This window comes from Diadema setosum, chromosome 6, assembly GCF_964275005.1.
Source record: "Diadema setosum chromosome 6, eeDiaSeto1, whole genome shotgun sequence".
NCBI classification, from domain to species: domain Eukaryota; kingdom Metazoa; phylum Echinodermata; class Echinoidea; order Diadematoida; family Diadematidae; genus Diadema; species Diadema setosum.
This window is the reverse complement of record NC_092690.1, coordinates 29,502,889-29,629,408: the sequence shown is the minus strand read 5'-3', so window position 1 is coordinate 29,629,408 and position 126,520 is coordinate 29,502,889. Positions and strand designations below refer to the sequence as shown.

The following is a 126,520-nucleotide window of genomic DNA, read 5'->3' as shown; positions in this document are numbered from 1 at the left end:
AGGTAACAGCCTAAAACTCATATTATATCTATAGGCTAACATGTATTATGCACCTACTCTAGCTGACAGGGCTACCTTTCCTTACAGATGATACGAACCTACTGTCAGTCCCACGCCTGTACCTCTGTGTGTGATGGACAGCATGGATGTGACCTGTGGACTGTGATATAAAGCGGAGATTGATGGCGTTACAGCTGGAACTCGTTTCTTCAGATCCTAGTTACACACTTCCACAATTGCACACATGTATGACACACACTCACACATACAAACATCAATATATTCTTCAAAACCAGCTTTCTACAAAATAATAATTCATTCACAATCTTCCTGCAAAGGACAAAGAGCTTAAGAAGTTGCAGGCTAGCAACTGATACAAAACTTTACATTACATTAACTAATGAAAACGTATCAAGAAACCAGTGTTCAGAATATCAAGGTACATGTACTTCATATAAACATTGCATCCTTTCTTCCCCTGTTTATATTTCTCCTCTACATACATTATAATACTCCATGTATTCCATTCTCACTTGTAACATGTAGTCACCTGTATATATTTTTGAGGCTGTGCCAGACATACCTTTTTCCCATTTTAAATGAGGAAGTTTCCTCAAACACAATATGTGGATTCATTGAATGAAGAGAGGCAAGTGAAACATGCAGTGAAAACTGGAAGAAAACTAGACGATCTGCTCACTTTGAATATGAATACTCTCAGTATTTTGTTTCAGATTTACCCTGTAAACACGTCTCAGTGGGAGGTCAAGGGTACATATATCTAATGCTTTCTTTTCCTTCACAGCAGACCTAAAGCCATCTGCCGCATAATTGCTATCTCGTAAAAGCATTCAATGCTTCCATATTGGTCAAGTGAAATAAATCAGTTGAAATGAATACAAATCGAATGAAATGAATTCAATTCAATTTCTATTTTCAGAAGAAGACAAAAAAGTAAATACCATTAAAATCAAATTTGTTAGACAAATGAAAATCAGACATGAGTCCGAACACAGAGAGAGAGAGAGAGATACAGTACACTCCCATTATGACGAAATTCCAGTTACAACAAGGCAAAAATTCAGGCCCTCATGTTATCCACTCCATGTTTTGCTTTGTTTTGTTTTTTCTTTTTTCATTGTCTATTTGATCGGTTATAATGAAATTTTGATATAACTAAAAATATCACTTAAGGTGATTAATACCCCGCCCCGTGACGACAGTCTTACCCAAGGAATGATCTTTCCTTGATCTTCTGCCATTTAAATGCCGTTACCATGGCAACGCAGCTTCCGACACGTCCGAAAAATATGTCTTGCACATCTTCCCACCAAGACTATTGTGTGTGCCACATTTCATAAGCTTTTGTCAAAAACTGAGGAAGTAGTTCAATCCACAAGATCTTTCCTTGATCTTCCACCATTAATATGCCGTTACCATGGCAACGCAGCTACCAACATGTCCAAAAAATATGTCTTGCACATCTTCCCACCAAAACCAATGTGTGTGCCACATTTCATGAGCTTCAGTCGAATACAGAGGAAGTAGTTCAATCCGCAAGATCTTTCCTTGATTTTCTGCCATTTATATGCCGTTACCATGACAACGCAGCTTCCGACACGTCCGAAAAATATGTCTTCCACATCTTCCCACCAAGATCAAGGTGTGTGCCACATTTCATAAGCTTTGGTCAAAAAACTGAGGAAGTAGTTAAATCCGCAAGATCTTTCCTTGATCTTCTGCCATTAATATGCCGTTACCATGGCAACGTACTTTTGGGTACTGTCAAAAAATGCGTCTGGCACATCTACAACCAAAGGCACACATCTGTACCAAGTTTCATGGAAATTGGGCAAAAACTGAGGAAGTAGTTTGCAACACAAAATTTTCCATCATTTTGGCTCATAATATGTGAGCTGTTACCATGGCAACATACTTTTTGTCACTGTCAAGAAATGTGTCATGCTGACCTATATCCTAAGACAAACATTCAATATGAATTCCATGAGAATTGGAAGAACACTGATGAAGCAGTTTTGCCATGAAGCATTTTGCCCTATATTTTACCAATAACATGCCGTTACCATGGCAACGCACTTTTTGCCACTGCAGAAATATGTCTTGCACATTAACATATTCAGATGAACATCTGTACCTAATTTCATAAAAATTGATCAAAAACTGTGGGAGGAGTTCGCGACGCAATATTTGTACCCATTTTTGCCCATAATATGCCGTTACCATGGCAACGTACTTTTGGGTACTCTCAAAAAATACGTCTTGCACATCTACAACCCAAGGCACACATCTGTGCCAAGTTTTATGGGAATCGGCTGAAAACTGAGGAAGTAGTTCGCGACGCAAGATTTGCAACGGACTGACCGCCCGACCGACCGCCCGACCGCCCGACCGTCCGCTGATTCCTATATACCCCCTTCAAACTTCGTTTGGCTGGGGTATAACAAAAGAAAAACTGCTGGTCCTGAGGACTTCCCTATAACAGGAGTCCTGTATTATACAGAGAAGAAGATATGTGACCGTGCACCACAAAACAAACAAAAAGTCGCACCCCTTGACTTTAAGTGAGGACTCAAAAAAAAAGTGAAATGGTTCAACCAAGTCAGTCTTGAGTTTTTTATATTTTCTGAAAGAGCTATCCTTCTTCTACATTATTTTTCAGTTTTTTGATCTTAACATGAATGGGAAAATGTGTTTTTAGCAGTTTTTCTACAACCCTTTCTTTGGGCAGAGTAGAATGATCCGGTATGACTAAGAGGCCCCTTTTCATGTCTTGAAATCCTTTGCACACTCTTTACTTTCAAGTCTAATAACTTTTGAAAGGATGACTCTACTGCTTTGAAAAGTTAGCACTAATCATGGGCAGAATGTGCTAATAGAACATCTTAATTTCAGCTTAATCTGATAATCCCTTCATTGTTGTTGCTCCCGTGGTTTACATCCTGTGTTTTGTCCCTTTCATTGCACAGCTAGCACGGCTTGGTAAAGATTAAGCGCTTGAATAGACAGTGTACTTCAGAGCCTCATTTCTCAGTTTATACTTTTCCAGAGTGTGTGCTTTCTTTCCAGTATTTAGGTAGGTTTAGGTTAGGGGAGTCCATTTGAATTGAGTTATACATCATTTTAAAGCTTAGAGTCTGCTTTTTCAGAATCTGCCCTTAACTGAAAATCCATGTCTGGCGACTTTTTGTTGGTTTTGTGGTGCAGGGTCACACATATCCTGATAAGTACCTGTAAATGGTGAGATGTGGAGACATAGGTCTGTTTAACTGCTTGTTCGTCTTCCAGAACTGGTCCTGCTCCTCCTTGGCCGTCATCGCCATGGTTACTCTGTCAAAGAAGTGAGAAATGTGAGTTACTGTATACGCCATACATTTCATGAGTCTAAATTTTTGTGAATCAGGACTTCCCAACGATTTCACAAGTGGTTAACTTCGCGATTGTGGAGTACTGTACTGAACAGAGAAATGTATACATGTGCGTCACATTCATATTGAGATCAGAGTCATTATTTTCACGTCTTTAATTTCGCGAATAGCACCTGACTCGTGAAACTGGCAAAAATAAAAACCTCTTGAAATATTCTGCATATATTGGTGCAGTTTGATAGGAATCTATAACAAATTTCTTGTAATTGGGATGTGTAGTAATACAATTTGCAAAACACAGTATTTTTCATGAAACTTGCGTTATTTTTTTGCAAAAGAACAAAAGTACAAAGTACTGCAAAAAATAAAGTAATGGTTAGCATTTCTGTATTTACCTAAAACCACACTTTATAGTTCAGAGATTAGTTTGCAGAATAGAAATACAATGCAAACTGCACTAAACACACATGCTATTTACATCAAAACCCAATTAATAAAGTATGCTACATAATGCTATGGGATATGTAACAGGGTGTATCTATTTCCTGAGAATAGTTAACACATTATTAACCTTCAATGTCATCTCTTTCTTCCTCTTATTCAGAGTTAATTTATACTTGTGTTCCCATGGGTAACTTCGAGATGTTTTTAACATTGAGTGCACCAAAAACTACATTTACTTCCTTATGAGCAAATTACAACATCATATGCATACTGAATTGCCTACATTATGCAGGGCATGTATTTTCATGTCATCTTCATGCAATACATAATGTCAATTGGGCATGTTGTTGCCAAAATCATGTGGCCGTGACAAGTATAATAAATAAAGCAGTCACACACACAAAAAAAGACAATTTGGAATATGTGGCGAGTTAGGCAAATAAATGAAGGGAATTCCAATATGTACCTGCTGGTGATAGTTGGCTGCAGCCTAGCTAGCAGCCGATGGTTGCTGCAAACTCCCCTGCAATGGACAAAATGAAGAAAAGGAAAAGACTAAGTTTTCGCACGGTAAATTCTAGAGCAACCTGCCTGCTTAAAGGCAAAGAAATGAAGGTTACATTGAATAATACTCAAACATAATCCAACCGACAAAACTTAACTGATAATCATGTGATGAAACCAAGAACAGCTTTATGATAACTACATGTATACCTCACATTTTTATCCACTTTGCCACATGTTTCCATTAAGTTAGAATTCCAATAAAAAAATACCTCCTTTCAAGGTAAACCTGAAACTGCAAATGAATTCCAACAATGAGCACACATAAATGAAGAAGGTTGGATTATTCCCTGTACTTCATATTCATTCGATTGGGGGGAAAGTCACACAAGAGGAGAAGTTATGGTTCACCCTAGAAGAAAAAATAATACTCTTTGAAAGAAATTACTGACATAACACACAATGGTTGTACTATTTTGTCATAGAAAGAAAGCAAACTTGGTAATACCAGTTGGTGAAATCCAAAATACAATGTTCTGGCTTTGTTGTTTCAAGAGTAATTACACGTAGAAGGTATTTTTTGTAGTCTATGCACAATGATACTTTTTATAATGTAATTTGTGCAGATATCTTAACTACAATGTGAGAGGTTGCTGCAAAAAGGAAGAAATCAAGAGCCTGTTTCATAAAACTTGTCATTAGTGACAACTGCCACATTTCTATGACAAATTTGCTCTCAGCCAATCAGATGCTGGGATTTCAGTAGCTTGTCACATCTATGACAACTTGTCACTGATGACAAGTTTTATGAAACGGGCCCCTGGACAATCTATCCTAAAACACAGACTTGCAATAACATTATACATACTATTATGAGCAAGATGAACTAGAGCTGTATTTATGGAAAACATTTTGCCATGTTTTCATTTTTCTGAATTTCCAGAGTCAACTCATATTTGAAGAAGTAACAACGCATGACACAAATGCACTGTAAAGTGTATAGAAACTTGTGTGAAATTCCTAACTTTTTTTCTAAAAAAGGAAAAAAAGTTAAACCTGTCTATAGCAGCCACCCATGGGAGACAAAATAAGTGACCATTCTAGACAACGTACCGCTATAGACAGGTTCTTCAACATGCTTTTTCTCTCGAAGGGAATTGTTTTTATTGGTCGTATAAGGCAGGTGGTCCTTATAAACAGGTGGTCGCTAAGACTGGTTTGACTGTACGCATTTTAATAATCTGTCAAGTGGCTTGGGATGGCAAATTCAACCAAGCTTGCAAAACTGTCCTTCAAGTTCCAATGCACAGTACCAGGGTATATTACGTTCGTGAAAAGCATTCCATTTTTATTATGTAGTTTATGTTTGTACAAATACTCCTCTCTCTCTCTCTCTCTCTCTCTCTCTCTCTATCAAAATGTACTAGTATCTATCTCATACCTATCTTTCTTTCGAACATGACAAGGCTGAGAAATTGATCCTAGAAAATGCTTCATAAATGTATCATGCTATATCCAGACACTTAAGTACACATTCTTTTAACAACCTGATAAGACATTATCTTTTATGGCATGACAGTTTGATCCCTGAGCACAAATACCAAGATCCATAGGCAACATGCAGTAAAAGGCAACATAAAACATAAGTCTGTCTACTATGCAACAGCATTTATGTAAAATAATATTATTTAAAATAGTGGCACAAACTTTTTTTATTATTTCACTACCCATTGTCCCAAAGCTATAACGAAACTCGTTTTCCTGTACATTGCCAACTTTGATCATTTACAGTTTAGAAATGTAAACATTGCAAAGGGTCATATCTTGATTAATAGAGGTGCTGCCTACATGTAATAAACTTTGTCTCCAAGCTACATGCACCATTGGGAGACCTTTGGTTATATATCCAGTATCTTTTTTTTTTCTTTTTTTCTTTTTTTTTTTTTTGGTACTGATATGTTCATGTGAGTTGTGACTAGATGTATGGTAAATATAATAAAACATTTAAATAAATCCAGCAAACACAATATGAGACTGCCTTACTGTAGACTATATATAATGTGGAAATACTGCCTTTCAATATGTCAAACAGGAATATTGCCTACCAGAAGAAATGACAAGTATGTACAGTGTATAAAACAAAAGGCACAAATTTAAAACAATTTTGCCATTCCACTCCAGTTCTCATCTGGTTTTAGGTTTAGTTTGATGTTTAAAATGTTCAAGCATTGAGGATTAGGGTTAGGGTCATACTTGTGGGTAGAATTTATGTTTGGCTTTAGTCTGCAGGATGTTTCGTGGGGACAATTGTGGCACTGTCACCTGTCACCTACTGTCGCACAACCATCCCAGTTTAGCTTTATGGACAAGCTGCCATCGGGATTATATCTTCAAGGTTCAAGGTTCAAGGCAGCTGAGCAAATGCCATGAAACCATAATTTCCAGATCTGGTATTCTCATATTCTCTTATCTAGACATTAAAGAGATATTGAAGTTTTCAAGAAGCCTCCTGCAGAATCCGGACGACTTGGCAGCACTGTAGTTGAGTCCTGAAATTTTATCATGCTATGAAGTGGAATTCCTGAAAAGATCTGAGTTGTCTGTAGAGTAAGCATTCCTGTTTGAAACAGGGTGCCTATAAATATGCAGCAGGGGCCATTTTATCCATTAACGACAATGCCCAATCAGGTGTAGGAGTAGTCTCACTTTCCATAATACTTGCAAGTATTAAACTCTGCCCTTTGTTCTAACGTGAGACTATTAAAGCACACTTGATTTTCTTTAGCTGTTTCATTGATGAATGAAACTGACCCTGATGCAAGCAGGGATGATTACTCCAGAGTCCATGTTGAGTCATGTCAAGCACAAAGATAAAACCTCTAATCTAACTGCTGATTAACTAATAATACATCTATCATTTTTTACATTCACTATTCCAGGCCATGCATGGAAAAAATGGGACCATCCATGTTTGGCATGTTCACATGAAGCGTAGACAGCAATATAAAGACATTCACAATCACACAGACACCGAACACTGATCTAGTTTCAGGGAAGTGTCGCTTTTCATAACTCAAGGCTCAAGCATTTATGTTCATTCTTTCATTTTTATTAAGTTTGTTTGAATAAAAGTCCATTAAGTATTACTCCTGCAATCATGTCGAATGTAATTAAGACTGATAGACACATAGTACTACCCTTACCAGAGTCCAGACTACCTTGAGTAGGGCCTATCTGTGAATAGCCAGGAAAGGACTGAGGAAGCTACGTCTACGACTAGTAGTATGTGTATGCCAACGATGTGATGGTTCGCCTGGCATGGTGGTGTCTACCCGTTTACATAGAGACAGAGTATGTTACAGAGTGTAATAAAGCTCTAGAATCTAGGTTCACCTATTCTACTTCTCTAACTTAACACCGGTAAGGGCCTACGCTTAATAAGGGTTAGGTTTTTTTAGACTAGATAGTCTAGTACTAGATTAGACCTAGGCCTAGCTAGGCTGCTAAATAGATAACTTTCTTTAGAAATAGAACAAAGTCTAGAACTTCAAAACATTCAGATTAAAACTTAGAATAGAACAGACACAGGCAAGGAATATCAATTTAGTTTTTGCTACTCGGAGTGATAGACTCTAATGTACATAAATGGACACTCTGCTACATATATTTCCAATATCACCCCCTTGGGCCCTTCGAAATGCTTCAGTCCTATTGAAAGTGATATGACAGTCAACCGACAGCAAACGTAACACCTGGGACTGTACACTTGCATAAGCAGGCGACCTGCTCTCTTCGTTACCCCTCCCTTCGTCGTTTTTATTCAATGCATATAAATTGCCATATTATACCCCTGGGGAGATACTTCAGCTACAAAATCAGCCGAAATCATTGCAATATATTTTATAACGATAAAGCTTTTTAGAATGCGTTGACAGAAATACATACCGTAGTAAAAGGGCCATCTTTCGTTGCTGTCACTGTACCTGCAAATTACGTGACGATTTTGAGTGATAGATTCCTTGCTATCCGCTACGAGCTCCTGGCTAGCGCCTGCCTATGCGCCTGCGTGCTTATGTTGATGAATGGGTGTAATGCAAGAAATATTCGCGGCATGAATTTTTTTGCGAATTGAAGCCATGAAGTTTTCGCACATTGTCAGCGCACTTTGGCTTTCGCGAATTTGCGAAATTAGAATGCACGCGACAATTTCTATCGAGTGCAAGGCCGGCCTGGGCAAGCCCAACGCCCAGCCACTGCGAAGGGGCATTCTGAATTCCACACCATTGTGTCAAAGTTGTATCAAAAGTATATAACTAAAACACACAAAGCCGTGAAATGAATTAAGTAAAACAAACACAAAATATGAGAACGCAAGGTCAGATGTCAGTTGAACAAGAAAAAAAAAAAGCTGCTTTAACCCTACAAAGCCCAAGCTATTTTGACCATTCCCATGCAGGCCCGCCCCTATATTTCCTTTGATATACTCAAGTTCAAGTTCAAGTTTATTAAAAGTTTCCACAATACAAAAATTACATAAGAACAATAATATGTAACAAGGAATACATTGTTGAATATGTGATTAAAACAATTTGCAGAATTGAATATAAATTGACAATGCATGTAGATGCATATAGATGTAAAGTGGAGGGGTCTTAGAAAAGCAAGCTTGTATAATAAGAACCTGTAACCATGTAATATAACAACTCACTACTATATACAAACATTAAAGCCATAGAATAATTCTAGTGGAATTCCTCAATCCCTCACACACACACACACACACACACACACACACACTACCTATGGAATTTTAAAGCAAAACATAATTGGCATTAGACTATGTTACTCAAATGGAAAGCGATGAGATGAAGTCATGTATGTAGAATTTAAAAGGAGCAGCATCAATGAGACTGAGAATATCGATGAAGCAAATTCTTCCGAGCCAACACTTTAAATCTGGAAAAAGTGGTACTATCTTTAACATCTGAGGGCAACATGTTCCATTCTTTTATGCAAGACACATAAAAAGAATTTAGGGCAATACTGGTAGCTACACGAGGTAGATGCAGAAGGTTTTTCTGTCGTGTATTATGGGAATGAACAACTGAGTTTTTGACGAACAAATCTAGAAATAAGGAGGGAGAACTGGACATGTGAAGCTTGTACATGAATGCCAATGAGTTAAAACACACTAACTCGTTTAGAGGTAAACAACACAGTTGTAAGAACTGGGGGGCACTTGGCCTAGTAAAGTGTGAGCTTGTTATTAGCCTGATAGCTCTCTTTTGTACAATAAACAATTTATGAAGATGGCTGTTATAAGTATTACCCCAGGCAACATTACAATACATCAAGTGAGGCATTATGATGCTATTATACAGTGTAGTCAAGACACTTTTAGGAACAATAAATTTTAGCTTATGCATCACACCAACACCCCGAGAAGCTTTGGAACATACATTTAGTATGTGTTGCTTCCATGACAGAAATTCATTGATAGTAATACCAAGGAATAATACATTTTCGCTTGTAGCTACCTGATGTCCACCAATAATGAGAGAAGGGGTGTTTACAGGTATCCTCTTATTCCTTGTTCTGAAAATAACACATTGTGTCTTCTGAAGATTAAGTGACAATTTATTACAACAAAACCAACGATAAAGTTTGTTAAGTTCTTCATTTGCTGAAGATATTAAACTGTACGCATCCTTGTGGGAGGACAGAAGACTTGTATCATCAGCAAACAGTGAGTAAGTAAACAATGATGTAGCACTGATGATATCATTGATATAGATAAGAAATAATAGTGGGCCTAACACTGAGCCTTGAGGCACTCCACAATCAATGTGGGTGGAAAGCGATTTGGTCCCATTGACAACCACAAACTGCATTCGGTTTTGCAGATAGCTTTTGAACCAGTCTAAAGGAACTCCACGAATACCATAAGATTTAAGTTTGCAGATAAGAATGTGGTGGTCAATGGTGTCAAACGCCTTGGACAAATCTAAGAAAATGCCTAGACAAAATTTCCCTTCATCAAGTGCATGAGCAATAATGTTAGTTAAATGCAATACACCCATACTGGTAGAAGAATATTTGCGAAAACCAAATTGCTCGGGGATCAAAATGCCTTCTACAGCTAAATAATTATTTACTCTTGAGCATACAATCTTTTCTAACAATTTAGAAAATACAGGCAGCAAGGCAATGGGTCTGTAGTTTTCAATGTTTCTGTTATCACTTTTCTTATACACAGGAACTACTTTGGCAATTTTCATCTTGTCTGGAACTATTCCTTGCGACAGAGATTTATTAAGTATGTCACACAATGGGACAGCAATGCTATGGATACACTCTTTGACAACCCTAGGAGCTATATTATCAGAACCTGATGACTTAGAGGATTTCAGTGATAAAGCTAGCATTATTATTTCAGATGCAGTAGTGGGCTTCAAAAATAAAGATTTGCTGTTTTTTGTAGGTTTCAAATAATCCTGAAAAGTATTGGATGTACTTGGGATCTTTTCACTTATCTTAGCAGCAATTCCTGCAAAATACTGATTGAAATGTTCAGCCTTTTGCGTATTTGTACTTAATGAAATATCACCATTATACATTTCTGAGGGAAGGTTGTGACATTTCCCCTTTCCGATCAATTTGTTTATATGGAACCATGTTTTTTTGATATCCCCTTTTATATCATGGAATAGATTTCTAAAATATTTTTGCTTTGAAAAGCGCACAACATTTGTCAATTCATTCTTGTAATCAACATAATTCTTCTTATTTATCCAGGTTGGATGTTTAATGAATAATTTATAGAGCTTATGCTTCTTCCTAATGGACCTAAGCAAACTATGTGTGATCCAGGGTTTCTTACATCCCTTCTTGGCACATGATTCAACAACAGGAAAGCATTTGTCATACACATCACCAAATACATTAATAAAATAATCGTATGAATCATTTGCACTAGTTAAGCTATATAGGTCATGCCAGTCAACTTCTAAAAGCTTCTGTTTGAAAATAGATATGTTCTCAGCATTGACTGCGTGCTTAGTTTTTATACTTCTTTCACCATTTGATATGCTTACTTTTCCTTTGTCTATACAATAAATAGGCAAATGATCAGATAGGTCTGAAAATATAAGACCACTCTCAACATTATTTTGAATACAATTTGTGAAAAAATTATCAATCAGGGTAGCAGAGGTGTCAGTAATGCGAGTAGGTTTAGTGATGAGATGGAACATATTATGTGAATACATAAGATCCACGAACCCCTTCACACTATCATCATAATCAGAATTTAGCAGATTGATATTGAAGTCACCCATAACATAAACAAACTTGTTCTCCCTAGATAACGTTTGCATATGCTCTTCAATATTATCACAAAATGATTCAATATCACTTCTTGGAGCCCTATAAATACACCCAACTACAATATGCTTATCCTTATCATCAACTTCAATAAAAATTGACTCATAACCAGGTTTACTACCAGACAAATCACACCGTAGCTTATAATCGATGGAGTCTTTAATATATAAGGCAACACCACCACCAATGCTATCAGGTCTACAGCTGTTGATTAGGGAGTAACCTTGCAACTTGAATAAATTAGCATCAGTTGATGTCTTAAACCAAGTTTCAGAGACACCAATGAAAGAAAAATCATGGTGTAAACATTCAAGCAACACTTGCAAATTATCATGATTTTTAACAAGGCTCCTAGCATTTATATGAAGCATAGTAAAATTCTCATGTGGTTCGCTGCATGCAAGCTTTTCCTGAAAATCATCACAACTTACATAATTACATTCCCTTACTGTGGAATTTAAGTCATCGTCAAGGCCAACACCCAGTTCAAAGTCATTGGGCAACATTTTTCATGTTATTTCAAAATCTAAACATGACAATCTGCATGTAGGCTCTTGAAAACAGCACAATGCTGCAAGAAAGGTAGACAGTATAAAAACGCTTGCATTAAAAAGGTTCATAGGTACACATACACACACAAGAACATACACACATACACACACAATAACAGAAGATATTTGCAAAAACTTCAATGAACAAACACATTAAAGGTAAAAAGGCAATGAATAAAAACCTGGGGGCTTTCTGCTGTATAATCTTTGTCAAATATTTCCACATGGGTAGAGTAAAGCAATGGAACAATAACCAGGGGGGGGGGGGGACTTCCAGTGTAGAAGAAAATAATGGGTAATGGGTTACGCAGTGAGTCAGTTGCGTTGAAGCTATATTTCAGTGCATCAGCTATATTTTAGGCATACTAACGTCCCCCAGTTATAATTATGGCTCAAAGAGAAATAAATATAACAGCAGTACCCCAACCGAATCTATTTTATTGGCATTAATGGGATTGGGAAGGTAACAATCGCTTCAACCAGAGAATGCCATCGTCTCAATAATCTCGTCTTTGATTTAGCAATGATTTCAAACTCCTCCTTCTCCAAATCATTTAGTCAGCAAAGTATCATAATTTTTGCGATCACGGAGACACGCCCGTCTTGCATGTGACTTAATAGGCCTACCCAATAATCACTGCACTTAATTTGTTTCTTAATAAACACAAAGTAGGCCTATATATAAATGGTTGCCGAAGATATTGCATGGAGGTCAAAGTAAAGATATGCCGAGTTATACAGCCAAAATTTACATAGGCTGCAGCCAATATCACTGTTTTGTGGAAAGTATACTCTGTGGTCCGAATTCTCAAAGGTGGAATAACTTTATTACACCGCTTATTCCGCCGATTTATTACACCTCTTATGCAAATCAGGCCCTCTATCGTGACGTAAAATGACGCGATTTATTCCCCGGAATAACTTTTGGTATTCTCAAAGGTGGAATAACTTATTCCCCGGAATAACTATTCCTGGCGCGGAATAGTTGAAGAGTTTGTTCGCAAAAACCGATCATATTTGCGATTAAAGGTCAAGAAAAATAAAGAGAATAATAAGAAAATTTTTGCTTCTTTTGACCATAACTTCAAAAATATAACCTTTATATGTAGTGACCAATATATCATTTAAAAGGTATTATTTTTTTACTTTATGACAGAGACCATACTTCAAAATCTTCAAAAATGGACTTATCGGTTTTTGCGAACAAACTCTTCACTTATTCCAGCTTTGAGAATTCGGGCCTGTATGATATTCTGGAAACAAAAATGTGAGAGTTTTAATCTCAACAAGTTTCTTAGTTTTATGTCTGATGTTCGAAAAACTTTGGGGTATTTCATGGCAACATGTGGTAAAAGCGTAATTTTTTTTAAAGTAAGTTCATTTTCAGATAAAGTATATAGCAACAGTTCCAGATATACCTCACTAGTGTTAACATACATTAACGTATGCATATAATACAAGGAATTCTTGAAGTTATCAAAGAGGAGCCCATCGCTAATATTTCTTTTTTCTAGCAGCTTTAATTGTCACTTGAAGTTGAAAATAAGAATGGAGCTTGCTTCCTTTGCAAAAAAGACAACAACAACAGCAAACAAACAAAAAAATTGGTCTTCAATAACTCCGTTCATTTGACTACAATATTATTTTCTCCATACACAACCTTAATGGTGCAGAGGTCGTTTTTTTTTTTATGTAAAGTTGCTGCCTGCATAATTAATTTATGCTCTTGCCCGCAAACCTACAGTATTACAAGTAGTTTACTCAAGAGATGTCACATAGGCTAAAAGGGATGTCAGGATTGTGATCAAAGATGATTGTTTACGAAATATTTGGGTGTAGTTGGCACCTGTTTTTCCAACAAACTGCAGTATAAACTCTCTGTTTTATTTTATTCACCAATAAAGTATTTCTCAAGGGGGGGGGGGGGGGGGTCTCATCTCTTGATAATAGTTAATTACATTCATGCACAGGTCCGAGCCATAACTTACCCTCTAATAGTGCATGTGTTGCTATCCCAATAGGATCCAACAGGCTTGTTCATGTTTATCAAAGAGTATTATACTCAGTATATTATATAGCTTGTATTACTGTCGTATATGCTCTTCAGTAGCTCTTTATTAATCAAATGTTAATTTTTTATTATTTTTTTTTCAATGGTTCACACTTTGGCTTGAAGGACGACTGGTAACAAATGAGGGCGCTATAAGCTTTTTGCGTGCAGAGGGCCTGGGCAGCTAGCTGCACGTGCACAACTGTGTTCAACTGTGTTCAACTGTGTTCACCTCGGGGCCGGTGTCACAGGCGATCCGTTCCGGCCAGTCGATAAGTTCCGCCGGAACTTATCGGCGGACTTTGGCCGGTATATCAGATCCCCCAGATCCAATCGGCGGGATTTTTGCCTCACCGCCGATACGATCCCCCGCCGCCGATTCGATCCGTGTCTCTTCCGTATACAATGTATACAAAGTGGTAATGGAAACACACCTTCAGTAAAATGTACTCTTCCAGTCTCCCTCTACAGCCAATGAACTTCTCCAAATCTCTCTGACCAGCCAACCGAACAAAGTTGCCAATTTGAAACCCGGACTACAAAGCGATTCCTTTTTCCCCCTCCCTTATCTCTATCGTCGTCATGGTGGCCATGGTACAGTCACAGAACTCTGCTCTGTAGAGTTCTGCACGATGTGACGTTGGTCATGCCAACCTCTCTCTGATTTGAATAATTTGAACAGAATAACCGAATGAGTTACTGTAATTGGGATGTTCGGCATGCTTCATGTTAACTACTGTAATACAAGGAGCTTCATATTAAACATACTATGAGCTCAAATAGTCCACCTTCATTTTAATGTCTATTTTCAGGGCACAGAGTCTAATCATTTTAGTGCGATATAACGACCAATATAATCGCCAACGTCATACATGCATGTTCGTTTGGTTCATTATTTTTTCAGTTGTAAGAACTAAAGATGACGGGATGAATTTTGTTTTTGTGTGTTCAGTTGTCTTTATTATATCTTGTGTCCGTGTGCATGTGCATATGAATGTGTGTGTGTGTGTGTGTGTGTGTGTGTATGTTTCTCTTTTGGGGAGGCGGTCTATCAATACACAGAGATTACTTCAAACAGGCAAGGTATTCTAAAGAGATACAGTATAGTTTTGGTTGAGATGGGCGATTGAAAATTTAACGTTTTGCAAGATGTAGAAAGCACATTTGAAATAGAGAGCATACGATTCTAAGAGAAATTGAAAGTACATTATACAAAATCGGCTTGGACTGAAAAAAGAAAATACATGTGTAGTGATGGGCAGATAAGGTGGGTCCATCCTTTAATTAGGGTCTCTTTGTTTATACAGTGCGTATAAAAAAAAACACGCAACAAGATTTGATTTTAAATTTGTGAAGATTGTGTTAACTTTACACCAAAGTGAGTAGCAACATCTTAAAACCATATAATTTCAATTTCAATTTCAATTTTATTTCCATTTCCATTGAATAAACGAAAAAAAAATATATATACAATACTTTTACAGAACAAATTTATAACAATTTTAAGGAAAACGTACAAGTGGTCACGAGTAACAACAGAATTTCGTTTCTAAGGTATATACCTAATACAAAGATTAGAATGGAAATGGAGGGTCCCACTTAAAAAGCAAAGCTTGTAGGGTATGGTACCCTCAAAAAATACGTACACAAAGTCAAAAAAACCAATGTCAACTGACATGAAATTAACTTAGGAAGGGGAAAAAAAAGAAGAAAAAGAAAAAAGAAAGAAAAAGAACAAAAAGAACAAAAAAGGGGGAAATGAGACTATGGTACAACACACGCCATCGTGGACACAAGCATACTGTACTTCATGATGAAAATGCAATAACAAAACAATACAACGCTCCCTGGTTTGAAATTGCGATTGATTTGGTGCATATGCCGGTATGAATGCATAGGAACGGATATAAAAAAAAAGAGAGAGAGAGAAAGAGAATAGACTCACTGTTATTGGTACAATAAAAGAAATATCTGAGGTAAACTTATGTTAGACAGATTGTTTTCCATAAAAGATTGTTTTCCATAAAAGATTCCATAAAAGACCCATAATACTCCTCTTCAAAATGATATTTATGCATACACGGTCATGGATGGCTAAGTAATCATTCTTTTTAGACAATGGGTAAATTGGACTTGGGACCAAGTTTAGACACTGCAAGAATCAATGCACCTTATCAGAAATTAACTTAACAAATGGAATAATAAGATTAATAATCACAACTTACCATTGTTTTTTAGTCTTCGGATATCTCTTTTTAACATTTTCATTATCTATAATAGGTTACAGCAAATAAAGATTCATCATCGGTAACACCCTAACGCAATGAAAAAAAAAAATCACATTATAAAGTAATGAAATTAGGCATTTCATTTCCATAATTTTTCCACAGCTGCAGGCAGTCACCAGCTGCTGTCCGAAATACATCCTCAATCATCAGGCAATAATTGAGCAAACTGAGGCTGGATAGAACACTGATGGTTCTTTTCTACAATTCCTTTATCCAATCTATTGTCATGTATAACTTGATTTGTTTTTATGGCAATCTTACACAAAAGGACAAGGCTATAGAATCGATAGACCGCGAAAGTGGCAAAATATCATTGGGTTGGAATTGCCAGTGGTACAGGATTTACACGTGGAAAGAATGATGGTCAAGGTAAACAAGATAATGACCGATTTAACACATCGTCTGTACGGTTACTATTGCCTGAACAGATCAGGTACTAAGTATCAGACTCTGTCCTCCTCGCACAAAGCGTACCCGTTTTAGAAGTGCTTTTGTCCCAGATTCCATTCACACGTATAATGCCAGAGTAATTAGATAAGTTGTAATGATTAGTTTTTGGTGTATTTATTATTATCATTATTATTATGCTCCCGCATATCCAAAGAGTATAAGAAGGTATACAGGAATTGTGTGTGGTTGGTCGGGCGGTCGGGCGGTTCGTCGCAAAGTTTACGTCGCGAACTTTTCTACAGCTCTGAATTAATTCTGATGAAATCTGGGGTATATGGTGATATTGAGTGATTATCTTTATACTGTTGAAGTAATTGAGTTCAAATTTGGTGATGATGAAAGTGAGGTGTAGATTTGTAGGATATATGTTTCTCGTGTGTGTTTGATACACACACATTGATTTCGGGTTAATGTATTATGTTATTATGGTGCATACGTTACTGTATATTAATGTGAGTGAGTTTCATTTTGTACTCTATGACATGTCTGATTGCGGTGTACCTGTAATGTATTGGATGTTAATTTTGTTCGATATCCAAAGTATACAAATTTCCAGAGTGGACAATTTGAGTAATCAATCAATAAATCTCCTCTTCCGTTTATCCTGTTCAGCGTGTAGGCATTATCTCTCTCTCTCTTTCTCTCCTTCTTCCTTTAATTTTGTTTTTGCTGTAATCCTTTCATTCGTATATTCCCCTCAGTTTAGTCATGTCACGTTGTTGTGTCTCTGTTGTTTGTTTCATTTTGTCTTATATTTTTTGCATTATGCATAATTACGTACTTGTAATTATAATAATTATTTTCAAAGATATTTTAGAGTGGTCTAAAATCTACAAGCAATGCTTCTGGTCAGAGAAGAAGAGAAGAAGAGACGACAAGTGTATGCAGGGTAGTTCTCATTTTTACCCTGCAAACATAACTTTGTAATTCCAGTATGTCTGCATATCTTTATTAGTTTGTTAATTACCATTGAATGTCATACTTTGTAATGTATGTTTGCTTATGATTGCATTTTTGATTTACTTTGTGTTATGTTTTGTTGAAAGAAAAATGAGAATAAAATAAATAAATGAAATGAAATCCACATGCATAGCTCCATTTTAGTCCCCTGCATACACATTAACAATTTGTTTGCAGACTACTAGACCAACATTCTTTTTTTGTTTTGAAGTACAGCTGAACAATAATTTTCTTATCAGAACAAAGCTCACCGAAAAAAACAAAACAACATGTTCATCCTTTTTTAGCATTTTAGCATTCCTCCCCATTTCCAGCATTTTCCTATACCTACAAGTTTTCTGTAAATTTATTCTTTACTTTGTATGATGAAATTTATGCAATGTATTCAATTTTTGTAATATATTTATATGTTTTTGTTGGAAATGAAAAATGAATGAATGAATGAATGAATCCTTGCTGTACCCTACCAGCAAAACCTCCCTCTCTCCTCCTTCCCACTTCAAGCAGTCTCTTATAAATGTAGGACCTATAACTATAGTATTATCATACTCTTTCGTTGAACTGTTCTTTGAAGTTTTGTCTATAAATAAAGGCTAATCGCACACTGTCTGTGCAACGACTCCAGATGATCGACTCGTACGTATTTGTGCATGCTACTTAGCTATTATACATTGGAAGCCCTACAGTGATTTCATTTCTTCGCGCCACTTGTACGAGGCTATAATATGATTCATTTAAAGGGAAATTATCAGAACGTAAAAACAGGTTTGTCCTTGATATCATTTCAAAAATGAAGAAATAGCTGTCTTAGATTTTTGGCTTTGGTATAGGCATCCACAATAAACAGATATTATTTTGTTTTTAATGAGGCCTACGCGCACAACCCGGATAGGATCGGCGGTTCCGGAACGTTTCTGCGTACTGCCTATTGTGCGGTATATTCGTTCCGCGGAACTAATCGACTGGATTCAGCCAGTATATCGGTTCCCCCGGAACCCGGAACGGATCGACTGTGACACCGGCTGGCTTCGCACCGCACCCCCGATGGCCGGCCGGCTCATGGGCGGCCGGGGATCGGAGTTCGCGGGATATTCGCTACCTACCTTTGCCCTATACACAGCGCGCGCAAAATTAAAGGGCAAAAGCTGTGGTGGTTATGTTGTTGGCAGCCGGCTGTGATAGACATAAACAAACGGGTAATGTACCGTCTAACATTAGGATTTTCATCTCTCGTCTTGTAGATATGTTGAACATGAGCGTTACGTGTATGATTTTTTGGAGACAGACTAACTTGGCGAGAAGAAAAACATCGCTTGTTTGGCGCGTTTTAAATGTGTGCATCTGATCACCGTGGCCGTAGGGTTCTGACATTGTAACAATGTTATAATACTTGTTCTGGATCTCGACTTCTGTAGTGTAGCTGTATAGCCTACGTTATATCAGGGAGGTGTTAGAAAAGGAGAGACAACTCCTGCTCTCCTTTGAAGTCATGCGCGGCACCGCCGAGAAGTTATGCGCTTAACTACAGGTGGAAATCAGGTGCTTTGACAAAAGAGAGCATCAATAATCGGGACTAGCGCTCTCACATCTAGAAATACTTGCCCCTACTGCATTTCGCTCTCTCTCTCTCTTTCAATGTGATGGCAACAATGAATTTGTGTACCTTGAACTGGAGCAGCGAATCAAAATGCAGTGTAAAACTGACAATTTTAACAGCAAATAGCTAGTTCAAAAGCACGCTGGCGCACGCTTTAGCGGAGTACTTTATTTGAAAGATCAAAATATCCCAGATTAAAGGATAGAAAACGAACATGTGGAAATGTGCGCATTATAGAAAAATATTAGGTTTTTATATGGCCTAATTTTCATTTCATTTCAATTTGCGCATTACGAAGAAACTAGAAATACATGTTTATAATATTGAACTCTTTCCTAAACTACTCTTAATCAATTCGAGTATTTCATTTCCAATAAAATTTTACGGGGAAATAAAGCTTGTAATTCAACGAAAGATAAAATGTGTTCTTCGTCTCCGAACTCCGCCTTGCAACTAGAGCGGTGCAGAGCATGACTTCAAAGCGTATAGTGGAATGGTAGACATCCCATTGTAACGCTTTGAACAAAAACATGTGTTTGCATGAATTACGAAGAGTTGTCTCTCCTTTTCTAACACCTCCCTGGTTATATACAGTAAACTTACTGATGGTCATTTTCCACACGTCTGCCCCCTCGCCCCTGCCCCACTGATAACACCCCACCATTTGCCAATAAATGAAAAACGCGGTGTAGACTGTCTAGCCTACACTGACCATGCTGACTGAGGCCAGAGGCGCCTACTCACTAGTATTAAATATCTGTCTAGTTCTATATAGCCTTATAGGCCTATAGTATTTTAAGACTCCAGAGAGCCATCAAAAATACTAACGTTGGGCCGCAAACTCCTCAAACACTAAAAACTATGATCTCAATTACGGTATGGTCGCCACTTGTGTGTAATTCCTATGCACTTTAAACAGACAAATTTTCCTGTCCACTGGTCCAGCGCCTGTCGATTGGCACAACCGCTAAACCCGACTCGGGGAAAATTGACCACCAGTAATACGGCAGTATAATTATGTGAAGTGATAACAAGCTTTCGATCATTGCATCATAGCTTCCCCCATTTGTGTCACAAGTCAATTTCAACCAGATGCTGGTAGTGTTTGAATGTGATTAAACTTGATAGATCTACTGACCAAATATCTATTTTTAATCGTATTCCTGCCTAATTTTTCATACCAGGTGAAAGTAGGGGCCTACCGGTAATCTTGTTTCCATGGTTACTGGTGAGGAATGGGTTGTTTTAACAGACAGTGAAGTCCACACATTCCAGTGCCTTCCCCTTGGGCTTTGCTTCAGGACTGCACATACAGCCCAGATATCCTGGCCTCATTCTTCAGATCAGTCCAACAGAAGGAGCAACCATGCCTACCACCAACATGCAGAAATTGATCATCTACTCGGACAAGTACGAGGATGACTTCTTTGAGTACAGGTTGGTAGAAATTTTCCACAGTTTTATAAATCTTTCTTTGCCTGTCTGGAGCAACGGTAATACCGTTACTTCAAAGTTCCAAGAAGTGTACATTTTTTGGAGAGGGTTTAGAATGGAAGGAAAAGGTCCACTGTTATTTTATACCATTTGTATGCCGAATGGTTTTTGTCGAGCCCACCGGAGGTGTGGGGAGACTAGGGGATCGCCTCCGGTGTCTGTCAGTGTCCGTCTGTCCATCCATCCTTCCGTCCATTGTCCGTCCATCTGTAACGCTACAATAACTTGAATAACTCTCTACTGAGGACTTCAATTTTAATCAAACTTGGAGGGAAGAGTGGTTATACAAAGTTACACATCTTATAAAACATGAAGGTCATCTCAAGGTCAAAGGTCACAGGCAGGGGTCAATGAACTTTAGGGCCCAATGTTAATTACTGTAAAAGTGGAAATTTTCGCGGTGTTGAAATTTTCGCGCATTTCGCGCAACCAGAAACTAGCGCGAAAATAAAAACATGCGAATATTTTTGCTTGCCATACGTTCCTGTGCGTGATGTCTTGATTCCGCGGAATTAAAAACACGCGAAACTCTTCTGACCCGGCCTAGCGTGAAAAATTAGTCGCGCGAAAATATCCACTTTTACAGTAAGTTTTTATGGAGCGTTTCGAATATGGCTCATAACTTTTTATGTATAAGTCCGTTTGTGACCAAACTTGGATAATAGATGTCCCTTAGGGAGTTGAAGGTCACAAGGTCAAAGGTCACAGACGGGGTCAAAAAGTTTTAGGGCCCAATGTTAAATTTTTACGGCGCATTTTGATGATATGGCTCATAAATTTTGATCCCTATGTCCAGAGACTCCAACTCTCCCGTTTTCGACGGGAGATCTCCCGCCGAAAGCCCATTTTTGCAAAATCTCCCGTTCTCCCGCTTGAGATTCAATTTCTCCCGCCCTGGCTCTGTGTCTCCCGTTTGAAATGATTTTTACTTAATATCATTACATGTTGAAAAATAAGCCTGAGATAGCACGAGAGAGCATCTAGAACTGGACCCCGGCCGCAAGGAACTTCGCACTTTGCGCTCGTGATGTGCGCTTCGCGCACATCAAATTGGAGTCTCCCGTTTGCTAGGGGTTTCAGGCGGGAGAATCTCCCGATTAGAAGGTGCTTGGGGTTGGAGTCTCTGTATGTCCGTTTGTGACCATACTTGGATGGTAGATGTCCCTTGGGGAGTTGAAGTTCATCACAAGGTCAAAGGTCACAGACAGGCGTCAACGAACTTTTAGAACCCAATGTTAAGTTTTTATGGTGCGTTTCGATTAAAATGGCTCATAACTTTTGATCCATTATATGTCCGTTTGTGACCAAACTTGGCTGGTAAATGTCCCTTGGGGAGTTAAAGGTCACCACAAGGTCAGAGGTCATAGGCGGAGTCAATAAACTTCTAGGAGTTAGAAAAACATTAATTTCTTCTACGCGAATGGTGATACATATTTTGGCACTTGCCTTGTTTGAAGCAGTTGATTGAATAAAGTTTTTGATGTTGGTCTGATTATTCATTTCTCTTATGCTTAATTGGGATATTGTTCAGAACATACCAACCAACAATAACCATGACTGTTTCTTGAAGGAAATTCAACCTGTGAAAAGATACAATGCTCCATGACAAGGGGTCAACTGTAGGCCTGAGTATGTAACTTCTCAATACTGCTTTTGCAATTTGCTCAACAGTGGGTTTGAATGCAAACTAATGTTCAGGGTTTTTAGGGTTCTAATGCTGACTGCAACTCTAGCAGTAAAGTTAAAAGTATATAGCAAAGCTCCTATTCATCCCATTACGCAAAGCGAAAACAATTTGTGAGCAGTTATGATTTTCAAACTCTTCTTGTTTATAGTCAGAGCAGCTGAACAAAGATTTGCAGTATGTGTCAAACTACGCAATGAAAGCAAAAACATGATCAATTTAGAGTGATGTGAAAAAGGCTTTAAAATGGTTCAAAGAGGTTTTGACACTGATGCCAGCTTGCGACCTTCTTCCCCTCACCAGACACGTGGTCCTCCCCACCGAGATGGTCAAGCAGGTGCCCAAGGTCCACTTGATGACCGAGACAGAGTGGAGGAACCTGGGCGTCCAGCAAAGTCCAGGCTGGGTCCACTACATGATACACAATCCAGGTTAGTGAGAGAAACTGCCCAACACAACACAGTCAACCCAAACTACCCAAATTAGTAGTAGTTGTAGTAGTAGTAGTAAACATGTAGTAGTATAATGTAGTAGTAGTAGTAGTAGTAGTAGTAGTGGTGGTAGCAGTACAGTGTAGTAGTAGTAGTAGTAGCAGCAACAGCAGTAGTAGTAGTAGTTATGATAATAATTGTAATAATAATAATATATCAATTTATACAGCGCAAAACCTATAGACGTATATATTCTGCGCTGCAAAAGCTTCTGATGTGCTTGATGATAATGAACAGTTAAACAAAATAGTAGTAGTAGTTGTAGTAGTACAGTGAAGTGGTGGTGGTGATGGTAGCAGTGGTGATACTGATAGTGGTAGTATGAGTAGAAATAGTAATGTGGTAATGATAGTACTAGTTGAAGGAGGAGAAATAATGTAATTCCTTCTGATTCCATTTCTTAACAATGTGTTTGCAAATGTGAGCTTTACCATATGTACCCCATCAAATCACATGCCAAATTTACAAACTCACTCAATGCCTGCACTTATGTGATGTTGAGACTTCATGTGTTGTTTCCCCACTCTCCAGAACCCCACATCCTGCTCTTCCGGAGGGAAAAGACAAAACCGAGAGATTAACCCAAGCAAGAGTGCTGCTACACACATCTGTGCAAATTGTATGAACGGTGGGCAATGCTGGACCTCATTACTGGGAGCAGATTTTGCAGTTGTTGTGAGATGTAAAAAAGAAATTGCGTTTGCGATATAAAGAACTGGAGTAATCAAGTTTAATGATTACCCACCCATTGCCATGGAAACCGCAGTCCCTTCAATCATGTCACAGTTGTCACGAGCTGTAATGTTTTCATTGGAACTCCGCATCATTGATGATGCTAATGGCTGTGTGATAGTGGCTCCGATGAGGATTTCATGTGCCAAGTTTTAATGTTCAAACCTCCAAGGTGACTTTGTGAACAGACACGATAGAAAAGGGAGCCAGGATTCCAAGCCCTGGAACCAAATTCTGATGGATTCCAAGTAGTAATCTTCTGCAGCCACTACCAGCTCTTTGTTTTTCCTGTGCACAAGTAAACCTAAGACTTCATGCTATGACGTGTTGAGTGTACATGCTTCCAATAGGCAAGTCAGCCGCACTGGGTGAACTGGATGATTTGGTGTCCGTATGGCTTCTGTACCAGGGCCATTTATTGCAATCAAGGCATGATTTTGCCTGGTTCTGCCCAGCCCTAAACGGCAGCATACTCCGCCGCCGTTTGTAGCAGAGCAGGACAAATGTCAAGGATGGCATTCTCTCTTCTGTCCATACGGTAAAGTGGCTTCCATGACTACCATACAAATTGTATGTGCAGTAAAGCACATATCTGACGTTGAACCACAAAATCACTTTAAAAAAAAATACACAATGTAATTCAGTTCCCTCTTTCTTTGTTGGCATCTGTATTTAATCATGACACCTGTAAGGAGTTTACCGTCCACTTTAGAATGGTGTATGCTATAACTATATCAGTTTCAAAAACTTTAGGTTTCTGACCAGCTCAGTATAAACAAATCAGTGTGCTGAGTTGAGGGATGTGCTTTACACAGCGTGAAGAAACAAAGAAAAGGGATGGACACTTATTACTGTTGCAGTTAAATGTAAAAGGAGATCTATTTACTGTAGCTACACTCTATCCAATGAGAACATGTCATCACATATCATTCTTAAGTCAACATTCTGTACCCTCACTGTTACTGTATTTCTGTTCATCAGCTTGCTTCTTGCTTTCTAGGGCCAGCTAACGGCTTGGCACCAACTGCATTCTCAGATTTTTGCTCTTTTAAATAATACATCCCTTCAAAAAGCCATATATACATGATATGTAGAATGAGATGCAAAAAGTATGATTGCCCACATCTTTTCGGAGCCCAGATGCATTGAATTTTTCAGAGGTACAGTATGTGTGGGGGAAAAAAACAAAAAACAAATTATACTCTGTATCGTCAAGTTTCATGAGTTGTTATGTTTCTTAATTTGACTGTGTGTAACATTTTTCTGCCTTTTATATGAGTTCTTGGATTTTTAAGAAACTTTTTACTCGACTGTTTTACATCAGGTTACATATGTGACCCGCTACAACAAAAGGATCCTAAAGTCGCTGACGGGTGAGCCGAGAAAATCGAGTTTGAAGTCAGATCACCGAAATCTGTCAAAACGTTCGGATTTCTGTTTTTACATAATTTTGTAGTCTAATGTATCTTCTATCATCTGCCGAAATTTCGGAGCTAAATGATCAAAGGAAAGGCCTGAAAATAGCATTTTTCTGGGCCATGCTTGGCTCGCCCATCAGCGACTTTAGGATCCTTTTGTTGTAGCGGGTCACATATTATGTACTTCAAACAGAGCTGGATGTAATCAATCATGAACTCTACGAGATGGTATTTGATTCCGTCATTTTAGTAGGAGAAGGGATTCATCAGTGGATTTCAACTTGTTACCTGCATGACCAATAATAAAGAAGGGACCGATTTTCCAGTTTGCAGTCATCGTCTTATGATATTTGTTATGCTACATCATTATGTTAACCCTGGTGCAAGTTGCAGTTCCGACAGCTGACAAAAGTAGAAAATACAAGTAAGATGATTTGGCTGAAGTGAAGTATGTAAATAAATTGGGTATCTCTTCAAAAACAGAGGTCTAACATATACTGTTCCTCCAACTTTAATTCAAAATTAAAGAATGCTTTTTTGTATAAGAGATTTTTTAATACATTTTGCAATAATGATTTTAGTCTCCAAATTGGGTCTTAGCTGCCACCTAACCCTAGAGCTTATTTCTTTAAAACTACCATGTGTCTCTAGTCACCGTCTTCCTGCTATTTTTTCCAGGAAAAGATTGTTCTAAATAAGTAAGGCAAATTTTATATCATGTAAATGTAATACATAAAATTTAACATCTAGAAAATTGGAAGATGACATAATCAGAAGGGTAGTTATCTGTGACTCTCACAGGCTTACATAGTTACAGGTTACATATGAATGGATCAATTACATGTAGTTAAAGTGACGTGTAGCCATCAACTTTCAAATTTTACCAAGGATCTGAAGCAAATATAATGTGTTAATACGTCATTACTAGATAGGCCCTATGGTTTTGTGTGAAGAGGGCAAAGAATGTGACTTTGTGGTAAAGAAATGGTGTAACAATGGTGTAACAACTATAAAATGTCTTTCGGAGTGCAGTCCAACTTCTTTTTATTCATATGGGCCTCTTTCTGTAAAAACTTGAATGGTGCTACAGACATCCATGTGTTGTGTTGAGTCATGGGGAATAAAGGGCAATTAATGCTGACTTCCTTAATGCCCTTCCAAAACTTTGTGAATTCAAAACTTTGTGATGTTTTGCCTGTGTGACTGCTGCATACACATGTACATCTCACAAATACTGTGTTTCTCATGGACTACAGTGTTCTGGTCATTCTGTGTGGTCGACACAATACAGTACAATTACCTTCCCATGTCCCACGATGCATTGCATAATCCCCCCCCCCCCCCCCCCTGGGTCTGGCTCCCAAACCTACCAACATTCAAACAATTCTCATCATCTATTAAGTATGATTGCTATTCTTGCAGTCAAAGTGATGATCCATGTGTTAACTTTTGTGCATTAATACATGTATGTCCTATTATTGTTCAAGGATGAACCATTTTTGTTTTTGTTCTTTTGTTTTTTGTTAGATTGTGCAAAAGTCACACTGGCAAAACACAGTGAATTTCCTCTCGGTGTAATTCAGTGTAATATCAGTTTGTCCAACATAGTTTGATGATTCATGTTTTCATTTATGTGTGTTAATACATGTACATGTTATCCTATTACTGTTCAAGGATGAACTATTTTTGTTTCATGTTTTTTGTTTGATTGTGGAAAGTTCTTCCATAAAGCATTTCTGAGCTGCAGACCACATTTTGTATGATGATACCATGTACTTTCAACATGTACTCTTCCACTATTTTGCCATCATTCATGAATAAATAGTGTTATTTTTATCAAATGAGAGTATACCAAGTTCCTTGTGTCAACTATCAAAACAAGCGTTACTATGAACATGCATGTATGGATAGTAAGGCACCCTATTCACATTTTTAGGCAAGTGTGGTCTCCTGCTGGCATACAATTGTACGATCACTCCAGTATCTTTGAAAAGACACAACTGTGCCTTTGGTTAGATATTTTTCTGACAAACTGTTACAAGCTACTGTAATCCTTGCATCTGATTGGCTGAGAGCAAATTTGTCCGACAACTTTGTCGGACAAATTGCTTCATGAAATGTCGGTGTCTATGTATGTGTGTTTATGTGTTTAAGCCCATGTGTCTCTTTAGGTTAGTATGTGCATTTGTGTATGTGTTTGTGGTGTGTCTGTATGTGTGGATGTGTGTGTGTGTTTCTGTGTCTGTGTGTCTATTTATGCCTCTATATGTTTGTTTGGGTTTTGTATGTGTGTGCGCTGTGTGTCTTAGATCGTAGCTGTAGCGTAGATGGAGTCACAGGCACACGTGTCCATTACATGGGCAAGAATTCGAACACAATTTCAGAGTGGACAAAACTTCTTTTGTGGTGACTATTTGAGACGTAAACTACCCTGAGTAGTAATTGATGGAATACACAGATAAACCTACAAAGCACATGTTCACATGTTTTCATATTGACACAGATAGAGCCTCATTTCCACAATGATACAATGACACTCTGGTAATTCACATTCTGACTGAATTTTTTTTACATTTATTCAGCTTTCAGCACATTTCATGGTGAACATGAAAATGGCAAATACAAGGAGATGGAATTTTTTTCTTTTTCAATGAAAAAAGTCTATGTCATACAGAATCAGCTAATGCTGACTTACACTGCTGTCACACTATGGACAAGGTCAAATTATCAACATTCATAATAAGAAGAAAAACAAGAATAAGTATCAATAATAGTATTAATAATATGATAATAATAATGAGCAGACACAAAGTGACAGTTACTGACAATTTTAACAAATAATTCAACTTCTATCAGCTCAGAGAAACTAAAATTGATGCAAAGCAAAGCAATAAAAATATTGAATACACATTAAGTAAGTACCTAGGTGGAATGATGGTAGACAGTATGTTATGCATTGTGTACTAACACTGAGACAATTTTGTACAAGTACTGTCATTCCACAGCTAGTGAATACACAAATGCTATATCACGTTAATACACTGTAGGTCTGCTAAGTTACATCAGCATTTTTTTGTTGGAACATACAAACAGTGACTTGGTAATCATTCCACAAATATTTAATAATGCCAACTCTGCAAGCATGTTGGATAAAGTGTTTAAAAAAAAACAAATTAGTAATATTTCCTTTTGAATGTCTTTACAAAATGTACAGTATGGATGGAATATTAATGCTTCATTTTTCTATATACAGCGCAACATCCTAGTATAAGTTATCTGTACAAGAAGGAGTAGCGAGAATACATCATCTTTACTTACTAAAGAGGAAAATATCATCATTAAACGTGAGAGCAGCTACCAAGCAGGAGTTTTAAACAGTATTGAGCCAAGGCACAGAAGTAAGCGACTGAACGGAGAACTAGGGACCAGTGTGTATGAGGAGCTTAAAGGTAGTGTCTTACTAAAGGAGCAGAATCCAAACTCTTGCGTGAAATCTAGCTTGTTTTGTGCAGTCACAAGATACTCAGAAACCCTTGAGACAATGTTGGTCAAATTATGAGACAGAAATGTCGTATCGAGTTTGTTGTTTTTGCGTATCGTGCAGCATTTCATGCTGGGATGTGTTATTGCAATGCTCTCCCATGTATGGAGGGGAACCTAACCATACAAAGCTGTTTGGGACTACTAACCGATGAGTTGGCTCAGTAAGTAGAGCGGCTGCCTCACAATCGGGAGGTCGTGGGTTCGAACCCCGGCCGCGTCATACCAAAAGACGTTAAAAGATGGGAGTTGCTGCTACCTTGTTTGCCCTTCAACAGTTGAAAAGGTTAGAGCAACGTCGATCTGGCGCTGCTCAGTGGCTGCCGGGCCCACGATCAATTGGGCAAAAAGAATTTCCATTTTCGGACAATAAAATTTGGAGTTTATATCCAAAACAATTATTATTATTATTATTATTATTATTATTAAATTTCTTTGTTATAATAGCAGGGGCGATCCAGGAATTCCGTAAAGGGGAGACGCCTTTACAAAATTAAGGGGTGCTTAACGCTCCCTCCCCCATTTTTTTCTTTTTATTTCCTTTGTTTTAACAAAAAATAAAAGAGGGGTCGTGTGCCCGGTGCACCCCCCTCTGGATCCACCACTGTAACAGGTACCTCGCTATATTAGAAATAAAAATTAGATAATATAAAAGGAATAGCACCTGCAAAATTGTTATATCAGGTACTTGCTATATCTAAATTCATTATAGGAAGTTTCACTGTAGCTTCCTATACCAGTTCCTACCAAGAGGTGATAAATTTAGCCAGCAAAAGATTGAATCGTACAACAAAGTTGAGCATGATTTTACAGACTTATTCAGATGTATCACAGGTGATACATGACAGGGGTCAGTTCCTGAAACGTCTTGGCAGATTGGACCATGAGTTTGGGGAGGTGAAATCACACACACAGAGGAAACACTGCCTAGCGTTACAGTAGGGCATCTTGTGACCAAGTTTCATGACCAGGAACAGAAAACAAACACCAAACTGACATCAAAAGACAACCATATATTGTAACAAGAGGTACATAATACTGAAGCTTTTCATCAGCATTGAATACAAACCACAAATTTCTCTTAATGAAGCATATTAGAGTGCAGCACACCTATCATTAAATCAAAAAGAAACAATAAGGACAGTATCATCGATATGTTCTGAAATTTTGGGGTGCGTTCGTGCGCTCTAAAGCGAAGCAAAGTGAACCAAACCAAAGCGTACTAAACCATACTGTGCCAGATTTGGAGCATTTGAGTGCTTTATTGAGAAAGCATACCGTGTGATTTATAGAGGGGGTCACACATTTTTTTGGCAACAGGCTTTTTGACCTGGCGTGCTTACAGTATTCTACTTACAGATGTCCCGAACAAAGAGAATGAACTCTGTGCATTCTGACTAACTTCTGGTATGCTTTTGATACCCTTTTGGAGCACATCGTGAAGTGGTCCACTTCTGGCTCGGTTCGATCTGTTCGGTACGTTACACTTAAGAATCGTTCGAGCACTCCTCTGGGGCAGGTTCAGTATGATTCAGTTTGCTTTAGGAGAGCGCTCAAGCACACTTTTAGATGAGATTAGATCAAATCAAACTCCCATCTCTTCAAAAGTGCATCCGATTCATACACATTTGAACAAAGCAAAAAACAAGAACATATTAACAAAATTATCACAGGCAAAGGAGAGCAGTCAAATGTCAGACAAGCTCAGTTTTGACCCTTTTTAAACACTTTTAATGGCTACACAAAAGGCACAGAGTGAATGCCATGAGCATAATTGGGGAGAAATTCACTGTGGAACACCAGCCACAGTAAAGAATTTACAATACAAATTTCACATGCTCAAAAATTTAGTTCAGTGAGAGTAATGTATTTCACAGTAATCTTGTGAAACACTTGTAATTTCAACATTTGGAATTTCAAAATATGGAATGTATAGTCTTGTATTTGATAAAGACATAATGTATTATTGTCTGAGGAATGCCCCGTCACCAGCAACCATTTTGTTGGCATTTCACATATCGTTAATAAATAATCCACATTAGCCAGTTACTATGACTCAGCAGAAAAAGTGACAGCTTATTCAACAGTGCTGAAATTTTTTCACATCAGTCTTTCCAAAGTTACCTCTACTACAGATTTTAACAATCTTTGATTTCAACAACCCCTGCTTCATGTGCAGGGGAGCAGTAATTTTTTATGAATGTATCAGTTTGGACAGGAGCAGCATTGTCACGTGAATGTAATTTTTAGACAGATATCACACTGTATGTATTTGTGAACTGCTCAAACTTTTTTCTGACTTGTCACTGTAACTTTCCTTCCTAGAACACTGAGGTAATTTCGTGTTTTGTTTTTGTGCTGATTACTAAACTTCTCCTTGAAAGAGAATACGCATAGTTTTTTACACAGAGGACAGATACAATACATTAGAAGAGCGAGGTGCAAAGAGAAAGGATGCACAGAATATAAACGCAATCTTACCTTCTTTAATTCTTTGTGGTTGGTTCTAACAAACCGGCGGATCTACCCCACTGAGCTCTTCAAGGGAGGAGAGCTTTTGGCGGCTCACAAGCACCGCCTGCAAATCATCTAATCATGCGGCTACGCTAGGTTCACATCAAACAAACGGTTCTCAATTTACAGCTCTATACAAATCAAGGTGAGACTGTGATGACAATTTTGCTGCAGTGATCAAGGTGAATGCACTATCCAGCGGTCATTAAGTTCAATATTTACATTCAATTTTTTTTCTTTCTTTCAAGCAATACATGGCATTTTTGTTTACTTCAAATGTCCACACACGGCACGCCATGGGCAGTCTTGTCCATCTTGGTCAAGAGGGGATATAGACATGAACACCATTCCATGTTTACAAACCTTACAATCTGAGTACAATCCCTCTTCCTGGAACTGAAAACACCTTCTAAAAAAGTAATTTAAAAAAAAATTATCCTAACTCAATTGGCCAATTTGCTGACCAAGGCACTTTTATCGGAAAAAGCATAAAAAGATTTTACTTTCTCTGCTGCATCGAACAATCTCTCACTCACAATAATCAAATGCATTTTAGCCTAGCAATATGTTACTTCATATTTGATTCAAAGTTATTGAAAGTGATTCATGATTAAAGGTTTGAATCCAGAGAGCTTGCATAAAAAATTATATCATGGCTCCAAGATTTGGTGATATGAAGCCAACAAGTTATTGCAAATTTTCTTGCTTACTGACGTGGAAATTTATCAGCACAGCCTGGAACAAGCAACAGCTGTCTTTTAGGTGGATGTGAGCTCATGATCACAGGAGCTTTGAGAATATAACCTGCCACGAGGATCACATTTTGGTGTCTACATCCTACGAAATTCTCCAAACAGAAGCTGCTACTGACAGTTTCAGATTTAACCTCTACTTTTTGGCCTGAACAACAAACATGAGCATTATCATGCATCTGTTTGCAAAGCATACAGATAAGAAAGGGGGAAAATAACTGGGAAAAGATGGTTTCGATCATACATTTCACCCACTTGACTTGAGATATGGACAAGACTGACCCACACAAACCTGGACAAATACTGTACATGGTGATTTGAACACAAGGACGGGAAGGACATTCAGTGCACACATTCGCTGTGATAGCCAATGCTATCTTATATGTTTCTAACTCCCCTCCCAATCTCTCTATCATGTATCTCTTTCTCTCCCTTTATCTCTCTTTATATAATGCATTTCTTTCTCTCCCTTTATCTCTCTCTCTATATATGTATCTCTTTCTCTCCCTTTATCTCTCTCTATATATATGTATCTCTTTCTCTCCCTTAATCTGTCTCTCTATATGTATCTCTTTCTGTCCCTTTATCTCTCTCTCTATATATATGTATCTCTTTCTCTACCTTTATCTCTCTATGTATCTCTTTCTGTCCCTTTATCTCTCTATATATATATGTATCTCTTTCTCTCCCTTTATCTCTCTATGTATCTCTTTCTCTCCCTTTATCTCTCTCTATATATATGTATCTCTTTCTCTCCCTTAATCTGTCTCTCTATATGTATCTCTTTCTCTCCCTTAATCTCTGTCTCTCTTATTATGTATCTCCTTCTCTCCCTATCTATATCTCTCTCTCCCTCTCTTTCTCTCAATGCCTCTATCTCACTCTCTCTCTCTCTCTCTTTCTAGCACCCTACATCCCTCTAATACAACATTCAAGTGCTCATATCAAATTGAACCTATGGCATGCCCAAGCTGTACATTTTTTTTTTCTTTCTAATTAGCAATTGCACCTCTTGTTTTATCTGCTAATTTACGATAACACAAATACAATAGTAAGTGATTCAACAAAATTAAAACATTCACAATTACAAATGTACTGATTGAGTATGGAGAGTCTATTTAGTCCTGATTTTTCCTCTACTTTTTTTTTTTCAAATTTTACAGGTTCACCAATGGAGACAGGGAGTATACCCTTGTTGTGGCTCACAGGTTCTGTATACTGAAAGTATTGTTCATTTTGGATGGTAAAATATCAAATACAACATATACTTATGCTGAGCTTTATGTGGAGTTTTGGCTGCAGAAGGTTTGCTAGAGCAAGACTTGCAATGAGTTTCAGGGTGTTGATATCTATGAATCTGCTCCCTGAGTAGCCGAGTCAGCCTTCTGACGAATTTCTGTCTCTCCAGCCTCAGGCGCCGTCACCTCCACCGGTTCCTCCGCTGGTTTCTCCTCCTTCTCTGTCGGTTCCCCTGCCTCCTCGGAAGGTGCCACAACTTGATCGGGAGGTGTGGCTGCTGCTTCCTCGCTGTCTCCCACTGGTGCAGGACCGTCCTCCGGTGCACTCGCTGGTTCAGATGGTGCACCAGTCTGCTCTGCGGTGGTGGCCGCCTCACCTGTGGTTGCTGGTTTCTCTCCCTCCGGCTCCTGCGGCTCTTCTGTGGAGACCGGCGGCTCTGCAGCCACCTCTGGTGCTGTGTCGCTTGGTTTCGGTTCCTCAGCCAGTTGGGATTTGCTCACTTCTGGCACCTTCCCTGCGTCGCTTGGTGCTTCTTGCTGGTCTGCATTCACCTCTTGCTGCGGTGTGGGGGCTGCTGGTGGTGACGATGTGCTTGGTACTGGCTCCTCGGTGTCCATGCTTGGTTGTGTGGCTTGATCGGGTTGTGGTGATGTGGCTGGTGATTTCTTGACCTGCATCACACATTATTTTTCAAAATGACATCATTACTGGTTCTGTAAAGCATTCATTAACCAAAATGGACATCTAAACACTTAATGCATGTACAGAAAGCATTAATATATCATAACAGTCATTAGGTGCCTCCTGGAAGTCTGCAGAAATCATTATATTTCATTTTTCCTACTCTGAAAATTATTCAAAATCAGGCAAGACATTGACAGAATAACGTCACAGGTGTTATTTTTCTTGAAAACTAGAATAATGCCACTGGTACACATTGGGCAGATAGAGAATGATGCATGCTGGTAGAATGTTTTAAATCAAAACATCCAATCAATTCAACAAGTTACTAGAAGGCATATTGAGTTAATAACATATCTACTTTAGCAGGAGACATGGGTCAAATTAACTACCACAAGTCCCACCACTGCACATTGGTACACTTGTGCCGAAAAAATATGGATACGTGTACTTTGAAAATTTATATTCATGAAAGAACACTTCTTGTTATTGCCATTTATAACCAATTAAGATGTATGTCACCATGGTAGCAGAAGTGAAGATACTCACAAACAATGGTGTTGTGGTGGAAGAAGGTTGATATCTAGTGTTGGGTGCCAGAAGGCTGTTAGGTCACGGCAATCGAGTTAGGGGATAGTGTGAAACACATAGAGAGAAAAACACTTCAATGACAGTATCTCACATAGATGAAAAAAAAAGAAAAAAGAAAAACAATCACCCATTTAGAAAGTAAGAAAGCATACAAAGATAATATCATCAGTATGAACACAAACGCAAGACTTCTTCAAGGCATCTAACTTTATATTTTTTTTTTTATATGTCGCTGGGAGCAATCTTTGTTTGAAAGGTATGCATAAAATCTGAATATACTGGTAACCACGATACAACCTATGATAACATGTCAAGTCCCCTTTGACCTTTCTCAATGAGTTCATTTTACTATTCAGTGAAGAAGACTGAAAACAGAGTTACACATTTATATGCATCATCTGCACAACAGCCCAAGGGTTGGTTTGTTTTTTGCTTTGTTTTTCTTTTGGTTAAACACGAGAATGCAGATTTTGTGCAACTTACTGCATAATAAAGCACACACAAAACAGAGTCCCATAATGTGTGTAAACGTTCAAAATGACAGCAGTGTACATACAAACAAAAATCAAAGCAAAGAGAGATCTTATTTGCATTCAATTAGACAGAATCTTCGTAGTCGCTTCATTCCATTATCGAACAAAAGTTGTACAGCAAATTGTGTTAGAGTGAAGAGCCCACATTGGCAAACCCCTTGTTCCAACAAATCGGAATCAGAATACACCATTTACTGCAAAAATCATATGCATATGCCATATTTTGTTACTTTTATTTTCCATTATACTGTAGGAAATTTTCACACATAAGAAATTATCATGTATTAGTAAATGTACTCTGAGTGTTCATTTGTTTTTCATGACTGCTGAACAATCTCCTAATCACTGAAGATAGGAAAGAAAGGAAGAGCAGAAAAGTCTCTAGGAATGTCAAATGATAAGATGTGAGCACATTTGAATCTTGAGATTTGCCTTTTTGTTCAGTAATCTCCTCAAGGATGGGACAGGCGAGTGAACCTCAGAAGGCTTAACAGGAGATAGACGCGACAGGGGGGGGGGGGGGGTGTTTCGAGTAGTATCCCAGTCTTTGACAAAGACTAGACAGGGTGTGTGTGTGTATTTGTTCCTGTGGTGGACAGATATTCACTGCATGCCACATCAAGCCAGAGGAAGATTGTTGTCCTCTTACCTTGGGCGAGCCTGTCCTGCTCCCTCGCTGTGACCCCTCGGCCGAACCCTTCCTGGCGCTACTGGGTCGCGAACCCTTGCCCGAGCCCGGTCGGCTACCCAGCTTGGAAGTCACTGGGGCGGGGTCTTGTGTGCTGGCTCCTGTCGGGGTCGGAGTCCTCTTGGATTTGGAGGCTGAGGCTGAAAATAGTGCATACAGATCACAGACGTGTTGACAAGTTACATTTACATGCCACAAGGACACAAATCAAACACGCTTTAAGCCCCGGGGCACTCAAAAAGTGCACATCATGGACGATTCTCGAAGATAAAGTTGTAGTCACTTCTGACATGAGCAACCTACAGAACACAAACAGCCATCCCTGAGCATGTTCTGCAGAGCATGATTCCTAACAGTACCGGGGAGAAATGGCTTCGTTCTCTGCTCCCGGCTCCTTCATCTCAGAGAATGGCAACATTCGATGAGGGCAGGCTGCATGGGAGAAGCTACAAAGTGAATAAATGCCAAGTCAGCGAAGCCATATGTCACTCCTCATCAGAAGGGTGAACTCCTGCGTAGCACTAGTAGGAGAAGACATACAGCCTAAAGCCCTGCATTTCCTTCTTCTTCTTCTTTTTTTTTTTTTTTTTTTTGTTCCAGCAGCAGAAGGTCATCTTGTCACTCACAGAAAATGCATGAATATAATAAAAAGTTTTATTCCTTCTGCACAGCACCGAGGTTTGCTGTTTGGGTCAAAACTTTAGATAGAGGGTGAAATTGCACTGTACAAAGTTGGCACGATGACACGAACAGCACAATGCCTTTCAGACACTGGAGAGCAAGATATTTTAGTAGCATGAAATTTTCGCAAATTGTCACAGGCATTTTCAATTCATATAGTGTAGACAAGAACTTTCGCATACATTTTAATTTTGCAAATCTTGGCCTTTGCAAAATTCACGAAATTAAAATTAAAACATTCCTTGTTTTACAGTAAGTGAAGTCATACCCTAACTGTGCTCAAGTTACAGCGCGATCATTAGGAAGCGTGCAGTGTTTGGACATCTGCACAGAAACGCTCATGTAGCGACAAAGCACAACTTAAAAATATGAAGCCCTAGATTCACATAGGATTTCTGCATTAGATGCCATCTCTTTCACCTAGGATCAACAGCGACTTCTTCACTGAGCAAGGATAAACTCGTACATAAACAGAATCTTTGCAAACGTATTTGTGTATCTCAATTATGAAGTGCAGCGGACAGATGGAGAGAAGTCTTACAATCATGTCATCCAAGGCCTATAAGTATTGACTAAGTCACTCTGACCACAGATTTTTGGTTAGCTTTGTTACTGCTGCTTTAGTTGCTGTCTTTTCTTTCTTTCTTTTCTTGGTAAAATATGTCCACACAATAATAGAGATCTCTGAAATTACCAACAAGGACATTCCTGCCACTTTCAGTGGATTATGTTTTCCAGTAAAGAGGCACATGGTATCTGTACAGATTTCACCTTATTATAGTTTACATTAGCTGTAAGATTTCCTGAATACTGGCAGGTCTCACCTGGTCTTGATGGTGGTTTTTGAGCAGCCTGGGGTGTTCCCAAGGGACGGGAGTTCTTGGCAATGACCCCTTCGGCCTCCTTGAAGATGGTGCTGTGAGCCGCCAGGAGATGTTTCCGCTGCTCTTGTTTGACTGCGAGACAAATGGTTTTACAATGTAGGTTTACTTCACTTCAGTACCCATATAAGCAATCGCAGGAATATATGTGTGTATTAAATCTCTATGTTGCATGTATTATGCATTTTGAAAGGATGTGTTCTGAATAAATTTATGTATATATGTGGGTATACATAATTTGTATGAATACATGCAAATCAAAAAAAAAAAAAAAAAAAAAAAAAAAACAGCCTTGGTTGCAGAAGCTTCATGGCCATGGGGCAAATGATCATCATAATCATTTAAAAAACAAACAGACAAACAAATAAATCCAAATACACACATATCAACACAAGATTCTTTATGACACTCTGATTAACTACAGTCATATAGGATCCATGACCATTACAAATAATGAATCAGAGCTATGGGAGTGCTGCACAGTCAAATATGGGTAAATTACCATCTAAATTGGAAAACTAATGATAGCTGTATTGCAAACCATCAACCCCAGGTCGAAATTCCCGTAGAAACCAGTAGAAACCAGTAGAGACCTTCTACTGGTTTCTACTGGTTTCCGGATTTGAGTGGTTTCTATGGGAATTTCCAGAGGGTTCCAGTAGGATTCCCATAGAGACCATTAGATTCAACTGGTCAAAAGACCAGAACAAACCAATAAAAACCAGTAGAGTCTACTGGTTTTCAAATGGAGTGTTAAATTCAAAGTCAGACCAGTAGAATCCAGAAGAAATCAGTACCTGTGGTACTGTTTAATGGTTTCAAGTGGAGAGGGAAACCTGTAGAGAACAGTACAAACCAGAAGAGTCGACTGGTTTCAAAACTGGGTTGAAAAAAGACAAGTCAGACCAGTAGAAACCAATACAAACCAGCATTTTTTTTTACATGTTAAGACATTACTTGTCAACCAGTAAAAACCAGCAGGTACCCGTGCAGCCTACTGGTTTGAAGATGGCTTTAAAAGAAGCGAAAACCAGTACGAACCGGCTAGTACAAACCAGTCACTTTTCTACATGTTTAAACAAGAATTAAGTCAAACCAGTAGACCAACAGGTACCAGTAGTCTAATGGCTTGAAGAGGGTCATACAATTGTGATGAATTAATACCAGCATAAAACCAATAGAAACCAGAATATTCTACTGGCTTAAAATGGGGGTGTCGAAATATAGTCAAACCAGTGGTAACCAGTACAAACCAGTCAATCTCCTATACATGTAGAAACAAATAAGTCAAACCAGTAGAAACCAACAGGTACCTGTAGAAGTCTACTGGTTTGAAGAGGGTTGTAGAAGTGTGAAGGTATACCAGTAGAAACCGACAGAAACCAGTAGAATCCATTGGCTTTAAAATTGGGTGTCAAAATATCAAGTCAAACCAGCGGAAACCAGTACAAACCATCTCCTATACATGTAAAACAAATAAGTCAAACCAGTAGAAACCAACAGGTACCTGTAGATAGTCTACTGGTTTGAAGAGGGATTGGTGTAGAAGTGTGAAGTTATACCAGTAGAAACCGACAGAAACCAGTAGATTCCACTGGCTTGAAATGGGGTGTCGACATATCAAGTCAAACCAGTGGTAACCAGTACAAACCAGTCAATCTCCTATACATGTAGAAACAAAGTCAAACCAGTAGAAACCAACAGGTCCCTGTAGAAGTCTACTGGTTTGAAGAGGGTTGTAGAAGTGTGAAGGTATACCAGTAGAAACCGACAGAAACCAGTAGAATCCATTGGCTTTAAAATGGGGTGTCAAAATATCAAGTCAAACCAGCGGAAACCAGTACAAACCAGTCAATCTCCTATACATGTAAAACAAACAAGTCAAACCAGTAGAAACCAATAGGTACCTGTAGATAGTCTACTGGTTTGAAGAGGATTAGTAGAAGTGTAAATTGTTAAGTTATACCAGTAGAAACCGACAGAAAGCCAGTAGATTCCACTGGCTTAAAATGGGGTGTCGAAATATCATGTCAAACCAGTGGTAACCAGTACAAACCAGTCATCTCCTTTACATGTAAAAACAAACAAGTCAAACCAGTAGAAACCAACAGGTACCTGTAGATAGTCTACTGGTTTGAAGAGAGTTGTAGAAGTGTGGAGTTATACCAGTAGAAACCGACAGAAACCAGTAGATTCCACTAGCTTGAAATGGGATGTAAAAATATCAAGTCAAACCAGCGGAAACCAGCGAGTACCTGTAGAGTCTACTGGTTTGAAGAGGGTTGTAAAATTGTGAATACCAGTAGAAACCGACAGAAATCAGTAGATTATACTGGTTTAAAATGGGGTGTCAAAATACTTCTAACAAGTCAAACCAGTAGAAACCAACCGAGTGCCTGCAGAAACCAATAGAAACCAGTGGACTCTACTGGAAGTTGTCAAACAACAGAACGTCGTTATCAATGAACAACTTTTACAAAAATTTTTGTTAATTTATTATGGGGATATTAACAATTGCAAAAAAAAAATATAAGCCCTATATTTTGAATTAAAATTATACTTATGTGATTGTTATAACCTAATTGTCTTTAAACTCGTTATGCTCATCAATAAATCCCTGGGATACGGCAACATGACGTCATACTACCGCGCAGCTAGCCGTTATGCAAACGAGCTACTTTTGGCGGGCAGCGCAATCCGCCGTCCGCTCCCCGGCCCTGCGCTGACTGGCTGGTCGGCCGACCGACCGGCCGCCACCGCATTCATATTGAGCTGTTGGTACATCGTACTGAACTGTCGTACACACATCAACGCACCCATCGCAATCCGCTCAACTCTGTCATCCAGCAGCCAATTATACCGAGAAAACTCCACTTACGATTGCATTTGTGTTTCGGAATGAGAATCTTCAATGAGCTCCGGAATCTAAGGTTTAGTTAGCGGTAAACATTGACGTTTTATTTCATTTGAGAGTGACTTTGATCATGATGACGATCGGAATCGAAGCCGTACGTATGTCGTAGTCCCGTGCACCATACTACATGTATGTTCAAACGATTTGAAATGTGCGAGCTGGTGACATCGTGAAAATTGACGAAACAATCCACTGTGAATCCAAACTGTATCTGGTACTACCGTTGTGGTGGTGGTACGTGTCGGAGACTGACAATGCCCGATAATGGACTGTGAGACACTGGAACAGCTACAGCCACCAGTGCGCAGTAGGTTCACAGATTATATGCATAGCCACGCTGTACTCGTCTGCAGTGCAAGTGTATGAGGAACCCGACTGAGACAAACCGAGCACCGGTGTTGGCCAGTTAGTGAGTGTTTTGCCTTAGACCTCTTGTTAGCCTAGATTTAAAGTATCATTAACGCTAACTACAAAGTTGTATTTAAGTTAGCTCTTTATCACTCAATATCAGTTTGTGTGCCATGATGGAAACATTCTGTTTGCCACATAATTAGACACCAACAAATGGTACCAATTGATGATTTGAGAATACATGTACATTCAGTTTTTCTGATCTACATGTATTTACCTTGTAGATTTATGTTGAATCGTATTTTGGACATGCAGTGAGCAAAGTTGTAGAAACAAAAAGCCAGTAACAACAGTTCGTAGCTAACACCGCTTGCTAGTCAATCACCAAGTAAAAAACAGGCTATACTGGTTACCCGGTACATTGTTAGTGAGAGAAATGGAATTGCCAGAAACACTGTCTACCCTGTGCTAGTGATTTATCGATCGGTGGGGGTGGGTTTGTGCATTGAGCAGAATATGTGAAGTTAACTATAACATGCCCTTGACAGAGTCAGGCGTGCAAACGTAACATATGTTGTACATATGTATAAAGAGTTCAAACTGAAACACTAACGTGAGTTGACCATAATGATACGCTTGTTGAATGTTGATCTCCAATGAAGAAGAAAAATGTGCTGATTTTTTTGACGAATGTTCTCAATTTGGCAAGATTTATGTAGTACAATGTATCACTTTAACATCAAACATTGAAAATTGATTGATTACTCGAAGTTCTCTTTCTGTTTGTTTATCTTTAAGCATTATAGGAGACGATGAAGACTAGAAGAAGCCAGCTAAGGTCGACTTGCGGAGCTGTAGTCCGTTATTCCACGTACCTGGTATTTTGACTGCCACGAGTGGGCCCTACATCTTCCCTTGCCTTCAGAGAATGATGACCTCACTGAGAGTTTGGGCCTTCAGCATTTTGAAATCGTCATACAAGCACCAGATGGGCCCAACCAGGGAGCCCTGGCCAAATATTTGCTGTTACACAAAGTGTATGTTGTCAGCTTGTCACTTCAGGAAAATTTCAAGATATTTTCACATTAATTAGTGAAAGAATTATGTGAGCGAGAGAAATGTAAAACTGAGAGAACCATCATATTCAGCCAGACTCATCATCATCAGTGCAGAGATTTGTTAGCTACAATGTACTTTAAAGATTGACTGGAGGAAAAGGAGTGTCACTATGTCCTGTGTTATTCCATCACTGGTGACAGCGTAAATGAGGAAATACTTGTACAGTACCGTAATGTACAATGTACAAGTTTAGTACATACATGTATGTCAGAACCAGATGACTGGGCTTGGGTGATCTTCTGTGCTACAACGTGTATCTTTACGTTCGTGATGGGTACAAGTATAAACTGCAAGAAAGTCAGCATATACTTTAGGTCATGTACAGTATTTTGATTTTGCACAAGAGAGTTGCTGTGCTGGTAGAGGAGGGGAAGATTCATGTGCTGTACTGATGGCAAAGGATAAGGTGAGGACTAACTTGGGCAGTAACAGTATAACTGTACTTGCTATCGGATAAAAAGACTTATGGGTGTGAGCCTGAAGTGCAAAACCTTCCGCGTCCATGCTGTGTTGTTTGTGCTCAAAGTTGTGTAATTGAATCATGCAACGGTGTACATTGTATTTTTTCTTTTTTATTTTGAATGGTCAAATGGGTAATGTTCAGTTTGATGCATTTTTTTTCTTTTTTAGATTAAATTAGTGTAACCTTGCAACTTACAGACCTGCCAGTTTGCAAATGAAAATGGATGATTTTATCAGGTCCCAGGTAAAGACTCTTGACTTATTACATGTGAAAAATCTATGACTACTATTAGACATTAAACCTCACAGATTGTGCATACCACTTTCCAGCTGACAGAACAAGGACCTATTATAGAAAGAAACTAGCCCATCTAAATGCTGTGTGCAGCAAAGGGACAGGACTGTGTATAAGTAAAATATAGTAAGAAAGGTGATATACACTCAAACAAGGTAATTACAGGTGAATCGTGGTATTTAGGTCCTTGACATAATGAGGTTCTCTTATGTTTTTGAAAGGCTATTAACTAACATAAAATGAGCGGCCAAGCATTCGTGAGCATTTTGGCAATTGAAATCTATTCTGTAAACTTGCATTCAGATGTGACTATGAATTTGTTTATTTGTTTATTTTCCTCTTCTTTTTTACTCATTGCCTCTTACAATATCCAATCCCATTTTGGTGCCGCTTTTTTTAACACTATCTATGATCGATGCTGTTAGTGTTATCTGTGTATGTACAGTAGATGTATGTACCTGGATGATGCCAGCAAGACAGCTTGGTTTATTTTACATACATAATTATGAATACCTATTCTTTGCCAACCACCAATGCTGTATTTTGTTTTGTCAAGTGAAGTTTTGTTTGTCATGCCATCAGTTTAATATCTTTATTATTAAGTTTGTTTGTGTACATATGAGTTTTGCATCCTTTCAGATGAACATTTTCTATGATTAGGATAATCATCTTTATGCTATCGCTTTAACAAACAAATGGGGCATATGGAAAGTGCTCCATGACAGGAATGTAAACCATGTATTTTTGATGTAATACAAATTTATATGTTTTTGGCTTTTTTTTTTTCAAATACCTGTCGAGGCCTTATTTGTCTTTCAAAAAAAATTCTTGTCACATAATCAGTTGAACGAATTTGTTAACTGAAATAAAAATTCTTTTGCTTGGCAAAACAACATGGTGAAAAAAAAAGTAATCTGAATAATGAATACTTTGAAATGTATTGTACTCATGTAATATGACTATCATCTGTTGACCTGTAATAAAATTTCCTCAACTTAAGACTGTATTTACTCCAGACTTACAGTGTGTGATAGAAGTCTCATGTTTTGATCAATGTATGCATACAAATGCAGTGTGAATTTGTGTGGCATGTGTTGTGTACATGTATTCATTCTTAATTTTGAACATTCAGGTATATCTCATTCAGTCGAAAATTGGTTAGTACTGTACATTAGTTGATCGTCTGGTGGCACCATTACAAATAGGTTTTTTGTTTGTTTGTTTGTTTGTTTTTTGCTGATTTGAAGAAGAATTTGTACTACTAGCGCACATCCGTTATAATGGACATGGTTCTATGGAAACTTTTTTGCAATGTATCAAAAAAAGTAAAAAATCAGGTCCTTAAATTATTATCTGTATTTCCAACTGTACTACATTTACAATGTTCTTTCTTGCATTGTTGAGCGGTAACAACATTTTAATGTAACAAAAAGAAAACTGTCGGTCCTGAAGATGTCGTTATAATGGGAGTCACTTGAAGTGCAAGTTCTTCTTCCAAATGCATTGGTACATGCTGTTACTGGTTCAGTAGGAATTTCTTGTGGTTTCTACTGGGGCCAGTACAACATCTACTGGTATTCTGTTGGTTTCTTCTGGTTTCAGTAAGGCATCTACTGGTATTCTTCTGGTTCCAGTAGAAATTCCTACTGGTTTCTACTGGTTTCAGTAAGAAATCCTGCTGGTTTCTACTGGTTCCAGTAAGAAATCCTGCTGGTTTCTACTGGTTCCAGTAAGAAATCCTGCTGGTTCCTACTGGTTCCAGTAAGAAATCCTGCTGGTTCCTACTGGTCCCAGTAAGAAATCCTGCTGGTTTCTACTGATTTTCTACTGGTTTTGTTAAGATTTCTACTGGTTTTGTTGAGATTTCTACTGGTTCCATTAAGAAATCCTGCTGGTTTCTACTGGTTTTCTACTGGTTTTGTTAAGATTTCTACTGGTTTTGTTGAGAGTTCTACTGGTTTTGTTGAGATTTCTACTGGTTTTGTTGAGATTTCTACTGGTTCCAGTAAGAAATCTTGCTGATTTCTACTGGTTTTCTACTGGTTTTGTTAAGATTTCTACTGGTTTTGTTGAGATTTCTACTGGTTTTGTTGAGATTTCTACTGGTTTCATTGAGAGTTTTCATTGGTCTTCACTGGATTCTACTGGTTTAAATCAAGCATTTCTACTGGTTTCTACTGGTTCCAATAAGAATTCTTACTGGTCTCCTACTGGTTCCAGTACAAATTTCCTACTGGTTTTCTACTGGTTTTATTTCACTTTCCATATTGAAACCAGTAGAAAATCGGTCTCCACTGAACCCGTACAAACCAGTAGAATTCTACTGGTTTTAGCTCTACTGGTTTCTATGGGAATTTCGACCTGGGACTGTACAGAATCTGTTGATGGTCAACTGGGTGGACAAAGAAGAGTGAGTGGACATGGATTGAGGTCCCAGCTCACCTTGTTCCCTGATGGTCAGTTTCTGGACCTCTGGAAGGAGGAACATCTGGACCAGTTCAGCCACGGTCTCTCGCTGCTGACCCCTGCAAAATGTGCCACGAGAGAGAGAGAGAAAGAGATGGGTGAATCACTTTCGTGCTTCAACTAAATAGCATCCTTTATAGCTAATATGAATTAGGCAAAACTTTCTCTCTTTTTTTTTTTCTCCTCTGTTTTAATCTTGTTTTCTTGGTTTTTATTTTTCCTTCCTCTTTTGCAGTTTTGAAATAATCAAAGTTTGTTGGTTAGTCCATTGTGTTTTGAAAGCAAGATATGGCATTTCACTAACAATAGAAATATTTATATATTTATTGTACATTGGATCTTCTCTGAGCATTGAATGTGAATTTAATACAAACGCAAATACCGAGTCAATAAATGCTGTCACAGGGCTGCCAACTCCGACATATTATGAGAAAGATTCCAAAGAGTAAGAAGGGAGATACTTGTGTGTTATATGCCTCTAAGTGGGCAAAAATTACTTTGAAGCCATAGAAATGTCAACATTTTTCTGTGAGCCTCTCATATTACAAGAGAGACTTTGCAACTCTACTATTAGCTTCTACAATTAATGCTCTAAAGCAGAAATACTGTATACGCCGAATAATTTGTGAGGTTTTAATTTTCGCGAATTTCGCCAGTCCTGAGCTATATGCGAAATTAAAGACATGCCAAGATATTGACTCTGATCCTGACATGAATGTGACGTACGCGTATACATTTCTCTGTTCAGTACAGGACTTCACAATCACGAATTTAACCACTCACAAAATCGTCGGGAAGTCCAAATTAGTGAAAATTTAGACTCGCTAAATATATGGCATATACAGTAAGTGAAGCTGGATGTCACCCACCTCTCCTCTGACAAGTAGGCCATCTCATTGACCTGCTCCGCAGTGTGCTGGATCTCTTCCCTGGCCTGGTCATCGGCAGTACGGTCCATGGACGTCAGGATGATGTCCTCCAGGTAGGTGTCCACTGTGTCCTGGTGGACCTTGACCAGCTGCAGTGGTCAATGAAGCAAAACAAAAACAATGAAGAATCAAGTCTACTACCTACAGTTGTGTTTTTTAACACAAAGTGCGCAGACACGTATCCATCATGTATGTGAGATACATAACATGCACGATAAACGTTTATCATACATCAAATATATATTTCATTCAACAGGGCATGTGTGTCAGCATACAACAATTATATTTACATATGAGGTCATACAGAATACTCTTGTAACCTCATGATCAGGTATAACCAGCCAAGAACAAATACCATATAATCGTGATATGTATCTTAACCAAATGATTTGCTAATTAGAGCCATCATGCGACCAGTCTTTTACTTCAAATGGACAGTCAGATTTGCCTCAAACTTTGCTGGTGTCTTCTACCTATATTGCTGCATTCCCTCACTCCACACATACATTTGAGTTTTGATTTCCTTTACGAGTATGTAAGATGTTTTTGGTTGTTGCTAAAGGAAGAATAAGACAGGCTGTGGTTAGTGACAATGCTCACAGCCCCTTCTGAAGGAGCAAGTAAAAGGGGAAAGGGGTGAAGGGGGGGGGGGGGGGGGTTCCACCCACCTGCTTGAAGAGCTCATCCTCCTCCCGTCTCCTCCTCTCCTCCACCTGTCTCCTGCCGGACTCCTCGGCCTCCCTGACGCGGCGGCGGCGCTCCGCCAGCATGGCGAAGGCGTGGATCCGCCTCTCCTCCTGCAGACGCACCAGCTCCTTGCTCAGGAAGTCCAGCATGTCGCCAATGGCGGCGCCCTCCAGCCTCGACAGCGACTCGTCTATGAACGATTCCTGAGGGGACACCAAGAGGAATGCATCATTAATAACAAATGAGTCACACACGTACACATTCTCTACATGCACCCATATTTTAGGAATGTACGGCAGAAGATGACATGCCCCTATCCAAAATCTCTTCTTTGCATAGCAAGCACAGGATTTGCACTCGAGGTAGACCAGTTTGTCTTCCCATCCCCACTAAAATCATATAAAAGTAATATTTAGTGAGTCTATTCTTTTGCTACTTGGAACTTCCAACAATTTTTTAAAGTGGTTGAATTTGTGATTGTGGGGTACAGTCATGGACAGAAAATAATGCATTCACATTGCATTCATGTTTGGACCAAAGGTAAAACAAAATACTTTTGCATAGTGTAAAACTTGTGAATAGCACCCAACTCACAAAATATATGGATAATACAGAAGATAGAATGTCTATGAATTCCTTACAGTAGGGACTCACTGAAAACTCTTTGATAAATTGTTGATATTCATATGACAAACTTTAAAGTGATTAGCTCAGTTTTTTGAAACGCTAATACATGTACAAATGTCAGAGAGACATATCACACACTCATTTTGATAGAGAGGACAAGTTATTCGTGCTTCCCTGACATGTTGCTGTCTAATCAACTGAAAGAACCAGCAAACTGCACACACCAGCTCTGACAGCAAGGACAATACAAACAAACTTTTTCAAAGTGAGAGCAAGCTATCAGCTGCTTACTCAGAGATTTACTATATAAGCAATTGAAGGAACCACAAAATGCATAAAGAGACTGATGATGAGTGCACAAACTCATTTTTCAAAAAGAAGAGGACAAACTGTCTCCTGCTTCTCAGAGACATTACTCTATCAGAAACTGAAAGAAACAGCAAACTACAGAAAGAGAGTACAAGCAATTTGCTCCTTCCAAGATATATTGCTATCTAAGCATGCGAAGAAACCAGCGAACTGCATAGAGGGACTCCAAATAGGGAAAGCATAATGTGTGGGGTTTTTTTCTCACCCGGTGGTCGTGCATCTGCCTCTGGCGCTGGATGTTGAGGGTGGCCTGCTTCTCCTGTTTCTTCATCTGCTGCTCTGCCTCCTGCAGGGCGTGGGTGCTCCTCAGCTCATTGATCAGTTCCTGCCGCTTCTCCTTCCCTTCAAACATCTATACAAGCAGACAGGGAGGGGAAGACCAGTTTGAAAACAGCCATTTGCATTTTTGCTATGGGGTTCAGTGGGTTTGATCTTGAATAAAATCATGTTCATCCCAGAATACTCTCCCCTTTTGCACCAAGAATAACAGTTGGAATTTTTTCGAGGTCCAAATAAATTCACTGGAAATCAATGGTATTGCTTCCCCCTCCATCATAAAGAAGTGAAGGGTTTGTTTGCAAAAACCGATAAGTCCATTTTTGAAGATTTTGAAGTACGATCTCTGTCATAAAGTACAAAATAATACCTTTTAAATGATATATTGGTCACTACATATACAGGTATATTTTTGAAGTTATGGTCAAAAGAAGCAAAAATTTTCTTATTATTCTCTTTATTTTTCTTGACCTTTAATCGCAAATATCTCCATTTGGCAAATATGGACTTATCGGTTTTTGCAAACAAACTCTTCAAGTTTTCCAGTTTTATTATTCTGGGAAAGGTCTGAAGTACTACTTGTACAATAAATGTTTTAAATGTTTCATAAGCCAGTTTAAAAAAAGGAATCCAATATTCAGGGTTGCAAAAGGGACACACAAACTTAAAATTCACATCAAATAGTCCCTGTAATGACAGGAATGATACCGGCTGTAAAGACAAGTTAGAAATCCACCTACCATGTTCTGGATGGCTCGACCCCTGATCACTTGTTGTAGGAAGATGATTGCCAGCTCCTTCTCCTCTTCAGCCTGGATACAAAGAAGGAGACGAAACAAATAAAAAGAGAGAAATACACAGTAAGCTGAGCAACAAGCTTCTGTTGAGCTAGGTACTATTGCTTTCCACAAAGAATTCATTTCAGAAATGCAATTTTCAATTCTACCATATTCAAACAGTTGCCACGTTAATCTTGTTAGAATCTTCCATCTATATGTCACACATGCTGTTAGCTGAAATGCTGAAGGCATTCAATTCCACACACTTCATGAATCGGCAAAGCCCTTCTTGTTCTAAGAAACAAATGATGTCCCAATTGGATCCATCTTATCACAGCCATGAATACTATCTGAGTTGGAAGGAGGTGCTCACCAGATCTGGAACCTCCACAGAGGGTGTGGGTGGCCTGGGAATGGGTTTCTCAATTTTCTGCAGGAACTTGAGTGGTTTAGGTGGCTCAACACCTTTCTTCTTCTGGTTCTTGATGCCTGGTGAAAAACAAACAAACAATCAAGTAATGAGAAAAGATGTTGTACAGATTGGATTTCTGTGACAAAACATAGAAATCAAGATGACAGCACTCGTTAAGTAAAGTATCAAATTCCTTCGGGTAACACAGCACAAAAGGTACTCAGACATCATTTGATTTTGTTTTTGTTTTTTTCTTGGGGGGGTGGAGGGGAGATTTTTGAGGGGCAGCTAAATTTAACATGAGGGAGCAAATATAGGTTCAAAACATCTCATACTGTGTATGCCAATCACAAGCTCACAATATCTTATCACAAGAAAAGACAATTTTAAATTTCTTTGTCCTAAAACAGAAACTTCCTTTTTTAGTGACTTTGTGTGGAAATGCAGGTAAACTACATATGTTGTCTTCCCTGTACCTAATTTCAAAATATAGTGTGAATGAATTCATTAATACGAGCAAGCTCAAACCAGCATTCTCTTTAGTGTGGCTAAGAGTGGAAAACATTATCTTGCAGGCTGGCAACAGGGAAACCAATTCAAATTAACAAAACCACAAAACAAAACCCATCCATCCATCATACTACCCGCAGGTAAGATAACCGGGTTTTCACCTTACAGTCACCCACCTTTGTAGATCTCATTGAGCTCATTCTGCCGACGCTGCTGCCGCTTGATGAAGCCCAACTTGCCCGACGACTTGGGTTTGGGGGCAATGACCCTCGGCTGGGTGACAAAGTCTGGTAGCGAGTTCTCCAACTCCAGTAAGCCTGCAGGCAGGGAGGACAGAGGCAAGAATAACATGATTGCAGAGATTGTCTTCTTTAAGCTGCGTTTACACCAAATCCGGCACGGGTCACGGAACGGGGTTTTTGCTATGGTGTCCCAAAAGGAACCATATCTGGTTCTGTTACAATATCACTTCCCCACTAACAATTTTGTTGCTCTTGATTTTGACATAAGAATAACATTTTGGATGATTTTGTACCGAATTCTGATTCTTTTTTAACAAAACCAGACATGGTTCTTTTTGGCATACCATAGCAAAAAGTGGGCTAGTTGCCCATAACATGCTCTGTGTAAATGTGCCATTACACTTGCCTCCCTTCTCACAAATTCACTGCTGACCTTACAGTGAACCCATTTGAATACCGGTATTAAGCATACATTAGTATTGAATGAAAATGAATGAATGAGTATTTGCTGCCATGCAAATCATATACCATTCAGAAAACATGTAATTGTGTGAAAAGAATCATTAGGAATTACAAATGAATTTTACTGATGAACACAGAGTATCATTCGGTTCATTGAGACTCTTCCTTTATGTTGTTGTAATTTGGGGCCATGATAACCAAAGTTTTGGTTTACCACACTTGAGGAGAAAACTTTTCCAGATACCTCCCCAACATTCCAAACCGTTTCACATGACTGTAAGTACCACCACTTACAGAGGAAATTTAGCAGGTGCTTGCATTATTCACAGGCATGTCACTGTGTCCATTTATGTGAATACCATGTCTATGTGTGGGTATGTGTCAGATGATGTGTGTATGTGTGCATGTCTGTATGTGTGTTGCTGTGTGCCAATTACTGTCAAACGAGGAATGTTTGAATGAATTTTAATTTCGTGAACTTTGTGAGAGCTAAGATTCACAAAACTGAAAAGTGTGCAAAAGTTCTTGTCTATACACCATATAATTTGAATGCCAGTGGCAATTTGCGAAAATTTCATGCAGAGGATAAGGCAATTGGCTCCAATTCGCAAAAATTTCATGCCGCAAATAATCATACCATGTTTTGCAGTAGACTTACCTTGATAAGTGGAGATGTACTTGCTCTTGACCACATACTGCTCAGACCCCTTGTCAAGGAAGACTCCGTGCCTGGTCATTGGGGCGTAGGCCTCGGAAGCGAAGGCTGAGTAGTCCTTTGTGATGTCCCTCCTCTCCAGCTTACCCTCCACCTTCCTCCTCTTCTCCGTCAGTTTGCGGATAGCTGCAGAGAGTAGTAAGACACAAGGAGATATCAGCAGGAAACAATTTTTCAACTCAAATTTGATTAGCAATTTCAGCTGATGAATATCATTTCATTTTAAATGGTATTTTGCACACATCTATTGAAGGAAACTCCTACGCAAAAGATAGTTTATATAGCAGAGGTACAGAAAATGCACAGCAAATTGTGATGCAATACCAAGAAAATTTTTTCCCTGATCAACCACTCCTGACATCATAAAATGCAGAAGTCAGAATCCAAAGCAGAAAAAAAAAGCTCTTGCTTTCGTCCCAGCTTCTCTTTTAGTCCGTCCTTTCTTCCTCCTTCCCTTCAAACCTTTCCACCTCCTTCTCTTCCACAATCCTGATTCAGTTATATATTCTTCTCTTGTTTAGCTTCCAAAACTACTATCCTTTCTATTGCTGTACAAAAAAAAAAAGAATACAATCTGTAGAGACACACATAAACACACACACAAAGGAGGCCTGTTTATCCAATATTTCTAGCATAAATGCTTCTATAAAATGTTACATGACTTTGACAAACAAGAATGTTTTCCCAAATCACTAATGTGTTGCAGTCTCAGAGTAATGTGGCACACAGGGGGTTTTACATCAAAGCACAAAAAGAGAGTTAAATACAAGAATGAGGCATCAGTTGATTATTTCTGAATTACTATATAAGCCATATAAATATATATCTTGCGAATCAGGACTTCCCAGCAATTTCATGAGTGGTTAATTTCATAATCGTGGAGTACAGTACCGAACGGTGAAATATATGCGGTGCAGGTCACATTCATATTGAGATCAAAGTCAAATATTTTTGCATGCTTTAATTTTGCGAAAAGCACCTGACTCGCCAAGTTTGCAAAAATAAAAACCTCACAAAATATTTGGTATATATCGTATCCCTAGCCAGGAGGTACCTTTGATGTGCTCCTTGCGGATCCAGGCCACTTTGCGCTCCCTCTCCTGCTGCTTCTTGGCCCAGAGTTTGTCCAGCCGCTTGGCGCTCAGCTTGGTGTGGTTCTCCTCCCTCTCCCTCAGGATCTTCTGCAGGAGCTGCAGTCTGGCCTCTTGCAACCTGGCACAGGGGGTCAATCGAAGTCAAATCAAGTTCACATCAATCTTTGGACAGTCTGCTCATTGCAGTGGCAGATCTAGAGGGGGCGCACCAAGTGCATGCCCCCTCTTTATTTTTTTTTTTTTAAAGCAAAAGAAATAGAAAGAAAAATTGGGGGAGGGGTGCATGCGCCCCCCTTCAATTTTTATAAAGACGCCTCCCCTTTACGGAATTCCTGGATCCGCCCTTGCATTGTGTATGAAGTGACAGCACCTTAATCCGTTGAGGACAGACTGATTTTGCTACAACACGCATTTCCCCCAGACACTTGCCTGAGTATACTCGGGACTCATCCTCAACGGGTAAAGTACAGCTACACTACTCTTGGAATGCCTCAATGCATGAAGAGATGACCCTTTATGCAGGGCAATGTTCGTGTAAGGGATTTCCTTGTGCATCAAATTATTGGGAAACATATGACCAGATGTGTATCTCAAAGGCAGGGCATCTTCTTTTTTTTACTCACAGAATAAACCTTGAAATAAGCTAATAAGAAAAAAAAAAAAAAAGGTTGCAAAAAACAAAGAAGTAAAAAAATTGGAGAACAATAAAATACATAAGAAAAATACACAACTTAACATTTTCTTTGAGGAATTGATAAGGGGGAAGTTATAAAAGACATTCGTACAAAGAAAAAATGCTATTCCTCAACCTTTATTCAGTGAGAAATAACCAAAGATATGATTTTTGTGTGGATCACATCTGTTGACGTCAAAAGTGTTGTATAAAACAGTGTATTGTCTTAACTTGTGCAAAGGAAAAGATTATCCACTCAGTGAAAGATGAGGTGCACTATGAAACTTGGCTTCACCTCCTTGAATAGAACACTTCAATCCTTCACCTCATGTGAAATCCGGCACCATCGCACTCATGACCATACAAAGTATTGCAAATGCATCAATTTTCACAGTAGATTAATTTTCGCACATTTCACAGGCTACTTTTGGCTAGCGTGAATTCTAAAACCCACAGAAAATATCTTCACAATTTTATGTACACACGTTAAACAGTTGGACAATTGCACACCGTGAATTTAAGAACCCGGGAATACGTTTTTGAGCCGCCCAGTGCGATGGTGAATAGTTGTATAATTGCACAGCGCCAATGTAAGTACCCGCGAATACGTTTTTGAGTTGCCCAGTGCGAAAAATTAATCATGCGAAATATATCGACGTTTAAAGTAAAAAGGGGTATGAGGTGTGGATGGCGATCTTACTTTTCAATTTCCTGTTCCCTGAGAGCCCATTCCTTCCTCTCCATCTCGTCCATCATCTTCTTTCTCTTCTCCAGCTGGCTGACATCGTTGAGTGGGGGCAGGGTGGCCTCCCACGCCCGCTTGGCCCGTGCCCTCTCGATCATCTCCACCTCCGCCAGGCCCGCCGGCAGGCCGTGTCCTGTTGGGGGTCATGTCGGAGGAGGAAGGAGATAAGTTTAGGGAGGAAGGGGGCGCATATTGAATGGCATACGTTGATACAAAGAAGTCATTTTCAGTGACCCAATACCTTAACCATAGTAATGTAATTACTCAGTTATCATCCACTGCAGGTGATGACTATTCTTGAATGACAATTTTCTGCCAAACCAAGATGTAAAAGTGTTTGATGTAAAAATCTTTGGCAAAGTCAATGAGCCTCCTTGATGTCTTACCTGATGGCTTCTTTCACATACTACATTATAACACAACACCTGCAGGCTTACATGGCTACCGAATAGACATTTCGATAGAGTTTGCAAACTTAAGCCTTACTACAGTTATTGTTGTCTTTGATAGATTTCCTACAAATGTTTTTACAAATCTTAGAAAATATGGAAACAGACCCTAGCTAGGTGGGATGAATGTAACTGCTTATCAGTATACATCTTTATAATTTACCTGCTTGAATAAACAAGTAACAAACCAATGTTCATTTGCACAGATGAGGCTAATGCATTGACATAGGCCTGATAAACAGACCCCAAACTCCATACATAAAAAAAAGAAAACTTGCCACAAAAAAAAAAAGAATTGCTTCAAACTCTTTGAATAGTTGTATATGGTGATAAAAAGCACAAACAAACTCCTCCTTACCAAATGAGAGTGTTGCCAATGTGAGGAGCTCTGGTTGGGATCCCGGTCGGACCACATATTCCGGTGTGTAGGGATCGGTCTGGGTCTCGCTCTCCCTGTAGTCCGTCTGGATTTCAATGGTGCGGTAGGGAGGGGTGGGGGCTCGCTCCTGGATCACTTGGTCGACCTGCCCCACTCTGGCAAGCCTGTCACCAGATTAAAAGAAAACCAGAGATCTCTATTGAAGTACACCCTCTTTGGTTTCAGTTACATAATCAGGCATTGAGAGAGTACTATTTTCTGCCCACTTGTGTCAGATTGAGCAAATTAGTTCAATATCATAAATAGGTGAAAATAGATAGATATTTATACTAAATTGGTTTCATCAACTTTCATTTCTAATTGCTATCTTAGGAGCTAGGAGAAATCACCTTTTTTAGATCTTACTAAGATGAGCTCAGAGAAAAAAAAATTATGTACCATGAGCTTTTAGACATCAAAAAATATGCACAATCCATATAACCAGTGAAATCTGCCCAAAAGAGACAAATCACTTGAATTCACGCTTACTGTAACAGCACAAATTTCATCAAAACTACTCAAAACATTGAGATGATGAGGAAACTATTCAACAGCTGTACAACTTAAAGGACAAATTGGCTTCTGAGTCACTTACGAGTTATCCATGACAAACTCTGGTGGCACCTGCTGCAGGAACGGAATGATGGGACGCCGGAAGTACTTGTAGCGATTCTGACCCCCGACCTTGGCATCCGGGTGGTGAACGGGCGGTACCTGCAAGTCAGGGGCATAGTTGAATCTGCAGGAAGACAAAGGACCATCACAAAAAGTTGTCATACAATGATACCTTTTACACACAAAAAAAAAGAAAAAAAAAAGTTAACATACTGTAAGTACATGATGATTATCACTGCAATGAATAAAGTTGAGGGGTATAGTAAGTTACAGATATGCTCATGAGAACAGAACAAGCACATGCATATCTACGTATTGATCATTGTGCATACACAAATACTCTTCATCAGAATAAAGTTTAACTTAATTAACTTCTTTGAATTTCTCTCATGCCTAGAACTTTGTGGTGCTGCTGCAATTGAAAACATCTAGAAAGAAAAAAAAATGATCTCATGGACTATGTTTGTTATCTATATTGTGAAATACATTATTGCTTTGATTTAATGTTCACAATATATAAAATAGTTTCACAGGGCTGGGTTCTGTTGCACAAAAAGATGCAATCAAACATTTAAAGTCCAAAAATAAAACATAACATAAGTCAGGTACATAAGCCAATCAGTGTGTGAGTATTTACAGAGCTATATGTTTCATTGTTTTTTCCTTATGTTTGATCACAACTTTTATGCAACAGGTTCTGGTCTGAATTCATGAAATTCTTCTGTCGAGATATTTTCATTGCAACTGATCGACAAATTGCCCTACATTGACGCTAATCATGGGAGAGTATGTACGCCCATGATTTGTTATCCCGGCTACTACTAAAACACTGATGAATTTAGTGCTCATTTGCGTCAATGTAGGGCACTTTGTTGATCAGTTGCAAGGTTCTGGTCCGTCGTCATGTTGGGGTAGATACTGTACGTACGTCTTGTATCTGATCAAGGCCTCCCTGGCCTGGTCAGAGTAGCCCCTCCACTGTCGAGAGATGAAACGGGGAACAGGATCTGTGGGATCCAGGCGCATGTTGAAACGTGGGAAGTGGCGCAGGGAGCTAAACATGGTGTTAAATGCTGGAACGCGCCCCTGAAGAAGAAAATAATAATGATAGAAAACGCATACATAAATTACCATGGGAAATATTTATGAGCTTTCAAAAAAACAAAAAAAAAAAAAACAAGTTCACACACACAAACCAATGTACTTGCAGATACACAAATTGTTAAGCTTTCAAGATAACAGTTTGTCTTATCTTGTCATGGCTGTTTTATTGATCAATAAATTGAACATGTAGAAACTCTTTCATGTAAAAAACATTTAACCTCTAAAGAGCAGCAAATGGGATAAATTTACCTGCAGAATGTGGTCTAATTTATTTGTCTTTATATTTTTTTTTTTTTTTTTTGGTGCGACTGTTCCTCAGCAAAGGAATGTTTGCAGTCTATGACCCATCCATCTATGTCACATATTAAAGTGTCAGTGCAGTTCAAACCTGGGTCTTTCTAACCATATCTGATAATAATCCTGGCCATTCCGCTGCTGACTCACCACTCGCTCCACATTGGTGTTTGCCCTGAACGTGGCCCTTGCATGGTCTCTTTGACTTGACAGCGTATACACAGGGTCTGTTGAGGAAACAAGAATGCAAAGTTTCAATGATATGAAAAATGAATTTAGGTTTAGTAACGTTAAATGTGTAGTAGCAAAAAAAAAAAAAAAAAAAAAAAAAAAAAAAAAAAAGTAATGTCACAAAAATGTTTCATTGAAAATCAGGTCTTAATTGTTAATAATATTACAGCATATTGTAATGTATCAGTACTGATAGTTTATGTCTGCAGTGTAGGCATTAACATTTTGTTAATAATCCTTCAACAACATCACAATTCACATTGAAACATATTGAAGTCCTCTAAGGCTCAGTATCGATTGGATCCTTTGAATGGCCGTTAACATTACAAGTCTTTGACTAAGGCCTCCTGTAGTATAGTTGAGTGACCCGCACCTCGTCATCGACTCATAGTTAATGTTTATGCATGTTTAAATCACATTTCATCACTGAAATTCTATGAAACCCCACTAACATAGGTTATACTAAGATATCTACAGGAAAAATGCTGAAGATTCCAATAGAACCACAAGTTCACTAATCGATACCGGAAATTTGCAGCTACAGTATCGTCGTAAAACACGAACAATGCAGAATAGTTGTGCGCCAAGGAAGGGGCCCGCACCTTATCACCCCACCCTCCCATCCCTAGGCATATATATAGACAAAGGCCAAAGCATGTAAAACTACAGTCAGATGAGTAGCGGGTGACCATGATGCTCCCATCACATCCATAGAAAAAGCATGTAAAAGACGCATGCAGGTGAACATGATAATACTTGTCTATAACACATAGAATCTATTCCTAATATAATTTTAAGATTTCCACGAAAAATTGTTTTGTTTTCAACTCAGTTTGCTTGGTTGTGGTAACCCTGCAAAGTTTGCACTTTGTTCAGTGCACTTGTTGCAATCTTACACAGGGTGATGCCTGGTAATTTAGGCCCCCTAACTTCTAGCCCTGATGGGGTGGGGGCACCTCACTATACTGGGCATCATTGTAGATGATTCAGGTAATTTAGGCAGAGATCTGTATGCTATCAACAGCTGCATTAACCCTGACAATCCAAACAGAAAATGTTGTCTAGCTTCGTTCTAACGTTATAGACAATCTACACAGTATCCCACATAACACTAACATACCACACAGTGCAGTGGCGATACCTGCAGTGATACATACAACTCCACTATTCAAACTGCAGTAAAAATGTTTTCTTACCGTATAAATAGTCGTGTGTTCTAGTCTGCTGGAGGCGGGGTCGCCGCATTGCTTGTGCCGCAGACATCCTTAACTTCAAGTAGCGTTTTACCTAGTTGCAAACACCAATTTTAATTCGGTCTTTTCAGGTAATATATGGCAATGCTTCTAATTGAAATACATCGTACTGAGATGGAAATGTGGAGACGTACGTACGTACACAGTGCATGCACAGTGGCCGCATAGAATCTACACACCAACGTCAATCACACAGGTTGCTTACCCTATTGAAACCATGGTGATTGCAACCTCGTTCAAGATTTTTTGTCTAAATAAAGCCCAAATGAAATAATAATGGAATAATGATGTCATAATCTTAATAAAAATAAATAATTTTGACCAAAAATATTATATAAAGAACAATTTTAAATGTTTTATGTAAATTTATGACTTACTATATTACTTAAATATACTACTGTACTGCATTATCAGCGGCGCAGGGGAGAGAGAAAGGAACACGGAACACATACGAGTAATATGTCTACTCCGGCGAAGGCGAATATATAGGGTATATACAAGACACAAGTATGTGTGTCACTTTGACATCGTACGTATAGTGAAGACATGCTAATATCTTCGACTAAATTTCTCCTCATTCTACTGAGGTCTGAGCAAGTTTGAATTGATGGACAGGCAGCACCTAGAATGAGTAGAAAGGGAGATGATTCACGCTCATCCATCTTACCTAAAAACGCTCGGCATCGCCGTTTTGGTATTTTTGAAACGTGCCATAATCCTATAGTATAATCCTTCACTTGACTGGCCTGGCGTCAGCTGCCAGCAATTATTCAAGGACGCCCAAACTCCGCAAGACGCAAATCGGAACGCGAATGGTAAGTCAGCTGAACCTGATATAAGATTTTGTGCCGTGTGATAGGCCTCAAGGTTTTGTTTAGCATATCAGAAGTGTAACCACACCGAGGCAAGAATGAAAATCATAAATGATAGGAGACATGCTCATATCTACAAAATGCACATCGCAAACGACCGCAGTATAATAAGTCGTTGTAGCTTCATGGTCGGAGCAGGGAGGTGGAAGCCACCTCCCTGGTCGGAGCTTGCTTGGCAATAATGCGCGGCGCCGCGTCCGCCGGGCCGAGCACACGCATAATGGTCGGCCGGGTGGGAGCCTTTCGTTTCATTTTTTTTTAAATTCGCTTTTGATTTCATCTTGGCCTGTACTCTGACCCCTAGTCTGGGCTCCAATTCACAGAAAGTTATCATGAAATCAATTTTTGTTGCAATGTGGTAGTTGGGGTTACTTGGCTGGCCATTCGGCTTCTAGAATAGATAGATAGATAGATAGATAGATAGATAGATAGATAGATAGATAGATAGATAGATGAATAAATAGATAGATAGATAGATAGATAGATAGATTGATAGATAGATAGATAGATAGATAGGTAGGTAGGTAGATAGATATCACTAGATAGATAGATAGATAGATAAATAAATAAATAAATAAATAAATAAATAAATAAATAAATAAATAAATAAATAAATAAATAAATAAATAAATAAATAAATAAATAAATAAATAAGATCTTAAAGATGCACTAATTTTATAAAGAGATTTGTTTTCCAACATCTTTTTTGAAATGGGGTCATCGATCGATCTTGTACAAAATGTGGCATGCCATCGCTAACACTTTGCCATTATCATTTTCATCATGGATGTAGTCGACGCCAAATATTTATCTCTGACTGTTTATTTTCCAGTTTATTTTTGTTTTTGTGTAGTTGGTTCTTCTTTTTTTTTTTGTTCGAGACGAACTATATGATTTAATTTATTTGCGACAAGTGGCATGAGAGTATCTTCAAGTGTATAATCATCACAATTATTTGGTTTTTTGAAAAAAATTAACAAATAAAAAAGACCTCCATTATACAGGCAAAAATAGCATGCTTTCAATGCATGTATTACTATATTATATATGCCTATTACTACCGGTAGTATATGCACACATGCGTATATTGTAGACCTACTCAGGCGTATGATCAATGTTTTGGTCATGGGTGTAGCATTCGCACAATTCAGAACACATGAAGTTAGATTAATTGATCAAAGAAAGAACAAACAAAGAAATGAAAAACTCCCGTATTTTGTAGTGCCGAGGGAGAAGCGCCACTGGGTTAGTTTTGGGCATATTAAGTATTTTATCATTGTAGGCCTATATTGTGTCCTATTACATGCATCTTTATTCATCCACAATGACACGTGGGTATGGGAGTGGCATAACTCAGCATTATACAAAAGTACCCTATAGCATTAAAAGTTTGCCTGTGCTGGCATTGTGTAGAGCATCGGTATCCATGTCTAAAGTTCACACACGTTTCACGCTCACCTTTTGTGTCTACTCCTTCGCACAATGTTTGTATTATAGAGCGATACCGAATCTCTATGGAAACTATTGTTAGTGTTAAAGAGTCACCAGAGTTGAGATATGTGGGTGGGGTTTTTTTTTTCCTTCTTTTCTTCTTCAGCCATTCTATTACATTCGGATGTGATGACTGTACGTGAACATTTCCGCAGTCTGTTGGTAGAGACGAAACTGTCGTCATATAACTTTTAAAAGCGTTATAGTTCTTGGATTTTAGCTTGTCTAAAAATGTCTACTAGTGGTGAGTCTGACATACAATTATTGTACGAGACAGCCCGAAAGCCACGTCCATGTTGTGTTTAGATATCAGACCGAATTCAGATAATCGTGGCATGATTGTCGTAACGTATTGGGCGAACCTTAGGGCTGAATGTCTGGATGTTTTGCTTTTGAATTTAAAAGCCATATGTGCAAGAGGAGTTCCTAGTCTCATTACGTTCCTATTGCATTGATATTGTTTGTCAGTTTAGTGTTTATGTTCAGATGTTACTTCTCTTTGTCTGAAATCTATACTGCCTCTTAATTACTTGTGCTTATTATGGAACAAAACTGTAATTGCGCGTTTGCGACGTACATCATGCGGAAGATTCCAAACCCGGGTTTCATGCTGCATGATAACTGCATTCTGTAATCGGTGATCGTGTATGCGACAATGCTGTCTCTATATACATTATCTTCACACGGTGGTATTTATGATAAGGCCCACGTACTGTTGTTATAACACAACAGAGCAAGACAACAATGTATTGCGATGTGCCCAGTATGCGTGCGTCATGCTCTAGCAACTGTGTATAAAACTTGAACGAGGCAAACTCGTATGATGCCAACAAGCTATAAGCCGTACTAGGGCTACCTGCGCTGTAAGCCACTCATGTTATTGTTAGGTATTTTCAGTGGTGTGTATCCACACGCTCCCTACGCCAAAACCAGCGCTGTGCGAAAATTATATTTGAAGAGTTACATAACAGTTCGCAAATTCCAGAATAGAGGCCACAACTACCCGGGGAACCTGACCTTCTTGGGCTTGGATTTCAAGTTACTGAAGATTACGAATTTGATATTATCTGTTATCAACGTTTTGTGATTTTTATTGAAAATCAAGCTGCCTGGTCTCTCGGTATCGATTATGAGGTCGGTTAAGATAAGACGGCGTCATAATTAGATTCACCATTTTCTCATGCATGTTCCCATTTCATTTCATTTTCGTCCATTCAAATCACAGTTCGTTGTTGTAAAAAAGATAAATCAAAGTTTCATATTTCTGCAATCCACTCTTGCAGGTGTTGAAGACAATGCTCCTTCGCGGAGGGTGAGCCCGGGATAGCTCGTCAGCACAGTGCGTCGATCAGGTTGGATTTTCTGGTCACTTGATTTGCGTGTACACCAGACGACAACATCAGAAACCAGAGAACGCCAGGAGAAAATCACTCGACATGGATGCAAAGTACAAAGAAAAGCTACAGATGAACTCTGACCTCATTGTAAAGGAAGTGGACGCTGAACACCTTTGCCTCTACCTGAATGGAATAGTCCTGACAAAATTTGAAGTGGACCGGATTTACGGGGGCACGTCGCGCGAAGAACGCGCAAAACGCCTTCTGAGCACCCTTCTTACCAAAGACGATATGGCATACCAGCACTTTCGCTACGCTCTGCGAGAGAGATACTCAGATATCGTGAAGAAACTGGACGACACGGCCGTCTCGAGTCTCGACACAGGAAATGGCGAGTTCCTGCAGAAACGCGTTCTTCAGCGTCGCGATTCGCTGATCCTCAACCTGCAGGCAGAGAATCTGGTCGGCTACCTACAGAGCGAGGGCGTCCTAACCGGAAATGATTGCAATAAGATCCGCGCAGGCGCATCAAAGGTGGACAAAGCCAGGGTCTTGGTGGACTCGCTGGCCGACAAGGGTCCCGACGCCTACAAAACATTCTCACTCGCTGTCAAGGCCCGTCAACCACAACTGGCAAAGATCTTCGAAAGACCAGATTCGTCTTGAATCGCGAATGGTGCAGATCCTTTTGAAGATAGTGCAACTCATCTTTACTCCTAGTAATCGTCAGACACGGATCGCGACACGACTTCGATCTGTCGGTCGTCCGTACTTGAAAGTCGTAAACAGTTCGTTGTAGAACGTTGTTTCTGATTTATTAGTCCTTCTTATGCGTATGCGAGCAACCGATACTCGTACACTGCATTGACCAAGATTAGCAATTCTGTCTTTTTTTCTTGTTGTCTGTTTGTTTGTTTGTTTGTGTGTGTGTGTGTTTGTTTGCTTTGGTGTTTTTACCTTTCAAGCAAACAGTTTCTGTGATTCACGTGTCTTTGGCTATGTTTAAGGCCTCCGCACACCGACACCCCGGCACGCGGCAACGGTCTGGTTTTTTGCTATGGTGCGCCAAAAGGAACCATGTGTGCATGGTTCTGTTCAAAAGATGAGTAATCTTGGTACAAAATCACCAAAAATCCAACAAAAAAAAATCAAAAGCAGCAAAGCAGCAGTTGCAGATTTGTTTTGTAACAAAATTATTAGCGGGGAAGTGATATTGTAACACAACCATGATACATGGTTCCTTTAGGCGCACTGTAGCTAAAAACCGGACCGTTGCCGTTACCGTGCTCGATGTGCCGAGGCCTTTATACACACTTTAAAATGAATCAATAAAATGAACACACACACACACAAAAAAAAAAAAAAAAAACACAGATACTTTCCTCTGTCGTTGTAACGACATAAGCTGATGATTGAGGAATTTGCCATCTCTCAGGCCTTTCTTCATAAAGCGGCCAAAGAGAGCTCATGCCGGTTGACATACGCAGGAAACAAACCAAAAAACAAACACGTCCGGTTTCGCTGCAGAAAGGCTGAAATAACGAAGAGGTTGAATGTATTTTCTGAGGGTGCCCTCTCTTTTCCTCGCTCAAAAATACTTTAACTTAAAGTTCATAAGGGACTGTCTATACATATCTCGTTTGATAGTTATTTTATTCCAGTATAAATTCTTTGTTTAATGCGTCGTGAGAGTGGACAAAGACAATTCTTTGAACTAAATATAAGTTTCAGGTATTTATAGAGACCATTTGCTGAAGGAATGTTACAGGGTAATCGTCTCCACAGAGTATGAACGTGTAGCAATCAACTAGGTCGCGTAAAGGGGAAGAGTCGAGTACTGTATCTCCTACCTGTATACTTGCGTTTGTTCGTTTTGACATTGCCCACCGCAGAAATAGCCGTGCAAGTCACACAAGTCGCAGAACCAAAGTATCCTGTAAACAGCACAAACTTTGACTTCGTCACCATGTGCCTCACGAATTGAGTGATAACGACGTGTTGATCTGCACGTTGACATAGTTTACTGCTCTTGATGACGTCACTGTGAAGCCCTGTCCACGCGTTACGTCCCCCCCCCCCCCCATGTACATTAGCAAGCTTTACTTTTGCAACGCGAACGCTAACACGACGCTAATACAAGGCAACAAAATCTGAAATGGTATTCTGCACATGAGCGAGACAGCTGGTTCCATTGTCCGAGCCGGGATGCTGCGTCGTCTTAGCGTTCGCGTCGCAGATCTTAAGCTCGCTATCAGTCGAAAAGAAGGACGCGTCCTCTTTGATGCGGGCCACTATGATTCAATTTGCCGTTGTCTTATAGATGTTCTTGATTACTAGAAAGTCATGTATAACGTCAAAAAAAAAGACACACAATGTCTCTGCGAAGGAAAGACCTGACAATACTGCTTCGGACTGACTGTCCATTTATTTTAAAACCCTGAAAATTTAACAGACCATATTCCTGAGTAAGAATTTAGTATATCAGCATATAATGCAAGACACAAAAGACATAGAACGAGAGACAGAGAGAGAGAGAGAGAGAGAGAGACGGAGGGGTGGGGAGGGGAGTAGAATACAAATTTCCAGGCATCGCTTTTGCGTTTGTGCGCCTGTACATGATAGGACCTATTAGTATTATAGTGACGAACTCGCCAAATCTCATTGCGTCCACATCTTGCAACCGTAAAGTACAGATTATATACTGTGGAAGATTGCACCTATATTGTATGTCGCCCATTCTTTGATACGACATGATGATAATCTCTGCATATTGTAACAACATGCAATACAAAGCTGAATTGTATAGGTGTATTGATTATAATAGATGTTCAGTAAATGTTACATGCGATGCGATGAAACTGCATATTATATCAACGAGATGAAATATAATTCCCATCGCTAGCATATTGTTGTTCTTTTTTGGGGGGGGGGGGGGGATGAAAGTGGAAGCATAACATTGTTTCTCTTCATTTTTCTCCCTGTGCACAATACCGTATATCACAGTAAGCTTCTTTATTATCGCAGTCAGTTCGCTACTTACAGCTTTCAATGTCATGATTGTACCTAGTATTATACCTTACAATACTATATAAGTAATGTTCATGACCATTTAGGTCAACTTTGCAGCCATATTTAACATGAGACTGAACGTGCTGAAGCTTAAGTCGTACATACCCTCCTGCTGAGTAATATACAATGTAATTTGTTGTGTTGCTACAATTTGTAATGTTGCGTTTACACCATGCTCCCGGCGGCCACGGCCGAAGCCCGTTTGCCCGAAACGTCTGCGCCACACATGGGTTCGACGGGACATTCTCCTGAGACTGAGAAGTATTCTAGTCTTGTTCGTCCCAGTTCTCTCTCCGATGGACATGTAGCTATCAGACGCCGTTCTCCCAGCGTCTGTGGTCAGGCAAGACAGCCGATAATATTATTTTCCGTCGCGTTTAGCTACGGACCGCCTCCAAGTTTGTTTGCTTGTTTGTTTTGTTTGTTTGTTTGTTTTGTTTTGTTTTGTTTTTTTTTTTTTGAGGGGATGAGGGTTCCGCTCACTCCATTATAATATTGCGGCCTTAAGGTTTCTCATTAGCACTGGGACTGCCGTGCAATTTTTTTTAACGGTTTAAAAGTCTGATACGGCATCCACGGCAATCACGGCCTGTCACGTCTGCCTATCCCGTCTGACCGCGTTGTCTTACGTCCATCCTGAAACGGGACTGTCATGGCCGCTGAGAACATAAATAAACGCAGCATAACTTGACCTCCCTTCGCCCAAAGTAATAACAGAGAGTGCAATTATTTGTCTAATGCCATTGAATATCGCCTAAAATGCAAGCTGCCAATGCGTCAAGAAACAAATCCATCTACAACTGTATTTCTGTAAATGAAGTGAATCTGATATCTTTTTTTTTTTCAATACATGTATATTCACATGAAAATTATAGCTGCATATGTATGTCCTTTTCGCTTTCCCGTTGGACAATATAAGTCTCGTAGCGATTGAACATTTTCAAATTGGGTCATGATTTGGTGCTTATAGATTTTAATGTGTGTCGACTGAAATTAGTGTATATTCATCATGGTTTAAACGGTTGTGACTAGAACGCTATGTTTTGATTTAAAAAATCAACATTTTACTCAAGATGTTTGAATATTGCACCTTTGTGAGTGAGATTGTGCTTTAAAATTGCTGTACAGTACTGTAGTTTTATACAATTGTACTGAAATAGTAAGTTGTTTCCATGTTTCGTGCTCATATCATTGCGGCCACAATCTGAGTTACGTTTGGTAGAATCCAATTCTTTCGATTTCAGGTTCCAATTGCACAAAATGAGAAAAAAAAATGTATGAGACGTTAAAAGTTTTTTTCTGTATACATCTTACTGCACATCCCATACGAATTTGCCCCTGATTGACTCATCATCGATTGTCGGTAAGGTATTGTTGTTGATCAATGAGTTTACGAAATCACGTTTAAATAAAAAAAAAGTTTGTGGACTCTTGCATGATAGAATACTCAGTAGCTGCAGGAGGTTGAATATCTCATTTGAAATATCAGTAGCACACGTAGTTATCAATGTTTTCAAAGACGCATGGTAGTGTTATTAAATATTATAAAGTAGGCTTAATTATTCTTCTTGATATAAATGTCTGTGAGAAGTGTGAGCTGCAGATATCATGGGGGGTGGGAAATACACACATTGTTGTTTATTACCGACGGCTGAGTCATAACTTGGGGGATTTTGTACTGTTCCTGAGATTGGTGTTGTTTTTGTTGCTGATTTTCGAATTGTTTCATTTATGGCAGTTACATCGATACTGTATTGATCAGTGATCCTGATGCACGTTTCCCTTATTTGACAGATGCAATAAATTTTTCAGTGATAAATGAAATAATCATCACTCTCAAGCTGTCATTGTTGCTGTGTTTATTTATTGTGTGTGACACTCTTCACTTCCTGCATCCTCCTCCTCCATTATTTCTATTCAATTTTATTCTTTTTTATTATCATTTATTTCATTTATGAATTTCTTTATTTCATTACTTCATTTTATTTATTCACAAAATTTGTTTGTTTATTTAGTTATTATTCATGTATTTATTATTTATCCTTTTTTAATTCTTTTATCTTTTTTTTCCTTTTTTTTTTGAGGAGGAGGAGGATGACACTTCGATGCCATTTCATCAAGTCAAAGTTTACATGCAGGGCACTTTTTTTAAGGATAATTTAATAGGAACTCAAAACACAAGTCACTGGCAATATGGTCGTTACCGGACACCTAGATAAAATCCATTTCGAAAGGCAATGCAATGTATAACCGCTTTTGCCATGTGACATGCTTTGAAAGCATTTGTTCTTGAAACTGATGTAGCAATCCCATATAGCACTCACATCATCCCAGATCACTGTGGGTAATGGGAGGATCGAACTTCTTCAACGAAAAAAGGAAAAGAAAATATACTGATTCCGTGTGCTCTTGTCTGAGACAGAAAAAAAAATATGATAACTCCGTCATTAAAAGACAAAACAAAACGAAAACGAAACTATGATATAAATCCTGTGTACTATCGACTACATGTATATAGAAAGTTTATGGGAATGAACACAATAGGGACGCCACAGCATGCATAACATAACACCGTCATGGCATGGTGTTCCGTATTATGATTATGTTCAGGAACATCATTAATATGATTTTTACGTCCCTGTAACTGCCAAGATCTTGCATATAATTATCCATCAAGATTGATGAAATATTCAGTGATCATCCACTAGTCGACTTGCAGGCAGCAGCTTTCTCTTACGTCCCTAGTAACAGAGTTACCAAGTCTCGCTGATTCTGCAGTAGATGAGGGCGGATCCAGGAATTCCGTAAAGGAGGGGCGCAAAAAAAAAAAAAAAAAAAAAAAAAAAAAAAAATCTGGTGCCACTTCCGGGTTTGTTCAGCTGACAAGCGAAAACTACGTTTCTTGTGCCACTTCCGGTTTTCATTGGCTGACAAACTTTTTTATTTCTTTCATTTTAAGATTAAATGGGGACGCGCGCCCGGGGCGCCCCTCCTGATGGATCCCGCCACTGCAGGAGGTTTCCTGAAAACTTCAACCTAAACATCTGCATATGAGTAGACCCAAATCTCCCTGATCCGGGCATTGTTAATGATAATCATGCCCATTGAGATGTATACTATGAAAGCATATCCTATATACTGATTGATTTGTGGAATCCCATCTCTATATAGTTATAGCTGACTTCGGTGTTGGCAGCCTTGCTCTGTCTGTTTTCAGGTTAACAGATTATGTGCGATACCCCAGCATCTGCAATGCATAGATAACATTTGAATACAATTATATAGGATGACTGGGGTGTAGCAAGATATACAGCCTTTCAAAATTTGATGTCTCGATAATGACGTTCAAAAGTGGGGCGCTGTGGCATAGTGGATATGACTCCCGACTCCCGAACGGAGGACCGGAGTTCGAATCTCGCCCTCTGCTTACGTCATTACGTTCTTGGACAAGATGCTTTTACCGACGATGTCCCTCTCGACCCAGGTGTGTGTACATGGCAACGCTAGGATAATGATAATATCAGGGCCCTCTGGTAGAGCAGTGGTAACACTGAAGAGGCTACCCTGGGTAAATAAGACCGTATTATTATTATTATCATTATTAAAAGGTGAAGAAAAATTATATAGCACATACGTCGTAGTCTCGAGGTTAAAAAGAGTTTAGCAGCAAAATGGTTAAGCGTAAATTCTAAACGCTTTAAGTAACTTCGTCATCAAATAGAGATAGAAATGCATCCTTTCTTTGGAGAAACCTCACTTGTTACATAACAACGAATATAATAACATAATATTGTGATTGAAAATTTATCATATTTTCATGCTGGATATATTTTTTTTTAGCATCTTTAATTGTAAATATTCAAAATCAACAAAAATGGAGTTAACTCCTCTTGCTATCAAAATGTCGCCATTGCATGCTCTCGCAAGCCGCTTCGGAAAATAATTCATCCTTTCACAACCCACATCTATACTGTTTGTGAAGAGAAGAGAGTACTGTAAGTCCCAGCGACTCCAACTCTCCCGCTTTCGACGGGAGATCTCCTGAAGAAAGCCCATTTTTGCAAAATCTCCTGTTCTCCCGCTTGAAATGATTTCTTACTTAGTGTCATCGTATGTTGAAAAATAAGCCTTAGATAGCATGAGATATGAACATCTAGAACCCTAGAGCTGGACCCCGGCCACAAGGAACTTCTCGCTTCGCGCACATCAAGTTGGAGTCTCCCGTTTTATAGGGGTTTCAGGCGGGAGAATCTCCAGATCAGAAGGTGCGTGGGGTTGGAGTGTCTAAAGTCCGGTGGCGTATTTATTTTTCCTCTGTGATATCATTCGATGATCACTTCCACCCAGCAATAGTTCAAAAGTCAACAAAAGTTTTGCACACAAAACCAGAGATACTGGTAGCTTGTATACAGTATGTCCCCCCCCCCCCCCCAAAAAAAAAAAAAAAAAAATACAATTTCGCTTGATAAATTTCAATATGAATAAACTGCCACATGCTATTTCAGTGTCTTAAAACATTGTAAAATATAACAACTTAGCTATATTTTGCAGAAAACCCCATTCAATTTAGTTAAGTGGACACAGAGAAATGTGAATCTGAAAGCATACCATGGATCTGATTCTTCTGAGCGTAGCACTTGGATGCTTTTGGAACTGCATAATGACGATGGACAGAACTTGGAGGGAAGGGATTCCTGACATGCTCTAAAAAAATCCTTATTTCTCTTTGACCACTGAAGCAAATCGGATGGGATTTTCTGCAAGATGTGGGTGATAAGTTATAGTTTCATACCCTAAAATTGTATTTGGATTGATTTTATTTTTATGGATATCATTGTGGAGAATCCCGTTGTATTTTTTTTTTTTGGGGGGGGGGGGCATCAACGGTATAAAGCCAGCATATAATTCAGATTTTCTAAACTGACAGAAGAGGAAAACAATGCATTTAAAACCAATAACTTATATACACGCACTATTTCTCAATGTCTTTAATGTCAAACTCCATTTAAACACGATGTTTGCGCATGCAAGGAAGACAAGGTATATTATAATTATTTTGATGTTTTAGTCCAATATTCATTTTTACTCAATTCCTGATTTACATAATTATGTCAAACGCATGGGCAAGAAAACATTTTGTTCGGTGCATGGCGGGTCGACTGTACTGATTGAAAGAGAAATTCTGTTAATGGCGAAAAAGTTCTGAGAACTGGAGAATTTTTAATTGTACCGTCCTGACGTTTGTTTTGGGTTTGGGTTTGGTTTTAATCACAGGAATAAAGTGACACTGTATACCTTGAAGTAACTCTCTTTTTGGAACATGTTTTTACCTCAAAAGTATGTATTGAAGAAATTAACGGCATTATTTACCATTTGCAAATGAAACAATAACCCAGCTTTTATAGTGCTTCAAAATAGTTCTAAAATGTGAGTTATAGGGAAAGTAACAAATAATGTAAAAAATGAAAAAAAAAAACGTCAATAAGAAAATCAGTGTAAAGTATTGTTAAATATACAAAATGTGAACAAATCCAATGGTTATAATGAAATTGTTTCTAGACTTAACTGTGTACAGTTATGATTTATTTAGAAAAAATATTGATATCTCCTTATATTTTTAGGCTTTATTGCAAAATCTTAATATGGTAGGATGTTTTGTGATACAACTGACCTATACACAAATATGTGATAACTCGAACATTTTCTAATCACTGCTCCCAATGGTAAACAATACTTTTAAATTGATAAAGAAAGGGAATAATTTGGAAAATGATATCTCTGCTAATTATCTGTAAAGGCATTGCGATCGTTTTGTTTTATATTTCCTTCGTCGACTTTCCTGCAACTCTCAGTCTAAGAGACTGCTTGAATAAAGCCAGACATTGCTTTGATAAATAAACAGATAAACGGAATTTACTGGCTCTTGACAAACATTCCACTCTCTGCTCAACTCTCTCTTCTTTTCACAAAGGCTTCCGTCTCTATTTTCTATGCCCCTCTCTCGCTCACTCTCTTTCTCTCTTCCTCCACTACAAATGATGACGTCATATTCCCCAAATAACGCCAAGCATATCTGTACTTTGCATAAATTTACATAATCACGATATGACCGAATGTGATTGGCGGGTGCGACTGTGCGCAAGAGATCCACGAGTCTGATGGCCATATCTTTCACCCTCTCTCCCCCTCTCTCCATCTCTCCTCTCCTCTCTCCCTCCCTCCGTCCCTCTTTTTCTTCCTGTCTCTCTCCCTCTCTCCCCCTCTCTCACCATCGACCTATCTGTCCCACGCACACACACGAACACACACGTAAACACACGTAAACAGACATCTCATCCAATACACATCTATGTTGACTTTGTGTCTTATTCAATGTACGAAGTGGTATCTCTCTCTCATTTTTTCCCCCTCTATTCCCCCCTCTCTCTCGTATTCGTTCATCGACAAAGATGTAAAGCAGAATGACATTTTTTTTTTCTTCTTGATATAAAATCATGCGAATCGTGATGATTATAGATTCTTCGCTCTTGCAGAAACGTATGCAATAATAAACTATCCACATGTACTATGTTCTCGTTTGGACTGACTGTTCGTCAGTATGTTGGCACCTTAAGAATATGGATTCATAATAATCATGTTGACTATTATATGTATATATATATATATATATATATATATATATATATATATATATATATATATATATATATATATATCATATACATTTTATGCTGCTTTATGACGTGAAAAGAATTGTGAATGATTGTGGAAATGAAAGGGGAAAACATTAAAAGGATTGTCATCTCAACAGACTTAGGTCAAACGAATTCCACTTTCTTCCTATACACACGTCATGAGTAGTTGACCATTTTTGCTGCATTCACGAGGGCAGCTAATAACTACGAAAGTTTAAAAAAAAAGTGACAAAGTGGAAGGAAAGAAAATGGAGAGGATCATATTACCTGAAATTTAGTTGGTTTGAAGGAAGTATGCATTCTTTAAATATTTAGGACCCGGGCAAACAAACTTTACATACAAGCATGTGGTAGACCGACCAGCCGAAATTTTACCTGTGAAATAAAGTATTGCGCAAAGCATTGCGAACGAACTGCATATTCTTCTCACAATATCAATACTGACAATAATGAAATATGAATACTCATTTCAGAGTCACTCATTCAATGTTTCATCTCCTGTTGAAAATGTAAAGTCCATACAAAAGTCTAAACTATCATAATTCAAGCGCCAGAGCATTTGAATATGACATGAGAATTTTCAATAATCATAATCGAAGAACACTATGATTTAACTTTCCTTCGCATTCCCACTCCTCAAGGTCGTCCCCAAATTCCACAGCATTTACCCTGCACTTCATAATAACATGGCTATCTGTGATATGGTACACTTTTGTAATTGTAATGACCATTCAATGCAATACCTATAGATGGTGTCCGAAAACGATTGGTCAGTGGAAATGTAGGCCACTTTGGACAACTCATAATAAAATTAAGACAGGTGTATTGCCACCTTAAAAAGAAATAATCATAACGCGGGCCTGCTTATTGTATTTCTTCTTTGATGGTATAATGGAAATCGATATGTCGTCATTTGTCATTTATAAGGTTTTTTTCATCATGAAATTTGTAATTGTAATGACATTCAAGGCAATCATAATTATTCTCTTGTCCGAGTTGGTCAGTAGAAATGTCGGCCACTTTGAACAACTCATGACAAAAATAAGACAGACATAACTCTCTTGCGAGCATGTTTTTTGTATTTCTTCTTCTGTGGCATGATGGTAATATGACGTCACTTGTCATTTTAAGTTGTTGTTTTTTTCATTATGAATAAAATCTTTTACCAAAAAAAAAGTAAAAAAATTGTATGGAGGAAACAATTGCTCTTAGCTTAGAAAGATATGCGAGAACGCAAACAGACTTAACGATTTGAAACGAGAATGAAGTGTGATTTCTTTCTTGAGCAAATGTAGCATTGATATTCACTATGGCGGAGAGACAAACCTATATCACCTATATCGAAGTACTGATAGATATTTCATGACGTCATTCTATGTAGCATAATTCTGATCACTCTATTATGATGTCATTGATTTTAGTATCCCACATTTTAACTACTTTTTTTTTTATCAATAATGAATATGTTTTTGTTTTGTTTTTTTACAACCCTATCTAACCAGAATGTCATTACCTGATTTCACAGGAGTTGTATATTCCTTCCAAGGAAAATGCGTTCTTTCTCGTTCGGACTTGCTGTTGCCAAGGAAAATACATTATTAATGGTTTCTGTGCATTGTTTTCAATTCCTGGTCTTCATTATGGGATCTGTTTACAAATATCAGGTTGTCTTCATGAGCGTTAGATGTCCTTGACGTCACAATCATTCTTACCGATCTTACGTTTGCCTCGAGGCAAAAATAAGCAAGTCGAAATTTAGTCCAGAATGTAGACAATAAAAAAAGCGATTTTATTTTCATGCCATAAAATGTAATGTCTATTTACCAGTATATTACCCACACGTTAATGTATATCGAGTCTTTCAATCTTTCGATATTATCTTTTCTTAGGAGAATCTACTGACTAACAAGCTGTATAGTTTTTGTATGAACTTTCCTCGATTGTTTTTTCCTCTGGATGCCAATTACGTGAATTTTCAATGATAGCTATATGATCATTACGTCACTCAGTTCAATAATGTTTGATTGTTTGTTTGTTTATTATCGCTTGTTCTTCTTTAGAAGTGTGTATTGTTTGTATATTTTACAAAAGTGAAATACGCGCAGCAAACTTCAATTAAGCAGAATAAAGGCAAGACAGAAAGACAGACAGATTGACACACAGGTACAAAGGAGTCCGAGTAAAATTAGTTATCCGTCAGAATAGACACTTTCCCAATGATAAAGAAGAAGAAAAGTTTATCTATGTCTAAGTTGTTTTTGTGTTGTTGTTGTTGTTGTTGTTGTTGTTGTTGTTTTTGTAACACAACATCGTATATAATCATACGCTCTTTTGTCAAAGCGCTCATTGCGTGACAGTGTTATTGTTGCCTAAAAGGGGTGACGTCATCCGCCCCTGCTGCGTGGAGGAAAAAACAAACAAACAAAATCAACTATCGCCGTATCCTCTCCGAATGTTTGATAGCGTTTTACATGATCTTGTGGTTATACTTCTGAATGCTAAACTGCCATGATTATTTAGATCTCTTCCATACTATATCATTTTTTGATATATGTGCGTAGAAGCTATTGGTATTATGGGATGTATATTGCTCGACCACAGTGAGAGAGAGAAAAAAAAAATTAGCTCCATTTGACTTTTAGAGAAATTTATTTTCTGATGATTTTATCTCACCTGCTCAGGTGCTATTCCCATCATCTGGATCAAACAGCAAACATTATTGATATGCAAAATCAATATAATATCTAACAATGTAGAAATCCATCGATGTTGGGTTTTTTTTTTTTTTTTCGATACAGCATACCACAACTTTCGCATGATTATTTCTACTACCATTCAAAGAAAAAAAAGGTCGGCTTTTAATGTAATTTGTATTTACACACACTACATTTTAATCACTTTGAACACGTTGTGTACGCGCTTTAAAAAAATACATCAATCTGAAGAGAAATCGTTTCAAATTGGAACTTCCAAGGTTTTACACACTATAGAAATTTGAAGAAAAAAAATCAGAATCTCAGCAGGTGCATTTTGAAAAGATTGTTATTCACAATTGATTAGCACTCAGAGTAGTTTTATTTCTTTTCCTCCTCCTCCTCCGCATTTGTCTGGGAAGAATTCTAATTTGAAGAAAATGAGGATGGATTATCACTTTGTTCGCGTAAGAATCTAAATGTCAGTTGCATCGAACTGTCAATCCACTTGACACTAAGAACAGAAGAAAAAATGTATATATCTGCATGCTGAGATATAGTTCTTCCATTCACCACAACTCAGTTAGATTTGGTTCGAGTTCACCTTTTCACAAGCATCTTTTCACAAGCACCATGATAATCATCTTTACAACTGATATTTCAAATGATATCAAACTCCATGCTTTATAAATCAATCTCTCATCATTCCGACGGGGTTCACTGCATGAACGAACGCTGTCTAGATCACAGCAACATAATTCATATTGATCCCCCTCCCCCCCCCCAAAAAAAAAAAAAATAAATAAATAAATAAATAAATAAAAATAAAGAGTTTTGAAAAGCATGCGAAGAAATCTACTGTTCTGTGCGTCAATTGATTTTTACTTACATGACTTACACTTCACTTCAATTTCTTGCATTTGTTCATCGCTAAATCCATCAAGTTGGCAAAAAAAAAAAGGAGATGTTGCATCCTGCATGAGAATATTCTTACGTCTAAGGTTTGTATTTCGAATATTCAATATTAAACATGGATTATTAGAGCTGTGAATTTTGACCACCCAAAAAAAGAAAATTGAAGTCGAGAACATTCATTGATCAGTGTGGAAAAATTTGATTTTGTAAACATATACAGATGGGCTCTAAGGATGAGTTGCTGTCAGCTAATTTCTGAAATTCACTGATTTATTTCTGAATTGCATTCTTTTGTTTTGTTTTATTTTATTTTTCTTGAAGGCTTTTTTTCAATAAGTTGCTGGTTCATTTCGTAAGGATTTTTTATTTCTTTTTTTTTTTTTGCTTGGTTTATCTTCCATCAGGGTAATATATTATGCAAGAAATTTGAGTAAAAACATTAAAGTAACTATAAGAAAACTTTGTTTTCCCCCATCCCCATCTCTCAAATTTAAGTACACTGTATACCCTCAAACGGTATACTTTGATAACGTAAATGGCAGTTATTGCATTATAGCTTTACACGATATCATGATAATATTTTTTTAAAGATTCCCCTATGTGCTATACTTGGCATTGATAAACTTTCATTTTGATCAACGGTGGAATGGGGTGGGTGATTCGCAGAGATATTTCGGGTTAGCTAAAGGTTACTTTGTCTAGTGCCGACATCACGGAGGAAACACAGTGTAATTTTGCAGATGGGAAAATGAAAATGAATAGTGAATCCTTGCTATCATACACTGCAAAAAGTCCGGTGTTAAATATGAAACACCGAGCTGCTGTTAAATTTTGGGTGCTCATTTTTGGTCTTAAATTAACACCTTCTGGTGTCACTTCAATGTATGAAAATGCTTTTTGACTAGTTACTTGGTTACTGTTTTTCTTGTTCGTTGATTTTGAATTTAAAAAAAACGATCAAGAACTTTCCGATAAAGTACTTGATTTCGGAGAAAAAGGTATGAAAACATTTACACCACAGTAACACCAGTTGGTGTGGTCCCTTACTGAAGTTTGGCGGGTGTTATACCATTGAAATTAACACCAGCAATATCAACTCAACACCATGTGGTGTCAATGTTGAATTAACACCAACGCATTGTCAGAATATCACCAGCTACAGTGTCAAATTAACACCACGAAGTGCCAGGTGAACACTTTTCAACACCATCACAAAATACTTTCAACACCTGTCGGTGTGGTCCTCTATTGACACTTGATCGGTGTTAGATTTAACACCCATGGTGTTAAATCTAACACCGATGTTTTTACAGTGTATATTCTACGGCATGGGAAGGGTATAGTTGTTGTATTGCCCGATCCAAATCATCAGAAGAGAGAAACTTGTGAATCAAAAAGAGTTAGAGCGATAAGAAATGTATATGAGAGACATTGTGATATCGCAAGGAAATAGAGGAACACAGAGATATAGTGAAAGAGAAATCAAGAAAGATGAGATAGGGAGATTGAAAAATAGGGAGAGAAGAGGAGGTTGAAGAAAGAGCAATACTAGTGCGGGAGAGGGAGAGAGATGGAAGAAAGAGACTTCAAGAGAGAGCGAGAGAAGGAAAGAGAGAGGGGAGAGGATAAAAGGTGATAAACGGAATACTGTACTTCACAAATAAATCATTCCTGCACCTCCTAAGTAAGCTTTCTTTTTAAGTCACGGTGCAACTTATCCTTGTGCGTCACACACAAGGACTCTTCACGCCCATTATTCCCTATTTTGCATATCAACAAAATAGCGATCCTCATTGGTCGCATCACTTCAGTGCCTTACCATTGGGTGCGTGACGTCATCAGGTATGCAGAGGAAAGTATTGGTGTTCAAAAGGTTAATACCCGCAGTCTACCCCGACTCTGCTCCCGCAATTCAGCCGGATTTTTCATATTCCTCCAATTATCAACCTCAATGATTTCACTAAGAAATGAAGAGAATGAGAAAGAGAAAGAGCATAGTGGCGGATGCAACTTATTATTTTCTATGTTGTTGCAATATCGAGTGCGCACGCAACTGGAAGCTTCGCGCCCATCTAGGCCCGATGGACCATTCCATTTGCAAACAAAGGGGTTAGAAAACGCGCGCGCGTGCGTTGTTGTCAATATCCGAGTATCCGAGTGTGGGTGAGTGAAACACACACACACACACACTCACATACACACTGTCGTCATACAGTCGATATTTTTTTATATATATCTCCCTCTCTCTTCCCTGGGTTAAAGAACCGCTTGATTTTCTAAACTCCAATACTCTTGGTTAAACTTCTTTCCTGGAATGATACCGGCCGTTATAAAGGTGAGAATGAAAGATATTTATGAAATTGCATTTCATGTCGAAAAGAAATAAAATTCTCGTTCATTTTAATCATCATGTATCATTTTGATTCGACGTACTTCATCTACCTGGGAATTTCATGTATTGCAACATGCTGCATTTACATCATAAACTTTATACCTACCTGTATTATACACCTTTTCCTACTTACACTATGAAGCCTTAGCGAGATACTTGGGTTGAATTATTTCATCCTTGTTTGTTTCGATAATGCTGTGTTTTGCTTTCTTTTCTTCTCTGCTATCTCTTTCTTTGTCTTTATCTTCTTGACGACTTTTGTGATCAAACTGGCAACTGCAATTAAGACTCTATTTTTGGTCCTTTTTTTCTGAAGTTGCAAAGATTTCTATATTTGCTTGCTTGAGGTATGAATATGTACTCATCATTACCCAGGGTTATTGCTAACTTATCTTGGAATTTAGAAAAAGTCATAAGTTACACTTATACTGGCATTATTTGACAGGAAAATATATAGGTAATCCTTGGTAGTCATTAAAGTATACTTATATTTCATCCTGTGAAATACAATGAAATATACACGAGAGAAATATACTATTGTATTTTTAGTGATAGGGAAAGAAAAATTGAAAAATAATATAAAATGCATCAAATGATGGATATTAGATAGATAGATAGATAGATAGATGGATAGATAGATAGATAGATTGATTGATTGATGGAAAAATAGATAGATAGATGGAAAGATAGATAGATAGATAGATAGATAGATAGATAGATAGATAGATAGATAGATAGATAGATATTAGATATAGAATGAGATATATAGAGACAGAGATCAAGATATTGCGATAGAGATTGCGAGATATATATACACAGGTAGATAGTATGATAGATAGACAGATAGATGGATAGATAGATAGATAGATATACCATAAGAGATGATGGAATGGTAGAGAGGTTATTGTATCGAGAACACCGCAGCATCAGAATCAACATCAAGTGGGAAAATTTGCAATCTTCATTTCCAACATCTACATCGGTCGATTATAAATATACCCCACTGTTCCCTTAGCTATCAGAGTATATAACATTATATAGCAGTGGAGTTATACTGTCAATGAATCGAAACTTTATTGACAAAACATTCTTCAAATACCACGAAAAGATGTATGATATGACATAAGCACCCAGTTCAAACATAAACAAAAATTAATTTCAGTATGAGCTAATGTTGTTGATGAGACAAATGATGATTATTCATTCTTCGTGGCGACAAAGCAATTTTAGCAACAATAACAATATTCATGATGATTATGACATCATCGAATAAAAGTATCTGTCAACATGAATGAAACTAATGCGAATTTCAACGAAATGAGAAAAAATCGAAAACAGAAAAGAGCAGTAACAATGAAATTGAAAATTCTGCAATCTAACTAGGCAGGAAGCAAGTAGAATTACAAAACCAGGTGAAAACAACTTGCATGTTGCTTGTTATAATAGTAGCATGATGGCTATATCTTTTGTATTTTTATTAGTACAGTATCTGTTGCAGCAGTGGGATTACCATACAGTTACACGTGATGTGGCAGTCAGTATTATATTGATTATTGGACTGAGTGGAGGAGGAGGAGGAGGAGGAGAGAAGAAGAAGAAGAAGAAGAAGAAGAAGAAGAAGAAGAAGAAGAAGAAGAAGAAGAAGAAGAAGAAGAAGAAGAAGAAGAGCTAGAAAAAAACAGTGGTACAGGAATTCTCATGAAAATGTCAATCGTTCTTTTCAGTATGATATTATGTCTGGAACAATTCACAGATTAACTATCACAGTGTCCCTTTGATTCTGTGTGAGCGGGCATTGCAACTGCCCTGCTGAGTGAAACGCCTAAATTTACATTCACCGTAAAAAAAGAAACAAAGAAACAAACTTAAGAAGTACACTGAAATCAATGACTTTTCCTACCATTTTTTTTAATTTAAATACAACCCAGATTTTTCTTTGTGGATGGATAATAATGTAGGTAATAGGCCTATGCACTATAGATTAAGGAATACGTAGATGTAGGACAAATATACATATATATATATATATATATACATATATATATATATATATATATATATATATATATACTATCGAGCCTATAGACAATATATTGGTACACATGGCAAATGAAATGACGAATGCACAAGGTGTTTCTTACTCAGATTGACCGAAACCTATTATCAAGAGGCAGAATTTAAATCGAAAGAATTTCCCTTCTAATTTCAACACCAGCACTCATATGTCACAGATTGTATGGCTTATTACAAGGAAAGGTATGCTACGTTGTCAGAAACTATGTATCACTTTGTTTTCAAATTGTTAATTAAATGAGAAAAGGGTGAAATAATCGTGCAGCGGGATAACATCAAAACAATTTCATAATATGAATGGGGAAATGAGATTTAAAAATAGGTCATAAAGGAAGCTCTCTGAAATATCTGTATAAAACTCTTAGCATTTTCTTCATTTATAGTCATTTTAATTTTTTTCTTTTTTTCACTCTGTCGTCTTGTTTTATTTTGTCTTTAATTTGTTTTCTAACAAATTGTACTTCAAAAACTAGAAAAAAAGTTAATATGAAGTTTACCAGCCTGCGAGTTTATTCCATTTTTATTTCACTTCTTCTTCTAAGTGGGAATGTGTGTGTGTGTGTGTGTGTGTGCGCGCGTGCAGTGTGTGTGCTCTTTTGACGGTGTGTACTGTAAAACTAAACGCGTTGAGTTGTGTTTGGTTTTGTTTTATTTGGTTTTAGACTCTATGCTGATTATGTTCGCCTACTGGCGCTGGCGGATCATACACGGCCATTTTGCTCCGGAGCGTAGTTGCGTTCCATACGACAGCGCGCAGCACAGGGAAAAAACAGAAATACACCACACGACAACGATTGAGGTTCTTGTGTGTGCCGTATCGCCAATGTACGAGAGTGTATTCCCAGTACGTCCGTGAGTACAACTGTGTGTCTAGTACGCAGTAGTGTGTGTGTGTTTCAGTATGGTCAATGCACCCGCTCATCTGTAACCTACCATTATCCGTAGTAGGGGCCAAATAATTTCGTGGTATTTGCACCATGAGAAGGATGGAAAGGTATGTATCGGATGCCGTACTGTACTTGTGATCTTCATTATTTCCAATTTTGATCGTAGATAGCGGGATCAGGGTGTTTATGTTGAATATCGATGGACATCCAGTTTCTATTTCTGCACCATATTACATTGTGTGTGTCTCCATGCGTAATGTACGTGGTTACGAGTGGACATGCATATCGTTCAATGAATGAGTGTGCCGGGTAGTGCCGTGTAGGTTAGACAGGGCGCTATATTTGAAAAATGTCTCCCCCAACTTCGATTTAGTTTTGCAACAAGGTTTAATAGTTTGTGATTACTTTGTCCAAGTGTTATGTTGATAGAATTCCGCTTGGAGTGTGTAATTCCTTCGTAATTTGCACATACTCTCTTACTCTCTTGAAAGGAAAGACAGGGGATCTAGTTTTGTTAAAGATTTTAGTGGAAGATACTATTCCAGAATTAGGGGTGTTCAGATTACAGCGATGCGACGAGAGGGACGATTTGATTGAAATTGCCTTTCTACTTTCATATTTCTGATGACTTTCAAGTCGATTTCATTTTCATGCATCATATCATATTATCGGTTTGCTGTGGCATGGGCATTTTTGTGTTTCATGACCAATTTAATTTGTCTTGTTTTCTTTTAAGTGGTTGAATATAGGACATACCCCCGTTAGACGCAATGGATTTGTCCAATTAGTTAGCTTCAAAATGGCGTCAGCATTCATCTTTCCTTTGTTGTTTGTTTCAACTCAGCATGTATCTGCATGCAATGCATGTAGCATAGGCTCAGCTTGTGATAACTTGCTCTAGCAATCTAATACTAAGATATATTAAAATGAAAAAAAAAAATAAAAAAAAACCATGGGCAAATTATCCCTGAACCAATCAATGTAGAACTCGGTTTATCATTGCATTGATTTACATTATGCCACAACTACATGTACCACTCACTACCACTGACGTCTGTACCTGTTAGTGTTAGTGTGAATATCACCTGGAATACTATAAAACATGATCTACATTTAACATACGTATTCGCGGCATGAATTTTTTTTTTGCAAAATGGAGCCGATGGCCTTTTTTGCAGCATGAAATTATTGCAAATTGCCACTGGCATTTAATGCATAAAGTGTAGACAAGAACTTTAACGTGCATTTTAATTTCGCGAATCTTCTTGGCGCTCGCGAAATTCGCGAAACTAAAATGCACGCGAACATTCCTTACTTTACAGGATGTGTGGGTCTACATTGAAAGATCTTATTATTCCTTCTGCCACATGTAATGTCCTAATGATCTATGTTCCCCACCCCACCCCCACCCCCCGCCAAAAAAAAAATATATATATACATATTGTATGAAAAATACACTAGCTTCATCTGATTGTTGACTTCACTGTCTGTACACGACAGTCCAGGAAATCATTTTCCTGCCGAAAACTGGTATCACTATTGCATAGCGATTCGTTATGCATTTTGGTTTGACTTTATACAAAAAATCATCTGTGCAGAGTGTACACTAGTTTTTTGAAAATTTCATCTCCATTGACTAAAAGTAAAATTGCTATTCAATTTCGAGAAAGAAAATTATTCCCTGCAGTCATTTGGTGACTGCACATGACTGCTTAGACCTGGTTTTACCAAGGCTCTCTGATTTCCTTATCTCTCATAATGACATGTGCAAGGTTTAATATAAGCCCTGATTGATGATGAATCAATGTGTATTTTTTCAAAAGTGATTTGTTGATTTATTGTACCAAGCAGAAATGATAAATGAAGTGATGTATGAAAATGAAATGATAAATAAAGAAATTGTATACTTTTGTCTGTAGCTATTTGTAAATCATGCAAGGTCATAGATTTAGATTAATTACCGATATTTAGTTTCTGTGATCAGAGTTGGTATTCTGGTCCGTTTTGACGGCTTCCAGGGCCCTAGATTCACATGATGGGCAGAACCAGTGAGCTGCATTCACCTTAGTGAATAACCCAAATTCCTGAGAGGACAGGGCACTGCATTTTAAGCAGAACCATTTTTCACATCGCTCACATTCAATACTGTCATTCCCACCAATGAGCTGTAATTCACAGGTTCCCCCACACACAGAACCTGGACTTCCTGAAAAGCCAGGCTTATCCACATCCGTGCAAGATCCCAAAGTCCTAGCAGTTGAAGTATCCTTTATGTCAGCAGGTCTTTTCAGGATTTTGGGTTGAGTCTCTGAATTAACAGCACGTACTTGATAAGGATCTCGTTTGAGGTCTATATCGCAAATCATCCTTAGCTGATGACATATTTGATCACCAAATTATTACTCAATCCCTAGTTGAAACTTGAATAAACTTCTTTGATCAAGCACAAATCAGAAGCAGAGAGACTGACTGACAGTAGATGTCCCAAAATTCAAACCACCACCAAATGTGACTGGAAACTAACCAAGAATTCCACACATCAGCTCAAAATACAATAAGCCATGCACATAATGATTCAAACAATAACAAGGCTGGTCAAAGCATTAAACACCAAGTCACCAGAGCACATTGCATACTATTTTCTCATCACTCCACACTTTCTCTTCTCAAGCCAACATGACAAGAAAGACGAGAATTCTAACAAACTTGTGAAGGTGATGTTAGGGATAGAGACTTCAAGAAATTCTGAATGCTAGTAATTATGTTAAAATAAATGGGAATACCACATGATTTTCATAATTTCACACCATGTAGTACTACATGTAATTCGTCAGTGCTATGTAGAGATTTATAAGTAGAATTTATTGTGGTCCTTGAGTAGATTCAAGCCAATATTCTGAAAAACCCAAAGGAAATTTAATACGGTACACTTTATGAGGATGCTGACAAACAGTGTAGTAAGCTCACATGCAATGTATTCCATTACTGTAATGCAATCCCTTGCCATACCACTTATTACTTAAGAACTTCACTAAAGTATGCATAAAAAAGCATGCATAAATTCTACACAAGTGTAGAATTTATGCATGCTTTCTTCTTTTGCTCTGCTTCCTTCAGCATCAAATCATGCATTCTTATGTCAAGAGGCTATGTCATAATCCTTGTCTTTTGTGTGTGTGTGTGAAGTTTGAAAACATTCTTATTCCTTAAAATCACAATCATTATACATTCTGAAACTCTGTGCCCAGTAAGCCAATTCATGGACCCCGTTTACAGTGCGAGGCTCGGCCACGGAGCCAAGCCGCGGCCGAGCCCAGCCCCGCTTCAGTGTAAACGCGCAAAAGGCCAATTATGCGAGGCCAAAAAAAGAGGCCAAAATTGGCCTCGCATTTGGCCTTGCTCTGGAGGTGGTCTCGGCCGCGGCCAAGCCGCGGCCAAGCCCGGCCTCTTCTTGGTGTAAACGCAAACTGGGCCAAATGCGCGGCCAATTGCGCGGCCAATTTTAGTCTGGCTTCCAAACCCTCTGCCTGTATCTTTTGCTATTCAGGATATTAACCCCCTCAACGTCGAAAACTAGTATAGTTTAAGGTGGTTTTTTCTTGCAAAGGATTTTTTCCTTCGGCAAAGGCCTTTGCCCGAACGGCGACTTCGTCGCCACGGAATTCATTTGGCAAAGGGTCTGAAAACCAGACAATACCAAATTGCATTTGTTTACAAGCAGAGCGCCACTACGACAAAATATTGAAAGGTTTGAATCAAAAGCGCGGCCGAGCCCAGCAGTGTAAACGGACAAAATTGCGAGGCTCGGCCGCGGCCGAGCCGCAGCCGAGCCCGGCCCCGCACTGTAAACGGGGTCATAGATGTTGAGATGCTAAAGTCTAAAAACCATCCGGATGTCTCCTTTGATTGCAAAAGTGTGGGTCACTGACAATAATCTTTAACCCCTCTGTCTAAGGGATCACATTGTTTGTTTCTCATACTACCATAAAATTAGGCTAATGTTTACCATAAGTGGAAATTTTCACACATTTTGCGCATCCAGAAGCTAGCACAAAAATAAAAGCACTGGAATATTTTTGCGTGCCATATGTTCCAGTAATCAAAATTTTGATCTGCGGAATTCGAAACATGCAAAATTTTTCTCAGCAAGCCAAGCGCGAAAAATTGCATATATCAGGGTTCCCACAGTCATGCAAAATCCTGGAAAAACCTGGAAAAATTTGTGGTCATGGAAAGTCAGGGAAAAGTCAGGGAATTTGGAAAATTTGTGAAAAGTCATGGAAAAGTCATGGAATTGCATTTACCTCTTGGCTATGGCAGCTTTCCAGTTTGTCGTGTCTCGCAACTCTCATACTCTGTGATCATACTCTGCTATTATAATTGGTGTTCATGATTTCCATTTTTCCCAGTTTTGTGACATCCCAAATTCTACATAACTCCCGGGACATATACTAATGATAATAGATGTACATGTCATGAGTAAGATAGTGGGTGGAACGGATGGCTGTGAGGGGAGGTGGAGGCCATCATAACGTGTCTGATTTTGGAAACCGTGCCAGAAAGGAAGTCATGGAAAAGCCATGGAATTCTGTTTTCAAATTTCTGTGGGAACCCTGATGCAAAAATATCCACTACAATATTTTCCTTTCCAAAGAAACCTTGAAATTCAGGCTTCTTACGTAATAACGAAATTGTTGCCAGAAGAGAAGCTGAATGATTTTAATTTTTTTTTTTCAGTCACAACAATGGCAATAGCTCATATAGAGTTTTGGTTTTGTGGACAATCAAAAATGGAAAAAAAAAAAGAAGAAAAGTATATCCCGCTAAATACCAAGTAAACAAGTGAACTCCAAAGTCATACAGTATAAGTTGTTATTTTTGTGAGGGTTTAATTTTCGCAAACATCACAAATCACAGTTGGATCACGTATTTAATAACACAAAAAAAAATCTCGCCATGCGCTAGGGTAACAGTGCATTAAGAAAGTGTCAGTGCCAATTTTGTGGAATGTCAACATCTAGCGAAAATGTCTGAGACCCCCTAATTTGTGAAAATATCTGTGCACGAAAATAACAGCTTAATACTTGGTCTTATGTAGTGATGCAATCATCCCCTCCTTATTTATGTTTTTTTTTTTGTATGTTTGTATGTATGTTTGTAAATGAGAGGGATGAAAGTAATTTGTAGATGTGTCAGTTGTAGCTCAATAGAGAGTGGGTCTAAACTGTATTTCCTTTTCTAGAGTTAAGTCTTGTTCTCTGCTTTTGCAATGTCTCCTGACTGGACCAAACTCAAAGAGGAGAGCATTTTGACTTTTGTGAGCCCCAGAAGTGTTTGATTTTAAAGTGAGAGAGGCCCTCTAATGACAAATCCTTGCTAATATTTGAATATCAGAGGGATACCACAAATAATGGCTGCAGACATGACAAAATACTCATTTGCTGATCACTTCTACACAGCTGGCAACACAGCAGAGCTGTGAATGTTGCTTTTTTGTTTGTTTTTTGTTTTTGCTGTAAAGACTTATTTTCTGTATTCATACTTTATACTGTCGATGTACATGCAAAGTCTTATTTTGATATAATTTGCTTAGCCTCCCCAATATGCACAATATATCAATTTCTTACCAAATGTGTTTATGTTCTGTTTTGTTGAATGTGGTACATTTGTTTAGTTTTGTTTTGCATCAGTATGTTTTGTGTTCATCTGAAGAGTCTGGTAGCCCTGTGAGTGCCATCATCTACTGCTATTAAGGAAAAAATGAAATGTCAAATCAGATTATTTTCTGGCATTGCGACACTTAAAGCATTCTTGACACTCATCTCATTAAGAAGTGGTATTGGTATCTTTGCAGATCATTTGCTCTAATACATTGTATTTGTAACCAATTTTGATTCAAGTAAATTCCATTTTGAGTGGAAATTTATTCTTTAAGATTTAGCCAAATTGATTTCATCACAAAACTCGCCACCTGATATCTTTATTCATTAGCATAGATCATGGTACTAGATGGTTATATGTGTCATGCTGAAGATTACAACAAATGACACACAGGTCTGAGTGCGTCAGTCGGAATTGTGTGCATAAGGTAACTATGGAATGCTTAACCCACGAGGCGAAGCCGAGTGGGTTTAGACTAAATTCCATAGTTACCGCATGCACACTCTATTCCGACTGACGCACGAAAAGACATGTGCGTCATCTGTTTTATAGAATGGGTAATTTTCTTGCCAAAACCCCATCGTGTTACCCGTTGACAAATTTACTGGATGCATTTCCTTTTGGCTTGCCATAAATGAGAGCCCGAAAACCATGCATCAGTTTTTACTGGACGCATGGTTAACGGTGCATCAGTAAAAACTGATGCATGGTTCTTTTAATAGCCAATACATTGTAGGTGTCTCGTCATGAGTTTTATGAATTTTTTGAAGTTTGGAAGGTTTTTCTGACCTGTTGTTTCTTGGCCTTTGTTTCTTTTTAGGTGATCCACACTTACACCTGAGACATGATGAGTGATCAAACAGAGGAGAAGATGGAGGTGGAGGTGGTCAAGGATGATGACGGGATTGATGAGCCTGACACCAAGGCAGAGGAGAAGGCTGAAGGTGGTGAGAAGAAGAGGACTCCAAAGCGCAGGTCATCCTCTTTGACCTTGACCGAGAAACGACTAAACCGACTGAGTTCTGGCATGGAGATGAGAGGCATGATGACGGAGTCTTACCAGTGCCAGGAGTGCAAAGCGTCCTTCTCCCGGAAGAGCAAGTTGGACTACCATATTGCCACTACGCATCCAAAGGAGGAGCCCCCACCACCGCAAGAACCAGTCTCGCGGCGAGGTCGCAAACCGAAAACTCCAAAGAAGGGAGAGAAGCAGCAAAAAACTCCCTCTAAGCCACCCAAGCAGCCCAGGACACCCAAAACACCCAAGACACCCAAGACACCTAAAGAGACAAAGGAGATGGACTCTTGGCAAACTGTGATCCAGAGGATTCCAACTAAGTACCAGTCTGGTGCTGTATCCAAGCAGCCCAAAGTTCAAAAAGTCACAAATATCAGCAACGAAAAGGTGAGGTACAACTGGGGATACTATTGCACATCGTGCGACATGTACTTTGCCAACATGTTTGCCCAGCAGTTCCACTGTCTGCACGGGCAGGCAAAGTTTCGCTGCGAGGCGTGTTGCATCTGCTTCAAGCTACGAAAAAACTTCATGAGTCATGTGCAAATGGTCCATGGCGTTGACATTCCAGAGGAGGTGCTTGCCAGGATGCGACCACGCTCTGAGATCAGGGCTAAGCAGGAGGCAGACGCAGAGAAAAGTGCTGAGAAGAAGTTAGAAAAAGATGCTCAAAGTAAAGACATTGAAACGGTGGATCTGACGAAAGATGATGCTTCTTCTAACACTGAGACAAGCTCAAAAGGAGATAGTAGTGCATCAGTTGCCAATGAAAAAGTGAGAAAGCTTGACAGGAATGACACAGCAAAGATTGATTCTTCGCCATTAGACTTGTCAAAGTCAGTCAAAAGTGGTATACCCAAAACTCTCACAGTTGGCGAAGCAGACGAAGTGTCAAGATACAATGGAGATGAGAAAGGTGCAGAGAGCCCTGTCATCGCTGTAAGTAGGGAGGGGGTCATACATTCCGGTAGGCATAAGAAGGACACCCACATAGATAACAGGTTAAGTGAGGAAACCTCACAGAGTAAACAAAGAGTCAACACTTCCAGGGAAAGTGACAAAGAAGGCCCTGAGGTGATACTTATATCAGACTCTCCGAGTAGTGATAAGAACAGACAGAGCAAAATTGTGCCAATGCAAGCCAAGGGTGTGTTAGACATCAAACAGAGTGGGAGTGGGGGGAACAGCAGTGCAGATGAGGGTGACAAGAAAGATGAAGGGCGTGTATACTTGACCACGGTTCGAATGGGAAACACGTATGTGACCCTTCCGTCAGGGGAGAAATGGATGATCGAATGTCTTCGGTGCCACCAGGCCTTCTTCAAGATGGAGGATGCCTCAAGTCACATGAAGCAGAGAGCGGGCTCGCACTTCAGCTGTCCACATTGCTACTACAGTTCTACGCTCTTCAGCCAGTGTGATTACGAGATACACAGGCTCCGCACTCACAGCTTCCCTTGTGCCCAGTGCAGGCAGTCTTTCATTCTGGAATGCCAGAGGGATATGCACGAGCAGAAGATCCACAACTACCACCGCCAACTGATGAAGAAAAAGCCCCACAGTGCCAACCCCGGTGTTCAGAGGGCAACAAGTGTCACTGTGCACGCAGCCGTGAAAGGGAGCATGGGTAAAGTGGCTATCGCCCCTACTCCTGTGATAGTGCAGACTGGAAGTAGACCCGGTGTCAATAAAGATGCCTACCCTGTTGTCAGAGCTCAGAGAACTCCATATGTTTGCTTGCTGTGTGACAGGGATTGCTACACTCGAGATGCACTGGATCACCACAAGAAGACCTTTCATTCTGGGAGCTACCGGCCCGGCATCAAACAGCAGACTGTTATTAAGAATGCTGTCATCTACAAGCAGCCCCATCAGATATCAGGGAAGATCAAGGGCTCTAGTGCTCCAGTCAGCAAGATACTCGAGGAGATGAGATCCCCAAAAGGGGCTGCCTATTCACATTCCCTGGCAATGCAGAATCCTTACCTAGAGCCAAACAAGGTCCCTCAGGCTTACATCACCAGGATCAAGGTAGACCTTCCAGAGGCAAACAAACTTGTAAATGACATCAGGAAAGAGCTCTTGAAGGGTCCATCAAACTTTGCCATGCCAAACTATGCCAGACCGTCAAAGTTTAACAAGGACATGGTCACTAACCCTAATGTGGTCAGACTGTCCAGGGAGGTTGCCTACAAGCTGTACTTTGATCTGCAGGGCCCGTGCAACGACTCTGACAAGATGAACTACAAGAGTCCAGAAGACATTCGCTACAAGATCCCAATGGGTTGCCACAGTCAGAAGCTGAAGGACATTCCTTTGTTTCCGACCTTGAAAGACATTGAGTACAGGACTCAAAACTATCAGATACCTCCTTTAAACCTGATGTCTCCAGCTGAGATCTTTGCCAACTTCAGCGGAGGCTTGTCCATGAAAGAGTCTGTGGACTTTGCTCACGAACTGGACAACTTCATGTTTGGCTGCGTCTCCAAAACCATGCGTGCCTTGAGTATGGTGTACAGCACCCGTAGGGTTGCCGTCAGTGAGGGTTTCTGGAGGCTGCAGACAAAAGCACTTATTGCCATCCTGAAGGAGATCGAGGATCAGCGGAAGGCCCAGATTGCAGAGCGTGCCAAGGCAGCATCAGAAGCAGCAAGAGCAGCTATCGCAGCCGCAGCAAGTGCTCGCCCAGTTTCCTTGAAGCTTGGCCAGCAGCCAGTCCCTGTGGTGGACCTCGTTCAGCAGTCCAGATCTGTGACCATCTTCCCCAATGGCAGTGCTGCGAATGACATCGCAGGCATCAGCAACCTTTCTACACCCATGATCCAGCTCGTGCAAGGGCCAACCACCAACAACCCTGTGAACCTCATTGACTCACCTGTGAAGTCTCTCAATCAGCCAGAACACACCAATGGAGAACCTGTCAATACTGTAAGAAAATCATTCTTTCCAAACCTTTCATTCATCCCACTTTACTCCAAATAGATAGACAAGCAGAGTTTCATAAATGCTTCCAGCTGTTCTTGCCATATTTAATACTTTTGGGCAACTAGCAGTGCTACTGATATCTCACTGAAAAAGACTTTCTCTCGTACATCATTTTTGAGAGTATCACACCTCAGAAATCATTTAGAAATCAGAATTCGGCTGTGCTGAGTTCATCAGCACCCAAAAGATTATTTTCTTAGATACCCTTTCAGGCAAATTAAAACAAAAGAAACAAAAGTAAGGAAGAAAATAATGTGTCAGGAAAGAGAGAATTATTGGAAAATGGGATATTATGTCAAAGATGATATTTCAAAGACCCTGTACCGTGAGGATACCATTCATTGGGAAGGCTGGCCTGACTAGGATGTTTTGGAATATCTGTATTGTATACAGCTTTATCAATGATCTTTTATGTGGGTGCACACACAGCCAAAGAATCTCAACTAGAATCGAGCATTATGAATGTATGCTTTGGTGCATATGTTTGCTGACAAGCATTTCTATTCTAACAGATCTATTCCTGTGATACATGTATATTTATATTTCAGTGCCAAATCTGAGGAGATTCAGCTGAAAATTTAGAAATGTATGTCTTATCCTTATGTCATGGCTCATATTAGAAAGTGAATTCTTGAGAAAGGTGTTAAAATGTTTGATTATTGGATTGTTATATGCAGAATTCACAATATTCACCGTTACTTTGAAGTGGTCTTCTGTTAATACTGGCTTGCCACTAATGAGCCAAGGCTTTGTGCAAGATTACAGTAGGTGTTGCAATTATCCAGATGTACTTTCTTACTGATTTAACATACATTCTCAGAACACATCTACCTCACCAACGGGAGTACCTTCGCTGCGCCACTTGGCGAGAAAGGCGGCCAGGAAAAACGACGCGGAGAAACAGGCAGAGGAGAGAGGGAAGACTGCAGAGCCAGACGCTGGAACCGATGAGGAGAAGGAGACGAGGAAGGAGGAGAAGGTGGTAGTCAACGGCAACGCATCACCCCCCTGTGGAGATGGCAGTGTGCCTGCGCTCAATGGCGCCGACCACAGTCCTGGTGGTGGGGGCAGTCCCATGCCTGGTACGACCCCGTCTGGTATGAACCAATCCTTGATCCTTCACTTAAACTCTAGGAAGACATGAGCAGCCACTACATAGACTGCCCTCTCCCATCACTGAAATACATTACATCCTACAAGCTCCATAACGCTATCATGCAGTCTTACACTCACAGTTAGGAGTAATCTTTAATCTTCAATAAATTCTCCAACATCAAATCTATATTTTGGTGTTTCAAAAGTCATGGCATATTAGTTGTCGAGAAGCCACAGAAGATCACAGAGAATGCATTCACAAAGAATTTAATGCTTTTTGTTGGGTTTTGTTCTACATTAAAAGAGCTGCTGACACAGTGTGTTGAATAAGATCTTATCACTTTACCCAAACTGCCCCATGCAGCACTAGTATCCCATTTGTTACCTCTTTCCCAATTCACTAACCTGCCTCTGGACATATTCACACGACAGCTGTGAGCAATTAGGAGCCAGTTCAATCCCCATTCAATACTCGAGCCTTTTTTGAAAGAGTAAAAACAAAGTGGAAAAGTTCATCAGACTTTGACAAAATATGAGAAATTTATGAAGCTGAAGTTTGTGTATTTATGAAATAATATATATGATGATATTCTTTCATCTTCTAGCGTGCATGCCTGTTATTTCTTTCTTTGATACATATTTCATTAAAGATGATATAAAGTTTTGGTACCTCAAAAGTTTCCCTGAATTTCCTTGTCTTAGTTTGTGTTTCAGGTTAAAGTACCTTTCATATAACTAACACTGTGAGACTTACTCGCCCCAAAGTGCTCTCATGTCTTAATAATCATGCAATAATGGTTTTGTACCAGAGCCACCGCCGTATGGCGGCGAGGTAGTACACGTATTGTACGAAACCATTATTGCATGACAACTGCGACCAGCAGCGTGCAGCCCCATACGCATAGCTAACTGTGACCAGCAGCCCCATACGCATAGCTAAATAGGGCTTTGCATTGTAGCATTCAGCATCATGACAGATTTAGTATCGCGGGTAAATATCAACTTAAAATCCAAAAATTTCTTCAATTTGAAGACTTACCAGTTAAGTTGAAGTATTGAAAACAGGCTTCGGGCAACGTTTGGTTTTGCCAATAGTCCCTTTCTGTTCGAATTGATGACTGAATGTGACTTGGTCGAGAGGACCTTGGGAGAGCTACACTGAATTGACGACCAGCGCATGCGCGCACAAACATCTTATCCATTCATGGATTTGAAATTTGTCCGCATGTAATGTGTGCCAATACTCTGGCCATAGTATTCAGTGTATGTAGCTCTCCCAAGGTCCTCTCGACCGAGTCAAATTTGGTCATCAATTCGAACAGAAAGGGACTATTGGCAGAACCAAACGTTGCCCGAAGCCTGTTTTCAATACTTCAACTTAATTGGCAAGTCTTCAAATTGAAGAAATTTTTGAATTTTAAGTTGATATTTACCCGCGATACTAAATCTTTCATGATCCTGAATACTACAATGCGAAACCCCATTACGCTATGCGTATGGGGCTGCTGGTCGCAGTTAATTGCATGATTACTAAGACATGAGAGCACTTTGGGGCAAGTAAGTCTCGCAGTGTTAGTTATATGAAAGGTACTTTAACCTAAAATACAAACTAAGACAAGGAAATTCAGGGAAACTTTTGAGGTACCAAAACTTAATATTATCTTTAAATGGAAGAACTTCTTTACTTTGTATCATCTTTATGTTGTATGGTAGTAACCATACAATAATGATTTTCTGGGAGAATAGAGTAGCAGTTGCTCATTATTGTTGAGAAGCAAGATCTCTTATGAAATATCAGTGTTGTCTGCCAACCAACTGGAAAATTGTGATTTGTTGACATAATTACCCTAGCCAATTTCTCTGAGTCATAGAAACCAATACCAATCCCTGGTGAAAACATTGAAAATCAAAATTCTTTATATGTTTGTGATTTTACATCATTAACAAAGGTTTTGTTGTTTTTCTGTTGTTTGATTATACTCGAGTAGAGTTTGCTTGACTAGTGACAGTGTATTGTAGCTAATGCAGATGAATTTGATGATGAAATTCAACATTTTCCATTTATATATCTTATGACATTTGCTGTGATTGAAATCAAGTACATTCATTGACAGGAACCATTTACACTGGGTGACATTGATCTTAAGTCCTAAGAGTATCACTATATGCTTTTGTTTTTTATGATAATAATAATGGTGTCTTTTAATGTGTCATGTCTGTCACACAGTGGCACTCCTGGCGCAGAAAGGTAATGTAATTTTTAAGTAATTTTGAACTGCATAAGGGTGAAGTTAATCCTCATAGTCATAATTAGGACATTAAGAGGACCAGCATGATTAGATATTGTCAACTTGTTGGGGATCATCACTGCCAGTACAATAAGGAAGCATATCTGTACTGTGTGTAGTTGATATATCAATAAGGGTTTGTTCTGATCCATTGTACCTCCACAGGGAATTCAAGAGATCAACAACCAGCACCAGCAGAGGGAACAATGAAAGGTTCCAAGACCAGCAACACAGGTGGCAACACTTCACACCAGGCAGAAATGGTCTATGGCGTGCCCAACGGAACCGTGCATGCCTCCCTCCCTGGGGCGGCGCCAGCTGTGGGAGTAGGGACAGGGGGAGTCATCAACACCATCAACCTAGGCGCAAGTGGAATCAGTCTCATCAGCGGGATGCCGATTCAGCTGCGAAACGTAGGAACGAATGGGAGTGTGAACGCAGTTACGAATGGTGTCATCCGTGTGGGGAATGGACTTGGATCGTTCAGTGGCGGTGCTGGTGGTGGAGTGACAATTCCCAGAGGGGGATTTATCAGTGCCGGAGGTGGAGGGAGTCTAGTTCTCTCCCTTGCTCCGAACCAAGTTCCTGTTATGTCAGTCCCAAAGCTGGCCAACTCTGTGGGCGCGGTGTCGGCAGTTGCATCTGCTCCAGTAGCAAAACAGGTACTTCTTTTGAATAATGCCTCAGCAGCAGTGAATACCAAACCCACTGCGCTTTCCATTGCGAAGCCAGTTACACACCAAGCAGGAGATCCTGCCCAAAAGCCGCAGACAGGGATCCCAGACTCAGTTGCCCAGTTCATCAAGCGCAGCTTTATCAGCATCAAGCCCAAGCAGTCTAAAAGTTGTACTGTGGAGATTCCCATCAAAGTGGAAAGACTGCCCCCAGAAGCAGGGAAGAAGACAGCAAGCAGAGTGAAGATCAGCAGGCACCCCCATTTAGCCACCCTGTTAAAGTTGAAAAAGCCATTAGTTCAGAGCAAGCAGACACAGGGAGACCAGCAAACAGAGGGTGCATCCGAGGATTCTTTGCTCTCTGATGTCCTCCAAACCATAGCCATCCTGCAGTCTAACCACATCCTGCCAGATGACTTGTGCAAGAAGATCAACCCTCTCTGTGAGAAGATCGCCCTTCCATCAACATCCAAAGCAGACAGAGAGGTGTTGTTCCAGGAGGTTGATGCAATCCTCCGGGCAGAATCGACAGATGTGCTGAACTTGGTGGAAGGCACTAAGGACATGAATGAAAACAATGCCGTCTCCATGGGCCAGAAGTCAGCAGGAGACTTGACTGCTGATTCGAGTTCAAAGGCCATCACCAAGTTTTTGAATAGTCTCGCTCAGCGTATCAAGTGCATCCAGTCAAAGCTGACCGCTCGCAGCCTCGACCTAGTCACATTTAATGAAATCGTACCTCTGTGCCAGAACATCTGCAATCCCAAGTGGCCATTATCCAGGAAGGTAAGATGCATTGCAGAGATTGAGTCCAAGATTAGGGTGGCGAGGCAGGATGGGGAGACGCGCAGTGAAGCTGCTACTCCCGTGGACATTGCAACGGTGCCGGCTGAAATCCTGGGCGACGATAATGCTGATGTCCTGGTCGACGAGGATGCTGATGTCCTGGTCAATGATGATGCTGATGTCCTGGTCGACGAGGATGCTGATGTCTACTTCAAGCTGCAGCTCGAAGGCGGCATCTCGGTCATGGTCAACATGAACGATATGGAGTTGGCCCTTGAGGCCATCGATCCTGGGAAGAGGCTCGTTGTCAGGGTGAAGCGTCTTAGGGAAAGCGATGCAGAAGAGGAGGCCAGTGACTCCAAGCTCAGAAAAGTGGAAGGTGGCACCCAACTTATCCACAAGGACTCGGCAGGAAAGACAACAGTCAGGAAGGCCAGCAGGAAAGGGAAAGAGGAGCAGGAGAAGCAGGACAAGAACAAAAACTGTAACAGGAAATTAGAAACAAAGAAAAATGGTGGTGCCAGCATCACAAAGGCACCCCAGAAGTCAAAGACCCCCAATAAGCAGCAAGCATCTCAAAAACAGAAGACCAATCAAAATCAGCAGAAACCATCAAAGAGAAAATCTGAAAGCAATGATTTGAAGAACAGCAAAAAGAAGAAAAAGTAAGGAGTATTCTGTTCTGTCTGTCTGTCTTTCCCTATCTCTCTCTGTCTATCTTGCACTTTTTTTCTTTCTTTTTTTTTGTCCCCTTTTCTCTCTTATACTTTAGTGTAATCAACTCATCATGACAAATTTGTAACTTGGCATTAGGTTTAGGACCACTTTGTTTTTTTATATACCTTTGAAGCTATGGTGTACTTTCTTGCTGCTTTCAATGATGAGGTTTCTTACTGGAGCTTTCTCCCTAGACATTTATAAAACTGTAATGAGGGATAAAGGCTGATTTCCTCAGTGATAGTGTCGACTGTTTATGGTGTCTAGAGCACTTCATTTTTTGTTTTTGAAAAAAAAAAAAATCAAATGATGGCATATAGAAAACCATTTTCTCAGGGGAGACAATCAAAGGATTGTAATCAACTGTCTTCAGCAGAGCCCATTACCAACTCAGTGGCATTAAATGACTTAAACCAACTTAACCTGTGATTTGAATGATGTGAAGACTTTGTTGTAGATCCTGTTGCAGTACATGCAAGCGTTCCTTCATCTGTGTTGACTGAATTAATGTTGGCTACTGTAAACTTTGGTTCGAAAGCAAAGCAAGAAATTTAGACCTGTATCTTGAAACAGGTGGGTTTGTTTTTTGTTTTTTCTGTAGTTATAATATCATCATATGTTGATGCTTATACCATAGTTAAGTAGATTGCATTCATGGAGTCACTATTTGCATAATAGGTAGCCATGTTTGCATTTCTGGATGTGGAAGCAGATGCCACATCAGGAAAAATGACATTGTGAGCCAATCACCAGAAAGGATTGCATGTATGCCCTCTAGTGGTGAGATGTGTACATTTATTGATGGTCCACAGACAGAGTTTACCTCTAGATCTTCGTGGTATCCAGATTTGAGGATCGATCAGGAAGCTGCTTTCGATACATCAGGGCAGATTCATTATATAAAATCTAATTTAGACAGGAATACTTTTTATTCTATTTAATGCAAGTCTTTGGACAAGCATGTATAAACGTGTACATTAGTGCTACTGTAAAGCAATAGATATCTCTATCTGGACGTTAGTGTTTACTTCGATTACTGAAGTAAACCTTGCTGACTCTAATGGTGGAATATCTTTTATTAAATGATGTACAGATGCTTTTTTCTAATTTAGGTCTTTTTTTATGAAAGTCATTGACGGGGCATATCTCAATATTTATTGCAGAATCGACAGAGCTGTTGCTGTCATTTTCAAGTGATCATATAAGTAGTAACCTTTCTGAGATGATATATACATTTACAACCATTTGGGTTAACATTATGGATAGATTCGGCAACCATGTTTTATCACGTTGTCATCGTAGCTTTTTCAATGTTGATTTATCTCAAGATATGTATGTGTAATTTTGATCTTTTCGATGTTTACCCCCTGTGTACATTTAGTCATTATTTGTTGAAAATCTTCAAAGATCGTGTCAACTTTGTTCAGTGATATATTTATTTTGTGTTTCATTAGCTGTCATCATTATGATCATGGAGCCAATGTCCAGTATTTATTTGAAAACACTCTTTGCATTAATCAAAGTAATGACCAGGACTAAGTAGTGCACTGGACTCTTCATTACATCAACAGCCTCAGGACCCGTGCAAAATCACTCTGTTTTGTTGGGGTCTGAAAAGGGTAGAATACAAATAATCTTTGCACCATTGGGCAAGAAAATAAGTTTGTTGTAATGACAGTTTCTTTGATCAGTGGTCCTGGTAATGGGAGTCCACTGGGGTACCTCTATTTGCAGATGCATTGTATATCTTGTGTGCTGCAAAGGGGAAGTAGGAATGCTCCTAAAAGAAATAAAATGTTCATTTTGAGTTTCTATTTGTCTGCCCCATACCAGGATATCTCAAATTATAGTTAGCTGGCGCAGGTATACTACATGAGGTGCTGATGAGATAAGGGCAATATCCTTCGAGGTCAAGGGTTACCTAGCTTTGGCTAAATATGTAATTTTTTCTTTATCCAAGAATGCCTAGTGGTTTTATGGTTTGGTAAGAATGGTAGAATTAAGCACATGTGGACAATTGTTTCCATGAAATGCTTGTGGTGAAAGATCAAATGTTAAGGTCAGAGGTAATCATATGATTAAAAAAGAAAACACCAAAATATATTGGGTCATTACTTTTGTACGACAGCTAGGAATGGATGATGTAAGCTGGTAGACAGGGGAGAAATGAATTGCCTTTTTTTTTTCAAGAATTTAGATTCCATTCTCAAGCCATACCTTTAGTTGGGAATGACTATTGGTAATACAATGTATACTATATTATCTTGTATACAGGTTAAATAGTACATCAACAATAAACTGCCTAAAATGGCTTGGAGGAAAGGTCAAAGGTCATGTACACCAAAATTAATCGATATGTAGTTTCTGGCCATGAATTCCACCGTGTGTAAGTCCAGTTATAATGTTATCAGGTGTGATGGGTATTAGGGGAAAAAAATGGAAAAATATTTCCTTCATACAGAGTGAGGTAAAGATCAATTCTCAGTTGATGATCAAGGAGCGTGTTTCTATTGAGCGACGAAAATTCGAGGTGATGCCAGGCGATGCGAGGTGATTCGTGGCGATACGTGGTGATGCGCAGTGATGAGTGGTGACACCTCAAATTTTTCCTCGGTAGAAACAGATTGGGTAGTGGCCGATGCGCGGTGATGCGAGGTGCTCCGTCGTCCACCTTTTGAGGTGGTCGATGCGTGATGATGCGAGGGACGATTCTCAGTAGAAACACACCGGGTGAGATGGTACTTGTGAATTGCGTGCATCCATTGTCTAAATTGTTTGCATGCTCATCAGACTATCATAGGCCTACTATGTACATGTACTCTGATTTTTACACTGCGTTAATTTTCCCATAAAATCGTATCGTCTCGAAGATGTAGATTCCCTAATTCGTTTTCTCTGGAATACTAACGTTAGTGTGTCGGAGCCTCGGGAGAGCATTAACTGAACCCTCGACCTGCAATGACCGATTCCTAATAACCAAGTGGCAGGAAATTTTGTTGAGGGGCATTTTGGACGGAAAGACTAAACGAAATTCAGTGACCTACCAGTGACCTGAAAATACACCCGACTACCGGATTCACCTCATTTAGCACGTCACCTCGCATCACCGCGTATTCATCGCTCAGTAGGAACAGCTCGAGTGGTCGTAAAATACGAGGTGATGCGGGGGACAAAAGTCACAGTGATGCGAGGTGATGCAAGGTGCCCTCAGTAGAAATGCGCTCATTGTTAATGAACTTCATCCAAATATGAATTAAGTGACACATTCTGATGGCAGATAGAACGATTCCACAAAGGAGAGGCGTTCGAGTCGGCTGTGCACCAGTCAGATTGTTCTGGTTCTTTGAAATGGTAAAATCCTCCACACTATGTCTTGCGTGTCACACAAATGCGATGATTGCTATGTAGGTGTGTCTGTCCGTCTTCACTTGACCTTGAGCACTCGTCCCATTCAGTTGTCACAGGGAGTAGTGATCTGTTGTCAAATATTCACAATCTAATCTTCCTTTTTTTTGTGCTTGAATTGTGGCAATCATGTAGAGATGGTTCCAGATTCGCACCATTTACCCTTTCAGTACCTGTGTTTTATCTAGCAGCTCAAACTATGTCTGTTTTCAAGAGGAAGATTAAAGTGTATGCGATATACCTTTCAGTGGTTTTTATTTTTGCGATTGTTGTAAGTCTGCTGGTGACACAATTGTGCTGTGTATTGTACCAAAAGTGAGAAATCTCCGGTATTTGTTGTTGTTGTTTTTTTAGTGAAGAAGAAAATACTTCTGTTCTTTTCCTTCACTATTGTTCTAAATCACAAGATCTAAATCACTGACAAAATTGTCAAATTCAAGAATGTTGCACTCACAAATTATATGGTGTATACTGTGCATATTGACCCACAATGTCCAGAGCTGTCACCCCAGCCTTGGTCGGCTTTGCTCACATTGAATGAAAATGTGTAGGAGTGTGTCCTTTTTTTTTTTTTTTTAATTCAAAGTTTCTCTCATCAAAAATTTCTACCCAAGTTGGAATTTAATTCTCTGCACCAAAATAACCATAAAAAATATTTTAAAAAATCATGAACAATCTGATTTACTCATGTACAGTCAACCTTGCCTAAGTCAACCTCACATAAGTTGAATAATCACCTATGTTGAAGGTCTTTTTTAAGTCCTCTTCTCTTTATATGCCATTGATTTTAATCTCTCATAAGTCTAATTTTCTCTAAATCAAAGCAATTTCTTCAGTCCAAATAGAGTCGATTTAGGCAAGGTTGACTGCAGTCAAATTTTTGAATGTTTCTTTCCTGGTGTCTGCAAGCCTTGGACAAGCTATCGTGTCTGTCAAGTAAAACCTTTGGCCCGAATTCACGAAGGTGGTACAATCTTTGTCCATGGTATAACAAAGAGCGTAGTTTTGTATGGGGCGCCAAGTGTTGCATGGCCTATTTCATTAAGAAATCGGTCATTTCGTCAACAAAATTACCATTTCATTAACAAAATGATCATTTCGTAACGAAATAGGCCATGCAACACTTGGTGCCCCATACAAAACTACAGTCTTTGTCCATGGTTTGAACCAAAGATTGTACCACCTTCATGAATTCGGGCCTTTGTGTTTTTTATTTAAAAAAAATTGAAAACATGCATGAAATTTGAATGTGTCAGTAGACCTGTATGTTGCAGCATGAAAGACAAATGTTCACCCAGATAAAACTTGCTTCTCTTATACCCTATAGATTTTGACTAATAGTGATTTGACTGCACCGGCCTTGAGCCGGTGTCACTTAAACAAAAGAACAACCGATGAGTGACTCTGTGATGAACCACCTTGTAGGGTGAACATTGCTAGATGGAAATCAATGGAATCAGCCACGTTGAGAATGGCTCTATTATACATGCATTCTGTCACAGTTGCATCTGGCATAGATCATAGCTATGTGATCTGGCATAGATCAAGGCAGTGTGGTTAAATTCAGACGACTTTCAGCATTATCGGGCATCGTTGAGATAGCAAAATTGCATTCGCAGTCGTCACTGAAGTGAAAAAATGCCAGCAACCGTAGCATGACCCCTTCATTCACAGAAGCATTGTGCGAGGTCGCATGGTGTAACAGGAATTCATTCAAGTCCAAAATCCATATTGGCATCAAGCAATGCAGTAGAGATATTAACCAACATCTTAGACAGTAGTTGGAGTGTAAGTATTGTAATGATCTTAGATGTGAGTTCAGGATGAGGATACTGAATTGGGAAAAAAATCCCATGAGAGTACAAGAAATCCTTGACAGAATGATGCAATTTTACATGGAGAGGTACAAGATGGATATGCATTTCTTGTTTTGAAGTTCTTTATGATTAGTTTTAGAGTGTATTGACATACTTGGAGTGCATGGAAGATGAAAACTAAAGAGTTGAAGATTCAGTCCCCCCACCCCCAGAGAGATTCTCTGAAATCATTTTGTTAACGATTAGACTGTCTTCATGTGAATCGATATTTCGGTTTAAGTCGTAAAGTCACAAAGAACATTGTGTTTTAAATGCATGCATCTCACATGCCAGCGTGAAAGTTGGGCTCCATTGAGCAAGGTATTGTCTACAATGGCCAATGAGATATTATAGGATTAATAAGGTTTGATTTCATATATCAGTGGTTACTACATGTACATGCACCTGCTGTTGAAAATCCACCCCATTATCTCCTAATATGGTGGAATTTTATTCACGCCCTCGACTCTGCCCTTTAGCATGACAGTTTAGTACTGTGAGTAATTGGTCTTACAATAATGGCTTGGTATTCTACACTGTACTTTGATTGAATAGAAAAAACATGGTAACACAGTCAAATATCATATACATGAACTTACAGACTTCAAGGTACCTGTGAAGGGAAACATTTTAGCCTCATCTTCTTTCCCTCCTGATACACCGGCAGAGAACAGAAATGTATTTAGGTAAATTAATTCAAAGGCTGCGTGTCATTTTGAATCTATTTATACCAATAATTTGTACATGTACATGAAAATGTAAAAGTAAGAGAAAATGTAAGATATGCCAGTTGGGATATTTTGGTGTGTATAGATAAATTTCCTGTTTGTACATGTTGCAAATGATCGCTTCTCTTTTTTCGCATCCATCGTGAGATAAACTGTCTGAACCTCTCTCAAAGCTGTTTATCTCACATGTACAGTTAATTGTAAAATGCAACAATTTGTTGATCATAGTTCTCTTGCTCTAATATAGGAGAGCAATATGGAGTTTTTCAGCCATAGTGGGTGGCACAGGACCAATATTTCGAGCAAACCCTTCATTTCATCATTGTTGGAAACTCCTCCTCAAAGAAGAAGGAGAGAGATAATATCATCCGTTTTCGGTGTCCCCACGTCCGGTTCCCGAGAGGCAACCGAGAATTATGTTCTGCTTCCTGTTGATGTTGTTTTTATAGTTTCATGTCTTCTGTAAATATCCAGTAGATGTATAGTGACTCTGTGATGCTTGGCCTCCGTAGTGCACTAATGACCGTGTACAATAAATTCTTCAGCCAAATCTGAGCAATCCTCTGTGTAGCATCCTTCATTTAATACATGTACCTCATTATTTGTGCAGATTGAGCATTTTAAAACATCTACAGAGTAAACCACCCATGTGTGCTTTACATGTGTATGTGTGTACAGTCACCCTTACTTGAGTTGTTTGAGTTGACCTCGCATAAGTCGAATAATCATTTAAGTCAAAGGTCTTTTCAAGTCCTCTTCTCTTTATACAACCATGTATTCTATTGATTTTAATCCCTCATAAGTCAAATTTTCTCTAAGTCAAAGCTACATGTATATCTTCAGTCCAAATAGATTCGACTTAGGCAAGGTTGACCGTATTTGTGTGTGTACCAGGGGCACCTCGCTCTAGCTGCTTGGGACCGCTGAAATTTACTCTTAGTACCAAGTATCTTTTTATACAGTGGAAACTTGATATAAAGAGATCTGATAAAACAAAATACATGTATATACCTGATACAATACAGACTAATTTCTCTGGTCCCAATGAATTTATTTTTTGTTTTGTATTGTTTACTGGTTCTTGATATAGCAAAACATCTGATAAAGAACAAACTGTCTTTGTCCCAAGGATCTTGTTACATGTATACGTGTACTGAGTTTCCACTGTATCAGGGAAAAAACTGAAGAATACAAAAGGGATGGGGCCTGCAGAATTGCCTCAGTATCTTGCTATATACAATACCTGGTTTCATTATTATGAGGTTCCATTGCATTTGTGTGTGTGTTGGTTGTATGTACACTGTATTGGTAGTGTGAATCAATCCAGGAATACTGTAAAAGTGGATATTTTCGCGCGACTAATTTTTCGCGCTTGGCCGGATTAGAAGAGTTTCGCGTGTTTTTAATTCCGCGGAATCAAGACATCAACCACTGGAACATGTGGCATGCAAAAATATTCGCGTGCTTTTATTTTTGCGCTAGTTTCTGGTTGCGTGAAATGCGCAAAAATTTCAACACTGCGAAAATTTCCACTTTTACAGTGAGTTTGGAATTTGCTGCCTCCTTCATAATAAGCAGGAGTTGTATTGCAGGAGACCTCTGACTATGGTGTACAGTGGATATCCAGTACAGTGTATATAATGAGATCCGTTCGATAGGACCATAGCAATTTGTTCTTAATACATGTACACTCTATCAGATATTTTGTTATATAAGTAGTCAATAAACAATACAAGACAAAGGACATAAATTTATTGGGACTAGAGAAATTATCAGGTATTTTGTTATACATATCATATCTCTTTATATTGAGATTCCAACAATTTTCATTACACATACATCAGTAACATAATCATTGCATGCATTACAAATTACCGTACAGAATGGTTGCCAACACTAAGCAAAAAGCTCGACTCTTTGGCAACCGATGATACATAACAATACACTAAAAAAAGGGGTCCAATTGAAGAGGACTTTTTTACAGTTGATTTCGTAACCTACAAATTCAATATTCATTTATTCATTCATTCATTTTTTTTTTTTTTTTTTTGGTCCATTTCCAACAGAAGCATATAAGTATTTAACAGTATTTTTTTTAATTGTAGTTTTTGATAAATTGGAAAAGGTAACATGTGATAAATGATAATGCTGATGAACAACTTTCAGATAAGGTGGAGGATTTATTTTTTTTTGGGGGGGGGGGTAGGGAGGGGTTCATCGATCCATTAATTGATCAATTATTTATGGGTCCATGAAAATGTCAAAAGTAGTCTTTGCTGAAATGGTGACAATTGATTGCTGCCTTGCACTATTCTCATTAAGGTCTTTAGAGCTTTAACAAGTTGTGATTGTAGTTTCTATGGCAACAGCCATGCCACAACCGATCAGATGTGAGTGTTTGAGTCATTGTCATGGTAACTGCAATTACTACATGTATATCCAATTGCAATCATGGCAAAACCCCCCTTATGAATTGCTGCTAAATTGATACTTCTGAAGTCGTTACCATGGTAACTGCATATATATATATATAGTGACTCAAACATTGTATACAAAGACCTCTATGAATAGTCTGGTCTCATTTTATTATAGAGGTAGCAGTGGCGGATCCAGAGGGGGTGCAACTGGCGCATGCCCCCCCCCCTTATTTTTTGTTAAAATCAAAAGAAATAAAAAGAAAAAAATGACAAGAAACCCGGAAGTGGCACCAGAAATATTAGTTGTGCCCCCCCCCCCCCCCTTTACAGAATTCCTGGATCTACCCCTGGAGATAGCAATTCTTACTAGAATAGGAACTTCTTGTAGAGCAGCAGCTAATCAGGATATACAGTTGTAACTGGTCATTGCAGCACAAAATTCTATTGCAGCAACTTCCTGTACGTGAAATTGAGCTCAAGTTGTACACCACATACTGTGTACCATACAGATGAAGCATTAATAACCAAAGATGTTTTAGCAATGATAAGAACATCCATATGCTGATATATGTAGAACATACCCTGAACAGCTGCATAATGTTTGTTTTTTGAATGTCTGTATTTCAAATTTTGCAACACACATATATTATATCGTCCTCATTGATAGCTGTAGGACTACACAAGAATATGTCCAAACATGGCAAGCTAATGTTTATTCTGTACCAAACACTGTGGAAGACGCACCTTGTGAATATATTGGGTTCATCAACTCGCAGGAAAAATGGTGAGATGTTTTTCTGCTTTGTAGGACCAAACTAATATGGGCGTGTGTGTGTTATGTGTGCGTGTACATTGTATGTGTGCCTGTGTGTTTGTATATGATATGATATATATGTATATAGATAGATAGATAGATACAAGGATTATACATGTATATACAGTAATCATCAAAAACAAAATTGAAACAAGTTCATGCTGTGTTCACCAATAGTTTATTTCGGCACACTTTACTTTTCGAGCGATTCACTCTTTCTCAAGTGTATATGTGTGTGTGTGTCTGTTTCTATGTCTTCACAAAGATGAGAAAGGAATGTGAGATGGTTACATGCACATAAGCATTCAGACATGTATACACAGCTGTCAAGAAACTTTTTCTTTTTCTTTCTTTCTTTCTTTTTTTTTTATAAGGGCTGCAAGTCAAGGGGTGGGGTCAAGGGTCAATGTTTGTGAATTGCCACACAACATACTTACTGAAATGATATATTAGGCCTTCACTCACTTGGTCAATAATTCAGCAACCTTTAATCCGACAACTCCACCCCCCCCCCCCCCCCTTTACAAAATCACACTTGCTGAAACTGAAACTCCATGAACTCACAGATATTTATAATGTGGAGTTTTGGAGTTTCATTATCAGCAAGAGTGAGTTTTTATGTCGAAGACATGCTGTTGATCATCCCTGCCGTGCTATATTATGCCGCCATGGCGCTTTTTTTTAAATTTGCATAATCTGCTGTGACTCTAATTAACTACTGTACCATGTTGTGAAAACTTCAAAGCAGATGATTTCGATCGATTTGGGTTTGGGTTTGGGTGATAATTTTGTTACTGTGTTTGTTTCTGTTGTTGTTGCTGGTGGTGGTTTGTTTTTGTCTTTGTTGTTGAAGGACATACCCATCGGAAGAGTGACAGTAAAGCAAAGCAAAAATGATTTTAAAGTACATACAATAATAAGTAATGAACTACCATTCCAATCAGGATGCGATACACATAGGAGATGTGGTAAAGAAGTATTTCCGTTTCTCGTCATGCTTATATAGCTTCTATCCGGTCTAATTAGGGCCTAAGCGATGTATAGGTCCACTAGATACAGGCAGTAAACAAAAGCCGCAGGTAATAAACGCCCACGCAAAACGAATAACGCACAATTACAACACACCCTTTTCTTTAAGCATTGTTATACAGGTGTGTATCATTAAAGGCATGCACGCACTTAATAAACTCACATTTTACACGCACACTCACCCATACACTTCAGACAAAGAGAAACACGCACGTTCACGATGTTTTACATTCATAATCACTAAGGCTTAAGTTTCTTGGCTAACAAAGGCCAGGGCAAACGGGAACAAATAGGCGCACAAATCAAAAGCTTCCCTATTGAAAAGACCAAGGGCAACTGTTCTATAGCCATACTGTCTACAGATACAATGTCCCAGTTTACGGGGAAGGCCTTATAGCTTTCAAATCACAGCTTTGTTAACTCTTATCTTCTGACACGTGCAAGCGTTGGGCTTGAGAATAGTGCTTAGAACATTATCATTCCCTATACACATGCGCAGGAGCATTCGCTAGAGACCTGGTTTTCAATCTTCCTCCGTGTTTTTTTACCATCATTAAACAGGAATTGCCATCAGTTTGTTATAGACTTAATAGAAAACACAAACATGCAATACTTTAATTCATGCCTCATTTATTGAAGGGACCGTCGGCCACTTGTGTTAACATCTAGTGGAAAGAGCATATTTTCAACAAAGGTAAGACAACAATTAATGTATTTCTTTAATCTGGTGGAGATGTCTTGTAGAAAGCCAAGATTGAACTGGATAAAGGGGGACAAGTTACCCCCCCCCCCCCTTTTCTGGAAAAGAGAGAGAGAGAGAGAGAGAGAGAGAGAGCGCGCGCGCGAGAGAGAGAGAGAGACTTGTGCACAGTTTGTCAATACAGTAAAAACAGAACTTTCTGCAGGATACATTGTTTTCAAAGTTTTGGCCTACAGTTACATTATCATCTTCAAGATATTCGTCGCTTTAATTTTCAAGTTTAGATCACAGTATCATGCACGGAAGGCGTCTCTTCGTACACAAGTTATGACAGGTCGATCATGAGAAATGTACAGTGTACTGTAGCTCTTATTTCGTCAGTGAGAGATAGAAAGTGGCTGGTAAAATATCGACATACACGTACATCTCTGTAGCACATCGACTTTGGATTGTGTGCATGCAAATTAATAGGCCTACAGCAATTCGAAGGTTAATTCAGATTATGTTGGTTTTGGAAAAATAAACCTACAGTGTACACAGATATACATGTGTAGGCTATATAAAAAACAAAAACCCATATAGATAAGTAAAACAAAGTGGTCCTGATAAAAGGTGAGTACCGCCTTTTGTTAGGACTTCTTTGTTTTGCGTATCTCTATTTCAGTCATTTTTAATCCAATTTTCATCACAAAAACTTTGAATTCATCTTAGAATTGTTATGCTCTTTCATATCTTATGAGGGGTTTCTCATTATCTCACAAAAATGGAAAACTGAAGCCCAATCTCAAACAAAACTATATACTGTCCTTCCTTTTACGGGGATTCTTTTTTTTTTTAATGCAAGGGCCGTTTATTGATATTATCATCTCTCTCTCTCTCTTTCTTTTTCACTTTTCTTTCTTTTTTCTGCTTTCTCACATTCTATAGGTTTCTAAATCGGAAAGAAGTCTGAATGAGATTTTTTCAGTGTAATAATTTTCATGCTATTGATTGCAGGAAATTTCCTTGTTGGAATTGCCATGTTTAGTATAAAGGAAATATGACGGTAATAGCTGTTGACTTTGCGGGGTTCTTTTTTCATGTATACTAGGCACCGATATATTGCAATTTTGCAATAATGCAATAAGAATATTTTTTAACATTTTGCAAATATTGCAAATATTGCAATATAAAGTGCAATTTGTGTTGTTATATTTTGTATCAAGATATATTATTTTGTTTGTTATAAAGCGCATTGAAATTCTTTTCAAGTCTGAATTGCGCTTATTACAAATGTATTATTTTATTATTATTATTATTATCATTATTATTATTATTATTATTATTATTATTATTATTATTATTATTAGTATTAGTATTAGTATTATTATTATTATACAAAAATAATATTTTATTATGATATTTCTGTAAGCACGAAGGTGACTTGAAAAAAGTAAAGTTTTCAATGAGTAGGCCTATAAAGCTATCAGCAGCAGCAGCTGATTGACAACTTGCCGCCTTTCTCGACGTGCTACACTTACATACATGTACGTCGATAAAAGGCAGTTTGTCATTACTTGCAATAAAAGCTATACGCAAGAATCATTGATTGGGAATTAATAATCATCAGTTATAGCAATATCATTAATAAGAACTAAAAGGTGACTAAAGACTTGTATCACAGAGTACACACAGTAGAAACAAATTCATTGGCATGTATTGTACATGTAGGCCTATGTACCCTAAACAAAATATTATTTTCATTGGTCTTCGGACAGAATGACTGCAGCGCATGACATGAAACCTATAATCATCTATCTATCTATCTATCTATCTATCTATCTATCTATTTATCTATCTATCTATCTATAAATATGATATTAGATATATCAGCATAAGTATCACCATCAATGAAAGTCCTGTTTGTGATATCAATTCGACCAATCACAATTTTGTTAAAAACACACTGTATGCTGCAAGTCAAGTTGTGTCGAATAGCAATGACTCCTTTCCCTCTATTTGGGCTAAAATTCTAGCAATAGACCATTAAATCTGTTCTGTTATTTTTCTAACACAAATGTTCATTCATAACATGATAATGTTCTTTATTTGAATTTCCAATTAATATCAGCATCATTTTCGTCATAAAACAAATATGTGTTTAGACAAAACCAAACAGCATGACTATGTATTCTTTACTCTTGTGCTACTGACTCACATTCTTTTTAACATAATAATATGCCTACATTGAAACATTCAAATTGCAGTCTTACAATATACGCCTATACAACTGTACATTGATATAAGATTCATCTCACAATGAACATTATGGTAGTTCTCTTGATCAACTTGATCATATTAATCAATATCTGCTTCATGACACAACGTGTACATTTTGAGAATATTGTCACCCTGCAGTAAACAAAAAATCGCATAATTTATTGATTAACATTAAGCGAAAGATATTAATCATTCTTTAACAAATCACCCTACTCCCGTATCTGATTTTATTTAAAAAAAATTCTAATAATCACACATGCGTATGCTTGCCACATTTCCCCGAAACAAACCGTATCGCTTTGATAACCATCCTATAACTCATAAACCATTACCCTATATACTTTACTGCCCTATAACTACAACTACCAAACCCCACCCCACGTATAACCTACCAGGGAGGTGGTCCCACCTCCCTGTACCTACATACATTGAACCTATCCCTGTACACCAGTCTTCCAACCACTCACCAAACAAAGCTGTAATGATTTGCACTCTCCCCCCCAAAAAAAAAAAAATAAATAAATAGATAAATAAATAAATAAATTAATTAATTAAAATAATCGTGAAATCACATAAAAACGAGTGAAGTCTAAAACAAAAACAAAAAACATAATGGTAAGTATATTCAAACCAATACTTTTTAGCACAATATGAGCCAAATCTACTGCATTATTCAAAAGATGTGTTGAGTGCATTTCATTTGAGTATAAAATTCATCCCTTTTCAAAAGTGAAATGATAGCTGAAAAGTCCTTACTTTTTAGCGACTTCCATAAAAACCACAATAAGCTATTGCTTCCTTGCCGTAGAGGGCCCCCTCTGTGCCCTGAAAAAACGCCTCACTGTCTGTTACACAAATCAGTACACAAGGAACTGCGTGTGATGGCTATGAGATGTGACTTTGCACGGGAACGTACGATTACGAGTGCTTCATACGGAATTATAGCAGGCAGGCTGCATGTACAAAACAACTGTAGGATATGTTGATGGGCAAGCCAGTAACTCAACTGGGCCTAGCGATGTTGAAGGGAATGTTGTGCATAACATCAGGAAAACCGCACGAAGGGCTGAGAAGGGAAGGAAGCAACTCTGAGAACAATCATGTCGGGGAGCTGAAAACACTATGTTATCAATGAAAGGTAACATTTTTTGTTTGTTTGTGTGGTCCTAGCTCTGAGGATATTTTGTTTCTAAAGTGAACAAAGGTAGAACAAGACGGCGCGCTAAATGGCCACTACCGCTTACTGCGCTGAGTGAAGTTAGTCATTGTTTACAATACGTGAGTCAGGGTTGGCTATCATTGGCATGCTATGTTTATCACACAATTCACAGATTACTCGATATTCATGGAGTCTAAATATTTCTGCCGCGGTTGTACAGTGTACACAGGCATCTTTTGTACTCGTAGCAAATAAGGACTTAATAGTTAATACTGATAACAAAGCACAGAGACTAGATCTAGAGTGTTGTCTGAACATTGATGAATTGTTAGGTCTAGTTCCCTGTCGTAATTTACATGGACATGGTTGTAAGTTGTCAAAGCCCCCATCGCATCAACAACAGTCAACACTCCAGTTGATTTATCATCATCATCCTCAGGCTCTGCATTGATTGTTTAGGACATGGCCAAGGGTACCAATTACCACTAGACTATTGTTAAGAAACTAACTGTTAGTTAGTGTGTAGATCTAAAATCTAACGTTAGAATCTAGACCTACACGTCACCTGGTACCTGGATACAACCCCCTGCCCTGGACGGAGTTCTAGAGTTACTGTAAAACTTAAAAGTGGAAATTTTCGTGGCGTTGAAATTTTCGCGTAACCAGAAAGTAGCATGAAAATGAAAGCATGCGAATATTTTTGCTTGCCATGTCTTCTGTTAGAGGGCAAGTCCAAGCTATTTTGCACCAGTAACGCGTGGGACATCACAAGAAGATTTAGCCCTATATTGCACTGTTAAGATTGAAACTTCATATGTTGGGTTGCTTTTGATAGCTAGTAGGTATCTTCATTCAAAACAATAGAAATATTGAGAATCACGCGTTCAGTATTTAATTTATGCAAATTTATTCTCCAGTAACGCGTGGGACCACAAAAATTGTCCTTTTTTTCTTCTTTTACTTTTATCTCAATTATTGTGAAAATACTTGGTATACTATAAAATCATTACAAACATCTTTTCGTACAACAATTACTGTACCTGAAACAAAACATTTCAGAAAAAATCATGAAACTGTTTTCTCTCAAGGTCAATTATAGAAAGATAGGTATAGTAACGCGTGGGACAAGTAACGCGTGGGACATTTTTGTCACTATGAATATTGTGATGTGAATTGCACATTTGCTCAGAGAAACTTTAATATGGGGTACTAATTATCTAAATAGATGTATTTCTAATAAATTCTTGCAAATTCAAATGATTTAGACCCACCAAAACAATAGATATAATAAAAAATATGAAATGCCTGTGTTATCCTTTATTTTTTAACATTTGACTTTGAATGTGACCTTGAAAATAGCATGTAATGATCTTTTGTGAATTATTTATCCAAAGTGGAGTTTTTCACCAAATATCAAGTCAGAATTCAGAAAATTACAAAAAATCCCTCAATAATGTACACATTTCCCATAGAAGACTAAGATTTAGTACACTTCCATTGACTTGTACACAAATCGTCCCACGCGTTACTAAAATGTCCCACGCGTTACTAAATCTAATTGAAAATTGCAAGTATGAGATTTATCAGACTAACTTTTTATCTCTTGGATATGATTAGGTCCATTGTGAATTTGGTCTTTTGAAAGTTTCAGGTCAATTAAATCATTAACTTTTATGCAAATGAGAAATAATGACCTAAAAAAGTAACGCGTGGGACATGCTAATTTTGGCCCATCCCTCATTTGCATATTTAATCAGTTGAGAAACTGAAAATCACAGTCATGATAACTTGTTAGTCAGACTTAAAGTCACCATACTTATTTTCGTAAAAACTTGTAAAAATTAAAAGATATATTTTAAAATGCAGAATTTTTGAATGTCCCACGCGTTACTCTAAATTTTAATTTATGCAGATTAATTAATTTATTGCTGGTTATGCGGAAGGATTTTTACTTTTTCTTCTTGAAATTCATGTATTTTAACTTCTTAGCTTTAAAATGATACCAAGTTTATGTAGATTGACCCATTTTGAATTTTCAGTCTTGTGTGATCAAATAGCTTGGACTTGCCCTAGACTAGAGTATATCCCGTTTGCGGCAGTTTAAGCATTGTTAAGAGTTTTTCCAACTTGTAAACAAATCAGGCAAATTATTTTCAACCATTTCATATATCATAGACAAGATTATTCATTAACGCAATTGTTTTCATGAAAGAAATTTACCATTGACCAACGCAGTTTTCATGATTTACCAGGGCAAAACCCGGCACAATTTTCGCCGATAAGGGCGATATGCGACGTAGTATTTCTGCTTGCGGCACGATGTACAATCCCTATGCAATACACGCGTGCTCCGCGATCTTTAGCTGAACGCCTTCACATGTCTCGCGAACATTGCGTAAGCGCCAATTCCCATTGCGAAAGCACGTGAAAATAGCGTGCGCACATGCATTGGCCGCAAACAAGATCGCACTTCTGGCGGTGTTGTTCATGTCTTTCTCGTGTTTTTCTCATTTTTTTCGATGGTAACATCCACTTTCTGAAAAAAATGGCGGCCCACATCGGCTCGATATTTTACGTGAGGATATGTTTTCAAAATCCATGAACATCGAGAAAACGGAAAAAAATCCAGTTTCTTGGACCATTGTTTCTTAACTGTTATGTTAAGAAGTACCGAAAATTTCATTTTGGATGCGATATGTTGTCATTTAGGTGAGAAAATTTCACTTTCGCCAGAGATCGTGCCCATTTTATCGGTTGGTTTTTGTTGATTGCTAGTGTGTTAGTATATGTGTAGTGTGCATGTAACAGTGCAATGCTGTGTTTAGCTGTATATTACCGTGTATGTTGTACCTGCCGCGAACGGCTGCACGGCTGCTTACTGACACAGTTACTCTAGTTGATGTCTTGATTCCACGGAATGGGTTAAACACGCAAAACTCTTCTTACCAGGCTGAGCACAAAAAATTAGTCAAACGGAAATATCCACCTTTAGTTTTACAGTGTCAGTAGGCCTAGTTGCTCATTTAAATTTGACCATAGTGCAGTCCAAAATTTGATTTTGACTGCTGGCTACATGTAAAACCTAGTGGTTATATGTAGATTATTAATGGCAAATGCTTGTGCGTGTGTCCGAATTTTGGCACAGGAGGTCGACCTTTTTGTCCTTGGTGTGGGCTTGGACTGTATGGTAGCCCTACTACTTGTACATATTGACCACCCTTTTTGAAACCGACCGCGTATACATTGGCGCACAGAACGCTTAGTACGCACTTCACTGCGCGCAGACCACATAAAAATGGACTGGCTTTGACCGTTGATGAGGATGGTGTGAGAAAACGCGAAAATTCACCGTTCATTAATGGTTTTAATCAAGGACAAAATTTCGAATGAATATTTTCACCGAATCGTAATGTAATGTCTATGGAAGTTTCTAAAAAGCTTCGTACAACACGTTGTTCAATACAACTCGGTTTGCGTGCATTGTCAATGCAAAAACAGCGGTCGATCTCAATAAGCTTTACCGTGGGGAGCTGAAACGAGGCCACATAAGTTCGACGGCGATATTTTTGCACTGAAACTTTGAATCGAAAAGGGAACAACGGCATTTGATAGTGCTGGATTGTCTCAATCACGTAGGTCAAGTTTTTTATGTGAATTTCAGTGTTAAATATTCTTATCAAGCAAATAAACATTGGGAAGTCGATGAGTAGTAGGTCCAACCATACACTGAATGAACCTACAATTGTATGCATGATACAGTACAGTGTAGATTCTAGAAATATCAAGTAGGCCCTACAGCAAAAAATTTAAACACAAATCAGGATGTGACGAAACAAGATTGCTTTTGGTATGATGCACTTGTCAATGTAATGACTCACCCCACTACCCCCGCACATGGGTGCGTCATTTCCTCGTTTGGTCCGTCAAATTTGTGATCCAGGTGTTCGTCATTTTACCAGCTTTGTCCGTCAAATTTTTGACCGAGGGGTGCGTCAAAATTCCATCATTGTCGGTCAAATTTTTGACTGAGGGGTGCGTCATGGTACGCCACTTGGCTATGGAAAATGACACGCATTATTCTGAACCAAGGGGTGCGTCATGGTACATCACTTGGCTGTGGAAAGCTGCACACATTTTTGCACGTTCCCAGTACCGGATACATGTACCGCGAGTGAAATTACAGTGAGTGCTTTCCCGCGGCAAGTGAACATCAAAGTCGGGAAGCGTTTTGGAATAAGAGGGAAAAATACTTGCCAGAATCTGGCAAGCTAATAATTTAAAAGCCACCCTTTCTCCTCACATTTTCCCTCCAACAAACCCATGAAATCATGCATACTCAATCTCAAACCAGGGACTGTTCAGCGATGTAACAATTTCAACCTTACTGTCGAACACTTAATAGTGCCTATTGCATATTGCGATGCAACACCAACACACATTGCTATCGAAGAAAGTTCGTTTTTATTCCAATACAGTGTGCGTCTAAATAATGTTCTGTGGCGACAAAGGCGAATTTTTGACAGTAACAGAAGCAGCAGCAGAAGAAACTGCCTGCCGCATGCCATTTTCTGCTAGCAGGATAGCTCGACCAGACGCTGTTATGTATGCTGTGCGAATCTCTACGTACAGCGACTGGGCCGTTACTTGCGGGAATGCCGTGGCGTGGTGTGTACCTGCGCTGCAGTATGCATCCACCAGACTAGCAAGCGCATCTGCACACATGTGATTGTCATGTATGGTTTGCATGCACACAGAATACATACCGTAGCAGCAGCGTGATGTACGGTGAATGAGGGTACGGTGCTTACAGGGCCAGGGTAAGGGAAACTTGCCGAAACTTTTACAAATTGTGTTTACGAACCAAAATAAAATGAAATTGCTTGAATAAAACGTATGCAAAAATCATTTCAGTATTTTCGGGGGTCCGTCAAAAAAGTGACCGAGGTGTGCGTCACTTTCAACGTGTTGTCCGTCAAAAAAGTGACTGTGGTGTTCGTCACTTGCAGCGTTTTGTCCGTCAAAAAAGTAACTGTGGTGTCCGTCAAAAACCCTGTGTGGTCAGTCAAAAAATGACCATGACGCACCCATGTCCGGGGGTAGTGGGGTGCGTCATTACATTTGACAAGTGCATAATATCTACAAACTGTGCATTTCTCTGTGTTCAAGGGTGTAGGAATAATGTTTAGGGAATACAATGATAAAGTGTACACTTTTAAACCACTGCTATACCGGTACCTGTACATCTTGTAAAACTGATTGAATACAATATCATTGCTGAAATAATAGGGTCCCTACCCATCAATGTAACCCCCTCTCCCACTAGATTGGACATTAGAAATATACAATGTACACTGTACATTTGTAACTAAAGATTTACATTGTATTTTACCACTGCTGGCATATTTCACTTTCAGAGCTGTATGACCCAGTTCGCAAAATTTTCATACTGCAAATACACTGTATCTCTCTATAGAACAAGTTTGTCTAGTGAATCAAACCACACTATGCACTTAAAATGGACCGGAATTTCATGACAAGACTTTTGAATCTTTCGAGAATGAGAGACATCGTCTTATTGTACAAACTCATCATCATACTGCACATAATGGGAAGGTTAAATTTTGCAAGTTGTATGATATATCTACCAGGTATGTACAGTTGTATGTCCGGTTTTATTTTTGCCGGCTGCACCCCCGCAGGCTGTCCTAGCTGTAAGCCGTTTCCTTCATGCCTCATGCTGATCTACAACTTGTACTCACCATGGGCAAAGCTCTGCCTTTGGGCTTTGGGTACATAAATCCTAATACTTCCTACTCTGTTCATAAATGAGAACTACATTGTAGGTCATTGCTTCTTGAGTTACCGTACCTCTGTGAGTTTAGATGGGTACATGTACATCCAATCAAGCAATGAACAGAGTCTGTCCCTCACAGTAGAAATAACAAAGTTACTGTATACATCGTAGTTAGTGAATTTTTTTTTTTTTTCATATCCAGTTCTGATCACAGTCCTCTATCACTTTGTGCACTGCTCTCTGTATCTGATGCATGGCGATATCAATATCATTACACGGGTTCGGAGTTCACTCATCTTGCTATGATATTCAAAACCTGAAAAAACTGCCAAATTGCGCACTGTCCTCCACATAAAAGGTCCATTTGTTTTCAGATCTTGATGCAGTACATTTACCATGACTAAGTTTACCGTTCACATGCTAAGCACCTGACCTCAGGATTGTTTTGAGAAGTTAGCTTCAGGGTGCCAGCTTAAATCTTAAACCTCTGATTATTTCTTCTTCTTCTTCTTCTTCTTCTTCTTCTTCTTCTTCTTCTTCTTCTTCTTCTTCTTCTTCTTCTTCTTCTTCTTCTTCTTCTTCTTCTTCTTCATCTTCTTCTTCTTCTTCTTCTTCTTCTTCTTCTTCTTCTTCTTCTTCTATCATACATCTTCTGCTTCCTCCTCCTCCTCCCCATCTTCTTCTTCTTCCTTCCCCCTTTTCACTGTGACAATATTCTTGAGCTTGTTCAAAGTTTGAAACCATATGTACATATACGTACATTTCATTCAAGAAGTACACTGTAGAATCTATCAAGTGTTGCAGTGTACCAAACCTTGAGTGTACTGAACTTGCAGAGCCCAGTGTTCATTGAGTGTGACTCATGATGCTATACACTGTACTCCATTTTATCAAGTTCACAATCATTCAAGTTTCCTGCATTCACACATCAGACTCAAGACGAGACGATACTTCCTCATAATCTGATTGCAAAGTGGCTACAGAGCTTTTCTCTGTTTTTTTGTTGTTGTTGTTGTTGTTTTTTTTTTTGTCCATTTGAACTGTTTTTGCTTGTTGGGGACATTGCTTTGTCAGAATCTAAGTTGTGGAGGGTGATTTGACATCTCGGGCCTATGTCTTTACTGTTATTGTCATTTTAGAAGTTCAATGATGAAGTCTTAATTTACAATCTTGTATGCATTATCTGATGTTTGATTCAATGGAGATGGAATCGGTATATTTGTGCTGCAGCATTCCCTTTGCTACATTGTATGTATTAACTTGATTGAGGTCGAGGTCGTGGGGGGAGGGGGGAGGGGGAGGGGCGTGGGCAAGCAGGGAAAGATGTGCCTTGTCCGAGAAGGTGAAGCTTGCAACATTTAGTGTACATACATACCATGTATTATGTACACTATACACTGTACATTACAGTGTATACAAGCCACTCGGTAATTCTGCTGTGCAGTGTGATCTCACAGAGAACTTCGATATTTTATATCTAGCATTTTTGTAGGCATGCATTTCATGATATATGGATAGAATTCGTACACAGTGTATGCAGGCCTACTTTTTTGGCCTTGTAAAATTCAACATTTTAGTTTTTTTTTTTTCCAATGATACTTTTGGCTTCTATTCAAAACAGTCCCCTTTTCTATTCTTAGTAATTTTCATAAGAATGATTTGTAATCCATAGATAAATTGTCACAGACATTTCTGCACCTTACATTGTGTGATAATGTGAGCCTGAAACTCTACAACGACATACATGTATTGTATGATAATGTGAGCCTGAAACTCTCAAATCTTATTCTAGTGTCAATAATGAACCACAAAGCTACGCAGGTATGATAGTCTATTTAAAGTGAGTGCAGACCGTACACTACATGTAGGTACAGTGTACATACACACCAAACCATGCAGTTGTACATTCTGGTACTGCAAGCATGCTGGACATGGGAGATTATTCTCTTGACTCCATATCATCGCTGGGGCGACAAGACCTCATATCTACAAAATGTCAAATGTTCAGGAGAGCCAAAAAACATGGTGGCCAAAGCACTATACCGAATGGGAAAGCCTTTCCTTTGACGTGCCATGGTGGCTTCATTTTTGGGGTATTAAAGACAACTAGGATTTGGACAGGACATCAGTTAACCAATTATTTGACCATAAATGCTAAAAAGTCATTTTCACCAAAATTGCAGATAGCGTATATACAAGATCTTGTCACCCCAGCAACGATGTGACCCTCCATGTTACAAAACAAACAAAAAGTCACCAGACATGGATTTGTAGTTAGGGGCAGATTTAAGCTTTAAACGATGTGTAACTCAAATGAAATGGACTCTCCTAAAACCTACTCTGTATAATACTGTACTAAAAGAAGGCACACACTCTGGAAATGTGCGTAATGAGAAAAGAGGCGGCAAAGTACAATGTAGGCCTACTGTACATGTACTGTATAGGGTCTACTCTTGAAAGCACTTTGTTTTACCTACAGTAGCCTTGCTAGCTCTGCAGTGAATGGGACAAAATAAAAAAGAGAGAAAAAAAAAGAGAAAAAACAGGATGTACATAACGCACCATAGCAACAACAGTGAAGGGATTATCAGTAGCTGAACTTGAGTACTGTATGCTCTATTAACATAATTCTGTCCATGACTAATAGCAACTTTCAAAGCAGTAGCACTAACCTTTCAAAAGTTATTAGGGTGAAAAGTGAAGAGTGTGTAAAGGAATTTTAAGAAATGAAAAGGGGCATGTAAGACATACAAACATGTGCAGCTGTACAATGTACATGAACCTAATTACACTATTGAACTATAAACCCGTTGAGGATGGGCTGGTTTTGCTGCAACACGCATTTCCCATAGACTCTTGCCCGAGTATATTCAGGACTCATCCTCAACGGGTTAGAAAAATGTGTTCTAGAAAAACTGCTAAAACACAATTTCCCCTTCACTTTGTGATCTCAATCTTAAGAATATTGTAGAAGAATTGTCCTATTAAAGGAAAGTATGAAAAACTCCATTTTGAACCATTTCACCTATTTTGAGTCCTCACATAAAAATTAAGGCATGTAACTTTTGTTGGGTTTGTGATACACGGTCACATGAATACGGTATGTACAAAGTGTGTACTATAAACTCTGTCAGTAAAGTGTGTGACACAAACAGAACACTGTAATTTGGACAGACCACAGCATGCTAGTCTGTTGCTACATTATTGGTGCTAGTGTACTACATTGTAGTACTTTAGTACATGGTATCAGTATGAAGAGCTTTGTCATGACATGGAGCCAACTTTAAAGGACAAGTCCACCATCAAATACATAAGGATTGGGAGAATGCAGCAATATTAGTAAAACCCATCAGTAAAAGTTTGAGGGAAATTGGACAATCTGTTCAAAAGTTACGAATATTTTAAGTATCTGCGCAGTCACTGCTGGAAGAGAAGACTACTACAGTGAATGATGTCACATGCGTACAACTATATAAAGAAAATAAAAAGAAAATTTCACAAAACCTTACTTTTTGAATAAAGTGCACATTTCTTCGACTTGCTACTGACGTATGTTAAGGGTAATATTATTCCCTCTGCCTTCTAAAAGAGAGAAGACGAATGTTCTTTTGTTATGCGAGAAAAATGGAAATATGTTGAATTTTCTTTATTCTTTCTTTATATCGTTGTGCTCATGTGACATCACAAGCTATAGTGGTCTTTTCATCCAGCCGTGACTGAGCAGAAACTTCAAAAATTCATAACTTTTTAACGGATTGTCCGATTTTGCTCAAACTCTCACTGATATGCTCTACTAATATTGCTGCATTCACTCAACCCACATGTCTATGAAGGTGAACTTGTCCTTTAAAGTTATAAATCTCACACACATAAGCAGTAGATGAGTAACAGTGTGACTTTTCTGTCCCCCCCCCCCCCCCCCCCCCGCAGAGCTACTGTATAAGTGCCTTTTTCGAAGAATGCCATTAAGTATGTGGGTGTAGAGTAATTTGAATACAACAAAGAAAAGAGAGTCTATGTGAGATACTCCAGGAAATGCTTCATTGTAGGCTGTGATGCGTACATCCACATTTTATCCCCATCTTACATGCCCAACCTGCTTCTATTATACACCTAGCGGTAAACTCTCACCCTTATTTTTAGGCTCGCCAAGGAGGGAATGAGTGCGGGATCTCTGAAATAGATTGCAATTTCATCTCAGAAGAGAACTGATACCATGAATGCACTCTAAAGATAACACACTTTTACTGTAAATAGCATATTACGGAGAGTAATCCCTGTTTCTCATATGGCAGTCTTATTTATTGGGAGCAAAATAAAGCTCTTAACTATTCAGAAAATGTGGATTAAAGGCATACATGTAATTTACCATTTGTAGATGAAACAGAAACCCAGTATACCTTAATAGTGCTTTAAAATAGTTGTAAAATGCGAGTTAGGGATAGAAACAGCCACTGTGAAAATCAGTAAAATCAATGTTAAAAGTCTTCAAAGAAGGTTATTCATGCACACAAAATTTAGCACCTCATACATGTAGGTACATCATAGACATGTGGATTGAGTGAATGCAGCAATATTAGTAGAACACATCAGTGAAAGTTTGAGGAAAATTGGACAATCCGTTCAAAGGTTACGAATATTTTAAGTACATGTACCTGCGCAGTCACTGCTGGAAGAGAAGACTACTACAGTGTATGATGTCACATGCGTACAACAATATAACGAAAATAAAAAGAGAATTTCACAAAACTTTACTTTTTTAATAAAGTGCACATTTCTTCGACTTGCTACTGACGTATGTTAAGGGTAATATTATTCCCCTTACCTTCTGAAAGAGAGAAGTCGAGTGTTCTTTTTTTATGTGAGAAAAATGGAAATATGTTGAATTTTCTTTATTCTTTCTTTATATCGTTGTACTCATGTGACATCACAAGCTATAGTAGTCTTTTCATCCAGCCGTGACTGAGCAGAAACTTCAAAAATTCATAACTCTTTAACGGATTGTCCGATTTTGCTCAAACTCTCACTGATGTGTTCCACTAATATTGCTGCATTCACTAAACCCACATGTCTATGAAGGTGAACTTGTCCTTTAAATAATTTGCAGGGTTGAGAATCATTGTTGCATTGAAGTGTCCATGTCCCAGTTGGCTTGAGTACTGTAACCAAATTAAAATCAGACACACTAAATGATAAGACTTTAAAGGACACATTCATCTTGATATAGGCATAAATATTAAGGATTGAGGGGATGCAGCAATAGTATAACACATCAGTGAAAGTTTGAGGAAAATCAGAAAATCCATTCAGAAGTTATGAATTTTTGAAGTTTCTGTGCTGCCATTGCTGGATGTAAGAAGACAACTACATCAGTTTGTGATGTCACATGGGTAGAATGATAAACAGTCTGTATTCCAAGAAAATATAAAGACAATTCAATGCATTTTTATTTTTCTTGCCATGTCTTTTGTTTAAGTCACATTAATATCACAGAAACATGCAAGTCATGCTGAGTCGAGAGGAAGGTGCATTCCAAGGTCTTTTGTTCAACATTTCAGTACTTAAGCAATGATTGACAGATGAGGTCATCTTAAAGGGAAGATAAACCCCAAGAATAATGTGGATTGAGTGAAAGCAGCAACATTAGTAGAACACATCAGTGAAAGTTTGAAGAAAATCGGACAATCGATGCAAAAGTTATGAATTTTTAAAGTTTTGGTGTTGGAACCGCTGGATGAGGAGACTACTAGAGGTTATGACGTATGAGTGGACTACAATATCAAGAAAATATAAAGAAAATACTACAAAAATCCATTTTTCATGAAAATTACAAATTCCATCAACTTGATATTGACATATGTTAAGGGTAGCATTTATTCCCCCTGCTTTCTGAAAGCGGTTGGTCCACTGCTCTTTCATAATTCTAGAAAAGTGAATTTTTGTTGAATATCCTTTATATTTTCTTTGTATTGTTGTCCACTCATACGTCATATCCTCTAGTAGTCTCCTCATCCAGCGGTTCCAACACCAAAACTTTAAAAATTCATAACTTTTGCATCGATTGTCCGATTTTTCTCAAACTTCCACTGATGTGTTCTACTAATGTTGCTGCTTTCACTCAATCCACATTGCTCTTTGGGTTTATCTTCCCTTTAAGAATATTGGTTTGGAAGGATTTTTTGTGGGCATTCCCAAGTAATCTGAAGAAAAATAGAAGAAAAAATCGTTAAAAATATATGGAATGTTTCTACTCGTTTCACCGCAAAAGTGATGCTGAGGGTATCATAAATCAACACAAATCAACATGCATTTGGATATCAGGGCCCCTGTAATATCGTACAGTTCTCTCTACCTGTCTCTAGCTTGTACATTGATGTATGGGTATTACAATTACAAAACGTATGTAGGTCTACAGTGTATTACCAGCATTGCGAATTGTGGGATCTACATAATGTACTATATTTGTTGTTTTTATGTTCTGTTTTGTTTGTTTTTTGTTTTTGTTTTTTGTTTTGTTTTTGTTTTTGTTTTTGTTTTTGTCTCTGTTGGTGCATAGAGACATTGCAAGATGGCATTGGCCTATTTGATGTGGTTTACAGTGTAATGCATCGTCTTGGCTTGCCAGACCAGATTAGCCTGAACATAGTAGTACAGTGTACGAGTACTTGAAATGTATTTTTATACTCCGGGAACGGTTTTTGCATTGGGGTCACAGACACTTATGGTGTAAACCCATCATGTTATAGGGTAATGATTGCCGCATTCACGTACAGGAGTAATCGGTTTTTGCGGTTTTGCATTGTGATGCAAAAACCGATTACATTTTCCGCCATTCGCACACACACAGAAAAAAAAAATACAAGTGTACCTGGCTCTTGAATCTCCAGACTGTGCATGCCTAAAAACACAAATGACCGATTTTTGCATTGTGGGATTAAAAAACAAAAACAATACAAAAAAAAACAAAAAAACTCTTCTGTTCATGTACATACACTGCAAAGCAAATTGTCCAAAGTCCCCCCCCCCCCCCAAAAAAAAAAGAAGATCGAGCTGGATTGATTTTTGCATCGCGTTGCATATCGTGAGAGTTACATTTTTTCATCTATACGTCCACACGCAAGAACTAACAATTTTCACAATGCCTAGCAATTTTCAAAAACCATTAATGTCAGGTGTAGATGTGAATGTGGCTAGTATTGCTGCATAAGTTGCATTCTTGTCATTAATTCGACAACTGTTCTTAAATGAATAACATAAATCTTTTATTGTAAAGAGCGTGGATAGAAGTGGTTTTAGAATTAATTTTAATAATCTACTCAAAATGAATACAACAAAAGTATTGCCACATTTCAGAAGAAAATATAGTTTATCTGCCAAAATGTGTCGCCAAAAAAGGATCCTAATTAAATGCTAAGATTGGACGGCTGTCAATAATTTTACATTTAACCAAGCTAAACAAATGTCTTCAATCAAAGTACTTTAGGGCTCAATTTGAAGAGTTTTGTTTGTTTGTTTGTTTGTTTTTTTAAGTCTTCCTTAACCTGTTGAGGACAAGTCCCGAGTATACTCGCAGGGTTCGAAATTGGCAATGGTCCGCTGGCCATTGGCCACCCAAAATCACGTCGGACTAGCTAAAAATCGTAAAATTCTGAAGTTACTAGTCCATCTGGCTAGCCAAAATATTGCTTCAGTGTCAAAATTGATTCTAAGTAGTCCGCCTGGCTAGTCAAAAAAAAAAAGTTAAGTGCGACCCCTGACTCGGGTATACAAGTGTCTATGGGAAATGCGTGTTGTACCAAAATCAGTTGGTCCTCAACAGTTTAAATGAAATAGTAGTATTAAAAAGTTACAGTTGAACCTCTCTTATCCGGCCTCCCTTTATCCGGATCTCTCTATTATCCGGACGCAATCTCGCCGTGATTTTTTTTTTTATGATTACGGGAAGAAAGGGGGATTCCCAACTCCTTGAGAACTCCTACCCAAACACACATGAATTACATATTACTTCCAATATGATTAACATACATTGCATCAAATTTCCTTCCAAATTGCTTACCTTCAGACATTTCAACATCCCGAAACATCCCCAAATGTAACAATGAAAAGGTTGCAGTATACACATTACTACATGTGGTACTACAATGGGCTACATCAGTACATGTGTATGTATATGTACATGTATATAAAGCATTGAGTCTCCCGTATCCGGCCAAATCCCTTATCCGGATGTGCCCCGGTCCCGACTTGTCCGGATACGAGAGGTTCAACTGTATTGCTAAAAGATGCAGTGCCATGCTGTACACACACTAACATCTAATTTCAGGTTACGAAGGGTTAAAAGAACATGATTAATCTAATTTCAGGTTATGAAGGGTTAAAAGAACATGATTAATTTCGCAAGCTTCTCATGGGTGGCTAAATAATGTCAATATCAAACTTCACCAGAATGTTCACATTGCATGTTAATGAGTCAAAGTCCACATTTTTCGAGGGAATATTAATTAGGGCCTGAGACATGAATTGCCAAACCAAACCGCCCCCATCTTGCAGTACGAGCATGACTTCAGGCATTTTGTGTTGCCATTTTACGGATCAGGTATAAACTATAATGATTCAGAGGTTATTGATCATTCCATCACCAAAGTTACAGTATAACAGTTGCAACTGTACCCCCCTCCTTGTTCACAAAATACAGGCAAATATCATAGTCTGGTGCCATGTCTGTGAGGCTTTAGGCCAAATGGAGTATAACACCAGACTGTAAACATTCTCTATTTCGTGAGAACACGCAGAGGGTACCATGGTCAAATGTATACTCTGTCCTTCTGAGTGTTTCGATCTACATCTAGTATGATTTCTATGGTGCAATCTCTTTAGTAAATTCATGATGAAGACATAATTCATATTTCAGAAACTTTGGTTCATTCACCACTTTGAGCAATAAAAAGCAGAAAGTAACAGTGCAAAGCAAAAAGTGACAACCGACAAAAATCTTTGAAACACACAACTTTCATAGTCTGCAGTACATGTACTGTACATGTACATGGTTGTACTTGATTGCAAGTCGGACTGTGCATGACTGAGTGGAAAGATTGCTTTGAATTGTTTTCAAGTCTTAGAGATGCTTTGCTGCACATCAGTGGCTACACTGTAGGTTTTAACAGTTCATTGGGTTTTCCATTCCACAAGAAAGAGTTTAACCCTGGGGTATAAATTTTGAAAGCATGAGTGAGTTTACCAACCCATGTTAGTTCTCAGAACAAGGAGTGGTCTTTAATATGAAACTCCTTGGTCAGGCAGTTCTGAAGGCGTGCTGTGATTTTACGCATACCAAGAGCGCTTAATTCGAACAGATTTGCTGAATTACAAGTATGATTGCAATTACGATTCAGATCGTTCGTTCACATGACAGGGGAAGGCTTCACATATTCTGCAGTTTTGAATTCAGAGCGAGGAGAAGTTGAGCTTTTTTCCAAGTTCTCACTTTTGAGCCGTTTTTCTGTGGGACTGATTGATCTCCACCCCCAAACATGATTGGAGTTCAGTAACATTGTATGTTCACATTTTATTAATTTGGTTGCTTAATTCTGGCAAAACATGATTGGAAAACACCTCTGGGCTGTCATTTGAAACATGATGTGGAATTATGTTTCAAATCACCCTCCATGATTCCAGTTTGCATTCACACGGCACAAATGATTATTTTGAAACATGATTCTATTTCTAATGATGCTTCACTACAATCATGTTTCAAAATGAAGCAACCTTGGTTAGGTTTGAAAGCTGGGATAGTTTGGTCAAGGAGTTATCTATCCCTCCACTCCAGCTATTCCTCCTTGGTTTAGTCAAAGAGCTACTTTGGTTTAGTCAACCATGGACCTTCATTACTACTGTATACGCCATATATTTCGCAAGTTTAAATTTTCGCGAATCAGGAATTCCCGACGATTTCGCGAGTGGTTAAATTCGCGATCGTAGAGTCCTGTACTGAACGGAGAAGTGTACATGTGTACGCCACATCTACATTGGGATCAGAGTCAATATTTTCGCGAATAGCACCCGACTCGCAAAATTCATGAAAATAAAAACCTCGTGAAATATTCGGCGTGGACGAACAGTACTTTACACTGAACAATGTACGTCCATGGGTCAATTCACCAAAAATTTTCTTTGTTATTCTAGTCTGTTGTTCCAGACCCGAACAGTACTTTACACTGAACAATGTACGTCCATGGGTCAATTCACCAAAAATTTTCTTTGTTATTCTAGTCTGTTGTTCCAGACCCGAACAGTACTTTACACTGAACAATGTACGTCCATGGGTCAATTCACCAAAAATTTTCTTTGTTATTCTAGTCTGTTGTTCCAGACCCGAACAGTACTTTACACTGAACAATGTACGTCCATGGGTCAATTCACCAAAAATTTTCTTTGTTATTCTAGTCTGTTGTTCCAGACCCTGCTTTGGTCATGTCATCTATTGTACCGTAAAGTGTTTGTTCTTTTTGCCTTATCACTGGTACATGTTTCCATAAATGTCACTTTTGATATTTTGTAATGTCAATATACAATGTATCCATTTAAAGTTGAAAGTTGTGATATAAGCCCAAGTTTCTCTTAACAAGTCCTCTGGTAAAAGGAATTTGATAAACGTCTTGAAGATGCTGTTTGTAAAGTACCACATAGGG

The 126,520-nt window shown here is 38.6% G+C and overlaps 5 protein-coding genes across 7 annotated transcripts in view; 3 read left to right on the top strand and 2 right to left on the bottom strand.

Moving 5' to 3' along the window:
• LOC140229492 (succinate dehydrogenase cytochrome b560 subunit, mitochondrial-like) overlaps positions 1-8,400 on the bottom strand; it is a 12,621-nt gene extending 4,221 nt beyond the window's left edge. The window contains exons 1-4 of the mRNA XM_072309744.1: positions 8,280-8,400; positions 4,297-4,353; positions 3,250-3,348; positions 99-160 (exon numbers count right to left, since the gene is read on the bottom strand). Of these exons, the coding sequence (XP_072165845.1) occupies positions 99-160; positions 3,250-3,348; positions 4,297-4,353; positions 8,280-8,296 (235 nt within the window). The 5' untranslated portion in view covers positions 8,297-8,400. The remainder of the gene's footprint in view (positions 1-98; positions 161-3,249; positions 3,349-4,296; positions 4,354-8,279) is intronic.
• A 10,756-nt stretch (positions 8,401-19,156) lies between these two features.
• Positions 19,157-25,341, top strand: LOC140230081 (cyclin-dependent kinases regulatory subunit-like). 2 transcript variants are annotated; one of them, XM_072310289.1, is made up of 4 exons: positions 19,157-19,212; positions 20,798-21,050; positions 23,095-23,222; positions 23,814-25,341. In XM_072310289.1, the coding sequence occupies exons 2-4, from the start codon at positions 20,980-20,982 to the stop codon at positions 23,861-23,863; spliced, it is 249 nt and encodes an 82-aa protein (XP_072166390.1). In that variant the 5' UTR covers positions 19,157-19,212; positions 20,798-20,979; the 3' UTR covers positions 23,864-25,341. The 2 variants fall into 2 exon arrangements, with proteins under 2 accessions (XP_072166390.1, XP_072166391.1); XM_072310290.1 differs by lacking the exon at positions 19,157-19,212 and adding an exon at positions 19,262-19,349.
• Positions 25,342-32,854: 7,513 nt separating this feature from the next.
• Positions 32,855-58,151, bottom strand: LOC140230080 (cilia- and flagella-associated protein 91-like). Of its 2 annotated transcripts, XM_072310287.1 has the most exons (19): positions 57,967-58,151; positions 56,690-56,766; positions 56,070-56,227; positions 55,122-55,265; positions 54,467-54,651; positions 53,615-53,792; positions 52,202-52,359; positions 51,091-51,273; positions 49,905-50,045; positions 49,180-49,295; positions 48,768-48,839; positions 47,957-48,103; positions 46,737-46,958; positions 46,009-46,157; positions 45,116-45,198; positions 37,476-37,607; positions 35,932-36,110; positions 34,708-34,762; positions 34,009-34,148 (listed from the first exon to the last, which is right to left on the bottom strand). In XM_072310287.1, the coding sequence occupies exons 1-18, from the start codon at positions 58,031-58,033 to the stop codon at positions 34,742-34,744; spliced, it is 2,412 nt and encodes an 803-aa protein (XP_072166388.1). In that variant the 5' UTR covers positions 58,034-58,151; the 3' UTR covers positions 34,009-34,148; positions 34,708-34,741. The 2 variants fall into 2 exon arrangements, with proteins under 2 accessions (XP_072166389.1, XP_072166388.1); XM_072310288.1 differs by lacking the exon at positions 34,708-34,762 and having other exon boundaries at positions 32,855-34,148.
• Positions 58,152-61,720: 3,569 nt separating this feature from the next.
• LOC140229698 (uncharacterized) lies at positions 61,721-62,389 on the top strand. Its single transcript, XM_072309939.1, has one exon. It carries the CDS (start codon positions 61,823-61,825, stop codon positions 62,387-62,389), a length of 567 nt encoding a protein of 188 aa, XP_072166040.1. The 5' UTR covers positions 61,721-61,822.
• Positions 62,390-86,932: 24,543 nt separating this feature from the next.
• Positions 86,933-95,859, top strand: LOC140230079 (uncharacterized). The gene is made up of 3 exons (XM_072310286.1): positions 86,933-90,054; positions 90,932-91,208; positions 93,660-95,859. The coding sequence occupies exons 1-3, from the start codon at positions 86,953-86,955 to the stop codon at positions 95,621-95,623; spliced, it is 5,343 nt and encodes a 1,780-aa protein (XP_072166387.1). The 5' UTR covers positions 86,933-86,952; the 3' UTR covers positions 95,624-95,859.
• Positions 95,860-126,520: the final 30,661 nt, after the last annotated feature.

Bases quoted from the DNA above. Each gene is read 5' to 3' on its own strand.
- LOC140230081 (XM_072310289.1), top strand. From the start codon at position 20,980: ATGCCTACCACCAACATGCAGAAATTGATCATCTACTCGGACAAGTAC. The intron at 21,051-23,094 runs GTTGGTAGAAAT...TCCCCTCACCAG, and splicing joins GATGACTTCTTTGAGTACAG to ACACGTGGTCCTCCCCACCG. The intron at 23,223-23,813 runs GTTAGTGAGAGA...CCCACTCTCCAG, and splicing joins CTACATGATACACAATCCAG to AACCCCACATCCTGCTCTTC.
- LOC140230080 (XM_072310288.1), bottom strand. From the start codon at position 58,033: ATGTCTGCGGCACAAGCAATGCGGCGACCCCGCCTCCAGCAGACTAGA. The intron at 55,266-56,069 runs GTACGTACAGTA...GTCTTCCTGCAG, and splicing joins GCCTTGATCAGATACAAGAC to ATTCAACTATGCCCCTGACT. The intron at 52,360-53,614 runs GTAAGATCGCCA...CCCCTGTGCCAG, and splicing joins AGGGAACAGGAAATTGAAAA to GTTGCAAGAGGCCAGACTGC.
- LOC140229698 (XM_072309939.1), top strand. From the start codon at position 61,823: ATGGATGCAAAGTACAAAGAAAAGCTACAGATGAACTCTGACCTCATT.
- LOC140230079 (XM_072310286.1), top strand. From the start codon at position 86,953: ATGATGAGTGATCAAACAGAGGAGAAGATGGAGGTGGAGGTGGTCAAG. The intron at 90,055-90,931 runs GTAAGAAAATCA...ATACATTCTCAG, and splicing joins ATGGAGAACCTGTCAATACT to AACACATCTACCTCACCAAC. The intron at 91,209-93,659 runs GTATGAACCAAT...GTACCTCCACAG, and splicing joins GCCTGGTACGACCCCGTCTG to GGAATTCAAGAGATCAACAA.